This window comes from Lipophrys pholis, assembly GCF_963383615.2.
Source record: "Lipophrys pholis genome assembly, chromosome: 16".
Taxonomy (NCBI): domain Eukaryota; kingdom Metazoa; phylum Chordata; class Actinopteri; order Blenniiformes; family Blenniidae; genus Lipophrys; species Lipophrys pholis.
Window position 1 is genome coordinate 22901553 of NC_137634.1, and position 139187 is coordinate 23040739.

At 43.9% G+C, this 139187-nt stretch overlaps 14 protein-coding genes across 20 annotated transcripts in view; 7 read left to right on the top strand and 7 right to left on the bottom strand.

Moving 5' to 3' along the window:
* The window catches only part of serpinf1 (serpin peptidase inhibitor, clade F (alpha-2 antiplasmin, pigment epithelium derived factor), member 1), a 9714-nt gene extending 644 nt beyond the window's left edge, over window positions 1-9070 (bottom strand). The window contains exons 1-7 of the mRNA XM_080483669.1: window positions 8774-9070; window positions 5810-5870; window positions 5437-5629; window positions 4120-4275; window positions 3005-3208; window positions 1172-1311; window positions 881-1091 (exon numbers count right to left, since the gene is read on the bottom strand). Of these exons, the coding sequence (XP_080339795.1) occupies window positions 881-1091; window positions 1172-1311; window positions 3005-3208; window positions 4120-4275; window positions 5437-5629; window positions 5810-5869 (964 nt within the window). The 5' untranslated portion in view covers window position 5870; window positions 8774-9070. The remainder of the gene's footprint in view (window positions 1-880; window positions 1092-1171; window positions 1312-3004; window positions 3209-4119; window positions 4276-5436; window positions 5630-5809; window positions 5871-8773) is intronic.
* Window positions 9071-9966: 896 nt separating this feature from the next.
* serpinf2a (serpin peptidase inhibitor, clade F (alpha-2 antiplasmin, pigment epithelium derived factor), member 2a) lies at window positions 9967-17473 on the bottom strand. Its single transcript, XM_080482644.1, has 9 exons — window positions 17448-17473; window positions 16341-16409; window positions 16046-16262; window positions 15276-15419; window positions 15155-15197; window positions 14671-14816; window positions 14328-14470; window positions 13988-14183; window positions 9967-11506 (listed from the first exon to the last, which is right to left on the bottom strand). Exons 2-9 carry the CDS (start codon window positions 16392-16394, stop codon window positions 11049-11051), a joined length of 1401 nt encoding a protein of 466 aa, XP_080338770.1. The 5' UTR covers window positions 16395-16409; window positions 17448-17473; the 3' UTR covers window positions 9967-11048.
* Window positions 17474-21518: 4045 nt separating this feature from the next.
* On the top strand, window positions 21519-33943 carry LOC308121906 (Na(+)/citrate cotransporter-like; the record flags this gene model as incomplete). Its single annotated transcript, XM_080483432.1, has 13 exons — window positions 21519-21632; window positions 26273-26401; window positions 28154-28290; window positions 29036-29253; window positions 30056-30196; window positions 30303-30480; window positions 31347-31469; window positions 31631-31843; window positions 32612-32715; window positions 32813-32934; window positions 33115-33276; window positions 33392-33529; window positions 33815-33943. The coding sequence occupies 13 exons, from the start codon at window positions 21519-21521 to the stop codon at window positions 33941-33943; spliced, it is 1908 nt and encodes a 635-aa protein (XP_080339558.1).
* Window positions 33944-36427: 2484 nt separating this feature from the next.
* On the top strand, window positions 36428-38395 carry med31 (mediator complex subunit 31). Its single transcript, XM_080483525.1, has 4 exons — window positions 36428-36592; window positions 37145-37219; window positions 37455-37551; window positions 37890-38395. Exons 1-4 carry the CDS (start codon window positions 36583-36585, stop codon window positions 38101-38103), a joined length of 396 nt encoding a protein of 131 aa, XP_080339651.1. The 5' UTR covers window positions 36428-36582; the 3' UTR covers window positions 38104-38395.
* A 397-nt stretch (window positions 38396-38792) lies between these two features.
* LOC308121490 (uncharacterized protein) lies at window positions 38793-44446 on the top strand. Of its 2 annotated transcripts, XM_080482745.1 has the most exons (10): window positions 38793-38933; window positions 40068-40279; window positions 40478-40616; window positions 40725-40867; window positions 41045-41097; window positions 41231-41355; window positions 41653-41760; window positions 42447-42656; window positions 42796-43074; window positions 43414-44446. In XM_080482745.1, exons 2-10 carry the CDS (start codon window positions 40077-40079, stop codon window positions 43513-43515), a joined length of 1362 nt encoding a protein of 453 aa, XP_080338871.1. In that variant the 5' UTR covers window positions 38793-38933; window positions 40068-40076; the 3' UTR covers window positions 43516-44446. The 2 variants fall into 2 exon arrangements, with proteins under 2 accessions (XP_080338871.1, XP_080338872.1); XM_080482746.1 differs by lacking the exon at window positions 43414-44446 and having other exon boundaries at window positions 38799-38933; window positions 42796-43214.
* Window positions 44447-44770: 324 nt separating this feature from the next.
* Window positions 44771-51590, bottom strand: LOC308122275 (P2Y purinoceptor 3). Its single transcript, XM_080484015.1, has 4 exons — window positions 51533-51590; window positions 50421-50588; window positions 47629-48563; window positions 44771-46483 (listed from the first exon to the last, which is right to left on the bottom strand). The coding sequence occupies exons 3-4, from the start codon at window positions 48084-48086 to the stop codon at window positions 45604-45606; spliced, it is 1338 nt and encodes a 445-aa protein (XP_080340141.1). The 5' UTR covers window positions 48087-48563; window positions 50421-50588; window positions 51533-51590; the 3' UTR covers window positions 44771-45603.
* Window positions 51591-54279: 2689 nt separating this feature from the next.
* On the bottom strand, window positions 54280-60663 carry LOC308122199 (schwannomin-interacting protein 1-like). The gene is made up of 7 exons (XM_080483892.1): window positions 60324-60663; window positions 57961-58140; window positions 56900-57006; window positions 56455-56530; window positions 56274-56369; window positions 55955-56072; window positions 54280-55798 (listed from the first exon to the last, which is right to left on the bottom strand). Exons 2-7 carry the CDS (start codon window positions 58132-58134, stop codon window positions 55704-55706), a joined length of 666 nt encoding a protein of 221 aa, XP_080340018.1. The 5' UTR covers window positions 58135-58140; window positions 60324-60663; the 3' UTR covers window positions 54280-55703.
* Window positions 60664-62146: 1483 nt separating this feature from the next.
* Window positions 62147-69617, top strand: LOC308121780 (P2R1A-PPP2R2A-interacting phosphatase regulator 1). 3 transcript variants are annotated; one of them, XR_013936115.1, is made up of 10 exons: window positions 62496-62940; window positions 63826-63910; window positions 64559-64615; window positions 65039-65085; window positions 65170-65227; window positions 65973-66037; window positions 66124-66179; window positions 66283-66367; window positions 66458-66702; window positions 68565-69617. XR_013936115.1 is itself a non-coding variant. In XM_080483249.1 (9 exons), the coding sequence occupies exons 1-9, from the start codon at window positions 62852-62854 to the stop codon at window positions 66579-66581; spliced, it is 666 nt and encodes a 221-aa protein (XP_080339375.1). In that variant the 5' UTR covers window positions 62147-62851; the 3' UTR covers window positions 66582-69617. The 3 variants fall into 3 exon arrangements, 2 of the variants coding, with proteins under 2 accessions (XP_080339375.1, XP_080339376.1); XM_080483249.1 differs by having other exon boundaries at window positions 62147-62940; window positions 66458-69617; XM_080483250.1 differs by lacking the exons at window positions 65039-65085; window positions 65170-65227; window positions 68565-69617 and having other exon boundaries at window positions 62173-62940; window positions 66458-67348.
* Window positions 69618-73725: 4108 nt separating this feature from the next.
* On the bottom strand, window positions 73726-78657 carry bacc1 (BPTF associated chromatin complex component 1). 2 transcript variants are annotated; one of them, XM_080482515.1, is made up of 6 exons: window positions 78296-78657; window positions 77230-77324; window positions 76698-76799; window positions 74841-75064; window positions 74652-74756; window positions 73726-74560 (listed from the first exon to the last, which is right to left on the bottom strand). In XM_080482515.1, the coding sequence occupies exons 1-6, from the start codon at window positions 78314-78316 to the stop codon at window positions 74496-74498; spliced, it is 612 nt and encodes a 203-aa protein (XP_080338641.1). In that variant the 5' UTR covers window positions 78317-78657; the 3' UTR covers window positions 73726-74495. The 2 variants fall into 2 exon arrangements, with proteins under 2 accessions (XP_080338641.1, XP_080338642.1); XM_080482516.1 differs by lacking the exon at window positions 76698-76799 and having other exon boundaries at window positions 78296-78632.
* Window positions 78658-78945: 288 nt separating this feature from the next.
* On the top strand, window positions 78946-81383 carry rnasekb (ribonuclease, RNase K b). Its single transcript, XM_080483072.1, has 3 exons — window positions 78946-79373; window positions 80319-80401; window positions 80858-81383. Exons 1-3 carry the CDS (start codon window positions 79296-79298, stop codon window positions 81000-81002), a joined length of 306 nt encoding a protein of 101 aa, XP_080339198.1. The 5' UTR covers window positions 78946-79295; the 3' UTR covers window positions 81003-81383.
* Window positions 81384-83603: 2220 nt separating this feature from the next.
* On the bottom strand, window positions 83604-89650 carry LOC308121788 (trafficking protein particle complex subunit 14-like). Its single transcript, XM_080483266.1, has 13 exons — window positions 89409-89650; window positions 88518-88837; window positions 88343-88438; window positions 88134-88263; window positions 87923-88009; window positions 87206-87326; window positions 86978-87125; window positions 86753-86835; window positions 86441-86592; window positions 85750-85886; window positions 85342-85420; window positions 84290-84404; window positions 83604-84209 (listed from the first exon to the last, which is right to left on the bottom strand). Exons 1-13 carry the CDS (start codon window positions 89599-89601, stop codon window positions 84044-84046), a joined length of 1827 nt encoding a protein of 608 aa, XP_080339392.1. The 5' UTR covers window positions 89602-89650; the 3' UTR covers window positions 83604-84043.
* Window positions 89651-90638: 988 nt separating this feature from the next.
* Window positions 90639-91580, bottom strand: LOC308121907 (odorant receptor 131-2-like; the record flags this gene model as incomplete). Its single annotated transcript, XM_080483433.1, has 1 exon — window positions 90639-91580. The coding sequence occupies one exon, from the start codon at window positions 91578-91580 to the stop codon at window positions 90639-90641; it is 942 nt and encodes a 313-aa protein (XP_080339559.1).
* A 6941-nt stretch (window positions 91581-98521) lies between these two features.
* Window positions 98522-119085, top strand: nup98 (nucleoporin 98 and 96 precursor). 3 transcript variants are annotated; one of them, XM_080482592.1, is made up of 35 exons: window positions 98522-98654; window positions 100241-100350; window positions 100571-100666; window positions 102020-102205; window positions 102329-102468; window positions 102966-103073; window positions 103162-103336; window positions 104249-104415; window positions 104929-105066; window positions 105653-105788; window positions 106423-106515; window positions 106991-107131; window positions 107213-107346; window positions 107426-107613; window positions 107701-107817; window positions 107931-108120; window positions 108456-108567; window positions 109439-109552; window positions 109667-109805; window positions 109893-110070; window positions 110214-110354; window positions 112002-112223; window positions 112649-112766; window positions 112865-113118; window positions 114371-114549; window positions 114693-114970; window positions 115137-115418; window positions 115503-115660; window positions 115771-115911; window positions 116001-116140; window positions 116221-116442; window positions 116529-116770; window positions 116864-117018; window positions 117112-117223; window positions 117370-119085. In XM_080482592.1, the coding sequence occupies exons 2-35, from the start codon at window positions 100272-100274 to the stop codon at window positions 117567-117569; spliced, it is 5475 nt and encodes a 1824-aa protein (XP_080338718.1). In that variant the 5' UTR covers window positions 98522-98654; window positions 100241-100271; the 3' UTR covers window positions 117570-119085. The 3 variants fall into 3 exon arrangements, with proteins under 3 accessions (XP_080338718.1, XP_080338719.1, XP_080338720.1); XM_080482593.1 differs by having other exon boundaries at window positions 106423-106509; XM_080482594.1 differs by having other exon boundaries at window positions 103162-103267.
* A 3713-nt stretch (window positions 119086-122798) lies between these two features.
* LOC308121428 (uncharacterized protein) lies at window positions 122799-134143 on the top strand. Its single transcript, XM_080482658.1, has 5 exons — window positions 122799-123323; window positions 124594-124826; window positions 132674-132779; window positions 133214-133397; window positions 133566-134143. The coding sequence occupies exons 1-3, from the start codon at window positions 122874-122876 to the stop codon at window positions 132678-132680; spliced, it is 690 nt and encodes a 229-aa protein (XP_080338784.1). The 5' UTR covers window positions 122799-122873; the 3' UTR covers window positions 132681-132779; window positions 133214-133397; window positions 133566-134143.
* Window positions 134144-139187: the final 5044 nt, after the last annotated feature.

The following is a 139187-nucleotide window of genomic DNA, read 5'->3' on the forward strand; positions in this document are numbered from 1 at the left end:
AACTTTGCCAGGTTTCCCTTTTAGAGATTTACCAGGATCCCTGGAGATTTCTATAGCTTATTGTCTGATACAAACTGTAAAATCAAACAGGACTCACTGGGATATAAAACATATCCTCACACAGCTGGAAAAAAAAGAGTTTAAAGTTATTCGACCAGAATCCAAACGGGAAAAATGAAAACATTTACAACCAAGTTTTAGTCGTTGATGTACATCTTTAATATGTCAGTACCATTCTGAAGGAATTCCCTCATTTCACTCAAACAAACACGTATTTCGAGCATTTAAATTTCACAGAACATACCGAGTTTGTTGACATCTTAGTGGCCATTATTATCATGGCTTCAAAACTCTTTCTTTGAGAAATGCCTTTTTCAGGCTGAATCGGTCAAATGTTGATATTTTCACTTGAGCTGCTACAACGTCATCTTTGGTATCCCAGGAACCCATGTGTGCAGATTTTGGAAGATGACGTCATCTTCAGAAATCTTCACAAAATGTAAAGAAGCTCTGATGTCTACAAATTCCAGTTTGTTTGTAAACATATATACATTGATATTATCGATTTGGGCAACTGTGGGTTAGAAATTCAAGGAAATGAGTGGCAATTGTTTTGTTTTCGTGTATCGGTTCATTCTCTGTGCAGAAGTGATACCTTTAATGGGAAGCATAGTTTAAAGATTTTTGTTTCGGGGTAGAATAACTTTAACGGGTATTGGTTTTGAATATTTACTGTAGAGCTTATATTGGTCATCTCTTTGGGAACAAATGGTTAAATGATTTCATTGTTGAATTTCTTGTAAAAACATGTAAAAACCAGTCATGGTGATGCTGAGGTGAATGCGTCGTGAATGTGTGATGAACGTGCGGTGGGACTGACCGAGCTCTCCAAGCAGTGGCATTACGTCTGTGGAGTAGCTGAAGCTGAGGGCGGGCAGCGTGAGGGACACCTGAGCCGGAAGCAGTGTCATGGAGAGGTCCTGCACGAACTCTGCAGTCAGACTCTCCTCCAGCAGGGTGGTGTTGGCGCTCACGTCATCGGGCAGAAATACGAACATGCTGACGTCGTCCTGCATCTGGATCTGAGCGATCTGACGGGGAGGAATAGGAGCAGCTCATCGTCAGGCCGGAGACACGCTGCAGGCCATCAGAGTTGAGAGAGAACGCTCACCATGCAGCTCAGGTCTGAGTCTGCGCCCATCTTCACTGGATAGTTGTCCTGCTGCATCATGGAAACTCGGACCGGCGCTCCTCCGTCCACCTGGAAATTGTCAAGCGCACCGCTCTGACCGAAGCGAGTCGCCCACTTCCCTGATTACACACAGAAAGTTAGAATTCACTCTCATTAAACAGCCCTCCTAGCCAAGCTCTGTTTTCAAGACTGTCAACAGATTTGACCGTTTTACAACTGACCAACATGGAGAAGCTTCAAATCTCATATAGACAATGTCAGTGATCCCACAAACCAGCATGCTCAGTTTGAGGCAGATAACTTCTTTACTTTGGGGATTACGAGGCTTTCAACCAAGAGAGCACTTCAATGTAAAACATGATGTCATCTGCAAAGAAAAACCTGCAAGTTTCTAGAGGCGCTTCCCTGTTGCCCTTTTAATGAAAGCATAAATGTTCTCGGATTATTCTGCATTTCCTTGTATATATAGAGGGTTCAAGGTTGTACAATTCCAGTAACAGTTGGGAAAAATGTTTACTATTATGAGGTTAAAGAAACACTTGTATGCAGATGACATACACCTGTTTGTCCTTGACTTGAACGTTTTCAACTGAACAGCTTGCATTGGTTTCATATAGGAACGTCCCAATTAAACATTTTCGTATCAGATTTTACAGAATCCTGATATGATACCGACATTTTCTTGACCCAGAAGTTGGTTTTATAGTATAAAATGACATGAAGTTGTATAAAGTTATGAAGCACCAAACACACAAAATGTTTGGTCTCCACCTCCACCGCACCACCTGTTTACATCTTTACTCTTTAATTTTAAGATAAAAAAAAGCACTTCAGTGGATAATGTTGATGTCTGTGGTGCTTTAGGATTTCAACTCTTAAGTAACAGTGCTCTTTCTTGTATTACACCACCAGACTTCTATATTTTGTTTCATTCTTTGTTTTGATCATGTTGCTACCGGCGTTTCAGAAGACGAGCAGTTTAGTAACTACTCGGATCTTTGTGCATCTGACTTCATGATTCATAACAATTTAGTGGTTTTTCAGAAGTACACGTTTATTTGCGGATGACACAAGTGTTTTTCTGAACACCACACCACCTTTTTCAAAGCCTTCATATCTCAGAAACTAAAGATGCAAATTTGAAGTGTTGTACACTTGTGGGTGGATAGGTTCATTCTACTTGAAGATGTTTGGTTGAAATCTTTCAAGCCAAACAGCAAAATACCACTTCATGTCATCTGCATAGAGGTGAATCTGTAACTTCACAGGAGAGAACATTTCACTCAGCAATAACCTCCGACAGTATAAAACTGTGGAGCGTCTATTTTAAAGGGTCAAGAGAGTGGGACAATTCCCTAAAATCCAGTTCAGCTAACAGGAATGGTTCACCAGGAAAGGCTTGAAACTATTTGTAAAGTTAAGATAAGTTTTTCAGAAGCAATTTTTTTCTTTGCAGTTGACCCCAGTTTTTAAAGCCTCCAAATCTCAGAAGCCAGTGATGATACAAGCTTGATACTTGAGACACTGCTTGTTGGAGACATCAAGATCATTAGCTTATAAATAAATAAATAAATAAATAAATAAATAAATAAATAAATAAATAAATAAATAAATAAATAAATAAATAAATAAATAAATAAATAAATAAATAAATAGATAAATAATGTGTCCAATTTGGGATTTGTAAAAGGTTTGTGTCCTCGCAACAGAAGGTCTGCCATCAATGCTATCGTGATTCTGTGTCAAACCGGGCGTATCCACCAGCTAACGAAGCCTTCAGATCTTCAGGGGTGTTTCTGCGATGAGACGTACCTTTAAAGTAGGCAGCGCTCACAGTGTTCACGCCTGAGTTTCGGGGGAGGGGCTTGGCCAGTAAGCGTTGTACCTTCCCGCCGGTCTGCTGGGAAACCCAGTCATTGATGTCTTTCATATCTCTGGCTCCGCCCATCAGCTGCTTGGGACGAACGCCGTACTGCTGCTCAACCAGTGAGAAGAAGTCCTGCTTCAGACGGAGTCCTGACAACAGACCGAACCGACCGTCAACTCAAATCACAAGAAGCAGCAGGAAACGTTTTACAAGAGGCCCCATTCACACAATGATGTTTTCAAGTAACAACGGAAACCTTTCGTTGTATTTTGGGGTTCACTTCTGAAAACTGAACTTTTTGACATCAGCTCCCAAGGTGAACCTTTTGAAAATGCTCCAACTCTGTCTGTGGAAAAAAACGCATCTTTGCTGAAACGCTGCTACTTGTCATGCACACCACGGCCATAATAAACAGGTCTTCTGCACATGCTCAGTAGATAGACAATAAGAACAATGGTTCCTCCGTCATGTCATGACTCCCAGTCCATATTCTCTTGGGACTTGGTAGTTTTACAGTTGACAGTCATGTAATAACAGTCCAACTTGTTCGTCTGTCCACACGAATGTCCATGTTCTCCCATAGTTAATGTTTATAGCATGTTGTTCTTGATGACAATGTGTGTGTGGTTTCATTACAAAAGCAACCAACAGCGCCATCTCATGGTCAGGCAGTCAAACATGATCAACTTCAGCATTTCCTCTGTTTCCATGGTAAATGTGCAGAAGAAGTACTTAGTATGCCACATGCGCAGTAGCAGCATATCAGAAAAGTTGCATTTTCAAAAAGTTCCACCTTGGGAGCCATTTTAAAAGAGATGTGTTTTCAGTGGCTCTAAGAAAAGTTGTAGATGTTTTTCATTGTCATTTAGAAAGCGTTGTGTAAACAGGGCCTAAATTAGGACGTTTTTGTCTTCAAAAATGTCGAGGACATTATCAAAGATTTTGTCTTGTTCCTGTTTATTTCTACAGTGCTGCTGTTATAACCACCACCACCACCAGAGGTCACTAATGGGCTCAGTGGGGGTTCACGTTGACAGGGCCCTTCCAGAGCGGGGCTCACGTTTGGCGAGGTAAAGGCGAGCGGCGGCACTCAGGCCCTTCCCAGTCGTGCGGACCGAGGCCAGCAGGTCTTTGAGGGTGTTGTGCATCTGCGGATCCTGCAGTGTGTGGTAGCGTAGGGTCCGGTGCAGCTGCCGCTCAGCATTCTCCGACACTCCTGCAGGAGAGCGAGGGGGCGGAGTCAGAGACAGAGGGTCGGCAAGAGGAGCAGCATCAATGAAGATTTAGACAGAAACGCCTTGGAATAAAAAAAAACATGTCATACAAACAATAAACCCTTCGTAAAGTCTCTATCATCAATTTGACATATTTTTACCTTTTTTCAGTGTAGATTTACTCCAACAAATTTTATTTTGTAGTTTTCACTTCAAAAAAGTATTTATTTTGGTCTTTGTTCATTTATAGGGTTTGTTTCATGTTAATTCACAACTTCAAAGATTCAAAATTAGTCTTTTACACAAGTTTTTTCTTTGAATTTTATCTAAGGAATCAATTATTTATTTTTTGTATGTGTGAATCTATTTTTAACAAAAATTATATTTTTCCCATTTTACCCAAGTTTATTTTTTTCAGTTAAATTTATGTTGTATTAGTCTTGTAGTTGTGTTTGTTGCTGTGGCCGTTGTTGACCATGTTTCTGAACCTCGAGTAGATTACTGTAGTGAGTTTTTGCTGGATGAGCTCATACACAGGGCAGCAAAAAAGCTTATTGTTGTTGTTATTATTGTCATTATAGTAATTGTTGTTGTTATTTGAGTTGTGGTTGTTATATTTGTGATTTTAGCAGCTGTTGCTCTCATTCTTTTGTCTGTTGTTATTGTTCCCTTTGCCCATGAAAGTTAGGCGACCAACAAAGTTGGCTGAGGTTGTTTTCATCTGCGTGTATGTATGTATGTATGTATGTATGTATGTATGTATGTATGTATGTATGTATTTGACCAACTTTTCGCAAACACTACTCACCAAAATTGCATGGAATTTCAGCGTCTGTTGCCATGGAGATGTTCCCTGCTCAGTGTTTCACAAAATGATGTAGCTACCTGACCGAGCTAGTTAGCATCGATATGAGCCAACAGCTATCATGCTCGTGATGCTAATTCAGTTCCGCAAACAATCGTACCTTTGGCGAAGGTCTGCGCTCTACCGAGTGCCGGTTATAGTTTCTTATGTTTTGGTGGTTATTATTGTTGTGGCTGTTGTGGCTGTTGGTCACCGTGTTCCGGAGTCCCAAGCAGGTTATTTTCAGTTGGTTTTTACATGAGTTCATTCACAGTGGCTGAAACATTCATTTGGTCTAAGGTGCGCTTGTTTTTGTCACCCATGGAAAGCTGCGTGAGAGCCGCGGACACGCTGAGCGGGGCCAGGAAGACGTTGGTGGAGCCATCGCGGCTCGCCAGCGCACGGAAAAGGTTGTAGCCAAAGTCGGAGGTGGCAGCGCCCATCTTTGTGGTGGGCGTGGTGAAGAGCTCGACATGTTCCTCTTCGGCCGCCTCCTCGCCGCCCGTCTCCGACTGCAAGCAGATCAGGTGAACCGGAGCTGAAACCTTTCTGTAACTTTTCCCTGTAAGGCATGAAAACGTGTGTGTGTGTGTGTGTGTGTGTGTGTGTGTGTGTGTGTGTGTGTGTGTGTGTGTGTGTGTGTGTGTGTGTGTGTGTGTGTGTGTGTGTGTGTGTGTGTGTGTGTGTGATACCTGAGCCTGACAGCAGCTCAGCAGGAGTCCAACCTGCAGCAACAAAGTGATTCGCATCATCCTGAAAGACACACACACACACCAGTGTTGGCAGAGTTACCTTGAAAAAGTAATCTGATTACTGGTTATTAGTTACTCCTTTAAAAGGTAACTTAGTTACTTTACTGATTACTTGTTTTTAAAAGTAACTAAGTTAGATTCCAAGTAATTTTTTTGGTTACTTTCAGCAGCTGCCGACAACACTGCCCACAGTCTCAACATGAAAATGAAAAAATTCTGATCACTGCCTCCTGCACCATGTTTATATTTTAACGTTTGACCTTCATTCTTTGTTGTATTTATATCTGACTCACGGTTTTATTATCTGATTTTCACTATTACTGGGTTTTTTTTACCCCGTGATGTAGTTGTAGTCTGTTGTTGCACTATTTATCTACCGTATTTTCCTGACTATAGAGCGCACCTCAATAAAAGCCGCACCAACAAAGTTTTTAAAAAAAATTGGAAATGTACTTATATATGCCGCACCGGCCTAAAAGCCGCGGTGAACTACTGAACTGAATATTTAGTTTAACTGAACATAACTGAACTGATCAGTTTCCGAACGGTGCCCAAAGCATAAAAGTGCTTATCAAACAAAACAGAAAAGTTATTGATTGCTTTATTCGTCGTCCTCCTGCGCACTGAAACCATCGAAGTCCTCTTCTTCAGCGTCGGAGTTGAACAGCCTCAGAAGAGCTTCGTCACACACCTTTTCTGTGGCGATGTCAGTGTTTCTCTCCATGTCGCTCTCCCTGTCGCTGTCATCATCCCGGGGTGAAGCTGACTCTGAAGCTGAAGTGCCCTCTTCACGCAACAGTCCAGCCTTCGTGTGGTTTCCATGATGAAGGGGTATGGGTTTGAAAATAAATCTCTGTCGTGCCTGCTGCTTGCATGTGCTAAATGAAAATTAGCACTTTCTTCTCTTATGTTAAAATTTGACTTTCACCGGTCTCGTTTTTTTCACTTTATACTACAGCGCCCCCTGGCGGGTGAAGAAAAATCCTCAGAAAAGCCGCACCGCATTGTAAGCCGCATAGTTCAAAGCGTGGGAAAAAAGTAGCGGCTTATAGTCAGGAAAATACGGTATTCATTTATTTGCACTGGCTGGTCTAAGCTACCATTTAATTGACCCCCGGGGATAATTAAGTCTTGCATTGATTGATTGATTGATTGATTGATTGATTGATTGAAAAAAAGGGGGGGGACTTCCAGACAATATATCTTTTTACTGCGGACAATTACAAAAATAGTGTAACATCTCTGCAGTTGTGCTCTTGTTGCAATGATAAGATTTACTAATTACATTTGTGAGTGCCTCGTAAGAGCGAGTTGGCCTGTGATTGGCTGAGAGTGGAGAAGGGGGCGGGTCAAGTGAGCGTGTGGAGCACGGTGCGGAAACTGCCTCTGTGTGTGTGTGTGTGTGTGTGTGTGTGTGTGTGTGTGTGTGTGTGTCACACACACACACACACACACACACACACACACACACACACACACACACACACACACACACACACACACACACACATAAACACACACACGTACACATACACATACACGTTTTCATACCTGACAGGGACTCATTATAACGACTGATTACCTGTTACTACCTGCACATTTTAGCATTTAAGGATTTGAAGGAGACATCCATGTTTGCTCCAGAACACACACACACACACACACACACGCACGCACGCACGCACGCGCGCACGCACGCACAATGAACCTTTTGTTCTTTACACATCTGGACCTGCTTATGGTAGTTTCAGAATCACAAAAGTCTGTCATCCAAAGCTCAGAACACACACACACACACACACACACACACACACACACACACACACACACACACACACACACACACACACACACACACACACACACACACACACACACACACCCACACACACACACGTGATGGGAAAAACAGACGCCATTCAGCCGCAGCAGGTTTTTTTCCTAAACGTCCATATCCACAAATTCCACAAACCAGAGACACAAACTTAAAATAAAGACGTGGACCTTTAAACCAGACCTTGACCGTTAAACCAGATCTAAACCAATAAACTAGACCTTGACCTTCAAAACTGACCTACAACATACAACTAGACCTGGACCTTTAAACCAGACCCGATCTCATCAGAGTTTAAAAGAACTGAAATTTAAGCCTCTTCGGAGCCTGATCCCTGGACCCTGATCGGTGCTGGATCCAGCTTCTCTGAGGGTTTGTCGGGTGTGGCGGGGGACCTGCAGAGTCCTGCAGGACCCGGAGCTGACTCAGCAGACGCTGGTTCCTGCACAGACCTGTCAGAAGGACGACTCCTGATTGGCTCCTGATGAACTCTGTGATGAAGAACCTGCCAAACCACAACCCCTGAAACCCTGAATGACCTCGAAATTATCTACATCACCTCCACGCACACACACACGCACACCTGCACTCACGCACACACACATACACGCACACACACACACACACTGCAGCATGTTTGAATCAGGTCAGAGGAGATGATCGAATCCAGATTGTGAACTTTGGAAAGATGAACAAATCCTCAAATCACAGTTACATAAACTCTGCAGCAAAAAAAAAAAAAAAAAACTCGGAGAGAAATGGAATGAGAGTGACTCTTTAGAGGCAAACAAACAGAAAATTATGATTTGATTGAGTGAATGTGGAAGGATTTTTTTTTTTTCAGAAACTTTAAATTTGCAGCTCGATCACCAAAATCTCCTCTGACACGCCTCACACTTCAAATCCAAGTTGAAGCTTCACTCTATAATCCTAAACTCGAAAAAAGTTTTTTTTTATTGGTTCGGGTTGGCTTATGGGTTGCTTTCTTTCTCCAATAAAACTGTTTGTAGAGTGCAAAATGCACAATATCATGCGCAAAGGGAAAAGAAAGGCGCAGTCTGCAGACTCACCTCTGAGCTGAGACGGTCCACGTCGCTCCCCGAGTGTCTGCCTGCTGATGAAGATGAAGAGGATGAAGTTGAGGAGAGCCTTCGGCCCCTTCACGCCTCCCGCATCCGCGCACACGCGCTCTCAGCAGCGCGCCGGGGGCGCGCAGCCGTGTAGGGCAGCGTCACGTTGCAACGTGGACAGCGCGCACCTCTGTGTGACGTCATGGGGCTTCGGGTCTCTAAAAGTTTGTGTGAAAAAGCTTCAGGCTGAGAAACGAGAACACAATGTTTCACAGGCATGTTCTCTGCTTCACTGTCAGCAGGGAGCCTGATGCTTTCACCAAACTACGTTTTTAATCTGTTCAAACCAGTTTAAACCAGTCTGAACCACTTCCATAATCTCTTTGAACCAGATTAAACAGCCTAACCAGTTTGACACAGTCACTAAGCCTGCAGTTTAGACCACTTTAAACTGCTCATGAAACCAGTCTTAAACCGTCAGAAAGTCATTTCAAACCAGTTTGAACCGGTTTAAGCCACTTTCCTAACAACTTTGTACCAGATTAAATAACCTAACCAGTTTGACAGTCTCTAAACCAGTTTAAACTTTAAAACTGTTTAGGCCAGCCCCCAACTGGTTTCAAGTAGTTAAAAGCAGTTATAACCTGCTTAAAGAAACCAATCACTAAAGCAACCAGTTCTAAACCACGAGAAACCAGTTTTAAGTTGTCATTAAACCACTTTGAGCCAGTCACCAACTTGTGGAAACCACTTACCAAACCGATTTAAATCATTTTAAACCACTTGTAACCAATTCAGTGGTGTCTTTATATCAGTTTAGACTGCTCGTCAAACCAGACAGAAAGCCAGTTCAAACTAGTTTAATTCAGTCTAAACCACACCCCTCACCACTTTACACCAGATTGAACAATCAGTTTGTCAAAGTCACTAAACCAGTTTAAACATCTTTAAACCCAATTCAAGTTGGTTCAAATCACATTTAACCAGTTCAATGGTTTCACTGAACCAGTTTAAACCACTTTAAATCACTCATCAGTCCAGTCTAAACCAGTCACCAAGCCAGTTCAAAGCCGTTTAAACTATTCTAAGTCAAAACTAAGTCAAAACTTAAGTAAACTAAAGTTCATTCAGGCAGCTTAGTTTGTTGGTGTCTCTTCACTTCTCACTCATCCTGTCAATCACAAACACTCACTAACACTGTGTGAGCACTTTATTTTCACTCATAAATTCATAAACAAATCACCAATATTAAAAAAAAAAAAAAAAAAACAACATTCACATCTTATTTATTAAAAAAACAAAAAACTTTGGGTGTGAATTTGATCATGATCACAGCTGAAAACATGAAATCAGCCCTATTTGGAACGGATTCATTTAAACTCTTAACATCAGCTGAGTGTGAATCTGCTTCACAGGAATTGTTGCAGGATCTTCAGATACATTTAATATCATTTTAATAGATATTAAAATCCATCAACAACAGACAGGACTTTATCTAAAGATCATTTCAACAGACCACTGTCATAATTCCACATTCCACCACAGGGTGGTGTTATGAGTCTCTCAGGCATTGGGACTGACGACAAACTCTACTAGCAAAGGGAGCATTAATTAACCTAGACACACTTATACCAAAATGTTAATCAAGAGGGAACTAAATAAACTTAATAAGTCAAATTGTAGCGCAACATGTGAGTATGTGAGTGAGTTCATCGACCTGACTCACATCTGCAAACTCTTTCTGCCCTAGTTTGTCTTTTCGTGGTTTCTTTCTAAATATTTGTGAATATTTTGCATCTGACTCAATGTCTAGTTTGTACTTTGTGCACCCAAATAGTGAGCCAGTTGGTAAGTTAACTCACCGCGAACCACTAAGACTGAGAATACGGTAGGTCTGAGGACAGGCTAGACGATTCAACCCACTTGAACCTCGCATGTTGAGCATTTACTTTGAAATAATTATTGTACTGGGAAGATGCTGACTCACCAACCTCGCTTCATTTTTATATGAGATTTGTTTTAAGGCTGCCTAACATGATTTGTCAGCTCATGAAAATATTTCCTATTCATCTTATTTGGGTTCAACTTCAGCTCATTTTATTGTTTTTGTTTGATATACTTTCATTTATGTGATGAGTTTTGAAAGAGGCGCTTCTGGTAATTGTGCACCTGGATCTTTTCCACTTGGCCCAGGCTTTGTTAAACTTTTCCTGAAATGAATCTCAGCAGGTAAAATATGGTTGCAGATCTCCTTCAGTTGACAACACCTGAAGCTTCATGCAGGTACGCAGGGATTGTCCTGTTCATGCTGCAACTGCTCCTTCTCACCAGCGGGGGCGCTGCAGGACTGTGTTCCACCTCCCACTGACCCTGTCTCACTGCACGACTCATTGAGTGCGTCTCTTTTCCCAACCGTATCCGTCGCAGGTTGGTCGCTCATGGTGGCGTTGCCACGCAGGTCATCGTTGAGCGTGGGGTCGTGGTCGGGGGCAGGGTTTGTAACAACGCCCATGAAAAGAGGCATCAGGGAGGCATCGTCCACCAGCGCGAAAACAAATGGAGAGTTGACGGCGAAGAGAGAGACTGAGCGCATCGAGGTCACTGCAGTGGAGGCCGACGCCTCCACCCCTTCCTCGCTGAGCTCCACCGTGCTGGCATGATGGACCCCCGTCACCCGGAGCGGCTGGTCGGAAACACCGGAGAGGTCAGGGCTGGAAAAAAGGGAGCCGAGGCCTGTGGTGGGGGAGCAACAGAGGGAGGGAGGGTAAACAACATCAGGGGTCAGTTAACTAGTTAGTTACATTCTATAATATTGAACATGAAAAGAGCTTAATGATACATAAAAAAAAAAATCCATAAAACGCAGAAGTGCTATAATACACTACTCACTAACAGGTTCTGATATTTGGTTTTTGGGTGAAAACATAAGATGTGCATTCTGCAGTGATATTATATCATGAAAGTAGAACATATGAATGATGAATTCCTCATCTTTAACAATTTATTGAAACAAAAATCAACAACAGTGGAGGGGAGACCAGAACAAAACATGTCAATGTCTCAATAACTTTTCATCAGTGATGCCAGTAAGGCGTTACTCTCATATGACCACTTTTTTACAGTAACGAGTAATCTAACGCGTTTTTATTTCTAAACCAGTAATCGGATTAAAGTTACTTCTCCAAGTCACTGTGCGTCACTATTGTAGCGTCCAGCAGGACGAGTTACTTGTCTGTAAAGCCGCTTTATTATCAAACAGAACCGGCCGCTCCTGCATTCTCCTCCAAACGGACACACTCAAACGCAGTGCATGCAGTCTGCACGCTCACCTGACCCGCCCACTTCTCCACACGCAGCCAATCACAGGCCAACTCGCTCTAACGGTGCGTCCAGGTGACACACAAGAGAATCGGAACCAACACTATCACCACTTAACATTAACATTGCATCAATAACTCAACTGCAGAGATGTTTAGCAATTTCTTGTAATTTTCCTGAGTGAAAATATGTATTGACAGGAAGCCCCGCCCCTTTTTTTTCAATTAATCAATCAATCAGTGAAAGAGGATATTTATCGGGGGGGGGGGGGCAATTAAAAGGCCACATAGAGCAGGTGGTGCAAATAATTAAATAGATAAATAATGTAACAACAGACTACAACTACATCACAGGGTAAATAAATACCAGTAATAGTAATCTGACAATAAAACTGTGAATCAGATATAAATACAACAAAGACTGAAGGTCAAAGATTAAAATATGTATAAACATGGTGCAGGAGGCAGTATCAGCAATGTTTTGGCAAAACCGGTTGTCCTTTTTATGTTGAGACGGTGGGGGTGTTGTGTTGTGGCAGCTGCTGAAAGTAACTAAAAAAGTGTCTTGTAATCTAACTTAGTCACTTTTAAAAACAAGTAATCAGTAAAGTAACTAAGTTACTTTTAAAGGAGTAATTAGTCATAAGTAATTGATTACTTTTTCAAGGTAACTGTGGCAAGACTGCTTGTCATTATCCCTTGAGCATCAATTACAGCTGGACAACGACGTCTCCTGCTCTTCACAAGTGGACTTCAGGTCTGCCGAGGCTCTTCTTCAAGGCTCAGCTCATTGAGGTTCTGGGTACAGAGTTACAAGCCTCGACTCAGCGACTCAGCTCATCCCAGAGGTTTTCTATGTATTCAGGTCTGGAGAAAGTGCAGGTCACTCAATTTGAGGTCCCCCAGTCTCCAGCAGCTGTTTCCTAATGATGCCACCACCATGAGCTGGAGCATTGTCGTCACTGAAGATGGCGATGAAGATGACTGGATTAATGATTCTGCAGGTAGTATTGGCTTGTCACAGTACCAGTTTTCTTACTAGACACTCCTGCCCACACTGTAACACCACAACCACCAAAGGCTCATCCGGTGAGAACAGTGGCTGATGCAGAGCATTTCCTTGACATATCCAACATCATTGGCAGCCATTGTTTCTGCTCAGCGTGAATGGACTTTCATCAGAGAACAGCACCGAGGCCCACTTGTCCCTCGTCAAGTGTAAATGCTCTCTGGTGTAAGACGATGAGGCCAGAGCCTGGTGGTGTGGTCAGGAACCATTGCAGGTGGTCTAACAGGCAGACCTTGCTGATGTAAATGGTTTCAAATGGTCTAATGTGACACTTGGTTGCTTTAACTTCCCTTAAATGTGCCTGGAGTTGAGTGGAATTCATCATCTGCAGGCCACTGTTCATAATGAAGTGGCCATCAGTGTGGGATGTGGCCATCTACTCTCTGTCTCTCTGTGACTCTTCCACTTTCTCTGTATCTCTGTTCAACCTGCTGTGACAGTGTGAGCTCAGTGGACCCTTCCGTCTGAGGACACCCTGAATCTTCAATGCTGAGGTACTGTTGATTAAGTGTTAGGCGTCAACTGTTTAAATACCAATTCTATTTGAACTAGAACATTTATTGGTCCACCAACGGATCAAACAACTGTTTGGAATTTTACCATTCATTGGTTTCTTCTTGTTGGAAAACAGCAGAAAATACTGAGACAGTGAACGGTTGGACATTGAAAGGTTGAGAGAAGGTCACATTAAGTTCACCAGTAAAGGTTATAAAGCATTTAGGTTCATCCTGAAATTTCACCTGAATACCCCAAACGTTTTGTGAGTTGTGTAAGAAGTTAGCTTGAACTGCAATAAGTGCAGTAAGTGAAGTAAATCCTTTTGGTTACCCATGCTGCTCAGCGCCTCCTGCAGCTCCTGGCGGTACTGCAGCTTGACCTTGGGTAAGTTGACCTGCATGTTTTTCTCTGGAGGCAGACGTTGAAAGATGTCGGATATATTGAGTTTGGGCAAAACAGACGAAATATTTCCTCGAGGCAGAACCACCAAGAAACTGGTGTTTCCTTTGAAGGGGAAGCTGGCGACCTGGAGGAAAGACACAGAATTTCTTCTCTGATTGTTTGATCTGTTAGTCAGTTAAAAGCATGCTCCCAGACTGTGGGTCATATAGGTGTGGTGGTCTTCACTGGCACTGTGGAGGTCTAGACCATCTGAAGGTCTTTGTCTTACCTGTGCTTGAAGCTCAGGGTGGTCCAGCAGGCGCAGAGGGTACTGAGCAGATTTCATCATGTCCACAGACACAGAGTTCTGGTTGTCCAGGTAGAACGCAGCTTTAGAGGTTCCCTGAGGGTCGAATTGCGTCTGCCACTCACCTGACGAACACAAGAAGAGGAAGTCAGCCTACGTGTATGTGAAAGCCTTACGGTATTCACTCCAAGGCAAAGTTTGGAGCAAGCATCACTTTTCTAACTTTGAGGAGCCAAGTTCCTGTAGCTCCCCCGAATGTTGTGCTCTTCATATCTTGCTCTGTTCTGACAGACAGTCCCAGCTGTGGGAGTGTTGATGAGTTCACCTTTGAAATACACGGCGTTGATGAGCATGAGCACCACATCATGGCGAGCACTTTCCAGAAAGTTAGAGATGTGGCCACTGGTGGTGTTCTCTACCCACTGGTTTACCTCCTCCACTGAGAGCAGAGGAACAGGTCTGGACTGGTACCTGAAACAGAATCACAGCCTCATAGATGATCCACCCGGAGAAAATGTTGACACTTCTGACTTCTAGTGAAGCTGTAAACTGTGGAATGAGTCTTCTCATGTGACCAAACAAGTGACCAGCACAGAGGGATGGAGTGACAGACGGAGTGACGGATGGAGTGACGGATGGAGTGACGGACGGAGTGACGGACGGAGTGACGGACGGAGTGACGGACCAATGGAGTCCTGATTTTGTGTAGTAACTGCTTCAGATTGCCTGTTATTTGAGCTGCACGTCCTCAGGTCTCCACAGGCTTGATATATTCCTGTGGTTTAATGATTTGTACATGCACCAGTTACCTGGCCAGAGACTCCTCAACGAAGGACAGCTTAAGCTCGAACCCTGGGGGGTTGAGAGACAAATGTCCATATTAATGTGCAGTGAGACTGCAGCAGGCTGAGAACATGGAGGTCATCCCACCTGGTCTCAGGTACATGCGCGTCGCCACCTGCAGAGACGATTGGCTGAACTGGGGGAGGAGACTGCCCAGGACGTGATGGTAACATGGCAGGTCCTGAGCGTGGAGGCTCTGCAGCAGCTGTTGCTCCGTCTCATTACGAGCACCTGAAACAGTCCTTGTTATTGCGCCATGTCAGTTCGTAACAAGCAACATCGTACACAAAGGTTCCTCTCAGTGAGAAATACTGTGACGCTTCTCTCACCGACTGTGTTTTACTTCATAAACTTAAGAACCCTGAAAAGGTAAATGATCGGTCATGTTTATAGTTCTGTAGCTGCTTCCTGTATTGTAATGCTTCCATGGTTCACTGTGTGAACAGGTACTGAGCCTTCAGACTTTAATGGACTAAATCAGTGTTGTTAAAAGAGTCCCAGATAACTAGCAGCTAGCACTTAACTCACACATTAGTTGGTCAATTAAAATGAGGTGTGACATAAGATCTAACACTAGTTTGCAAAGCAATTAAAAATCAGGTTTAAAGTACATTTGAGACCTCATTTAAAATCAAATGTTAAACCAAGTTCCAAACCAGGTTTTAAATCGATTTTCCAAAACCATATCAGGTGAACTGTTCAAAACCACTTTGCAGTCTGGTCCTGAAGCACTTCCATCTTCATCCAAGTTAGTTGCAGTGTAGTAACCAGCTGTGTCCTGCTCTTCAAATCTGCAGAACATCTGTGAACGTTGTCAGCTGCATCATGTGGCTACTGGATGAACCTGAGCGACTGACCTAATGTGAGCTGAGCCAGGGCTACAGCCACGCTGAGCGGGGACACAATGACGTTGGGCTGCTGGGGGCTAACAGCAAGCTTCTCTAGGAGACGTAAACCCAGTTGCTCCACGGCGCCCCCTATTGCCCGCTGATCCTCATGAGCGGACGCTCCTCTGCAGCTGTGAATCATCCCCTCTGCTGGAGTAGAAGCAAGAAGAGGCATCTGGGTGGGCTCCTGAGGAGTATTACAGACGGGGTAAGTCTTGTGTCAGAGCGAACAGGAAGTAAAGATGGCAGAGGGTTCACCACTCACTGTCACACCGCCGCAGCACAGACAGCATCCCATAAGAAGGAGACACAGCTTCATTTCCAGATCAGCAACCTAAAGAACAAAGAGGAACACGTGACCATCAAACACCCTGCTCACCGACACAGAGGAAAAAGGTTTGCTTGAAACGGCATGGCCCATCGCCGCGCTGTCTCCATTAGTACGGGGCATGCAAAGTAACACAAGAGTCACGTTTCCAAAGAGATACTGTGTAAGGAGTAACTACACTACTTTAGAATGAAATGTAATCAAATACAAATTTTCATAATCTTAGATCAGAAAAGGTCACTGTAAACCTGATTGTTACAAACAGTGAAACATTGAAATGTAAGGAATTGATTTACTCATAGATATTTATCTACTACTGACCGACCGACCGACCGACCGACCGACCAACCAATCAACCAACCCTCCACCTGTACAACTGACCAGCCAACTAACCTCACTATCCACAATGGAATTACCAACGGCCCAACAAACCACTTTAACAATGAACCAGTTGGATCAACAAATGAACAGAAGAATCAGAAAAGAAATGAAGCAACAAACAAACAAAGAGAACTGATTGACCAATGGGCCCGAACCATTCCACCAGGAAACCAACTTCTCTATGTGGTAACATTAATGCATATGTTGGCTTCAAATCACAGATGAGACAAACCAACGTCGATTCTAATTTTTTCTATTAAGAAAGACACAGATAAAAAATGAATAAAAAAAGTGGAACTACAGACTTAACGTTCTAAAAAATTCCATTATGGATTAAAATATTTCCTCCACATTGCTGCTACTACTGTTAGCATGTGAGATCTTTTTCAGAGGAGAAGAGTCTGTCAGCAGTTCAGAGTCTGCACTGTTTGCCGTCAGACTAAAGGTTACCGTGTCCGAACCTTTCGTGGCCATGCTGCTGAATACACACAACTGTGAAGACCCCGAGCTCCATCTCAACTTCAGACTCCTGCACCAGTGTATCAGTGGACCTGACCTGCCTGAGACCCGTTCAAACCCGCCCTCACCTCTGAAGACGCTGATGAGTTTGAGCACTGTTAGAAAGCAGAAAGATCTGGAGGAGCAGAGGATGTGTGAACTTACCTGAGCAAAGCAGAAATGAAATGAGCAAAGACGTGATCCACCTTCTCCAGACTGGAGCGCCTGAATCCAACAACGCCCCCACCGGTGGGTTAATCATCTACACAGTGTCTTTGAACACAACACGATGTAAAAAACAAAGTGACATGAGTATTTGGAAGGGCTCTGTCTCGTCAACAAACACAAATGACTGCAAAATCTGACAATTCATCTGTGAGAGCCCAGGAAACATCGAATTAATCCCTTCTGGCCATGACCCAGCTCATTTAGCCCATATAGCTTAATGCTAACGCTGAAACTAAGAAAAGCAAACAACACTGTTCGAATAAACCAGACAGTGCCAAAGTGAAACAAGCAATAAAACTAAGCTAATTGAATAACGCGACTGAAACAAAAGCTAAGCTAAAGTCAACAATACTGACAAAATCAAAAATGTTAACAATGACGCTCAGCTAAAGCTGAAAAACAAAGGGTCTTGGTTGTTTGGGGTGGTTTGGTGTGTGCAGTGTACAAATCGGGCCTGTGGCGTTGGCGGTCTCATGGACCCTCCGACACACAGCGTGGGCGAGTGTTTGTTTTTGTCCAACGCTCACTGAGCCACAGTGGGACAAACCGTGTGCTTCCACTGCAGATGATGGACCCACAATCAGGACGGTCCATCCATCCTGCTACCTCTCTCTCTCACACACACACACACACACACACACACACACACACACACACACACACACACACACACACACACACACACACACACACACACACACACACACACACACACCACACACACACACACACACACACACACACACACACACACGCACACACACACACACAAAATGATCTCATCCTGTCATCCTGGCATGACAAAGTGTCCTCAGATGACTCTTTTGTGTGTGTGTGTGTGTGTGTGTGTGTGTGTGTGTGTGTGTGTGTGTGTGTGTGTGTGTGTGTGTGTGTGTGTGTGTGTGTGTGTGTGTGTGTGTGTGTGCTCATTTCAAGCCAGTACTTTGATTTACGTTCACTAAATATGTTAAATTACGACTTTTGTTTTGGCCAACTATTTCTTACGCAATTGTCTGAATTTGTTCTGTGGAAACTTTTCGCTCTCAAAAAAACATAAAAAAAAAACCAAGTAGTATTTCGAAGAGCTCTCGCTGTGTCGCACAGGTTGACTTTCTGCTTTTCTTCTTATCCCTTATTATTCTACTTCCCAGGTGTTCACCTTAAAGTAACGTCTTTAGGAATAACAATAAAAGCGGAGAGACTTACCAGCTTCTATTTTGATGTGGGGCAGGTTAGTTTGTGTCCAGTAGGAGGCAGCAGAGGACAAAGTGAGATAAAAGCACATATTCTAGTGTTCAGTACTTGATGGAATAAAAACATGTTTTCATTTAAGATTAATCTACCTCCCCTAAACACCATCAATGTACACACAGAAAGAAAATGAATGAAAAGGAAATCAATGGAAATCAATAGAAATAGAAGTCACAAAGATATTAATTCTGTGAAGGTTGCTGATTTCTGAAATGAGCTCATTAGATTATTAACATTTGATAAAAGTAAAATGGTGAGTCATGAAAACACACAATAATGCTGCATTCAAATCGGGTGCAGGTTCTCATTATCTGGGTCATTCTATCAATTCCACAAGGGAACACTTGCTGTAAGGATCAACTTTCATTCTCTCTAAAACAAAACCCAACATGTAGACATGTCTGACCTCCAGGTGGCGCCATCGCAGCACACAGAGAGCGGCTGAACTCACAGTGGACTTGTTACTGGTTGCTGTCTTTACTTCCTGGTTTCTTGAATGATGGTCGCTGACTCCTCTCTTTGGCCTGTTCGAGCTCAGTGAGTCGTCAGATCTCGTTCAGGAACATGAAAATTCCTGACAGCACCTGATCTCGAACCTGACCTTCTTCATCAGTCAGTGTTCCTCTGGACCTCCACTACCCCCTCATGACCCAATCATTCTAAAAGCACCAGAACAGACCTCACCATGCAATAAACACCCCAGCCCACCACAGTGCTGCGGGAACGACCCCTCAAAGAGCTCCTCCAAACAGTTCAACAGAACTCACCTCCACACACCCTGATTCAACAGAACATCAATATCTCCCTGCAAGAGGTTCTGGACATCGTCAGAAAGATGAAGCCCACCACGACAACCCTCAAACACGGAAGACAAACATCTCTGCTGGTATTCCTCTGACCTCCACCAGGACCATCAAGTCTCTCCAGTCCGGTTCTGATCCATCTCCCCTGATCAAGTCTCCATAGAGCATGAAATCCTCACAACTTACACTCATTTCATCTGCGTCTCAAAGCTTCTGGAGAACGTTGTTGCTGCATAACTTGAGGACCACCTCAGACTGAAGTAGGGCTGATACTGCACACATGGCAGCTGAAGATGAAGGATCCCCTATATCTTCATCCTCCTCCATGTGTCTGCAGCTTTCCGCACAATTGATGGAACATGTTTCCATCAGTGAAGACAAATCAGAGACAACATACTGCATTCTGGGGTTCCTCAAGGATCAGTCCTCGAACATGAATACTGACTGACCTTGGTCAGGTCATAAGCCACGACACTCGACTTCACATAAAAACAAACCTTAACCCATCTTCTACTTCACCATCCATCCCATCCTCCGTCCGCAGGAGGATCCTGGACTTTTCGCAAACAAACAGTTACAGAATGAAGGTCACATCAGTTGTTACCGGACATCTGTAACCGTCTCTGGTCTGGACACACCACTGCCTGCTGTCACCAGGCTGGGGGTGCAGTTCAAGCATGAAAACCTGAACAAAACTTCAGTTTTACATCTGAAAATCAAGTGCAGGCCACCGTCCACCACTCACCAGACGTTGGGAAGCTTGTCCTTGAGTTCATCCGCTCTAAGTTCTACCACTGAGTTTCATCCCTGTTCTACGGTAACAGAAACCTCCGGAAGCTTCAGTTCATTCAGAAGAGTGTCAGCAGATTACCAAATACAAACAACACAACATCACAGCGTAATGCAGGAGTTTCCTGACCCATCAGGGCTTCCACCGTAACCAGTGGACTGCGGAAGTGACTCCTCACATGATAATTAGAGACGTCACTATAAAGCCATTCAAAAAACATTGAGATTATATGCAGATGAGTTGAAGTCCTGAGATACGACAAGGCACAAGGATTGGCCTCAGACAGCATTCTGCCAGTATGTCAGTGAGGGAAACCTGTAGCATTAGCATATTTCACCACATAAGTCATGCTGACAGTCATGGACTGGCGACCAGGTCGCTTTGGTCTCATTCCCGAAGATACAACATCGTCTCAGTAGTTAATTTGGGTGGCTGCGTGTAAACGTCCCATTTTGAAGTGTTTTGAGCAAAAACACTGACGTTGACACGGTTTAATGTTAGTCGTGAATGAGATGGGTGAATGTTTGCAGTGGGTGTTTGTTTTTGGTTGTGTGTGAGGACAACCTGCAGATAAGAAGAAGTGAATGAGGTGATGTTCTGAATGGGAGCAGGACGATAGAAAGACGAGTCCGTCCTGACGCAAACGGAGCTGATCTCCACCTCTGTGTTTGTTCTGCTCAGAGTTCACACAAAGTCTGCGGGGACACAGAGTGTGTGTGTGTGTGTGTGTGTGTGTGTGTGTGTGTGTGTGTGTGTGTGTGTGTGTGTGTGTGTGTGTGTGTGTGTGTGTGTGTGTGTGTGTGTGTGTGTGTGTGTGTGTGTGTGTGTTTGTGTGTGTGTGTGTGTGTGTGTGTGTGTGTATGTGTGTGTGTGTGTGTGTGTGTGTGTGTGTGTGTGTGTGTGTGTGTGTGTGTGTGTGTGTGTGTGTGTGTGTGTGTGTGTGTGTGTGTGTGTGTGAGCTCAAACACATAGAGTTAATATTTAGTGTGGGCCGTGAGCTGCATCTCAATGGTGTTGGACACGGACAGAAATCAGAGTGAGCGGAGAGCTGAGAGACTTCAAGGCTGACTGAGAAAGCGTGATTCTTCATCCTGACGTCTTTACTTTCGTCCCGACATCGTCACCTTCATCCCGACACCTTCCTCGTCCTCGCCGCCCTCGGCCATGTCGGTTCTTCCTCTGCGGGTGAAAATGCTGCGACAGGTTTGGAGGTTGAAGGGCGTCGTGGTGCTCGTGTGCAGTCCGTTTATCCTGCTGCCGCTCGCCATCAGCACCAAGGTGAGCCAGCTACCAACCAGCTCAATTAACCAGCATGATCAACCAGCTCAACCAACCAGCTCAGTTGACAAGCTCAACCAAACCAGCTCACCTACCCAGTTAGTTTGCTAACAGTTCCCGACCCTGTTAATGAACCACTTCACTGTGAAATGAGCAGCCTCTTCAACTAGGTTATTTATAATTACTTCACGGAATGATCGGTTGAAATTCTTACTACAAAGTTTGAATTAAGTTCAAAATAAGTTAAAAGAGTTTAACCTGTTTAAATTAGCTCCTTGTGAAAGGACCTTCTCAAAATCCCTGTTTAAGCTTCCATTAACTGAACCGTGGCTATGAGGTAGCATGAACAACAACTTACTGTTTACTGACACATAACCAGTTAAAAAGAAGATTATGATGTTTGAATTACCAGTTTACTCTAAATTACAAGTGTAAATTAACAAGTTTGAAGTAATAGGTATAGTTTCAATTGCCTGTTTACTGTGAATTACCCATTTATAAAACCAGTTCACTGTGAAATCACTAGTTTGTGTGACATGATTTACCAGTTTAATGTGAATTACCACTTTGAATTACCAGTTTACTGCTTAAATTACTGGTTTGAACGATGATTTGACTGTTAAATTACTAGCTTATTGTGAAAGTAGGAGTTTAAATGATCAGTTTACTGTTTTTTTACCATTCGAAATCACCAGTTTTAATTTACCAGTTTAAATGAATAATTTAACAATTTAAATTCACAAATTTACTGTAACAATACCAGTTTGAATTACCAGTTTACTGTTAAATTACTAATTTGAATGACCAGTTCACTATGACTTTACCTGTTTAGATTAAGAATTTATTTCTTTAAATTAACACATTTTCTGTTAAACTACAAATTTAAATTGCCTGTTCACTGTTAAATTACTCCTTGACCATTTCACTATGAATTTACCCGTTTAAATTAAAAAAAAAAGATTTCCTGATTTAAAAAAAACAATTTACTCTTAAACTGCTAGTTTGAATTTACAATTTACTGTTCAATAACTCATTAAATTACCCGTTTGATTTGTATTTACCTGTTTGAATGAAGAATTGACCCATTTAAAGGGAAATTACTAGTTTAAATCAGTAGTTTAAAGTGAATTACCAGTTGAAATGTCCAGTTTACTGTTAATTTTCTCATTCAAATGGCCAGTGTACGATGAATTTACCTATTTAAAATTAACAAACTTGAATTTAAACTAGTTCAAATTATTAGTTTACGGTGAAGCTATTATCGTGTCATGAAGGAAATGTTTCTTTTGCTGACAGTAATGTGAGTACTGGTACTTCCTGCTGGTCGGGAGCATTGTGGTTGATGAATAACCTGCAGCAGGTTTCAGTCATTCATTGAGATTCCTTAAGATTGTCACACACAAACAAACCCTGACAGCAGGAATCTTCGTTCCACCGTCTCTTCTTCAAAAGCTCTTGGAGTTTTCTCATGATCTGTGGGTGTGTGAAGCAGCCGCTCAGCAGGTGTCTCACCTTTTCTTCATTTTCACATGAACCAGGTTGAACATAAACTGAGGCGCCTCTGTCTGCTTGGAGTTCTCCCTGCAGCGTCTGAGGCTCCACAGAGGCCCCCCGCTGGCCTTCCCACAATCACATGTTTCAGTCTGCTGCATGGCATGTTTCCACATGGAGGGTCACGTTTCTACCTGCACCATCACATGTTCCCACCGTCACGTGTTCCCACCATCATATGTTCCCACTATGCCTGGGCGATAAACCGAAAATGTACCGATACCGAAAATGTATGAAAATGACCAACGTCATTTTGTCCATTATATTATTATTATTATTATATTATTATTAATATATTATTATATTTGGTGTTTGAAAACCCTTGTAGCACCACATACGCTGTGCAGCATACGTTTCACGTGACACGTTTACGATGACATAGCGAGACGGTGCTAGTGCGCTGAGACTCAATTTACCAGATCTGGTCAGAGTTCATTCTAAGCTTCATACCAGTCTTTAAATCCTGTTGATAGACCAACTCAAACCAGATTTATGATGAAAACTAAACGTGATGCTGTCGGCCGTGCTCGGTGAGCGGTTGGAGCCGTTAAAAACTTTCGTTTTTTTTTATTAATTTGTGCACGATGTATGATCAAACACAGTTTCTATGCATAAATACGTAGATCTATATCTTCAATGTAGCTCTATGCTCCCCCCACCCTCGCTGAATCACATGGCGCCCACAACCGGTGTAGGTACCAGATCTGTCCGGGCTACCAGAGCTCTCCGGGGCAGGGCTTGCGCATGCGCTTGAGCTACCAGATCTATGATGGCGTTTCACATTTTTACTGGCTGCAAGTTTCACCCGTCACAGTATGAAGCTAACATTAGCTTTCACAGTTAGCTTCGTAGCTCCGTGAAAAGCTAACATGGCTGTGTGAGGTGAACAGGACGCTACGACTGGTTTTATGTCTCTGAATGAAAACAGTCATGTATCTCTACATTATAACTGAACATTCCTTCTCATTCATGTGGCCACAATATTTATCTTCAGTCTTGGAAAACACTCAGTTTATTGTTTCACCTGCTTGAGACATGAGAAACAGACTAAATGTCTCTGTCACCCATCACAGGTCTTTACAGCATTAAGTGGGTGAAAAAAAGGACATTTCATAAAATCAGACGAAGCACCACCAGACACGTTCAGCCTCTAAACTCTCCTGAAGTTATACCAGACAGATCACTGCTGCTTCGGGACATTCAGAGACATAAAACCAGTCGTAGCGTCCTGTTCACCTCACACAGCCTTGTTAGCTTTTCACAGAGCTACGAAGCTAACTGTGAAAGCTAATGTTAGCTTCATACTGTGACGGGAGAAACTTGCAGCCAGTTAAAATGCGTAACGCCATCACAGCCAATCATAATGTGAAACGTCATCGTCGTGGGCGGGTTTAAGCCCCGCCCCGGACCGATCTGGTACCTACAGCGGCAGAGCGACGCATAGCGACCCGCTGTCCGACGTGAAAACTCACTTTTTTCACAAGAATTTGGTTAGATAGGCCATTTTTCATATAACTGTGGAGAAATCCCGTGTTTTCAGGTGCAGTACATACCTGTGCCCCCGCTGCTCATTAGTTCATGTTGTCTCTTCACAACTTGAATGGGGCCATTTTCCAGTAAGCTCTTTGTAATATCCATATTTAGGATTTGTTCAGAAGAGATTGTATTTTTAATACTTTGTGTTTGTAGGAAATTTAAGTTCTTTTAAATACTTTGAAATGTATTCAGTCGTTCTCATTTCAAGTATTCTGTGCTTATCAGCGCTTCAATAAATCTTAACAACTAAAAGTACTTAATTTGTATTTTCTTCATTTATTTTCAGACAGTGCAGTTTTTAAGGAAGAGTTTTAGGGCCACTGAAGAAAAAAAAAATTTGGAGGCTATAAAAAAAAAAAAAAACAACCTCCATACACTTCAGAAAAAGTCAAAAATCAAAGTCGAGATTTCTTTTTCACGGTGGAAAAAAAAAGTCCGTCCATCCACATGCCAGCGCTGTGACTGCTTCCTCAAAATACATAACAGGCGGTTTAATGAAGTGATGAAAAGATGCTTCAGGACAGAATGTAGCTCATAAACACGGTGCAGTTATCATCAGTATCAGGACCAGAAGAGACAGAGCAGCCTGCTGCCTGGTTCTGTAGAGGAGCACAGTTATCATCAGTATCAGGACTAGAAGAGACAGAGCAGCCTGCTGCCTGGTTCTGTAGAGGAACACAGTTATCATCAGTATCAGGACCAGAAGAGACAGAGCAGCCTGCTGCCTGGTTCTGTAGAGGAACAGTTATCATCAGTATCAGGACTAGAAGAGACAGAGCAGCCTGCTGCCTGGTTCTGTAGAGGAACACAGTTATCATCAGTATCAGGACTAGAAGAGACAGAGCAGCCTGCTGCCTGGTTCTGTAGAGGAACACAGTTATCATCAGTATCAGGACTAGAAGAGACGGAGCAGCCTGCTGCCTGGTTCCGTCATGGAAGTTCGTCGAGTACGAAGGACAAAGACACGGATCCTCGGCTGCTTATTTAAATGTTCTTATTAATCAAGGAAATCCTGTGTAAAATCACTTGTCAATAAGCAGTAAGCAACACTATATAGTCACAATTAAGTGATTTAATGTGATTTCACATCGACGGGCAGATGATGGGGGATGGATAGACGTCTCTCTGTGAAAAAAAAAAAATCTCGACTTTGATTTTCGACTTTTTCTGAAGTGCATGAAGGTTTGGTTTTTTTTCAGCCTCCGAATTTTTGTTTTTCTTCAATGGCCCTAAAACTCTTCCGTAAGTTTTACATTCCTTTAAAGTGGCAATAAATAGGTCCAGGAGAGTCATACTATCAATATAACTGCTACATCTAGAGGCCAAACATTGTTTTGCGCAGTGGAGAAGTTATCGTCTGTTTATCGTTATCGAGGTGAACTGCTCAATATATGGTGATCTTGATTTGAGGCCATATCGCTCAGCCCACCATCACATGTTCCTACCTGTACATCAAGTTTCCACCTATATACGTCATCATGCTCTCAGAGAAGAAACAGCTTAACGTTTACTAATGTGTGTGTGTGTGTGTGTGTGTGTGTGTGTGTGTGTAGGAAGCAGCGTGTGCGTACGTCATCGCCCTCATGGCGCTGTACTGGTGTACGGAGGTGCTTCCGCTGGCCGTGACGGCGCTGCTGCCGACCATCCTGTTTCCTGTCCTCGGCATCATGGAATCTAAGGACGTAAGCACACACACACACACACACACACACACACACACACACACACACACACACACACACACACACACACACACACACACACACACACACACACGCAAGGAAGAAAAAATTACTTCTATATAAAATGTAATCATCAACTGCTTTGTACCACTGCATGCTGTGTAAAGATTTGTTTTTATTATTATTTTAATTATTATTATTACCGTAAAGTGTTTTTATGCATATTTTAATGTTTGGTGAAATGTAATTTTTATTTTTATCATTCGACCCCAGGAAGACTAGGAACCACTTTGTGGGATCTAGTGGGGATCAAAGACAAATTAACTACTCTGTGACAACAAATACTATTCATAAACAACCATAATATAGCAGTCTATGATACGTGTAATATAAGTCTACGGTAAAATACGATTATAATCAGTTCAAAAATATTTTCTCCAAGAATCAAAAACTCGTCTGAAACATGTCAAAAACTAGTCAATAACTTGGGTTAAATACACATAAATCTGGTCGATAACATGTCCACCGTTCATCAAAGACTAGTATAAAATATGTACAAACTCCTCTTTGACACATGCAAAACTAATAAATCATTAGTCTGAATTATGTCTAAAAATTGTCAATAACTAGTTCAGAAAGATGTTCAAAACTTGTCTAAAATATGTTCAAAACTAGTCTTCAACATGATCAAAACTAGTCAATAGCTAGTCTAAAACATGTCCAAAATTAATCAATATCTAGTTCACAAACCTGTTCAGAACTAGACTGAAATATGAAAAACTTGTCTTAAAACATAAAAAGGTCAGTTACTAGAGTTCAGTAACCAGTTCTAAAAGTGTCTAAAACTAGTCTAGACTACATTCAAAACTCGTCAATAACTAGTTCTAATATGGTATGTCCAAAACTAGTCTTCAACATAACTAAAGTGTGACACGTACTTGCTGAAGAAACCTTTCCAGAGTACTTCCAACAACCATCTGTTTGTCCTGTATTAGACCAGACTGAGAATAGTCTGGAACCTGTCTGAAAGTAGTCTGAAACTGGCCAGAAACTAGTCTGAAACTAGTCTGAAACTAGTCAGAAACTGGTCTGAAACTAATCTGAAACCAGTCTGAAACTGGCCAGAAACTAGTCTGAAACTAGTCTGAAACTAGTCAGAAACTGGTCTGAAACTAATCTGAAACCAGTCTGAAACTAGTCTGAAACTAGTCACAAACTGGTCTGAAACCAGTCTGAAACTGGTCTGAAACTAATCTGAAACCAGTCTGAAACTAGTCTGAAGCTAGTTACAAACTGGTCTGAAAGCAATCTGAAACTAGTCTGAAACTAGTCTGAAACCAGTCTAAAACTAGTGTGAAACTAGTGTGAAACTAGTGTGAAACCAGTCTGAAAGTAGTCTGAAACTTATCTGAAATCAGCCTGAAACTGTTCTGAAACTAGTCTGAAATTATTCTGAAGCTGGTCTGAAACCACTCTGAAACCAGTCTGAAATTGGTCAGAAACTATATGAGTGTGAAACCAGTCTGGAACTAGTCTGAAACCAGTTTGAAACTGGTCTGAAACTGGTCTGAAACTGGTCTGAAACCAGTGTGAAACTAGTCTAAAACCAGTCTAAAACCAGTGTGAAACTTGTGTGAAACCGGTCTGAAATCAGTCTGAAACTGTTCTGAAACTGGTCTGAAATGTGTCTTCGATGTGTATAGTCAATGGGATTTCATTTCAGCTTTCATCCGCGTGTGTCCTTTTGCTCAGGTGTGCATGCAGTACCTGAGGGACACCAACATGCTGTTTGTGGGGGGGTTGATGGTGGCCGTGGCCGTGGAACACTGGAACCTCCACAAGCGCATCGCCCTGCGAGTGCTGCTGCTGGTGGGAGTCCGACCCGCCCTGTGAGTCTCACTGCGATGCTTCACACCGTTCTCCGTAACCAGTCGCCGTTTGAGTCTGACGGGCTTCAACGGGCTCGTGAGACGATTGCGTATAGAAAGAGGTGAAGGAGTTCATCACTCACTGAACGACTGAAGCAACTCAACAAGAATGTTTCTCAGATTACAAACAACTGAGATGATCTCAAACGTTCCATGGAAAACAGGCTGAAACCATTGCATGGACTCGGGGACATTTCTGAAGACCATCATCTGTGAAAACGTCCCAAAACCATTGTCTGTGAATGTTTTTCAAAACTGTCGTCTGCAAACATTTCTTAAATCCATCGTCCCTGAACGATATTGAAGACCGTCTGCTGCGAACACTTCTGAAACATTTAGAACTATTGTTTGCAAATTAAATTTAAAAACCATTGTCTGCGAACACTTCTGTGAAAACTGTGAAAACTGCTTTAAGCATTTGTGAAACATTTTAAAACCATTGTCGATAAACATTTTTGAACACCATCGTCTGCAAACACTTTTGAAGAACATTGTCTGAGGACACTTCTGAAAACCATCGTCCATGAACACTGAAACGCCATCATCTGCAAACAACTCTGAAGGCTTTTTAAAGCATTTCGAAACCATTGTCAGTAGACAGTATTCAAACCACTGCTTATGGACGGTGAGCAGCAGTGGAGGTTGTGTGTGTGCTCTCACCCACTCCCTCTCTCTCTCCCTCTCTCTCTCTCTCTCTCTCTCTCAGGCTGATGCTGGGCTTCATGGGCGTCACGGCCTTCCTCTCCATGTGGATCAGTAACACGGCCACCACCGCCATGATGGTGCCCATCGTCCAGGCCGTGCTGGACCAGCTGCACAGCGAGCCGTCCTCAATGGTCCGCAGCGCGAGCAGCGCCGAGCGGCGGGAGCATCAGGAGAAAACCATCAGAATCCTCCAGACTGCAGCTCCCACACCAGAGAAAGGTAGAGAGACATTCGGCGTGAATGGAGTGAAGCAGCGACGCTTCATTCACTGTGTGCAGGTCGTCTGGGTTCACGCCTGATCCACGTCTTCACGCCAGAAAAGTTTCGCGTTTCGATGGCAACATTTTAAAAACGATCACCACACACACCAAAACTGCAGAAACGTGTAGTTCTCCTGTACGGCCACTAGTGGGTGTTGTGTTTAAGACAACCACTCACAAATGTACGCAGAGAACAGTACGCCGTAAACATTAAATCTTCTTTAAACTGTTTTTCTGCTCTGTTTTGCTCCTCTGGTGTAGTCATTGTACACATTGTCGACTGCTTGATTCTAAGAAGTGAGCAGAATTAACAGCACCAAGATTTATTCACTGATATTCTCGAATTTCTTGCACATGTGTAGAACTAGCCTTTAAAAAGTTCCGTTTTCAGCGTTTACACGAAGGCGAGTCAGAGTCATAGCCTTTTCACAAAGCTGCTCTGGAAGCTGGTTGCATTGAGTTTTGTTTCCAGTGACACTTCCTGTTTGATTCACAGCAGAAACATAAAAACCGCATGAGAGTCTTCAGTAGAAGATTGTGTGTGAACACTGTAGTACACAGATTGTTTCAAAGCCACTCTCCTCCTCCTCCTCCACCACCTCCTCCTCCTCTTCCTCTTCCTCCTCTCTGGAATCCCCAAAGAAAACTGTGTCGGGAGCTGATTGGCTGTCTCCGGATTGGCTGTGATTGGCCAATCAGATGTGCTGTACTGTTCAAATCTCAGGTGTTCATCGTGTTCTTCTTCTGCGTTTGTTTTTCAGGTCTGAACGGATCACATCAGGACCTCCTGCCAGACGCCACGTCACCAGAGCAGGAAGTGATGTCAGAGGGTGGGACGCACCCAGAGGTAATCATCAAACCAACGCCACAAGACAAACCTCCATCCAGCAGCAGCGGCCCTGGTGAGTCCACGGGGCAGGTTCATGGAGGAACCTTCCGGAAACTCCTTCTTCCTTGTTCCTGGGCGAGCAGCTACTGAGGTGAACCATCTCTCTGATCTGTGTCTAGCGGTGGTGGAGAGCGTCAGCTTCGAGATGGAGGTGGAGGAGCTGGGCGACGAGGATGAGCAGAGGAGGAAATTGAGCAAAGGCCTCCTGCTGAGCATTTGCTACGCCGCCAGCATTGGCGGCACAGCCACACTAACGGGAACTGGACCCAACCTGGTCCTCGTGGGACAGATGAGCCAGTAAGATCCTCCAGAGTCCTGCCAGAGGACCCCCAAGTACAACATAACTAAAGTGCGACACGTACTCGCTGAAGAAACCTTTCCAGAGCACTTCCAACAACCGTCTGTTTGTCCTGTATTAGACCAGACTGAGAATAGCCTGAATAGACTGTTCTGAAACTAGTCTGAAACCTGTCTGAAGCTAGTCAGAAACTGGTCTGAAACCAGTCTGAAACCAGTCTGAAACTAGTCCGAAACTAGTCTGAAACCAGTCGGAAACTAGTCTGAAACTAGTCAGAAACTAGTCTGAAACTAGTCTGAAACTAGTCTGAAACCAGTCTGGAACTAGTCTGAAACCAGTCTGGAACCAATCTGAAATCAGCCTGAAACTGTTCTGAAACCAGTCTGAAACTAGTGAGAAACTGGTCAGAAACTATATGAGTGTGAATCAAGTGTGAAATCAGTATGAAACTAGTCTGAAACAGTTCTGAAACTGGTCTGAAATTTGTCTGAAACTAGTCTGAAACAGTTCTGAAACAGGTCTGAAATTTGTCTGAAACTAGCCTGAAGCTGGTCTGAAACTAGTGTGAAACTAGTGTGAAGCCGGTCTGAAATCAGCCCGAAACTGGTCTGAAACCAGTCTGAAACTAGTCTGAAACAAGTCTGAAACTAGTTTCAAACTGGTCCAAAACTGGTCTGAAAGAATTCTGAAATCAGTCTGCAACTAGTCTGAAACCGGTCTGAAACCAGTCTAACATACTTAGTGACTGAGAGTCTTCTTGGTTAGCCATCACAAGAGGAGGAGCTGAGTTTGGAGATCTTCACTCTGCGTCTCCTCCACCTCACTCCGCCTCCGCCTCCTCCTCCTCCTCCTCCTCCTCTCACAGACTCTTCCCTCACAATGGTGATGTCATCAACTTTGCCTCCTGGTTTGCGTTCTCCTTCCCCACCATGCTGCTGACGCTGACGCTGGCCTGGTTCTGGCTGCAGTTCCTCTACATCGGCTGCAAGTCAGTGCTGCACCTCCTCCTACACCTCCTACTACACCTCATACACCTCCTCCTACACCTCCTACTACACCTCATACACCTTCTCCTACACCTCCTACTACACCTCATACACCTTCTCCTGCACCTCACACACCTCCTTCTGTCCTGGTGTCGTCCCGCAGCCTGAGGAGAACGTGGGGTTGCGGGTCAGTGCAGTCCCAGAAGGAGCGTGCGGTGTACGATCTGATCCGGGGGGAGCACGAGCGCCTGGGAGCAATGAGCTATGGAGAGTCCAGCGTGCTCGCCCTCTTCATCCTCATGGTGGCGCTGTGGTTCACACGAGACCCGCGCTTCATGGACGGTTGGGCGACGCACATCTTCAACTCCAACGCAGAGTGAGTCCACTGACTTGTGTGCTGTGGTGGCGCCACCTGCAGGTCTCGGCTCTCGGCTCTGCGGCCGCGTTCATGAAATGTGGGAAAGACAAAGTTGTGAGGAACAAATAAACTCAAACGGCCTTGGGGCAAAAACCTCAAACACAAACAGGAAGCTGAGGGGCAAACAAGCGAGCGGTGTCCCGGGTCCAGGGTCGCAGCTCCAATCCGATCAACTCGCAAAACTGGCTCCGCCCCCTCACCTCTCACCTGCTTCTCTTTCATTCATAAAGTCAATCTGTGTATCCCGTCCAATCAGAAGCCTGGAGACGGACCTTTAATCACTCCACAATGTTTAGATCGAGGTTTAACCATTACGTAAAGAGACATGAAATGTCAACACGTGTTTAGTTTAAGATACAGCCTGTGACATTTTAAAGGTTCAAGTCATACAGGCAACAGAAGCACAGCTGGCCTCAGCAGGTCAAACTCCCCCTGTGGAGGAAATGATGATGAAGTGAACTGAGAGAAACGGAGGTCAAAGAGACCGTCGCCATCTCCTGGCCTGGATTCAGAAGGACGAGGGGGGAGAGGTCACTGTGGTCCCTCGGTTTGTGTAAACGGACAATTTCGACACGTTTCCTGATTGCAGGGCTTGATAATGTGACGTCCTCTGACCCGTCAGCGGTCACAAAGACCCCCCTCAGCTTTTCACTCGCGTTCCACCGTCTGCTTATTGAATCTGTGAGGTCGTTTCGTTTTGATTGGTAAAGTTTATTCCGTCCGCAGGTTCGTCACGGACGCCACTGTCGCGCTCTTTGTGGCCGTTTTGTTGTTTGTTCTTCCCTCTGAACCGCCGCGATACCTCTGCTTCTGGAGGAGCTACGACGCAGGTAACGTACTGCTGATGCTAAACCACGCGGCTAATGTAAGTGCTAACAGCTAGCTCTCATGCTTTCGCTGCTGTTTTATTTTTTTGTATCCAATCAGAGTCACAGGTGTCTCGAGGCCCCGCCCCTCCTCTGCTCACCTGGCAGGTGACCCAGAAGAAGATGCCATGGAACATCATGCTTCTGCTGGGAGGAGGCTTCGCTCTGGCTAAAGGCAGCGAGGTGCCCGCATACGCCCCCACCCCGCCAACGCCCCCCCATGTCCACACGTTGCCTTCATATCACAAATCGTTTTGTTTTTTTTTAAAAGTACTTTTGTACTGAGACCGTACCATACCGTTATCATGTAACTGTACTCTTCAAGAATAAAAGTACTTGAGTAAAACGGCTGTACTCTCTCAGGAGTCGGGCCTGTCGCGCTGGCTGGGCGCCCACATGACGCCGCTGCACTCCATCCCTCCGTGGGCCATCGCTGTCATCCTCTGCCTCCTCATCGCCACCTTCACCGAGTGCGCCAGCAACGTTGCCACGGCAACTCTCTTCCTGCCCATCCTCGCCTCCATGGTAACCACACAAACAAACGAGCAAAGCAAGCAGACTTAAAACACAGTCACTCGTCGTCATGTTGTTATTTTCAAATTTTTTATTTATTTATATTGTTGTGATGTTCCCGGGTCAGTGTCAGTCCATAAAGCTCAACCCGCTCTACGTGATGATCCCCTGCACGCTCAGCGCCTCCTTCGCCTTCATGCTGCCAGTGGCCACGCCCCCAAACGCCATCGTCTTCTCCTCCGGGTTCCTCAAGGTCTCTGACATGGTGAGTCCTGAAGAGGCGGGTACTGGGGGGGGGGGGGGAGAGGGCGCTTGAAGGGGGGCTGAAGGCAGCTGTACCCTCGCGCCAAATCTTTATATGATGTTTATATAAATAACAATGAAAACGGGATCTTTTGTCGCATGTATGAAGATTCTTTTCTTGTTGTTGTTTTCAGTTTTTGATTTCTGGTTCCCTCAGCAGTCTGACCCTAACCCTGTTTACTTCTTTTCAACTTTTTTTTAACCTTTACTTTGCCTGGTAACATGTGCCTGCTTGCGCCCCCTGCAGGCCCGGACGGGCGTGGTGATGAACATTTTGGGGATCGGCTGCATCACGCTGGCCATCAACTGCTGGGGCCGTTTGGTCTTCGCTCTGGACTCGTTTCCCTCGTGGGCCAACGTCACCATGCCTGCGTGAGGAATTGTGGGGCAGCATGAGCTGGTCTCCTTTAGTAAAGGAAGCATCAGTGTTTCCTCGGCTAAAGGAGGTTCTAAAGGAAGCATTGAGCCTCCTTTCCTTAGCTTAGTGAGAATTCAAACGTTCCTTATCATGGCCGCCACTGAAACACGTCCGGGGGTTAAGGAGAAGTGGATAGGAAAGGAGATAGGAGGGACTACTAGGATGTGTGAGCAAAACATGATGATGTCAAAACAGGAACAGGTCAGAAGCAATTCTCGTTTCAAAATAAAAGCCTTTTTAATCACATTTGGTTCAACGGAATGTCCTCAGAAAAATGAATACTCGGGTACAGTGTCATGGATTGCTTGATATAAATGCTGAAGATGACTTCCTACAAGCGTGTTCATTTGAGAAAAAAAAACACTTTTTTATGGTTGTTCTTTTGTATTCTCAAGTTAAAAGCTTTCTTGGAATTAGAGCACTGAAAGACATTTCACTCTTCTAGTTAACTTCTAGTTAAACAAGTCGATCAGTATCTTCTGGCTTCATCAATAAATTGATTTGTGTATCTAATCTGTATGGGGACGTTATTGTGTATGTATGGAGAGTTGTCTGTCTGTATTCCAATCCGTCTGTCCAAAGTCAGAGTGTGTAAAAGAATTTGTCAATGTGAACCTGAATCTGCAAAAGTCGTCCTGTCATTTCTCTGTCTGTAATTAGATATTTAAATGTGTAAACAAAATCTGCTTGTCTGTACTTTCAGCACGTGAAGCTGAAAACAGACTTTTCAACTACAAATATCTTTATATGTATTGACAAATCTTATCACATGTACTAATTCTAATACAGACAAGCAGATTTTTTTTACACTTTTAAATACCTAATTACAGACGGAGAAATTTTGAGACGACTTTTGCTGATTCAGGTTCACATTAGCAAATTCTTTTACACATTGACAACTCTGACTTTTGACAGACAGATTGAAATACACACAGACAACTCTCTATACGCACTGAGAAATAGTTTTGCTTCAATAATACCCCCAGATATCTGCATAACAAAGACTGTTAATGAAGTGTTTCTTAATAATATGTATAAAGTTTGGGTCCTAACACAGACTGCAGAGGATACTATTTTAAACATTGCTCTCGAGGGTTGTTTTTTTTTTTATTGGTCACTCAGAACATTTTTTATTGTTTGTATTTAAAGACACAAGCTGTTTGTTTGTTTGTTTGTTTGTTTGTTATTGTTGTTTTTGTGTACAGACGTAGCTGCCAAAGTTTTGTACTGTTTTAATGCTAACAGTTTATTATTAACAAACTTTGATCTAAGCATGAAAAGTGACGTGAAAAAATAACTTTGCTTATTAATAAAAGGATAAAACCTTGTTTTTGTCTTCTTTTATAAAATTCTTAGGTATTATGTTGAAGTATTTTCAATATGAGACACTTTGGGGGTCCGCCCACTTTCCCCACCAACTAATCACTGCAAAGCTATCAACATTTTAACATTGAATGACAGGTTGCTCTGGCATTACCATACTGATAATCCGGTTACTATTTCCAAACCAGTAATCAGATTAATGTAATTTATCACAGTCAATGTGCGTTACTATTGTAGCGTCCAGCAGGACGAGGTTCTTGTCTGTAAAGCCGCTTTATTAATAAACAGAAGCAGGCCGCTCCTCCATTCTCCTCCAAACAGAGAAGGACACAAGCAGTACATGCGTGTATAGCTGCACGATCACCAGACCCGCCCATACCGCCACTCTCAGCCAATCACAGGCCAAGTTGCTTTAACGGCGCATTAAAGCAGGTAACACAAGAAAATAGGAACAAATTAACGTCAACAATAAACGTTAACATTGCAATCAACTCCCCCTTTTTTCAATCAATCAATCAATGAAAGACTTGATTTGTCCCCGGCGGGCAATTAAAAGGTCGCATAGAGCAGCTAGTGCAAATAAATAAATAGATAAATAGTGCCACAACAGAAAACAACTACATCTCCAAGCAAATAAATACCAGTAATAGTCAAAATCTGATAATAGAACTGTGAATCAGATAGAGATTCAAGAAAGAATGTAGGTCAAAGGTATAAACATAAGGCCAGGCAGTGATCAGAACTGAGTTTTTGGTAAAAACCGGTTCTATTTTTAACTAGAATGTTACTTACATAATCTACGTAATCTAACTGAGTTACTTTTAAAAATAAGTAATCAGTAAATTAATTAATTTACTTTTTAAAGGAGTAACTAGTAATGACTAATGGGATTACTTTTTCAAGGTAACTGTAGCAACACTGCTTATTGGTGACATAATTGTGAAATCATCACTTGATTAGGTTTTTCTACGGCTTTATTCCGCAGCATTCGACTTTATTCGGCCTTATTCGTCTTTTGTCGGCTTCATTCGGCTCATTCAGTGGCAGCCACATGTCGCCCTCTGGCGGTCACAGTGTGAAACAGCAGGTGTCGTAAACCTGACAGAGCAGAAGTGTCGCTTTACGTCTGATGGTGAGACTGCGTAAACAATCACCTCCGAGACCGTTTTCGTTAATTTTCCGTAATTTTCCAAATTCTGACCTAAAATTCACCAGTTTTCGAACACAGAAGCGATCTGTCTTATTCAGCACCGCGTCTGGGCGCAGCTGTTGCCATGGAAACAGGTTTGTTGCCGAATTTGTGGCTAATTGTTGAGCTAAGTGTGCTTGCTCGCGCGTTCTGCTCACAGCGAAGTCCGTCAGTAAATCAGTCAGTTTTACTATTATTTGACTAAACTAACATTGTATGAGTCTTTTAAGCTCACTGCTTTCTTGTTGGTGTTGATGAGACCGTGTCATTAATCCGGTGACTGTTTCAGTTTGGAATACGTTAGTTCGGTGAAACTAGAAGCTCCTCCATCCTCATTAGTGTGATGGTTTTAAATTAAATTAAGCTCTATTGGGTAGGTTTAATTGAAATGAGTTTATCATGTTTTTATGTTTGAGGGAAAATGAAAAGCTGTTAAGATTGTTGCTGTGAGTCGATTATGTTATATTATTAATCAGTTTCGTTAAATTCCCAGATATTTGAATAAAGTCTGGTGTGTTGATTCATGTTTGACTTCCTGAAATAACATGAATAGTTTCTCTTGTTTTGAGGTAAAAATGTTCAGAAGTGTAGACAAAAATGTTAGTTGTAAATGTTATTGAACAACGAAAGATATGCGTGTGTCGCAGAGGAGCAGTCCAGGAATCGTTTCCAGTCAGAGTTGGAGTTTGTTCAGTGTTTGGCCAACCCGAACTATCTCAACTGTGAGTGTACACACACACACACACACACACACACACACACACACACACACACACACACACACACACACACACACACACACACACACACACACACACACACACACACACACACACACAGTCTTATCGTTTATGTCTTCATAGAATTTTTGCATTCTTGATCTTTGCTTGAATGACTTCTGTAATTGCATTTAATGATTTAAAAAATATGTATTTAAAGTGTGTGTGTGTGTTTCAGTTTTAGCTCAGAGAGGCTTCCTGAGGGAGAGACCCTTCATCAACTACCTCAAGTACCTTCTGTATTGGAAGGAGCCTGAATACGCCAAGTTCCTCAAGTAAGTTAGTGGGACCTCTGTTTAGGATTGAGCGCCAGGTCATGATCCATGTCCCAATAAGTTTTGATAAGTTTCAAACAGTTTTAAATGGTTTGAACCAGTTTTGTCTGATTTTGAGCAGATTTGACTGATTTCAAACAGTTTGAACCAGTTTCAAAACAGTGGTTTGAACCACATTTGTCCGACTTGAACCAGTTTCAACCAGTTTGTTTCTGCAGGTTTCAGCCTGATCCAGGTTAGATGTTCGGAGACCACAATCATGAACGTTTCCAATCATCATTAACTCGAGAAAGAATAGTTCGGGCTGTGTTTGAAGTGTGATGCTCCGCCCCCTGCAGGTACCCTCACTGCCTGCACATGCTGGAGCTGCTGCAGTACGAACACTTCAGGAAAGAGCTGGTCAACGCTCAGTGTGCCAAGTTCATTGACGAGCAGCAGCTGCTGCACTGGCAGCATTATTCCAGGAAGCGCACGCGGCTGCAGCAGGCGTTGGCCGAGCAGCAGCCGCTTCAACAGCAACCGCCGCCACACGGGAACGCCGCCGCCAAGTGAAGCGGCTCAGCCATAGACTCTCTAGGCTGAGACGGACATGTTGGACAGTCTCACTGCAGAATGCCAGCCAGGACGCAGCATCACAAACTGTCTCTGTGAGCGTCTCTGACTCAGATATTTTACATAACGACGTCACATCCTGTCTGTCACATCTTGTTCTGACCATAAGAAACAAAAACCTTTTTATAGGTTTTGAAAGCTCCACAAACACTTAACTCACACACAACCTTTCTTGTATTTTCACATTCTTTTTCTCGAATAAAATATTTAAATAAAAATTGATAGAGATTTGAAGTTTTTTGTGTCTCGTTCACTGCTCCAGTCCAAAATTCAGCTTCAGGTATTTATCACATGCTCACTAATTTGATGAAACTTCACACAGCGCCTTCTGATTGTTGTTTTTCAAACTTATAGCACTGCACAAATTTGATAAAATGCTTCTAAAAACTTTTTTTAATCAATGTGCTAAATAGACAAGAGAAAAACATTTTGACTGCTTTTGATTTTCATACTTACACTAAGTTATATTTAAGTTCGGGAAAGTAAACAAGCACTAAAGTTTATTTCATTTTAGTTCCAGCTCATTTTTCCTGAATTGTTAGTTGTTTTGTCTTTCCGGTTACAGCTTTATCTTGCGTGGCTGTAACCGGAAGCTGCTTTGTGTGCGGACGCCGCTATGCTCGTTACACTTCTTCGTGCGCTGTGACTTAAGCGGTGTAGTGAAGTCCCTAGTCTCCCAGCAGGACGCTGCTCTCGCTCTGAGCGGTATTCTTCCGTTTTCCTCGTCCTAACAGCGGGCGCTCACACGTTCAGCGACCGGATCGAAAGCGGTAAGTGTCTGTTATCCCTAATAAAAGCCAGTTTTTGGCGTTAAATCGTTTGTTTTGTTGGAAACTACTGAACAGACTTGTGGAGGTAGTGCGCACGCGCATCTTGGAAGACTGTTTTCTCAATCTTACCCGGGTTAAAGTTCACACCGATGCTTCACCAGGTGTTTACAGAGTTTAAATTGTCCGCTGTTCATAAAAGTGACCTTTACTTCCTTAGGAGTATCTTTTTAACCAGAATTTTCCACGCGCTGAAACATGAAAACAGTTGTTGAGCCTGTTTTTCTCATTCAAGACTCAAATGACTGCAAAAGCACTTGCAATGTCCTCTTTTTACGATTTTAAAAAGTGTGTAGAGACCTCAGACGTCCCGTGTCTTCCTCAATTAATCAAAAGTGATGTGATTACAACAGTTCAAAATCTAAATGAAATTGATCTGAATCCCAGATTTAGTCATAAGGCTTACAACTTCCTTACAACTTAAATCATCTTGTTCAACCCAAAACCAACATTCAACAGATCTTATCTTCAAGTCTTACCGGTGTCTCCAAAATACAAAGTGGTATCACAATCTGACAAACCTTCTATCTGTCCCACCGATCTCCAGATCCCAGTTCCTGGACTCAGTTCTGTAAAACATTTATTCTTTCACCACCAATGTAACAACCCGTACGTTATAAAATAACCCACACATTTCATCACATTGGGCAAAGAATGTTTGGTTGTGACGTCTGGACACAAACCGTCCCGACCGCCAGGATCTGGTCACCCATCAAACAGATTCCTGCACAACTCTCGGTCTCTCCCTCAGTTTGTCTTTACGGGGATTTTTCAACACTGAATTTAGACAACATGAAGGGTTTAACGGTCACCAAAAAGACGATCTTGACAAACTAGAAAACCCAAGAACGTCAAATCCCTGAGAAATGGAAAGTTTCCATGTGAACGGAAAGTTTCCTGAAACAAAAACAACAAAAGCGGTTTGTTTTCACTTGAAACGTTGTCACCTAAATCTAGTCTTTGGCCCCTGGAAGATTTGGTTGGATTGTGATGTCACAGGAACTGACCTCCCATGTCAGCCAATCAAGAGTCCCATCAATTACTTTTCTTGGCCCCGCCCCCTCTCTCTCCCCTCAGCTGCAGGCGATGCTGCAGAGGGTGGCGGTGGTTGGTGCCGGGGCGGCCGGACTCTGCGCGGCCCGACACGTCCTGTCCCGCCCGGGCCGCTTCGCTCCACCGGTGCTGTTCGAGCTCAGCAGCCACGTCGGCGGCACCTGGTGCTACGAGGAGCGAGCCGGGACGGAGGAGCGGGGGCAGCCGCTGCTCAGCAGCATGTACAGAGACCTCAGGTAGGGTCACCTGTCTGAAGCTCCGCCCACTCAGGGAGAGTGTGACGCACCCACACCCAGAAAGAACCTCTCTGTGTGTGTGTGTGTGTGTGTGTGTGTGTGTGTGTGTGTGTGTGTGTGTGTGTGTGTGTGTGTGTGTGTGTGTGTGTGTGTGTGTGTGTGTGTGTGTGTGTGTGTGTGTGTGTGTGTGTGTCACAGGACTAACCTTCCCAAAGAGGTGATGAAGTTCCCAGACTTCCCGTTCGAGGAGGATCTGAGCAGCTTCCTGCCACATCAAGAAGTTCGGCGGTACCTGCAGAGTTACTGTGAGCGACATCAGGTCCACACACACATCCGGGTCTGTGCGCACACACACACACTCACACACACACACACACACACACACACACACACACTGCAGTTGTTTTCCGTTCACCCGTTGTTGACCTTGTTTGTATGTTTGTAGTTTAACACAGTGGTTGAGAAGGTGAAGCCTGTCGTCATGACGACAGAGGATGGACTGGAGAAGACCGTCTGGGAAGTGACATCATCCGACGCGTCAGGTCATCGCATGGCCGAGACGTTCGATTCTGTGTTCGTCTGCTCAGGGTGTGTGTGTGTCAGAGAGAGCATAGTATATTAAACTTCTCAGAACGTTACTTTCCCTCTGCTGTCAGTAGAGGTCGACACAGTTTCCTCCTGTTTTGTGTGTGTGTGTGTGTGTGTGTGTGTGTGTGTGTGTGTGTGTGTGTGTGTGTGTGTGTGTGTGTGTGTGTGTGTTTTCAGACACTACTCAGACCCTCACATCCCAGTCATCCCGGGAATCGAACACTTTAAAGGTACAGTCCCTCTGAAACCTTCCAAACTCAGCAGGATCACAAGATTGGAAACCGTTTTGAAAACCTGCTTTCGAACTGTTTTTAGAGACGCGTTTCAAACCAGTTCTCTAACCGGCTCCCCGTCACTCTGCAGGACAGGTCCTCCACAGTCATTCTTACAGGTTCGCAGAACCGTTCTCCGGTCGCTCGGTGGTGGTTCTTGGAGCCAGAGCCTCAGGTGTGGACATCTCCATGGAACTGGCTAAAGCTGGAGCTCAGGTAACACACACACACACACACACACACACACACACACGCACGCGCACACGCACACGCACACGCACACGCACACACACAAATAACAAGAACATGGAGAAAAACAATGACTCACTGCTGCCCCTAGTGTACAGCGAGATGCCACACAAAAATCACATCCCTTAAATCCGGGGTCTCAATCTCAGTTTACCAGGGGAATTCCACCAGAAACCTTTACAGCTCTTCAACAGGAATATTTCTTCTGAATATGAATGGTTCTTCTGAACATGTCCTCATCGTCGTCTTCTTCTTCTTCTTCAGGTGATTCTCAGTCACGCTCGTCCTCGTCTCACCTTCCCACTGCCCCCAGGGGTGCGGCAGTGCAGCGCAGTGGAGGCGGTGCAGGAGGACGGCAGTGTTCGATTCCAGGTGAAGATCTCTGTAGTTACCCCTGACGAGGGTAAATAATCTCACTAGTCACCTGTGAGGAGGGTGAATAATGTCTTTAATTTCCTCTGAGGCAGTGGCTGCTGGTGGAGTTTTCTCCAGGGGGGGCGCTATAACTTCAAAATGGACATTTCTATTCTATTTTTGGTACATACATTTTGTATAATAATAATAATAATAATATATTAATAATACCTGTATTAATCCATGCTGTGTCAGATTATGTCATGTACCGTTCTGTTTTTTGTACATAAATTTTGTCCTTTCTTTGAAAGAAGAACATTTTTCAATAACTCTGGTTAAAGTCAGGGATCCGATCTGATCTCTTGCATTGTCGACATGTACAACTTTCAACGAGGGTCTACGGCCATGATTTCTGCTCCCCTGGTGGAAACACGTCACCAGTCAGACAACACAGATGAACCAAACAACTTTACTCAGCATTACCTATAGAATTATTATCTTGCTCACCTAAATATATACATACATACGGCTCAAAATATTATTTTATTGTTTATCTATTTATCTATTTTAAAAGTCTTATTGGCGGTAATGTGGTGGGGCGGCGCCCTAGCGCCCTCTATTGGCCAGCCGCCACTGCTCTGAGGAGGTTTTAAAATCTATACATCTCCCTCGTTGTTGAGTTGGGGCTCTGTGATTGGCTGCAGGATGGCGAAGTGGGCGTGGCTGACGTGCTGATGTTCTGCACCGGTTACAACTTCGCCTTCCCGTTCCTGGACAGCGGCCAGCTGGGGCTGCAGGTGGACGACCACGTGGTGGCGCCGCTGCACCGCTTCCTGCTGCCGCCGGCCTTCCCCTCGCTCTTCTTCATCGGCCTCTGTAAGATCATCTGCCCCTTCCCCCACTTCGACTGCCAGGTAACCGACAGCAACCACGCCAACCACACTTTAATCTATACCTTTTTGTAAATTCTTTGATTTGCGCTTCTTGCTGATATTCTTCGGTAAACGTCGGCCAGCTTGCTTCCTGTTCAACCCCGATCTGTTGGCGCCTCAGGTGCGTTTCGCCCTGGCCGTGCTGGACGGCTCGGTGACGCTGCCGTCCCGGGCTCAGATGGAGGACGAGGTGCGGCGGCAGCAGCAGGAGAAGGCGGATCGCGGCGTGGAGCGGCGCCACCTGCTGGTGTTGGACCAGGACCAGTGGGAGTACCACGAGTCGCTGGCTCGCTTGGCCGGCTTCCCCCCGCTGGACCCGGTGGTCCGCGACCTTTACCAGGAAGTGTGGCGACAGAGGAAGGTCCACCCGGAAAATTACCGCCGGATCAACTACCGGCTGGTGAGCGACACGCGGTGGGAGCTGAAGGAGTGAGAAGGCCAGAGTCCGACTCCAAATGTGCAGACTTCTTAAAGACCGGAAGATTTCTACTCAGATCTGTGAAATCAAGAAATTATCAACTCACTTTGATCTGCTTTATATTTCCGATCAATAATGTCACAGTCAAACACATCCAGCTTCATCCGTCCCGAGTGGGGCAGCACTTTGAGTCCTTCGAGGGGGCGTGGTTTAAATCGCTTTATGACACGACTGCTTTTAAAAAAATGGCAAAGTTAAAACCACAATCATGTAAACACAGAAACATTTCACTGCTGTTGTCCGACGTCTTTCTCCTGGCAGGACTCGGTACCTCCATCAGGAAGGTGGTTCCACGGGGCTCCGTCCTCGGTGCACTTCTTTTTATTTCAACGACGGGCAGTTTCAAGAAAATGTATGAAATAATTCAGAGTGATCATCTATATTTCGTTTCTCTTTATTAAGAGAAAATAAAAACAGTCTGTGAGTTCTCATTCTCGACGAGCCTGTATTTCTCTCAAACAAACGCACACGGAGTGAGTCCCTCTGGAGAGCAGGGGCGGAGCCATGCGGTGGCCACGGCAATTTTTTTCAGAAGCTTTTCCAAAACGCAGATGTTTTCCCACACGGATGCATTTCAAGAGCGCAGCTCAAACAATGGTTCTCCACCGAAACAGACGATGGTGCTATTACACTCCCATGGTGAATGTCAACCACCAACACAACTACAGAAGGAGGAGAGTGAGTAATGCCAGTGTCGCAGTACGAGGACTGGAGGCCTTGTTCCCGCTACCAGAAACCAGCGCAGAGGTACGATACATGAGTCGATGGGCTCACTTGTTGAGAGCTCATGTGCATTAGCTGGCTCAAATTAAACAAACGTGTTTCGCTGGAGTTGAAGCAGATATGGGAAAGTTGGAGCTTCGCGATCACCTGAATGAAACCACATGGAAACGGCCCTGATCGTCCTCCTGGTTGAATGTGTGTAATACCAGTTATCTCCACTAGAGGGCAATAACTTGAAACGTTTTGATTTAGTCACAGTGAATACTGAAGAAAGAATGTTAGTATCTTACGTTCTTGACACCATAACGATGAAAGTTAAGTTGAATGGCAGAAATAAATCTGTGGCAATATTGACGGATGCCAATTATGATCAACTGGATATAAACGGCAGATATAAATTACTTACACTGCTTTGTTTTGATTTGTCAGCACATCGACAAATTTTATATTTGAAAAGTTGCTAACTGTAGAATCAAGGACATCATTTTAGCAATGACTATTTTTTGAAAAAAGGTTTTTCTTAGTGTGGCGGGTAGTTGTATATATGTGAGTGACCATTAAACGCTGTTAAATCCCCAGTGACTTGAAAAAAAAATGTCAATTGGTTTCGATGCCGCCTCTTGATGAGCAATGAAAAGTGTCCTGCACTGCCGGAGAGTCGTAACCTCACACCATCCACTCACTGTGTGCTGTGATGGCGCCACCTGCAGGTGTTATTTATCAGACAGTGTTAAAGGACGGTTCTAACAAAGTAAAACAGGTTTGTTTGATGCTCTGACAGTGAAATGCAATGAATCTACAGCCGCAAACTGCGTGATTTTGTTCCTCTCTGGCGAGCGAGAGTCCAACTCAACAGTTTGATCAGAAGAAGGTTATTCAAAGACAAACTCAAGTTCCAGTTACGTTTCACTTTATTCAATAAATATGTGGAAATTTGCTCAGACCGCAGCAGAACGAGGACTTTTAATGAAATGAGACGGGTGCTCTTCAGGATCCATGTTGGCGACCTGCGTCACATCACATTACCAGTGTGAGTCCAGGAGCGGCATTGGCTCCTCTGGTAAAGTTGTTGCTGTTCTAACTGTCTTGGTGTTTGAAGAGAACCGCTTCACATGCTCCCGTACACAGCCCTGAATCAGTGAAATGGACAAAAAAAACCTTTCTAATTGCTGTAAAATTAACATTACAAACTATACGTTAAATCCTCTACGTTATTTTTAATTTAAATTTGGATTTTCGGGCAGCTGGGAGCGGCTTTTCTAACTTCACCTGGGAAAAACTGAGACACACCATATTGTCGTGTTCTCATTGTGTCTGAACTGGGAATTTCAGGCTTGAAATGGATCACCTTCAGAGACTAAACACCCTGTCGCGTTCCACTTAATGACAATGTTACATATTAGAAAAAATATGGCTTCATCCGGGACGGCTATTAGCCTCGCTTAACCCTCGACATGCGATAATGTAGAAACATTATAATGCTGATATGCCGACGTGTCACTCGACAGCCGTGTTCAAAAGTCTGAAGTTGAGATCTTGGAAGTTTTACGAGTTCAAACTGGGAATTTCAACCTAAAGCCGGCGGACACAGAAAAAAGTACAGAATCCCGAGGTCCCTGAACACACCGTCACATCTGGATGTAGACTGGAGGTGAAGCTAATATGAAGCCACTTCCTGTTTCCTGTTTCGTTGCTTACAGTTCTATATCTGTTTTGAAGATTGAGTTTTTAAAAGATGACTCTGGAAGATTTGGACTCGTTCTCCATGTGCACCTCCCTCTCCACCTTCTCTCCCGCCTCCTGCTCGTCCTCTGCCACGCCCTCTTTTTTCAAGATTTTAAGCGGCCACCAGAGGGAGCCGCTGCGGCGGTCCCGGCGGACGCCGCGCCGCCGTGGCCAGCAGCAGGGGGCGCCCTTATCGCCCGTGAGGAAGTAGAGGAGGGCGTTGAGCCAGGCGTTGCAGGACGCCAGCGGGCGGGTGACCTTGTAGCAGATGGAGACGGCTTTCATGGCGTTGCAGCCGCCGAGCTGCCCGCGCCGCAGCAGCAGGAAGAGGGTGCGCGTCACGTGGAAGGGCAGGAAGCAGAGCGCGAACAGCAGCGTGATGGTCATGATGGTTTTGATGGATTTCCGCCGCCGCCGAATGTAGTGTGAATACTGCGAGCCCGAGATGGACACCGAGGTCCTCTCCCGCTCTCCCTCCGACGCCCCGTCCCCAGCCGGGCCGTCCTCGCCGCCCTCCACGGAGCTGGGAGGGGAGCGCAGCGTCTGAAATATGGTGCGGACCACCTGAGAGTAGCACCAGGCGATGATGACGAAGGGCACGAAGAAGCCCAGCAGGTGGAGGACGATGCCGTACGGCACGTAGTCGGCAAACTCCTTATCGATGGCGTCGTCCCAGCAGTTCATGTAGCCCTCCCCTTCTTGCTCCACCGTCCCGTTCCCGCCCTCACTCGCCCCTCCTCGCCGGACCAGCCCCGTCTGGGCGAACCGGAAGATGGGGCAGGTGAGGACGAAGACCACCACCCAAACCAAGGCGCAGGTTCCCTTCACCAGCCGCCTGCTCTCCAGAGTGATGGTCCTCATGGGGTGGCAGATCCCCAGGTACCTTCAACACACCACCAAGACACTGTTACACACTGGAAACAGGAATCTACAATCTACAGCTTTAATTCCACTCGACATGTTAAAATCCAACATTTAAACGAACAACAAACTACTGTGATACCAAAAAAGTACTGAATATTCCAAGTAGTTTCGCTGTTACATTAACTGAGATTGGGATTATCTGAAAAAGTATAGTTTTGAGAATCCCTTAATTTGGTTTATTGGTATTATTCTGTGGTTTAACACTAAAGGGTGATGGGAAACTTGTTCATTCTTTAGTTTTACTAGTCAAAGATCAAGTCCAGTTGACGTGATTCATTTGTTTTGAGTAAAAAGATTTAAGAAAGAAAACGGTTATCCTCTTTTTTTATCCTTTTTTTCTATCATTTTAAAAATCCTTTTAAAACAAATTAGACCTGTGGTACAAAACAGACTTAAAACAATTGTTAAAATTAAAGCAACACAAAAATACACAAACTAACTGATATACCAATCACACAAAACTGAATTATATATATATATATATATATATATATATATATATATATATAAGCCCTTCTCAGAATCAAAACACCAAAAACAACACAGACAGACACAAAACAAGCACATAAGGACACAAAAATACTAAATGACACAAAACAATCGGTAAAAAAAAAAACAAACACAACCAGAAAAACTGCTTAAAGATACAAAAACAACACAAAATGACACAAAATGAACTCCTAAAAACCACACAACTGCTAAAACAGCACAGAACGACACAAATTCAACTGAAAACAGCACAAGTCAAACCGAAACAATGGCTAAAAGACACCAAAACAACAGAAAACGACACAATAACAACACAAGACAGCAAAACAATACAAAACAACTGCTGCAAACTCAAAAGAATTGCTAATGTACTCAAAAATAACAACTCCTAAAATTCCCCAAACGGCCAAGTGATACAAAACTAACCTCGCGGCTTCTTAACTAAACTGAGTTTGACCTCGATGGTTTTCATCGTGTTTCTCTTGGCGATTTATTCTCAGTTGTGTCGATGGAAACCAAACTAGGAATGTTTGGATCAGAACTAGAACACAAATTGAGTTAAATATCATCATGCTGCGAGTGTGAACCGCCAGTCGCCTGCAGGGGGCGTCTCACCTGTGCACGGAGATGCAGGTGAGGAAGAAGATGGAGCAGTAGAGGTTGAAGTAGAAGAGGAATCGAACCAGGCGACACATGAAGTCTCCGAACACCCAGCGGTCCCTCAGCACGTAGCTGGCCACCAGGAAGGGCAGCGACAGGCCGTACATCAGGTCGGTGGTGGCCAGGTTCACCATGTAGATCAGCGAGGTGTTCCACCGCCGCGTTCCGCCACCGCCACCGCCGTGATGGCAGCAGGAGCGCAGCAGCACCACGGAGTTCAGCGTGAGGCTGAAGACGAAGGTCAGCGAGTAGCAGACGGGCAGGAAGACATATTTGTAAGACTCGTCGATGCTGCAGGACGACGGAGGGACGGACGAGGCCGGAGCGGAGCCCGAGGCGTTGGGGCGGTCGGCGGACACCAAACCGAAGAGCGGGGAGACGCTGGAGGCCGCGTGCAATCCCATCATGCACATGTGGAGGCTATCCGTGGCAGACGGGGGACACTTCCTGTTCCTGTGACACCATTCCTGCTTTGCTGTTTCACTGAGGCGCCTTCATGAATCCTTCATCGGTCTCCCTACATCCGTCCGTCTCTCTATCCGTCCGTCTCTCAATCTGTCCGTCTCTCTATCCGTCCGTCTCTCAATCCGTCCGTCTCTCTATCAGTCTGTCTCTCTATCAGTCTGTCTCTCAATCCGTCCGTCTCTCAATCTGTCCGTCTCTCAATCCGTCCGTCTCTCTATCCGTCCGTCTCTCTATCAGTCTGTCTCTCTATCAGTCTGTCTCTCAATCCGTCCGTCTCTCTATCTGTCCGTCTCTCTATCTGTCCGTCTCTCTATCCGTCCGTCTCTCTATCAGTCTGTCTCTCTATCAGTCTGTCTCTCAATCCGTCCGTCTCTCTATCTGTCCGTCTCTCTATCCGTCCGTCTCTTGTCGGCCGATCCGTCTCTCTGCGGGGGAAAGAAAACATGTCATCAGGACTTTGGCGACGCTCTGATTGTAGCGGCTCCGTTCTGCTGATGAAGACGTCGTCTCGCTTCATTAGAGCTTCAATCATTAACGAATGTTTCCGGAAACCTTGGCGCGGGGGTGGACTCTCTGTTCCAACTGTGGAGGGGTCAGAGTTCAGAAGTGAGCAGTGACTTATCGGGGGGCTCGCCGGCTGTACGGGACCCTCCACTGGACTTTGTTCCAGTGTTCTGGTTGTGTTGGTGTGAGTGTCGGCTCTGAAGAAGGATATCTGTTTGGACCTCTGGTGATAAAGCTCTGGCAGAGTTACACACAAGGATTGAACCAAATCATGAGTTGTTGTTGTTTTATTCGATGCGTTTAAAGTTTTTATTAGATTAATGACCACATCTGTCTCTTCTGAGCTCATTGTAATCCCATAAAGGCAGTGACAGGTCATCTGGGTTGAGGGGGAAACACATCAGTGCTCCGAATTCCTGCTTTCAGCCCGAAAATCTTCTTTAAGCTTTAAGTTTCTTTGATTTGCAGATGAAACATTGCATCATCACAAACATTAATGACCTTCAAAATAGGAAAGAAACACAATTTCAGCAGTTTTTATGGGTTTTTGGTAAGAAATTTCACCCATTTAGGGAAAAATCCCTACTTACAAAATAATTTTTAGTCAGTTGGATATTTTTGCTTATATTGTCTATAAATGGTATTTAATACTGTTTACAAACAGTAAAAAAAAATCCTGACTCAGCTTTCGAAGGTTATCATTAGCATCGCTGGAGATGTTGTAGTTACCATTTGATGAACTCCAGTTCAATGGAAGAGAAGCTTCCAGAAAATGTCAGTAATTTCAAAATAATCACTTGCTGCTGTGGGATTGAAAGATATTGTCTTGTTACACCCACACTTGTTTTGTTTGTTTTTTACTGGTCACCATGTCACTAACCTGCTCTTTACTGGGGGTGGAGCCTCATTAATCCTGAACTGACTCAGTCCTTCTGACATGAGTAGCATTATAGCTGTGATTAGCTTTTGCATGTGTAAATAGTGGTTCGCCACCCTTTTAATCCAGATTATAAAGCATCTTCCTCCACTAACATCCAGATTATAGAGCATCGTCCTCCTATTAACATTCCGATTATAAAGCATCTTCCTCCACTAACTTCCAGATTATAGAGCATCTTCCTCCTACTAACATCCAGGTTATAGAGCATCTTCCTCCTACTAACATCCAGGTTATAGAGCAACTTCCTCCTACTAACATCCAAGTTATAGAGCATCTTCCTCCTACTAACATCCAGATTATAGACGATCTTCCTCCTACTAACATCCAGGTTATAGAGCATCTTCCTCCTACTAACATCCAGGTTATAGAGCATCTTCCTCCTACTAACATCCAGGTTATAGAGCATCTTCCTCCTACTAACATCCAGGTTATAGAGCATCTTCCTCCCACTAACATCCAGATGATGGCATGTTCTTCCTCTAACGTCCAGATTAGAGCATCTTCCTCCCACTAACCTCCAGATTAGAGCATCTTCCTCCTCTAACATCCAGATTATAGAGCATCTTCCTCCTCTAACTTTCTACAGTGGCAATAACTTAGATGTCATTAAACCTTCCACATTAAACTACTTTCGGATAACAAATCTAAACGTCAAACTTTTACAGGATCAGTAAACTGGAGGTCGGCGGTTGTGTTACTATTTTTATTGATCGATTCCTTTTCATCCTGCAATGATCTGATGGAGGAAAAACAGAATTTGAGCCACTGTGACGTCTTTCTGATCTGCTGGCTTCAACTTACAGGAACAAAAGATTCAGAGGATCCACACAAGTTTTACCTGCAGTTTGCCCAGTTTCACCTTCAGGACTGGTGTAGTTCTCCTCCTCCTCCTCCTGCTGCTCCTCCTCCTCCTCTTCGTCCTCCTGGGCTCGTCGGGTTTCCTCGGCGGAGAGGAGAAGCGTCTGCTGGAGGGTCTCTGGAGGCTTCAGCCCGACCTTCAGCTCCTCTGTAAATAATTCATCAGTGTTCATTCAGTCGGAACTGAAACCCAATACAAGGACTGCAGAGGAGGAGGAGGAGGAGGAGGAGGAGGAGGAGGAGGAAGAGCATTTAGAGGAGGAGGAGGTGGAAGAGGAAGAGCATTTAGAGAAGGAGGAGGTGGAAGAGCATTTCGAGGAGGTGGTGCAGGAGAAGCGTGTGGAGGAGGAGAAAATGAAAGAGCGGTGAGCGTCACAGATGAATAATCAGCCCATGACACTAACGTGTTTATGAACCGTAACATTCAAACTTTTAACACATTTTTCTTCATAATGTTTAAATGTTAACGTAACGTCTTCTTGATCCTGATTCGCTGTAATCAAACTAGAATTTCTCACCTGTGGATAAACAAAGTTTGTCGCAGTAGAGTTATGAAACTTAAACCAAAGTACAAGTTATATTTGAAATGAAGAATTTAGGAATTTTCCCAAACTGGTAAAAAGTCGGCCATGTTAGTATTTCTGTACCTTTGTCCTACCTACTACAACTACTACTGCTATTCTAGTAATACTACAACTACCACCACTACTATTTTACCAATACTACTATTCTACTAATTCTACTCCAATACTAAAGAAAATACTACTACTACTATTACTACCAATACTACTACCAAAACGATCTACCTGTGTTTTTGTCTTTTAATCCATCTTTTTGTTAGTTTACTCTTCATTTGACTGATTTCTCATCATGTGTTGATACAAATATTGATCATATTTAATGCTTATGTGTGAAGTGAATGTGGGTTTGTTTCTTCGGTTGCAGTGAAGCAGCTCAGTTTGAATCAAACAGACAAACTGAAACAGCTGAAAACAGATTTCAAGCTTTAAAAGACCAAACGAGCAAAATCTTATTTTCATCGTTAGCTGGTGAAGGTGATGTGAGTCGTAGAATCGGGAGAGAATCACTCACCGTGTGCTCCTGCTGAGAGTCGCTCCTCTTCTCTTCCATCTGAGGCTGCCAGCTCCTCCTCCTCCTCCTCCTCCTCCTCCTCCTCCTCCTCCTCCATCATCACCCTCATCAACTCTGATTCATTCTGGCATCATTCCCCCTGCTGCACTGTTTGAACACGCTGGAGTGTTGACAGGAATCAAACACACACACACACTCCGGGACAGTCCGCCCGTCTGTCCACTGCACGTCTCATTTCAAGCCAAACGCCGAGTTGTGACCGACCGAACAAAAACTGGACGTTTTGCAGTGATGAGACATTCAAGAACAGGAAGTGACATCACAGGCTTCACTAAATATTATTTGTGAGCAACAAAAAAAGCTCAAAATACAACTTCCATCCACTTTCTCCTTTATCGGGTTCAGGGTTCGTGAGGCGCTGGCGCTGAATCCAGCGCACCACAGCGAGAGCAGAGTTCACCTGGACGGTCGCCAGCCCGTCAGAAACGTCAAAGGTTTGATCTCGTAAATTATGTCGAAGGAAAACTTGTCAAAGTTTTACTACAAATGTGAAATTTGTCACTTGAGCTGGTTTCCCTTGGAGTTCAGCGTAAACACAGCGACCGTATGTAAAATCCAAACATGACGCAAAACTCCATGTAAACTACACAAAAACTGGATAAAACTACACTATCCTACACGAGTGCATCTAAAATACACAAACCTACACAAAAACTAGATAAAACATAAAAGTACACAAATCTAAATAAACAACATAAGATGACACACAAATGAGACAAAACTACATGAATAACACCAAACTACAGCAAAAACACAAACCTGCACAAACAACACAAAACTCTATAAACACTACACTTAAAATATAGAAAACCCACACAAACCAACACAAAAACTAGACGAAATAAACAACACAAAAGTATGTATATAAACACTACACATACAATGTACAAAACTACAAAAACCTACATAACGCAAAACTATACAAAAAAACTACACAAACTTGCACAAAAACTAGATGAAACAATACACAAGAACACAGATCTAAATAAACAACACAAGATGACGCTCAAACTAGGCAAACCTACATAAATAACACCAAACTACACAAAAAAACTCTATAAACACTATGCATAAAATATAAAAAATCTACTCAAATCTACACAAAAACTAGACGAAACCACACAAAAGTACACAAAACTATATAAACGCTTCATATAAAATATACAAAACTACACAAAAACTAGACAAAACTACACTAACATATATAAACAACACAAACCTACATAAACAACACAAAATATATATTTATATAAACACTGCACATAAACTAGACGAAACTACACTAATCTACGTAACAAAAACTATACAAACAACACCAACCTACATAAACAACACAAAAGTACACAAGCATACATTAACCACTCAAATGACACGCAAACAAAGCAAAACTAAATAACAGAAAAATACACAAACAAACACACAAAACATGACAGAACAACACTGAACTACATAAAAACAACATAAAATAACACAAAACTAAAGAACTCTACACCAAATGAACAAAGAACTACAAACTACCAAAAAACACCAAATGAACACAAAAAGAAGAGAAAACATTGCACAACAAAACAAGACAACACAAAACTATAAAACAAAATAACAACCCGCGAACTTTGCAAAGATCCCCAATACAAATCAGTATAAACTTCACAAACAGAAAAATTACAAAGCATGACAAACTCTACATGAAACAACACAACAGTACACAACTCAACACTTTCGACATTAAAAATAATCAATATGAAGGAAAAGTTCTTTTTTTGTGATCTTTAATTGAAAGTGTTAAACTCTACATGCATTATTCATACATAAACTGACTTTACTTTGTTCTTTATAATTGTAGATTACAATTCATAAAAATAAATAACAAAATGTTTTATTGTGAGAATATTTCATTTTATAGCTTTCTTAAAATTGAAGGTCAAAATGATCAGTCAAAATAAAAAACAGATAAAGACTTGCAGATTCTCCTCACAAGATAAATATTTTATTACAAATAGTTTAAAAGATGAAACTTTAAAAAAAACAATCTGTATAAATATACACATTCAATGAAGACAAATATCTTTAGATATAATTAAATTAATATGGTAATATAGCGAGATTAATGTTCTGAAAGTGTGGCTGCAGTTCCATCTCTGTCCTGTGGTGGCAGCATTGATTCCAAACAGCTTGTCAAGCTGCTTTTCGATCTATCGACCTGCTACTTCTCTCATCACTTTTGAACATTCAAATAGTAATTTATTTTATGGAAAACGTAGTTCTTGTGTTTTTTATTTGTAAATACCACAAAATTCAAGAAACTCTCCAAACAATATTTCTCCCATCCTTTGAGTAAAACTGAAATGTCCATAAATTTGACATTTATTACACGAAAACTGAACCATTTCAGAGTTTTTTCTTCATAATTTTAACAAATAAATCACTACGATCCTGCCAGTGCAGAATTACACAATGGAAATGTCAAAAACTTGAGATTAAAAAATATTATACTGCTGCTGTCTGTAGAACGACTGTGGATTTCCTGACTGCATCCAGACTGTCTGGATTATTTACATCTAAAAACAGAACATATTGTACCTTTAAACATTTAAAATCTATTTAATGAAAAAATTGCTTGGATGAAATGTGTAGTTTTCCATAGTTCTGTGTTCTTTTGTGTTTTTTGTAGTTTTTATATTTTTGTTATGTGGGTTTGTGTTGTCTTTGTCTTTCTGGGTTGTTTTGTGTAGCTTGTTTTATTTTGTTGTTTATTTTATGTAGTTTTCTGTTGTTTTTCTGGGGTTATATGTAGGTTTGTGTTGTTTTTGTGTAATTCTGTGCATTGTTGTGTAGTTTCTCATAGTTCTGTGTTCTTTGCGCAGTTGTCTATTGTTTTGTGTAGTTTTTATGTAGGTTTGTGTAGTTTTTGTGTAATTCTGTGTGGTTTCCTTGTTAGTAATTATCTGTAGTTGTGTTATTTTGTGTAGTTTTCTACAGAGATTGTGCGTTTTGAGTTATATTCTAAAATTAATAAATCTAAGACAAAACAATCACTTGATGTGTAATAAATATGAAATCAGTTTTTGAAGTTAGTGTTTCTGATTGAAGAACCAAACAGGAAGTTATGACAGCTTAACAGAAGTTCAATAAGATAAGCCTGATCCGAACCTCCTCCGAACAATGAACGGCTTCAAACAGGAACACGTGCTCTTCCTGTGTGTGGTCACCAAAACAAAAGCATTTCTGTATCTGATTTCAGACTGAAGCGCAAAATGCGTTTAAATGCCTAAAACCGAACAAACTGAGTTTTAAACTCTGACCACTTCCTAACAACTCATATCCTCAAATGTCCGAACACCCGAATACAGCTTTTAACTCTCAGGCCCCGTTTGCCCGGCAAGATTTCAAGTGAAAAACGCAGTTTTTGCATTTTCATTTCAGAAAGGTTTCGCCTTTACATGGCAATGTTTTGAAAATGATGTCGTTGGCATGCCAGACCACAAAATGGCGCTGTTGGTTGTTTTTGTAATGAAACCAAACACACGTCTGCAGAGAACAACACGCGATCAAGTTGGCGTGTTATTACAGTGACTGTCACAATAAAACTACCAAGTCCCAAGAGAATATGGACTGAGCGTCATGACACTCTGGAGGAAACGTCCATTTACTGAGCATGTGTAGAATTACTACTTACTACGGTTCGTGGGGCGCATGACCAGTAGCAGCATTTTAGATAAGTTGTGTTTTCCCCGTTCACGTTTTCAAAAAAATTCCACCTTGGGTGCCGTTTTCAAAAAGTTATATTTTCAGTTGCTCTGAACACCGTTGTCGTGTAAACGGACCCCAAAACGCAACAAGTTTCTCGTTTTCACTTGAAAACATTGCCGTGCATACGTAACCTCAATGTTTCTTACGCCCTCTGTGAGTCTGTGCCTCTTTCCTCCATTTGTATTCGTCACTTTTGCGCTGTTAGCGGTGTAGCTAACGTTAGCATGCCCTGAGCAGAAGTTGAATTATCCCTGCTAACGTGAAGGAAACCTGAAGTCTTGGCTCAGTTCCTTCAAAGCGTCCCGGTCTGCATGGTTCCGGGCAGTCCCTCCCAGCGTCCCCCCCCCCCTCCGCCTAGGGGTTAGGTCAGGTCCTGGACGTCCAGCAGCATGGCGTCCTGCGTCGTCCTCAGCTGGTCCCGGAGCAGCAGGTGTGTCACCAACTCAGAGCTCAGAGCTGGAAGACAACAGCAAGGGACGATTAAGAAGCTGCAGTATCGGCGAAAGAAGTACTGTGACGCTAAACTTGTTAATGTGGTAAACTCAGTGCTAGGCTAAGCTTGCCGCTACGCTAACCCTGCTCACACACTGATGCAAGAGACACTTTGTTCACCGTGAACGTCGTGTTGGAGCTTCGCTCTCAAACTGCTGAGCTGAAGGACCGAACGCTGCTGCAGATCCCACATGTCCACATGTTTCCACCCAGAAGCACAGCTGCTGCAGGGGCCTCGCTGAAACACACACCACACACACATACACACACACACACACACACACACACACACACACACACACACTTAGACACACACTTAGACACAGACCTCACACCACCCGCAATTTTATATACACTTTAGTCTCACACACACACACACACACACACACACACACACACACACACACACACACACACACACACACACACACACACACACCTCGTCCCTCTGTTCAGACAGCAGCTGGTCCCGGAGAGCTCGCAGCGTTGAAACTACTTCCTGTTTCAGGCCGCTGTGTCCCGTTGCCACGGCAATCTGCAGGAAGTGACATAATGCAGGGGGGCTTAATGACCTTGGTCACCTGCAGGAAAAGAAGCTTCCGGAAAGATGAAGGGCCAACCTTCTGATCTGCTTCCTGCTCCTCTTCGTCACTCTCACTGTTGTTAATGAAGCAGAGCTGCAGGTTCCTCTGGAGCCTGCACACACACACACACACACACACACACACACACACACACACACACACACACACACACACACACACACACACACACACACATACACACCCACACTAAATATAGGTTTAACATTCTGTTAATTTATTTCATAAAATATTTATCAAAACCAAGACCAAATTGTTATTCTGCAATTAATACAGTAAAATTCTGATGTGGTGTTTCACAGGGATCTATACTTGGGCCTCTATAGTTCTAAGGCTCAGTTGGTATGTATGTGCGGTGAGTGTAGATGTTATATTTTGTGTTTCTGGATCCATTCACACACTCATCGAGGATAGTAAACAACAAAAACAAGCAGGAGTTTCACAAGGTGTCATTTTGTGTTACCGTGACGTGACGACAGAAACTCGACACCTCCTGAAGTTTTCCTCCTCCTCTTCCTCCTGGTCCCAGACGTCGCTCCACACTCCCCCCCGACTCAGCCCCGGTTCCCGCTGCAGGAACAGACACTCCTTCAAACACAGATCATCATATGCGAGGACAAAAGCATCCTCACCTTCTCTTGGAATGTCTTTCACCTTCAACCTGCTGCGGACGTTTAACTTTGAAGAAAAACTGTCTCAACCAAATGAACAAGGTTTGACCTCTTCCTCTCAGCTGGTGCAAATGTTCTGGATTCTTCCACAACCACCACAATTTAAATTTTTCACTCTTCCAAGGAGCTAAATCTGCTGCTGCTCTGCTAAACAATCTTCTGCTGCTCTGCTAAGGCTCTGTCCACACGAGACAAAACCATCTTTTTTCTCCCCGTCGTTCTTAAAAGGTGTCCTGTCCACATGGGAATCAGCTGCATCATCATGAAAACAACTCAAAACGATATGCCCGGCCTGTAGGTGGTGCTGTAACCCTGCCACAGAAATACACCACAAGTGTAGAAGAAGACACGGAGCATGCAAAAACTGAGAAATCCACATATCGTCTTATCAAAGCCACGAGCATCAATAGCTTCTGCAGCTCCGTCTGGAGCAGGCAATCCGCCACTGTTGTTAAGTGACGTCGCGGGGCTATAGGGTCACGGGGCTATAGGGTCACGGGGCTATAGGGTCGCGGGGCTATAGGGTCGCGGGTCAAGAGGCGGGGCGATGACATCAGCGAACGTGCGTCTTGTCCATCCATTCGTCAAAGCCGAAGAGGCGTTTTAAAATTTCTCCACTCTGGAACAACAAACTATGTTATGTTACATGAAACTGCGCTAAATCTGCTGCTGCTCTGCTAAACCGCTTGGCCTGCTAATCCTGTTGCGACTCTTCTAGAATTCCGGGTTTCATTCACGGCTCTCTGATAGTAAAAAGCTCAGAAACCAAAGAGACTTCATTCACCCTCCTGAGAAGGAGACGGACCAAAAGCATGATGGGAAATGTAGTTTTAAAAAAAGATTTGTGAGTAACCTTGTCCCGCTCTTTCCTTTCCTGCTCCTGTTTCTCCAGCTGAACTATGCGCTCACTCAGCTCCTCCCAGTGCATGATGGGAAGGTCCTGGAAGTCCACAGAGGACGCAGCTGCATCGTGATGTTCATGAAGCTCCTCCTCCTCTTCCTCCGCCGTCTCTTTCTCTCCCTCCATCCTCGTCTGTATCAACAGGCAGGTCACAGAAAGTAAACTACAAGCGAAACAAGGGCTGAAAAGATTTGAAATGTTGGAACTAAAACCTCTTCGTGAGAAGTGTCGTGACTCGTGATGGACTGGTATGCCACCACCTTTCTTTTCGCTGACGCTGAATACATCAGATCGCAAAAACTGGGGTTTAAACCAGCTCCTTTTTTTTTGTTGTTGAACAAAATACTAATGTTACAGGCTGATCGCAAACCCGCATTAAAACTTGTTGGTAGTGTTGATTTTCTGGTCAAAATGAGCAATTTGGCACATCTGCAAGTTTTAGCTTCGGGTGCCAACCCGAGACACTTCAGCAAACATCCACGTTATAGAGCATCTTCCTCCCTGGAACTGATGTAACTTCAGCTGAAGTTATTGAGGGAATCAGTTATTAAACTGACCCAGAAAGTGCTGAGAGCCCAGCTAATGCTCAAATACCTTACTAATATTACCACAACAACTTTACCAATTAACTGGTTACTTTTTATTTAGTTACTAGAAGAGTAACAACAACTTTTGCAAAGGAACTGGCAGACCTACGGTGGCCCAGAAGGGCCAACGCCACAGCAAAAGTCACAATGCAAAGGCCACAACGGAAGTTAAGCCACTAATAAAGTGCGCAGCGGTCAGAACAACCGGCTTTGTTCACGGGGGACGATATACTCTGACAGACTATTTTCATTAGGGACGTCCCGATCACACTTTTTTGCCCCCGATACCGATCCGATTTTTCAGAATTGAGTATCGGCCGATACCGATACTTTCCTGATCCGATACTCACATTGCTATTGCAAATATACTCAATAGTCTATTTTTGGAGCAACTAAGATGTCTGAAGCTAAAAGCACTATTGGCAGAAGCTTTGTTTAGCAAGAAACTATTGTAAAACTCACTTATTGAATCAGAATTCTTCTCTTTCTCTTTAGTTGTTTTTGTAAACTGAGGGTACATCCACACGACGAAAAAACAATCTTTGTCCTCCCTGGCCTTCTCCCAACAAAGCGTCCACGCGTCACTATGAACACGGCTCAACACGAGGCTTCAGTGCATGTAGTACACATGCCAGGCCTTTAGGGGCGCTGTGACTCACCAAACACAATAAAAAAGCAGAAGAAGACAGACCACATAGAAATTTAGAAGTAGAATTCTGCACATAAACACATAAACCACTATGTATAACTCTTGTAGTCCATGACTGTTGTGGTTATTAGGTGACGTGGCGGACCGTGTTTTTTTTTTTTTTTCTTTAGATCGGCGGGGTGATCGGCTGGATTTGCCGATCCCCGATCACTCACAAATCACTAATATCGGCCCCGATATGATAACTACCGATCGGATCGGGACATCCCTAATTTTCATTATAGGGAAGATTAATGAAACATAACAGTTACCAACATAACTGATTTGTGAAAACACATAAGGACATTATTCACAATCATCAGGCAGTAGCGTTTTACTTACGTTTCAATATATTGCCCTGTGATTAAAATAGTCCATCAGAAAATATTCTCCCCTGGAAACAAAGCCTGTTCTTCTGACGGCTGCGAACTTCCATTGTGGCTTTTGCAGTTGCATGTGCCTTCTGGGCCACCGTACAGACCAGAATCGATATACAATATATTAATACTTTTAGTGTTAAAGCTGCATGACTCACTAGTGCCACCCACAGCACAAAGGTGGGACGGCAGAAATCCCACATGTGCCTTCAAGATATTCAACATATGGCCCCTAAGCAGCCTGTTGGATGACATTACAAAGTGTACAAATAAAACAGTAACTTTAATATTTCTGTAAAAGCAGCAGAACTTTGTTTCTTACTCTGCAGCACCAATGATGATTATTAACTTGTTCAGGTTGTTTTAAAAAGATATTTCTTTAGATTTGAACTTTTTCATGATGTATTTGCAGCTTCTTGCATTAAAAGAAAATGAAACTTGTCTGAAATGGGAAGTTTCTGTTGTTTCTCCACTATCAGATTGAGCTGTGAGATGTACAGTTTCCTGTTGTTCCATAAATATGAACATCCTCTTGTAATCTGCTGTTAAAGTGTTTTATTTTCTCCACAAACTCTTTAAAACGGCGCAAAAAGCGGGTGAAACTCTTAATGCGGGTTAAAATGCGTCCTCTCCCGGGCCGAGGAGCGGCTCTCTGCCACCCACCTTCCCGTCACATCCAGGCGGCTCCGGACCTCCGCGACATGCCGCCGACCCGCTGCCCGCCGCTCGGTGCGTCTCTGCCGGCCTGCGAGAGACGGAAGAGCCGCTGGGCGGAGCGCGGAGCTCCGAGCGAAGCGGGGCGGTGTGAAGGCACGGAGAGGGTTCACAACATGGAGAGGGTTAGTTTAAAACATGGAGGCCGAGAGTTTAACACATGGAGACACTGTGTTTAGTCATAAACATGGAGAAAGTGAGTTCAACACACGGAGACAGATTAAAAGTAGATAAAAAGCAGGGGAAGGGAGTGAAGGAGGCCGGACTGTCCCTCCTCCTCCTCCTCTTCTCCCTTTCTCCTCCTCTTTAGCTTCTTTTAACTTCAACAGCTTGAAATCTGAAAAGTTTATTGTTGTTGTTGACAGTTTTCTGTTTTGGAGATTTCAAAAAGAATTTGATATAATTTAGCCTGTTTTTCTTTTTTTGTTTAGATTTTTTATTTTTTTTTAACTGATTGTTTTTATAAATTCACTTTATTTTAAGGTCTTTTATCTTCCAATGAGCCAATTTCTTATTCTTCTTTTATGGTTGGCATTTTTAGACCCACAATGTTTCAAGTGAAAACACATAGTTAAAAAAAATAAAAACAATAAAAGCCCATTAACACAGAAACTGCAGAAAAGCTGAAAACAATGTAGTTTCATGTTGGGCCACTAGTGGGTGCTGGGGTATTTTTTTGTAATGAAACCATACACGCGCAGAGACCAATATGCTATAAACATTAATAATAGAATTACAGGGACTTTCGTATGAACATTAGACCAAGTTGCATTGTTATTACAGTGACTGTCAAAATAAAACTACCAAGTCACGGGAGAATATGGACAGGGAGTCCATGACACTCTGGAGGAAAACACTGTTATTGTCCATCGTTTCGCGCATGTGTAGAATAATAATTTTTCTATAGCCTTGGTGCACATGCACAGTATCAGCATTATTAAAAAGTTGCATTTTCCCCCATTACCACGGAGTCGGACTGTTTTCAAAAAGTTTCACCTTGGGAGCCATTTACAGAAAGCTGTGTTTTCAGTTACTCCGAACCAAAAGGCAACTAAATTTCACATTTTTACTTGAAAATGTTGTGTAAATATGGCCAAAGTTGTTTTAGCCTGTTTTCTTTTCCCCCATGCCTTTAGCTGTTTTTCTTCTTACTATCTAAAAAATGTATTATTGGTTTTCATGGGTAATTGATGCACATTTACTGCAAGTATCAAATGAAATAACTCAAAATTACTGAGTTTATAAGGTAACAATATCACATACACACCTTGATAGAAATTAGAGATCAAACTATCACTCTGCAGTTAGCTGGCCACTCTCAAGTTCCTGTTTCCCTGTTTTTAATTAACTCAAACAGGGGGAAAAAATGTCTTTAAACCTTTTTACTGCCCTTTAAGGACACTCAAAAATGTAAATCACATTCTCAGGTGTTATTGAATATTAACAAGAAAGTAAGGTGACATGAAGGAATCTACATAATGATCGTTGGAAATGGAGGAAAACTGTAGAAGGAAATTGGAGAGACACACTGAATATTGGCACCACACTTTTCTGAAGGGACTGAAAAGTCGCCTGAAAATACGTAGAAAGCTGCTGAATGTGATTCCAAAATCTTCACATTGTAACTTTTTCACAAATAATTTTGATCATTACAGTTTTGACTTATATTTTGAGTTGTACCCAGCTGCAGTTTTCCCTCGCGGCCAGACGGGGGCGGTGTGTACCCCCCCCCCCCTCCGGCAGTACCAAGCTGCAGTTCCCCGAGCGGCCACACCGCATCGCTGTTTCCACGCCTGGCGCGCTGAGTCTTTATTTGTTGAAGGACTATGTTGTAAAAATCTTTCAAACTGTTAATTTTTGCGGACTCGTCGGCTCCCCGGAGCTCCACTCGCTGGTACCGGGGCCTGAGTGACGGCGTCTCGCCGTGGACCGGCCGCCCGGCCCGGCTCGCTCCGCCTCGGGCTGCTGCTTAGCGGTTTTCTGACTCTTGACTGGAGCTTTTTTTTTTTTTTTTTTTTTTATAACTGAAGTTAGCTCAACAGCTAACCCCAAAAGTCACGTCAGTTGTGCGGGGAAGAATTTAAAGTTTCCCTGAGCGGAGGAACGGCCGGCCCGGCGGCGAAGCGACGGACTTATTTAACTTTGTCCCGGGTGTTTTTGCGCTCGGTTCGTGTTTTGAGCCGCTTTTACGCAGTCATAAAATTGTGGCGAGAGACGGCGGCGAGTGACGCGCAGCTGCGGGTAATAAATGACGCTCCGGCCGGCAGTCACGCACGGATAAGCTGGTTTTATCAGAGGGAGATGTGGTAAAGGGTGGCGGCGGTGTTCAGCCCGTGGACTCGGGGGCGCTCCGGGTTTGCTGCTAGCGAGGCCTGCGGGTCGGGCTTCTACCGGGCTCGAGTAGAACCCCGACGCCGCCGTCGAGAGGCCGAAGGCCGGCAGCTGGCGCCGCCGCAGCCGGGCCTGCGTGCAGCGGTATGGAGCGGATGGAGGTGGACCAGTGCGCAGGCGCAGGAGGCGGGGCGCTCCGGAGGTCCAACAGCGCCCCCATGATCACGAGTGTCAGGTCAGTGGTACTACACCCAAAGTTGCCACGCCGATTCCCGTTCAGGAAACATAAGCTTTAAAAAAAACGTGTCAACAGAATACTGGAAGTCACAAAGAGCACAAAAAAGTGTTTTTCTTTAATATTAACAGACACTCTTCAATTCGGCTGAACTATGAATAATACCGGGTAAAAATAAATGTTTCAACATAAACTCAGTTATTAAGGATAATAAAAGATGTAGGCCAGTAGCCGTATTTCAGTTATCACAGCAGCTAATCAGAAAGTACAAAATATGTTTGATATGCATTTACACAGGCTTTTCTCGCAAAAAACAAATATGTACATGACTGATGTATCACCATTCACAGAGTCTTTGGAGCATGAAAAGAGAACAGTAAATATACATTAATGATAATTCTTCATCTTTAATTACAGAGATACCACATATTATAGTTGATCACTATTTACTTTTAATTGAACAGTTTGGGTCTCAAAACTGAAAACTTGGTGAATGTGAAGCTCGATCTATCAGCGGACTGCGTTATTATTCATAGTTATGAATTGTGCTGTAGAAAAAGTTGTCAAACGTTTAGTCTTACATGACCAGTTTTTACCACAAGGTGGCACACGGGGACAGACGAGAAGCTACAGTGAGGCACCACAGTGGGACGCATTGGCTGTGTTACCGTGAACACTGCTTGAACATTGTGTGTTAACCTTGGGTGTCAACATTGCTTGAAAGTTACTTGAACACTGTGTGAATGTTGCAGTAAACGTGCGGACGTTGTGTGAGAAAGTCACGTGAGAACGTTGCGTGGACGATGCATGTGGACATCGTGTATGAACTTTGCATTAACATTGTGTGAAAAACTTTCTGAGCGTGTCCTTTGTCCTATCTGGCAGTGACGGGACGGCGGTCTTCACTTCCGTGTCGTCGGCTCGATATCGACGCAGCAGCGTGTCCATCAACCCCAGCGTCCCCTCACAGGTGTGTATCTGTGTTTCAGCTTCTTCGAACAGTATGACCACAGTGCAAAGTCCAACACAAACGTGATTTGTTTTTACGATGACTTTCATTTAAGTTATGTAGTTCTTGTAAGTGTGATGGATTAATGTAACAATACTACAGCACTTTACTTCTTCCACATTTTGTTATGTTACAGCTCGGGGTGGGCGAAATGGCAAAAATATATCATGCTTTTTCTTTTTTAAATAATAAAATCAAGATCACAAACTGATGTAAAACCTTTTTTTCTGGTGGCCGACCATAGCATTCAGCACGAGGTCGGCGGAGTGACCCGCTACAAGTATCAGGAAGTCTCTGAGCCACAGGTGCCACCAGTGCTTCGGATTACCTGGTTTCCCTGTTAACTGGTGACCGGCTTCCTTGAGCGTTCCCTTTAGAAAGCAGATGTTAAAACCCCGACCAAAAGCCGTAGCTGTCCCGGCGAACGCCATTTAACGCGTTACCATTAAAGTTTAAAGTGGAATGTGACAACGTGGGAAAAAAATTTGGGGGAATTGTTTGTACATTCAATGAAAACAAAATTAATTAAGTCACAGGTACACAAATATTCACAGCCTAAGAAACTTTTCTCACACATCACTCCTCATCTCTCTGTTCCTCGTCTTGCAGCTCGTCTCTCTCTCTCCGTTCTCTCTGACTGCAGACAGACTGGAACAGAAGAAGCAGGTGAGGACACACACACACACACACACACACAGGCTTGATTTTTGTTTTCTGCCTCTGAGCTGCTGTTATATGCCTCCTGATGATAGAATAACCCCCCCCCCCCCCCCCCCCCCACACACACACACACACACACAAATTTGGTGTTTTATCAACACTTTTCCTGCTTTTCTCTTCCCATAAAACATGTCTGATGGCATCATGTTGACAATATATAAGCCCCGCCCCCTCAGACACTGATTAGCTGCTGAACCTGTCAGTCAAATCTACACGCCCCCTCATCTCTGAGGTGTCGATCAACAGACTGGAACATGGTCCGACGTGTTACTATGATGAACACATAAACTCGGGCAAATTTAAAGTCTGTTGGCGAGATGGCGTGAGGGATGAAGGACGGCTGACCGAGTGTGTTTATGTTGGCTGCAGGAGGAGAACATGGAGATGGCGCTCAGAGGGAGTCTTCAGAGACTCAGGTGAAGAGCCGACACAGAACCCCTCCTCTGCCCGTCGCTCTGGGTTACAGGTGTGATTAATGGCTCCTCTCTGTCTCCTCCCAGCCCGTCCAGTCTGATCCCGCTGCCTCCTGTCAGTCAGTGGCACGACCACACATCAGTGGTGAGCATCTCCACGCCTTCGGCGGGGTCCACAGATGTTCCTCCGATAGCAGGAACTGAGCAACCAGGGATGATTGGGAGCTAAAACTCTTTCTACTCCTCGTGCATTCAGAATAACTGTTAAAAGGCTCCACTCAGAACAGCGTCACCATGTAAAACATCTCTAATGCACAGAATTTAGCCTAATTTAGATTCCATAAGCAAAAGCTGTGTGTCGCCCCTAACCACTTCCAACATTTTCTAAATACACGTCAAAGCGGCACAGAACACAGGAGAAGAAGGCAGACCACCGGGCCTGTGATTGGTCCGCAGTACTACATCACAGCGCATGTTGAGAAACGCGACATCCAGTCGATGGTGTAGTAAATGTGCACTTCATTTGAGAAGCTGCTAAATTCAAGAGTGAGCAGCTCACATGTCCAGGGGCGGGGCAAAGAGTTCTGGTTTTGGTGCCGTCCACAACGCTTTGCACAATATGGACGACACCATGCAGGAAGCTAGCTTTTAGCCCGCCACTACGTTTACGTCACTATTGGATTTTAGTGTTGCTGCTACCTGCTGGTCAGTTTTGCTCTCGGTGTTGTGTTCTGGCTTTCACACGTCCTGAACCGGTGTGAATCAGCAACAGAAGTCAATACCAGGCCGTGTGTTTCTTTTTTGCTCCTTTTTGCAAGCTCATGGCACAACCAGGTTGTGGTTCTGCTTAAGGCTGAAACTGTTTTCTTCTTCTTCTCCTTCTTCTCCAGTGGTTTCCGTCACAGGACAGCGGCGTCACACCAAACTCGTCCCCGAGTCCCACAAGGAGGTTCAGGTTGGTCCGAGCTCAAACTCGCTGCTCTGGGAATGTGAGGACTGTGTTTGGTTACTGTCACTGACGAGGTGTCGTTCATCCCACAGACCTGCGGTCAGCGCCACCGTCAGGTGGCCTGCGTTAACGCCGCTCAAGAGGAAAGGTAACTCACTCGCGTGTGTGTCCACTCGGGGCAGTGTGAACGACTTGGAAGGCGCCGAGTTAAAAGTTGTGTTTTCTCATGTTGGTGAACCTTCTTCCCTCAGGAGGGGCGGAGTCAGACGGACCGCCAAAGAAGCTGTTTGTTGCCGGAGTAACAGACCCCACCCACCGCAGCAGCTACACCGTCAGGTGAGGCTCACCTCAAACACTCGATCACGTTCACGTCAGCTTGTCTTCTCTTCTGCTGCCTCACCCTCTCCCCCCTCCTCCCCCCTCCAGTGTCTCCCAGTCAGTGTCCAACTCTCCGCCTGCAGGAGGCGCCAGTCCTCAGTCCAGCCCGTTGTCACTCTCTCCTCCACCAGCCTTCACCCCCTTCACCTCCCACCAGAACCCCGGACACTAACTTCCTCCTCACCCGGGTGGGTGGAGGTGGGGACTTCGACCACCAGCAGCTCCTGAAGCCCTGCAGGGACGTAATCCTCCATCACACCTTCTGTCTGCTCCATTCATCTGCCAGCATCCGTGTAAGTCCCGCCCCCTGCCGTGAGCACATTTGATGGGCACGTGACGTTTCTTCAACTTCAGCATGGAGGTTTGTTTCCTGCCTGAAGATCCACACAGGTCCTACCGAGTCGGTTGGTTGGATTATTCGCCACCTGGATCTCTCACCTCATTGGATACCAGTTCTGTCGCTCTCACTCCCTCTCAGAACTTGGACAGAAAATTTCCCTGAACCCCTTGACCAGATCAAAGATCCACGGAGGATCCGTCATCAGTATTATCGCAAGGTCAAAAGAAACTGTCGGACAGCTTTGGGGACATGCCGGTTGTGTCATCAAGCAAACAGACAAAACTACAAACAAAAACACAAAATAACTATGGGGGTGTTGAGAGGAGAGGATTGTGGGTAACTTTAATCAGTGACAAGCTTCAGAGAGCAGTGAGGATGACGGAAGCCAGCACAAAAAGGTTGTTTACGTCAATTTCAGAGAAACTAAGAAGAAATTCTTGGGGAAAAAAGGACAAACAAGCCTGTTGGAAGTGGTTTTACTTCTCAGTAAAATCTCGAGACTCCAAGTCGATCCAACCAATCAGGAGCGAGCGACCGAAGGAGAACTGAAAGCTTCAAGTGAAGTCTTGAGTTGTAATCAAGACGTAAAAGCAAATGGGAAAATTAAATGGTTTCATGTGGTTTTTCTGAACGGAGGGTCGAGGTTGTTTTCAGGAAGAAAACCAGAGAAACCTCGGCGCTACATTCACGTACTTGTTAGAAATCGAGATCTTTCTCTGAAGAAGACATGGAAATCTTCATATGACTGAACGATCTGGTTGTCTTAACCATCAACCAGCGAGGTTAGCATTCCCGTAAACCAACGAGTGAATATTCAGGAGGAACGTTTATCCAGATGAAGCAGGGCAGTTCTCTGGGGTTTGGTGGGTGTTTAGCTGGACGAGAACTCCTAATGAGCAGATCTGGACCGGACCGGACCCCTCAGGGGGTTTTCAGAAGGATCTCGATAGTTCAGATACGTTTTGACACCGTGTGAAGAAGTGCTCTGTTTGTTCATAGTGTATCTATATGTGAATACTGACGTCTGAGCAGCCTGCATGGTTTCATTGTACATATTCAACCTGCGGCCAGTCGTACTGCTCTTCCTCCTCTTGACGTGTGGTCAAATTCTTCCTCGCTGGCCTTGATCCACATTCACACTCTTGGTGTGAAGAAGATCTGGTGCTTATCCAATTTAAATCAGTGTTACAGACTCTACCCACAAATTGATCACCGTACAACTTTTGTCAACAAACCGTCAACTGTTCAAACTGACTCGGCTCTCCTGACTCTTCAGGTCAGATTTCAGCTGGACACGCCCATTAATCAGAAACAGTTTGATTATGGCACAAATTAGCAATCCAAGGTTCCTCTTGACATTAGCCGACTTGTTAAACCTGTTTTGAGTTTATTCGTACCAGAATCAGTCGGCTGCACAACAGTGAATCAAAGGTATCAGTCTGCTTGGTGTCATTTTGCACATATCCTCCACATCAAGTTACAAACTGTGACAAAATGTTGGTGTAACTCTTGTAACGTGTCGCCCCGGCCCAAATGTTTTTAATGATTGATTATAAAAACCTGTGGAGCCTTCGAGGGAGCGTGGCTGGACAGTATTTGGTGCTACAAGCGTCAAGTGACGATCTAACGCTTACTAAAAGATACGTCATGTTCCACACAAGAAGGTATCTGACGTATGTTCAGTGACACGCTCTATTCTGAACGATATAATGAACGTCTTACGTCAATAACTGTCCCAACACAAAGTATTGATTATTGACCAGAAACTTTCCAGTTTCACCGGTAATCCATTCAGTGTTTTTGTTTTTTTTTCAGAAACTGTCCCACTCCCGCTGAAACACTGATACTCGACACTATGCAACACAAAGCCATCCCGTGGGAACCAGAACACACTCAATAGTCAAAGAAACCTTCTTAGTTTTAATGGAAACTTTGAGATTATCACCAAAACCGCCGATCTTCATCTTAGACCATTTGGCCCTCGTTAGAACATATTGTTTTTAAAGGATGTGGTACAATGTTTTGTACCGTGCTTCATTTTGGAAAACATTCAGCCCGTTGGTACTGGAAAAAAACCAGCTCATGCTCCCACGAGGCTCCAAAGGAGGGTCATTCCAGGTCAAATCAGCAGATTTCTAGTCTCAGGACTAAACTCTTGAGGTGACTTCAGTTGTCCGAACCACAAGCGTGTAATTTTCATCTTTTCATTTTTCCCATTAGTTTCATTTCAGGAGTTTTCCTGCTAAACATCATAGCACAGTTGTGGATCAGCTGTGTAAGAGTGAACATTTCTGCGACTTTACCAGTTTTACAATCGGTGGACGTCTAATAATGTGAAACGATCCCTGAGAGTGAAAAACGATACGAGATGGACGTTTTGCATGCTTGTTGTTCGGTCGGTTGATGGTCGCAAAAAAGATGGAGCAGATTCTGAGTGACGCTGCTGATTTCACACGATGACCCGTCGATCAGTCGTGCTCCCTTTCATTTGTTAGAGACGGAGCACAAAGACGACCTGGAGTCCGCTCTGCTCACCGGTTTGCACAGTTTTCTACTTCCTCTCATCGTTGTGCCTGAACGTATCGGAGGAGCGGCGGGCGGAGCTCAGCGACCCGCCGCTCATCTTCCTCCGTCACCACTTTGCACACTTTGTTCCATTCTTTGGCTCTCGTGTAAGAAATGCTGTAAAGTTTTGCTGCTTTTCATCTTTAATTTGAAAGTCGTTGCTTTATTTCTCAACTCGTTGCGTTTCAGAGAGTCCGTCCTGTTTCAAAATTATGAGCTTAAAGTCCAAGTTGGATCAAATCGAGACATTGAAAAAAACATTTTTTGGGGGGGGGACAACATACCGGTTGAGAAGAGATTATGAAAAAAAAAAATTAATAGGTTATTTATGTTCTGTTTGCAAACTCAATGCAGAAAGAAATGGTTTCAAAATGATGAATAAAACACAAGTTTTTATTTATAATAGCGCCCACGTAGATTTTAGTTATTTGTTGATACCAACCACATCAATACCAAACTCAATTGAAGCCAAAGGCACAAAAAAAACTAGATTTACAATAATTCAGACATTTAATCAAGAAAAACAATTGTCTTTTTTTTTTTTTTTCACTATTACAATATTAAATTCAATTCAGCTTTAACTGAAATCCCCATATTATGTGCAATAATTGAATATTTCTCAGTTTTAAGAATTCCAATGGGACAAAATGATTTGAAACCAAATTTAACATTTTTATTTATTATCAGTGAATCTGTTCAGTAATTTTAACGGTGGATAAGTTCAGTTCTAATCTACAGAGGCAGACATTCATCGTGTTTTACAATTGTAGTGAAAACATTTTAACTTGTCCTTTCACATTTCTGCCAAACTTTCTTTCATTCATTGTAACTGGTGTTCCACAGGGTTCGATTGTGGGACCACTGTGTTTCTAAGTGACACCAGTGAATCACTCAACAACCCAACAACTAATTTCATTGGTTATCTGTGGATTATATCCTGAATGAGGAAAATGAGTCAGATTTATGAATTCAATATTGTTGATTGTTGCTTGTTTTTAAAATGCCACAACATTTTTAGAAACTTTCCTAAATTCTGAAATGATCCCAAAATGTAGTCTTTCTCTTGTTTTGACAGTGCACACACCAAAAAGGATTTTTTTCTTTTATTAATAGAAATTCAGCTTCATCCAGAAACGGCTAGCCCTCCATATGCTTAAAGGTACACGATGCTTTGGGTTTATTTTAAAAGAAAAAAGCCAAAAAGGAAATAATAAGTTGACATGCTCACCAGTTAGCTGTAGTAGCATGAGTAAATGAGTAACACGACTCTAGAAAACAAACCAAAGTCTCCTGTGACATGTTCTGGTTAAATATGTTTGGAAATGAAAAACTTTGCACACTTTAAGTTTACCAAACAAATCACCTTCACGAAGAAACTGGACGAACTTTGGACAGACGCAACGACTCTCCGCCATCGCTGTACAGACACCCACTGTAGCTTTAAGACCATTTTCTGTGTATCGTCTCAAGTTTGCACTGTGTTGTTGTCGCCATGTCGCGTCGACCCCCTAGCTCCTCGTACGAACTTAAAGGTTTTCGTTTTAAGCCAAAAATTCTTCAGCTGAAGTTTTTCCGTCTGTTTTTTTTTTTTTGTTTGTTTGTTTGTTTTTCGACTTGGTAATTACCAAAACATCTCTGTTTATTCCCACACAAAATATTGTCTTCGCTAACACTTTTTTTTCCAAGTAACCCCACGAACATGTCATGAAACAACAACCAAAAAAGTCTCGTTGAACCTGCTGGAACCTCGCCGAGTTCCACGTTAACCCAGAGGCGTTTTGCTCAAAACAAGACAAACTCCCCTCAGGACTCAAACCTGCGACCTCGTCACTCTGAATTCAGTTCAGGGGGATTTAAACCGTTTTAACTCTTTTAATGTTTAAGTTGCGTACACAAAGGATATCGCTACGTGTCCGTGCCCTTTACATGCTGTACGATGAAAACAGTTTTGTTTTGTTTTGTTTGTAGCTCTTAGCTGCCGATCGCCCAGCACGTTTCAGTATTATCCAACTACTTCCCCCGGGGAGTAATAAAGTATTTCTACGGAGCCGGGGCTCCACGCCGACAGAAATGTAAGTCAAACTTTCGCAGGTGGCAGCACTCGATCGTTCTTTTTTCGTTTTTTTTTAAATTAGCCTTTATTTGCGAAATATGCTGTTTGTTTTTATATTTTCAAGCCTCTGATGCCAAAAACATTTTTTTCCTACAATGACGAAGCATAGGTTTATTTCATCCTCGGGGGAGGAATCACATTCCTTACACGTTTTGGTTTGTTTTTAAATTTGAGCACTTTAATTTTTTTCCTCCTGGAAACAAAAATTTAGTTTACAGGTCGAATGTATTCGGATTTTATTTTATTTTCATTTTTTTTAAGGGCTGTGGGAGTTTTTGAGGAGGAGCTCAAAGGGAAAATGACGCACACGAATGGAAACTGTCACACAGAAAGATTTCACACTGTAAATATTCTTTATTTTTTTCTTTTGTTCTTCAGAAAACTTTCAACAAACGAGACGATTTATTTTTCTGCTGGTGTGAAAAAAACTGTTCTTGTTCCCTGATGTCTGTTAAAACGACGCAGAATGACTTTTGAATGGAAACAATTCATGTACACATTATAAATACACACATTATATTATATTGTATACAAAATGATCAATAAAAACATCTGTACCTTCTTATGTGGAAGAGGTTGTTTTTTTGTCAGTCTTTACTTTTGATTTAGCTCAAGTACTTGAGACACTTAAAGTACTGTAGTTACTTCAGGCACAGTTGAAACATGTCAGGTATAAACCGTCTTGAGCTACTAATTTGTTGCTTAAAAAATAGAAAAAGTTAGAAATTACCAAATGAACATAATGCTGCTGGAACTTATTGGAGTTACTTAAGAACAGGAACATAAAGTAACTTGATTTAGTTGGTGATTGATTACTTTTTACCAAAGTTACTTCGATAGTTTCCTCCCTCAGCGTGTTTTAATTCTGTACATGTTGTTACTAGTTACTGCAGATAAAAAGTCATTAGTTGGTGAAGTTCATTTGTTAAAGAGTCACGTGGCTGTAATATTGTAGTGCCGGATGAAGTTACGTCAGTTAGTAGAGGAAGATGCTCTAATCTGGATGTGAGTGGGAGGATATTGTTGTCACGATACCAACATTTTGGTATCGATACCGATACCACCATGTAGTTCGATACTTTCGATAATTTTCCAAATAAAAACAGAACACAAAAGAATGTCATTAGATAAAGCCTGTCATAAGTACGACCAATGTCTTTAAATGGTATGTTACTATGCAGTAACCTTTATAACATTAAATGGCTAAAATAAAATATTTTCATATTATATTATTTTATATTAATTATATTTATAATACTAATATTTATAATAGCTTACATTTTTTTCAGAGCTATTTATTCATGGGTATGTAAGTTATTCCCTGTCGTTCTTTGAACTCCTTATGCAGGTCTGGGTGTTTGTCCTTCAGGTGTTTAGCAGGTTAGTAGTGTTTCTGGCCAGACATGTTCTCAAACACCGTTTGCACAGTGGTGCTTTGGTGTTGATGGAGACACCGTGCGCATTTGTGTTGAAGCCAAAGTACTTCCATACAGCACTTCTCACACCTGTTTTTTCTACAAGTTCCGGCCTTGTGAGAAAGTGCAAAAATAAAAGAAACCGGAGCGCTGTTTTCCGCACTCTCGATTGTTCAAAACATCCAAAACAAGTAAGAAAGCGGAGCAGCCTGCCGACGCCCCCCCCCCCGCAGAGAGACTGACTGCTCTCCTCCAAATTACAACACAGTGACGCTCCGCGGCGACGGAAAAATAAATAAATAAAAGATACCGGTATCAGCCGGGCCCAGTATAGTATCGTTTTAAAGGCGTCAGTACCGCGATACCAATACAGTACCGGTATACCGAACAACCCTATGGGAGGAAGATGCTCTATAATCTGGATGTTAGAGGAACAAGATGCTCTATAATCTGCATGTTTGAGGAGGACGATGCTTAATCATCGAGATGTTAGTGGGAGGAAGATGCTCTATAATCTGCATGTTACTAGGAGGAAGATGCTCTATAATCTGGATGTTAGTAAGAGGAAGTCGTTCTATAATCTGGATGTTAGTGGAGGAAGTTGCTCTATAATCTGGATGTTGGTGGAGGAAGATGCTCTATAATCAGGGTGTTGGTGGGAGGAAGATGCTCTATAGTCTGGATGTTGGTGGAGGAAGATGCCCTATAATCTGGATGTTAGTGGGGTGACAATGCTCTATAATCTGGATGTGTTGCGTGTAGCTACTCTACAGGCGTTCATTGTGTTCTGTAATCGATGACAAAGACATGAAATATTTTTTGTTTAAAAACTTGTGATCAATAAAGTTTAAAAACGGATTTGGAGACGGAGCGAATCATCAAACAAGAGAAATTCTGTTTATTTCACATCGTTAAAAAGTTGTTGTTGTTTTTTAAACACCAGTCACAAACAAACATCATGACCATAAACTAAACTCAAACTCAAGAAGAAAAGCACAATTTATGGGCTTCAGGCTACAAGACGACGGACTCCATCAGATCGAAGTAACGTGACGTAAAAAGCAGAAATTTTAAAAAATACCTCGGCTCACCGATTCCCACAGGCTTCCTCTAAAAAAACTCTCATCTCTGCGGACACGCCCACTGTCACCAACATAGAGAATATTATTCTGGTGAGAACATAATCTAGATTATACGTACGTTTCAACCAGACATTTGGTTTGTTTCGGACATTCATGATTTCCCCAGTGTTTCCTATAGTTAGACCGAGACCACACTTGTTGGCGCATGTAAACGCCAGTCAGGATTCAGAAAACGAAAGATTTCGATATTTAAAAGTGGACATAGGAAGCTTTTGTCTGAGGATCACAAAGTCTCTCGTTAGTAGCAAGAATACATCTTTAAATGAAGGAAATGTACAATTGATCGACTTCAGGCAAAGTTTTAACGATCGCGACGTTAACGAGAGCTCAAAATGTATGAAAACAAAATAAAAGCTGAAAAGTGAGTGAATGACTCGTAGTACGATTCCTCCGACATCGTCTTGTCTTGGTAACGAGTTCCAGTCAACTGAGTGTGTGTGTGTGTGTGTGTGTGTGTGTGTGTGTGTGTGTGTGTGTGTGTGTGTGTGTGTGTGTGTGTGGAGGTCGGAGGTCAGCGGGAGAGCAGCGGGAGGTCACTGGAGTTCATGATGAGGCTGGAGTCCAGGTTCAGACTGTCTGCAGGCGACACATCGCAGGAGGAGAGCGTCACACTCCACGTCAAATAAACATCAAGATACAAAGAAGGCGGAACTTTCTCCTCGCTCACCTTGGTCGAAGTTCAGCTTCTTATTGGACGAAGCGTCTCCGAGTCCCTCGATGTCCACCAGGTCGCTGTTCACGTCAGAGTCGTTGAGCGCGCTCAGTGTGACGTCTACACACACACACACACACACAGGAGTGATGTCACAGGGTGATCAAACAGGAAGTACACTGTTTGTTTTGTTTTTTCTCTAACCTGCCGCCTTCTGTTTCTTGATGGGCGGGGCCATGGAGGGGCTGTTCTGCATCCCCGTCGCCACGACGACCTGCGAGGTCGGCACGGTGATCATGGCGGGAGTGGCGGGGGCTGGCGTCATGGCGGCGGCGGCTTTCTTCACCGTCTTCTTGGGCGACTCGGAGGAGATGGGCACCCGGCTGTCTTCGTACAACTTCCTCTTCACCGTGCTCTTAATCTGAGCCCTGCACACACGACAACAGGCAGCAGGTCAACAACAACAACAAGCAGCAGGTCAAAAACAACAACAGGCAGCAGGTCAAAAACAACAGGCAGCAAGTAAACAAGAGGCTAAAGGTAAACACACAACAGGCAGCAAGTAAACAAGAGGCAGCAGGTCAACAACAACAACAGGCAGCAGGTCAAAAACAACAGGCAGCAAGTAAACAAGAGGCAGCAGGTAAACACACAACAGGCAGCAAGTAAACAAGAGGCAGCAGGTAAACAACAACAGGCAGCAAGCAAACAAGAGGAAGACGGTAAACACACAACAGGCAGCAAGTAAACGAGGCAGCAGGTAAACAACACACAACAGGCAGCAGGTAAACACAGGAGACAGCTTGTGGGGATTCCAGAAAGGAGGTTGAACAAACTCTGAGTCGACTGACTGAGTTTCCGGTCCCAGAACAGCCGATCTGAATCAACTCTGAGTATGTGAACCTTGAACAACCACAATAAAAAGCCTTCATCATTGGAGTCCCGAGACCACCAGTCACTATGGCAACAGACCGAACACCCAGTTATTTTGCCGTGAAAGGAGAGACGACTGGGAGAAAACGGCTGCCTGAGTGAACATAAGTTTGAATGATCTTACCACTGACTTAACATTTAACTTAAGATGGCAGCAAACAGGCAGAAACAATAAATAGGTGGAAAATCTGAATTTCATTTAGGTGCAATCCAACAGGCGACTGGGAAGCAGCTAGAAATGAAATATAAAAACATCTTTTAGAATGAAAAGGTATAAATGCATATATGCTATGATTGCACCTCATTTTGATTTTAATTTTAGCATTTAAATTTAAATAGGCTATTTTTTATTTTTTTTATGCATTCAGTAGCTACTTTAAGTGGTAATTTAAGCCCAAAACACGTAAAAAAACAAACACGTAATGCTCTGCATATAACGTGCTCTGATGTGAGGCACGTCTGCGGTGTGTGAGGTTTTGACGTGTGGACGGAGAGTGTTATTGAGATAACTGATGCTGTTTGCTTAAAAGCGGTTAATGTTCCAAATAGGATTCCTCTGGGAATAACAGGACACCCCAGAAACCAGCACCGGGGGTCCCTGAGCAAGACCCTCGGCTGCTACCGATGGGTCAATTTGGAAAGGAATTTCCCCCACAGGGGATTAATACAACGCAAAAAAATGCAAAAAAAAATCTAATCTGGGCCGGAAGACGAAAATCATCTCAAACTATTTCTGCCTCGATGTCGATCGGGTTTGGAAATAATGGAGTATTAATTTCTGGTCGCTGCTTCAGGTGGGAGGAGTCAGGTAGAAACTCTGGGTTCCTCCTGCAAAACATGCCAGCGAGCAGGTTCTGTTCAGAGTCTGTTACCATGGTGACGGACTCAGTTTAATGTCGCTCTCTTTTTGGAACAGATAACTCAAGAGTTTCCATCATTTCAGGGTTAACATACTCTGAGTTTTCACATAACCTGCTTCCTGGAACCCCCCCGCACAAGGCAGCAGGTACAAAACAACAAGTAGTAGGTAAACAACAGCTCGGAACAAACTTGGAAACAGCGGACACTTCTTCTAAACCACATGTGTAAACAAACACTTCTGAGCTGCAGTTGGCTGTGATGTCTCACACTGTGCGTTCTTTGATCACCGTGCTGATGTTGTTGAGGTCGTCTCCAAAACGACGCACAGCGAGACGCAACATCTCGATCTCCGTCTCTGTCCACTTCGCCCTGAGAGACACTCAGACGTCAGAGAGAAGCAAAGACCAAAGACCTCACACTCGTGTTCCATGGCTACGTCACAGTGACGGCAGAGGCCTATACTGCGAAACCGGGATTAACACACGGGGGGTATCTCTGTTAGCTGGGTTAACTTACCCAGACAATTGCGATCGCGATAAGCGTTAACACGAAGCAGATTAGCAACTAGGTGATTCAACCCAGCGTGTTCCAGTCTTGATCAGTGCGCGATCACATAAAAGGGGCGGAGTTTGTAGCTTCTTACCAATTGCAAACCCGTGGTGATTTACCCGGTAAGAAGTGAACCAGCGACCGAGCACGGAAAGACCTGGGTTAACCCTGAAGTTACCTCGATAAGAGAGACTCTAGTTTCGTAGTATAGGCCTCAGGTGTGTGAGCATGGGGTCAGTATCAGTCTCACCCTGCAGGGCTGGAGTCCGACACCGGGTGGAGCTGCATCGTCAGCTCGCCCAGTTTGCTGAAAGCAGTTCCGGCCGCAGAGAAGATCTCCCCCACCTGCAGGGGGCAGCACAGACCTGTGGTTAAATTGGTTATATTGGTTATGTACTTGGTCACGGTTGTTATGTTGGACACACAGGTTGAATTAGCCATGCTCGTTTTACTCTTGTCTAAACTGGTAACAATAGTCAAACTGGTCACAGTGATTAAACCGATTATAGCTCTGAACGTGGTTATTATAGTCAAAACTGTTAATACCGGTTAAATTAGTTACTGGGAAAGTGGTTAAACTTTTTCAAATGAAAGGAACTCAGTCACCAAACCTGGTAAAGTGACAGCAGTTAAACTGATTACAGTGGTGAAATTTTAAACTTATCTGGTTAACATGGAGGAGACGGTTCTGATACTTTTAAAAATTAAACTTCTTATATTCAATCTGCTAGGCATTCATCTAAAAATCCTTTTTAAAATCTGGATTTCAAAATTTTTAGAAAGTGTTATAATCCATAACAAATAAAGGATTTCCTTCTGTTCTTCGACCTATGTCCTTGCTTACATTATACAGTGCTTTACCTCCACCACATCTGTCAGATTATATTTGCGCACAACAGCAAACAACAATCGCCTTTCATAATCAATCTCTGGATTTAAATCAAAACAATCAAAACATTAATCAAGTGTCAAACTTGTAAAATAAGGCGAAAAAAGCAATACTGTTGGCCATGGTCTGGTTGCTTAGATTGAAATACTCTACTGTGTTTCACACGGATCTAATCTGGGATTACAAAAAAATATTTCCGTCCTGACCTGCTATTATTTTCAACCCAACGCCGCATCTAACCTCAAAGTAAAGTGTTTAATGAGACATAACACTAAAGCACATTTACTGACTTTAGAATAGTATTTTAATGGGATATTAAACGTGCAGATTTCTGAATGGAGTTCTGCACACTGCCTGGGACCTGCCCTCCAAAAGTTGAGTTTAAGGCTCCGACGTGGGTTCAAAGCGCCACCAGATGAGCTCTTACCTTCGCGGAAGCTGACGTCATGTCGGAAAAACGACGCGAGTTTGTTTTTCTTTTACGTTATTGATTTCCTCAAACGCAAAAAATAAACAAACGCGCAGCTAGCAGCTAGCTGAGGTTTAGCTGCCGTGACGTTGGCGCGCCGGTTGATTTCAGCGGGATTTTGTTTCCACAGGAAAAGGATGTAAAAAAAAAACCGAAGAGCCCGTAGGATAAACGCGTCAACTCCACTTCGCTTATCGTTTGATTTACATATTTAGAGGAAAGAAATATACAAACGCTTCACAACAAAGGTTGATGGAATAAAGAGAAAGCTCCGCGACTTTAAAAGTTAAACCCTATTGGTCATTTCAGAGGAAAAAGGCGGGGCTTATCTGTAGGACACATTTGATTTGTCGCTGCCGCGTACGAAGCTTTCCGAGCGCCTACGACGTTAAACCGTGAACGCTCATTGGTCATTTTAGGGAGTAGAAGGCGGGACATGACGGATGGAAGTTTGAGTTGGTGACTGAAATGGACCGAATGAAGCCGAAGTGACAACCTAAGAAATCGCACGCTATTGGTCAGTTTCAGAGGGAAAAGGCGGGTCTTGTTGGTGTGATGTGATTGGGCGCTGCTATGTACTTGAAGCGTTCACAGGTGAACGCTTATTTGTCAATTTAGGGGGTTGAAGGCGGGACATGTTGGATCGAAGTTTTGATTGGTGACCACGTGGTCACTTGCCGAAGTGGACCGGATGAAGTCGAAAGGCTCTGACGTAGGAACCCGCACTCTATTGGTCATTTTCTGATATAGTGGGCGGGTTCTATAAATTGGAAGAATTTGATTGGTGGCTCCACTGCAGATGACGATAGTTACCGAACTTTGCCGACTGAATCCGAGTTTGGGGGATCAGCTGACCACGGAGCCGCGTCCTTCGATGGGACTGTTTGTGGATCAGATTTAAATTAAAAATCATCCGCGGACCTTCCAGACCGAGCCGTCGGACCTCCCGGACACCGATATGCCGTCGCTTCTGTTCTGTGGGCCGAAGATGGCCGCGTGCGGGATCGTGATCAGTATCTGGGGCGTCATTATGCTGGTATGATCGGCTATGCGGGGACCGACTAACTCCTGGACGGTCTCACTCGCTGACGTATAAACAGTCGTCATTATTATCATGTTTTCAATAATAATACATCTCAGAGGCGTTGTAAACTCATTTATATTAGAGTTCGTGTAAATTTGTTAATATTGACGCGTAATTTATCCAATTTAACGCCAATTCCTGTACAGTAAATAGACGGAGCCCGTTTAGGCCTGCGTGTATTTACTATGGTGATGCAGTAATAGACTCTACAGGCGTCTCATTGATGCTCTTTAGATCTCTTTTTCGAGCTTCTGTCGGGTGTTTTTGTAAAAAAAGAGAATTTGTTCATTATTTTATGGCAGTTTGTTTGTCAGGTCCATTCAATACGGACATGATCGAAAGGTTTCTGTAATGTCGAGCCCTGTGATAGTGTAATAGCTCCCAATCTGTCATTAATAATGTTTTAATAAATAGCCATGATGTGTTTTATCTTCTGAACTAGCACTGTGCTCTGCTCAAACGTGCTTTTTCATGTTTTGTCACATCTTCGAGTTGAAGACATTAATGAGGTTATTATTCACACTATAGTTTTAATCCATTTCATCCAATCAGTCAAAAGAAATAACAAGTCTGACATGAATATATCAAAATAAAAAATTGCACGAATACATAATGTGCTGGAAGAAATGCAGAAGTTACCAGATGTGGTCAGCTATCTGATGAAGGGTTAAATCCGTCTTCAGGCAGTCATGTGACTTTTTTTTTTTTTTTTGGTTCTCATGTGATGTTTCAGAAAAGGAAGTCGGTTTTTCCATCTGAAACGAGATTATCATTAGAATTAGTAACAGTTCATTTAAACCACGAGCACTGCAATAACACTCAATATTCAATTTTAACAAAAAAAAAAAAGTTTTGTAAACCTCCAGCAAGCATTTATTTTTGTCTGTTTTGTTTTAGGCCATGTTGGGGATTTTCTTTAGTGCCAAGTCGGCTGTGCTGATCGAGGACGTGCCGTTCACTGAGGAGGACATCCGAGAGGAGTGAGTGTCGGCCACCGCTCACTTCCCGTCACTTCTTGTCCGTTCTTCTTCTTCTTCTTCCTGTCTGTCTCTGAGGCCTTTCACATTGGGATAATCCGGGACTCAGTTCACTTGCGGGGGGGGGGGATTTTTAACTTTCATTTGGTTTGTGTTCACGTCGCCCAAACAAAACAGTTTTTCCCTGAAGAGAACTTTGGTCCGGATTAAATGGTGAACACGCCCTCTGGCTCTCGTCCATTTCCTATTGGCCGCTTATTCTCTGCCTTTTTCTTGCTATGGTTCACTTCCTGTCTGCCTCTTTCTCTCCCAGTCTGTCCTCTCTTCTCCCTGTCTTTATCTTCTTGTGTTACTTCCGCTTCCTGTCTTCTTCTTTCTTTTCCTGCTGGTCATTTCATGTCTCTCACTTCCGCTTCTTGTCTATTCCTTGCTGACGGTCTCCCTCTTCCTGCCCCACAGTAAAAACCCTCCCCAGAACATCTACAGTCTCTACAACCAGGTCGGCATCAACTGCTTCATCGCCGCCGGCGTGTATGTGGCGGTCGGCGCCGTCTCGCTCTGTCAGGTGCGACTCAACAAGCGGCAGGAGTACATGGTGACATAAGAGCTGACCTCTGACCTCTGACTGCCCGCTGCGTCTCCATGAAGCCCGAGTTCAGCTTTGAGGAGATGAAGGAAAAAGGGTGCAGGGGCAAGTGTCTCCTGGATTATTTATTTTGAATTTTAAATGTTTGTTGTTGTTTATTGTTTTCAGATGAAATGTGACTTAATTTCTCTGAGTGGGTGTTTTTTTTGTGAACGTGACCAAACACATACACACACATTCATGTTATGTAACAATGAAACGTCTGGATGACGTTACGAACTAAATTGTTGCTTGAGAATAAAATTCTGAACGTTTGTTTGTTTGAGTGAAATCTAAAGTGTTAATGTGGTAAATTGTTCTTCTGGAGGATCGCTGCAATAAAACATCTGAAAATAAACCAAGCCGCAGTCTTTTATTTTTCTTCAAAAATATTGTGACACAATTCTTACATTTTTCTGTTTTGAATTCCTCTCATCGTTCACCAGTTTGCTTTTTATTAAGTAAAGTAACTTATCAAGATTTAAGGTAGAAATGAAGAAAGCAAGTGAAGCTGAAAACTAACTAAATGAATCATTGTTTTTATTTTGCTTCCACTTAGATGATATTTCTGGTGTTACAGGGATGATTAGTTAGGTCATTAGTTACATTAAACTCTTACAAAAACTCCTCACTTCCACTTGGTGCTTTCTCTTCTTGTTCAGATACATGGTTGTTTTACAGGATTGTCAACCCTTTTGTTTGTTGTAAGGGAGTAACAGGGTAAAAATTGAATTTGAGAATGTTCATGTTGAAAACAAAATCGCGAGTAAGAAAAAATACAAAACAAGTGGTTCCACTGGGGCTCGAACCCAGGACCTTCTGCGTGTAAAGCAGACGTGATAACCGCTACACTATGGAACCAGTTTGCGTCCAGCGTGACAAATGTTAAAACCATAAAGACACACAAAAAGCCCTGGTTTAAGACAACAGGTTTATTTAAGTAGTGATTACTGACCTGACGTCATCACCCCTCCGGAAAAAAATCAATCGCCGCCATTCTTTGGATCAAACAAATTGCGGTCGGCAGCTTGTTCTGGGTCAAGGATTTTGAAAAGTTTAAGTATAGTTACTTCAATGATAAAGTAAAGTTACTACAATGATGCACACCTGTGTCGTTCACGGCTGACACCACAGGAGGCAGCAGGCCACAATGAAAAACCTTTGGAATTGAAAACGTTTGACAACAGTTGCCTGGATTTCACTTTATTACAGGTCGAGTACATCTATTGTTAAAATCGTTGGGAATTCACTCAGTTTGATTATAACCAATTAGAGTTTGTAAAGTTGGAGAGATTCACAGATTGGGACTTCCGGCATGAATGAGTCTTTAAGGAAACGTCACCAACACACAATTGATACCTCTTTCCCATCGGTGTGAGGTTGACATCAATCTTTCAAGCAGCGGAAATAACATTGTAGAGATGTGACGTTCGCAAACGAGACAGTCTTTTGAATGCCTCCTTTGGAAGGAACCATTCCTCAATATCACATCTCTATAACGCTGGTCTATATGTGCAGCTGGAGGTGGGAGAATCTGTCTTTCAGTTACTGGTTTGATACTTCCCACCTATGGACTTTTGTCATTCAAGGATTGTCACAGTTTTTTAGTGCTCATGGCAAAAAATAGATCTTAACCTGAAGGAAAGCAGCAACCCTCTCATGTAAAACAGATGGTACTAAGATTTGAGACAGTTTACTACTTCTGGTTTGAAGGGGAGGAACTTCAGCACACATGACCGCCATCAAATTCATCATCTTTCTCCGCAGATCATCTGAATAAATAAGGGCATCCTCTTCCTTATATTTAAAAATCTGATCAAGAGCTTCATGTTTTCTAAATCTTTTAATGTTTTGCATACTGCAGACAGGAGATGTTTACTCTGAAGGTCACCAAACCAAAACTGAACTGGTCTAACTTTTAATTTTGGACATGTCATTCTTATTGTGTCCGTTTAGATGTAGACTAAGACAGGCCAATAGCTCAATTGGACGAAGACAAACAGTGTTAGTGAGCTGGAAATATGTCTATGGTTTTAGTTTTATCACTAAATATTGATTTATTTTCTGGTATTATGACTGGGTCGAAACTGACCGAGTCAACACAAAGGCCATTTAGCTTAATGTTTTTTAATCTATGTTATCATATAGCCAAATAACCTGGCATGTTTCAAGTCAACATTTTCAAGCATGATAGTGTGACTCTTGATTTTTATTGTGATTTTCAACTCTGCTATGACCCTAGAATGACCATGTAGAAGTGTGGTTTTGTTTCCTTTATACACAGAGGTAAGTATTTTATGTGAAGATCTTTATGAAAACTCAGAAATTTGTCGTTTTTACCCAAACATCAAGTTCTAAGTTGAATCAATGCCGTTATGCAGACAAAACTGTGACATTTACATAAATCCAACCAATCAGAGACCATCTTTATAACTGTAACCACAGTAACCATGGTAACCAGGGAGAGAGCGCGAGAGTGTGTGTGTGTGTGTGTGTGTGTGTGTGTGTGTGTGTGTGTGTGTGTGTGTGTGTGTGTGTGTGTGTGTGTGTGTGTGTGTGTGATGGACATTGCTCGAAGATACTGGGTTGTATTCTTTATTTTACAATATTTTACACTGTAATACTGAGCATATACTCTCCCCGAAAAAGTTGTGAATACCTGCAGTAAATGATGATGACATCGTCCCGTGGTAACCTAATAACCATAACAATGGCTTTAGCTCGTGTGGACAGGGCCTGAGAAGAGGTGGAGGTGAACGTAACACTGAAATTGGGACTGTCTTTTGTAACTCCTCCCACCTTTATAACACAGTTACCATGGTAACGTCATTGTGAATATCCTGTGATCTGCAGCTGATCTTTGCTGTTGTGGGACGAACATTTCCAGTGAATTGACTTTAAGTTACACAATAAATATATTTGCAGTTTCTCTCCAGCTGACGGTCAGAGTTCATGCTTTGAAGCTTTTCATCTGCACTTCCTTGGCTGTGAGCCTTCTCTCCCCTCTCATTCCTGCGTCCTCATGTCTCCGAGCTGACGGGATCCACCACCAGGACTTTACACTCCCTCTTGGCAATCTTGTCGAGTGACAGCAGAGATTTGTCCTGCGGCGGGAGGTAAAGCGGGCGTCCGACCGGTGACCCGACGGGAGGGGTGATGGCGCGGCGCTCCATGGCGCTGCCCGTCCTGACAGACGGACGCAGACGTGGGGTTAGAGGCTGTGGTTAATGGGACATCATCCGCGGCTCCTAATGTGCGGGGGTTACCTCATGATGTGCGAGCGAGACGGCTGCTGGTGGGAGAAGGACTGAGAGCGCCCCAGACTGGCCTGGTGTCGGTCCAGCAAGTCTCGAACCGCCGGGCTGGACGGGCTGTTTTTCCCTGTGAGGCGACGACAAGTTCAGACTGATGAAGTCAGTTTTTACACTGCTAACAGATCTACTACAAACTACACAACTCCAAACCTACCAACAAAAGTACTAACTAATGTGAGTGATGACCAAAGCCCTAACCAACCACATTACTTATCTATTCAACAAACTACAAAGATACAACCAAACGTAATAACCAACTACTGTAAGTAATGACTCAAGTCCTAACCAACCAAACTACTTTACTCTTAATCAAACTACCAACCAAACTACTTGTCCTTCAACCAAACTACAAAACTACCAACCAACGAAACTAAGTATTAATTATGAGTTGAAATTACAACCAAACTACTTTCCCCAAATCAAACTACCAACCAAACTACTTGTCCTTCAGCCAAACAACAAAACTACCAACCAATGTAAAAACCAACCAGTGCAAGTAATAACTCCAGAGTCCTTCAAACCAACCAAACTACAGCACTTTCCCTGAATCAAACTACCAACCAAACTACTTATACATCAACTAAACCATACCATACTCCCAACCAGTTTAGGTAATGAAGTTGAAACTTCAATCAAACTACTTTCCCTTCAAAAGAACTGCCAACTGAACAACTTATCTATTAACCAAACGACAAAACAGAAAACCACACAAAAAAAAAAAACTACCAGACAATTGATTGCCAACTAAAAAATAGAAAATAGATTAAATAAATACAAACTAAAATACCAACCATACTACCTATCAACTAAACTACAAACCAAATCAATCAAACTACAAACCAAGAGTTGAATAAATGTTTCAGTTTGATGTTTTAAACAACGTCACAACTTTTCTGTAGTTAGGGATTCTTTGAGGATTGTGTCTTCTATGGTTGATACAGTCTTGTGTTTGATTAGTATTTGTTGTTTTAAAAAAAATAAAAAATAAAAAATTGCATTCTTACGCGAGAGAGGCCGAGCGTCCGGCGGCGGGTTGGAAACAGATGCCGTGAACTGGAGCTTCAGCTTCATGTGTTGACTCAGCTGAAAACAGGAGGAAAAGAGGAGGAAGTGAGGAGGGGAAATGTAGAGGAAAAGATGGATGAAAGGCAGAAAGCAGGAGAAAGGAGGAAGAAAAATGAAGATGAGAGAACAGACAAAATGGCGGAGAATGTGAGGAGGAAACGATGAGGTAACAGTAAAGAAAGGGTGAGGGAATGAGGAGGAAACTGTGAGAAAGAAATAAGGAAGTGGGAAAGAAGTATGAAGTAAATGAGGATGACAGAAGGAAGAAACAGCACTGAGATGAAATGATAAGGAATCAAAGAAATGACGACGAGACTGGTGAGGAATCAAGAAAAGACGGAACGCACCTCGTACAGTCCTGGCTTGAGGATCTGGAACGCCACGCTGAAAGACAAGGTGCTGCCTTTGCGACAGTGGCCGAGGTTACTGAGAGGAGTGTGACAGACCACAGCGGCCAGCGCTGCATCCTCACCCTGACCGCGGCCTGAAAACAGGCCGAACAGCCAAGAAAACACAACGTTTCAGAGTTTAGTTCTTGGGTTTTTCTGCTCAGCCCTCACTCATCCTGAACACACACAGGAACAAAGATCTAAAACCAGTTCCCAACCAGTCTGAACCCCAACAATGGCCTCGGTAGTCGAAATTCATAAAATCTTAGCAACATCCTCTAAAATCAGTCTAAAACGGGTCTAAAAATATCTGGAACTGGTCCAACACCAAACTAAAAGCTATTCAACACGAGTCCTGATGTCCAAACCCGACTGAAACAAAGTCTGAAAACCAAGTAGCTCACAAACTGGCCACAAACCAAGTTTAAACCAGAACTTGTACTTTCCAGTCAGAGTGTAGAAGAGATCCAAATAAACACCAACCCACATCTCATACAAAAGTCCAAAACCACTTTGGACTGGACGAAGGCCAACCTGCTCCGTGAGCCGAGTTGAGAAGGTGCGTCCGAATCCAGCGGGCCTTCTCTTGGTCTTCAGTCTGGACCTTCCCGTCTCTGTGAAGAAACCTTAAGAAATCAGCCACACTGACCCTCGGGAGTCCAGACGAGTCGAACAGCCAGGAAGTCCTGCAGGTTGTTGAGGAGAACGTATTTGACCTTGAAGTTCTCCTTCACTCTGACCGTGCTCGGACAGCTGGCCGTCATGACGAACCGCGGCCGGTCCAGACGGATGCTGGGCAGCCTGGGGGAGGAGGAGGAGGAGGAGGAGGAGGAGGAGGAGGAGGAGGAGGAGGATCATTGACTCCTTCACTGAGAGGTGAACTCCTGCCGTATTTCAGGAACCATCAAACTGGATATTTGGATCTGTAGTTTGTTGTTGACCAATGCTAATGAGTCAATACCTGTAGTGTGTGTAGATACAGTTGGTGAACGGCATCTTGGGAGTTGACCACTGCAGCACAGCGACCAGGGGAACCTCCAGCCCCTGGAAAGACACACACACACACACACACACACACACACACACACACACACACACACACACACACACACACACACACACACACACACAATGAGACGCAAGCAAACTACAACACACTCTACCCAATCCCAACCACCACACACACCTCGGTGGAGTCGTCCTGCGGGATGTCGTTCAGGTGCAGCTGGAATAGGAAGTCGTGTTCCTCCAGAGCGCTGAGCATGCTGGGAAGGCGCCCGGCCACACTGTCCACCCTGCAGAAGGACGCCATGCCGACCTCGCCGGACTGGTGGCTGTGGAGCAGGAGAACGAGGATGGTGAGCGCCGCCGGGTCAAACCGTGAGAGTCACAGAGACGCGCGTTCAGTTCGTACCACACGTTGTCCACCAGCAGCACCGAGCCGTCCGGCATCATGGGAAGGTACGAGGCGTTCAGGTTGGGTAGGATCCGAACATCTCGAACACTCAGCTCCTCCTGGGACGACTCGTTCAGCACTGAGAGGGGACGCAAGGATCCTCACCAAGCTACTCAAACTTTCTCATCTCTCTCTGTTTCAATTATTCCGTCCACATATTTACATCATGAAGTTAAAGTACAGAGGCTACCACCAGCTCACCACAACTCAATCAGTCCTGTAATACCACCTGGTACCAGCAGGTGGTGCAGTGAGTCACATTGAATGTCTGCCTTCATTCAGACCAACAAGATTTCTGAATCCAGGAAGAAGCAGGGAATCACTTGGACTCACTGCTGCCATCTCCTACACAAGTGTCCTATTACTCAGATATACAGATAAGAAAAACTTTGACAAGCGTGATGGTTCTTTGTTCAAAGTCACTTCCTGTAGAAAATTCCTCAGCTTTTGGAGGGATTTGTCTCTTCTATGTGATTAACTGCTGAGAAAAACCTGTGAGTCCAATAACGTTTACACCTTGAGTCATGGGAATACTGAGAGGGAGGATGGTGGAGTTTCCGACCGTGTGGACAGACACACAGAAACACTACTTCATAACATCACTTTTATCACTGGTGTGAGAGAGAAGGGAACTCTGGACTTCCTTTCGTTGGAGGATGAGGAGCCGTGCCGTACCTTTGAGGACGGCCAGGTGCCTGCCAGACACCGTCATCAGCTTACAGCGGAGCGTTGGCGGCGGCAGGACGGTCAGCGTGGTGCTGACTGTGGAAGAGAAGCTTCATTACGACGATTTTAACCACAACGACTCCCCGTTTATTAACAATAGAGGTTGTGTGTTGTGTAGTGTGTGGCACGGTGTGCGTGTGTGTGTGTGTTGCGTGTTCACCCTGAGCCTTGAAGGTGTTCAGGTCGTGTCTGAAGGTGTGTGTGGGCTCTCTCTGCTGCAGGACGCTCAGGTAGCCCAGCTCCTGGACCTCCGCCTTCTCCGCCTCCTTCTTCCACACGGTGACCATCACCTGAGTGCGCACGGGGACACACGGCTGACACACTTCGCACACACTCCAGAGACACTCCAGAGACATGCGGAGGTCTCACCTTCACTTTGAGGGTGCTGACGGGCAGCTTGTCCAGGGACACCGTCAGAGGGAAGATCACCTCGTCCGTCAGAACCACCGGCTCGTCCAGAGGAGACTGATGGACCACAGACAGACCACATCAGTGGAATACCTGTCTCCTGTCACACATCAGACTGATTCAAACGTCTGTGTACCTGAACAGGAGCCCTGCGGAACTCCCTGGAAGCCGTTCCTGAGGAGTTGTGTATGAGCAGCGGCTTGCAGTCCCTGAAGCTGCGGCAGCGAGAGTCCATCCTACTGCCCAGCGCGGCGATAGCCGCCTCGGCCGCGGCGATGTAGTCGTCCTCGCCGTCCTCATTGGCCTCATCCCCGCTGCTCTGGTAGTCGTGGTGCTGGTGGTGGCCGCCGCGGTGCCGGCTGCTCTCGCCAGGACTCACGCTGGCCACGGCACACAGCGAGCCGGCCAGCTCCCTCCAGGCCCGACTGCTGGCCGACTCTGTCCCAAAACCGTCAGCTGGAGGAGACACCAATTCAGAGCATTTCATAGAGGGCAACACGTAAACACATATATTTGGAGATTTATTATAATATAAGTATAACAATAAGTATTTGTGTACATCAGAAGGGTTTGGATAATCATTTGCATTTGATTGCCTCTTCTTTGTATATTAGATTTATAATGATATACATGATGATAGATAGATCGATCGATAGAATCTCTATATCTATAGATATGGCTTTAGGTGGATAGAAAAAAATGTTTGTATACACACATATCTACGTTTCTCTATTTTTCCATATATTCACATATTTATCTGAGTATTTGTATTTCGTTACTTTCACTTGATCCCCTCTCAGTGTGTGTGTGTGTGTGTGTGTGTGTGTGTGTGTGTGTGTGTGTGTGTGTGTGTGTGTGTGTGTGTGTGTGTGTGTGTGTGTGTCTTAAAAGATGGAGAAAGTGTCTGGCAGTCCTCGACGGTCCTCCCTGCCCCTCTTCCCCGCTTCTCCTCCCCGGTCCTCCCTGCTCCTCCTCCCCGCTTCTCCTCCCCGGTCCTCCCGGCTCCTCTCCCCGCGAGCATCCTTACCGGGCCCGGCCTCGGTCGGCGTCGCTCCGGCGTCCCTGCATCGCAGCACCAGGAGGAAGCGGACCGTCTCCCCGAGGTAGAGGTGACTCCTGCGGGGCAGCGTGCGGTACCGAGCTGGGTCCGACAGGTCGGTGATGGGCACCGCCGGGAAATACATGAAATACTCGCATTGAGACTCCATCATCTGCACCATGGCGACGGAGGAGAGAGTGTGTGTGTGTGTGTGTGTGTGTGTGTGTGTGTGTGTGCGTGTGTGTGACAATGAAACAGCCGCTTCCTCCTCCCGTCGTCACAATAACAGCACAGTCCGGGCACTGCGCCCCCTGCCGGCTTTCTCCTGTCACTGCGACTACCAATTCTTAGAGATACTTTATTACTCTTTAACCATTACTGGTACTCTATTGATACATTTTGACCACTACTGGTTCTTTAATAATGCCTTTAAACCATTACTGATACTTTATTCAAGCGTTTTGACCATAATTGGTACTTCATTCACATTTTTCAACATTACTGGTACTTTATGCAATCAATCAAACTTTATTTATATAGCACTTTTAGTACAAACATTTCAAAAATGAATAACAGAATGAACTAGACGGTTTACATTTCCAGAAGAAAATACAAGTGTGAATTTAGAAACTGAATGAAGCGGAAATGTATTGCTGCCAAAGCTGAAGGGAGTGATAAGGGATCTACTTTGTATGGAACATTTTCATGCAGTTTTTGGGGGATTTTTCGGAAATGGTTTGCCGAATCATTAAGAAAGGTTCTAGCAACCTATTCCCAAATGTTCTGCATAAATAAATGGGAGAAAAATAATAATAATAATAAAATTAAGCGGGTGCCTAGGATAGCCATCTTTGCACTTTGCCACTAAGGCAGGCACAAGAATAAATATTCTAAAATCCTTTAGCAGGGGAAAACGCTAGTTAAAAGCCTTATTAAAAAGGAAGGTCTTCAGCCTGCTATTTGAAACATGAACATTCTCTGCAGCCCTCAGGTTCTCGGCAAGCTGTTCATAAACGTAATGCATTTACCAACAAGTATCTGCATGTACATGCAGTCACATGTATCTTCACAGAGCTGCATAGCTTTATTTATATATGCAGCTGTATGTATCTGCATTTATCTTCATGTATCTGCATGGAGTGACATGCAGTCACGTGTATAGTATCTGTACAGAGCTGCAGAGAGCTGCATGTATCTTCATGTAGCTGGACATCTGCTCTATGGTGCTCCCCGGCTGGACACATAGGTGGTGAGATGACAGAGGAGGTGGTGGAGGAGGACGGGTCTGATGGTCTGATCTCTGATACCGTAAATGAGAGAACTCAGACACCTGGGGAAGATGACCACACACACATAGAAGACGATGTTAATGCGCACCAGTGTGATGCGGTCGGTGACCTCTGAGAGGACACCGATCACGGGCTTGAACATGGTGGAGGACAGGCTGAGGCCCAGCTGAACCAGGTGCAGCAGCAGAGTTTTATGAGCTTTACGTGCCGACACTTTGTCTGTGGAGGCTGACCTGGCTGCAACCAAAACACTGATGTAGGAGAAGGAGATGGAGACTCCGGCAGAAGCAAAGACAGTGAATCTTTGAACGTTATCGAACATAAGAGCGATTGGGCCCAGCAGCATGTGCTCTGAGGAACAAAACCTCTCCATCTGCAGAGAGTCCAGGCCATCGTAAGGATTGTCCCACAGAAGACTGATGCGAGAGAACAGGTTCAGAGAGCTGATGGCCCAGATCATGCAGATGGCTCCTCTGGTTTTGCCCATGGTCATGATGGTTGCATGCCGCAGAGGGTAGCACACTGCCACGTACCTGTCAAAAGACATGACCACCAGCGTGACAGGGGAGATCATCAGGACAATGTCACTGACCGTGGTGAGAAACCCGCACACGGGATACGTGATCCTGAGCCTCAAGGCAGCCAGGATGTAGAGTAGCTGACTGACAGCCAGCTGCACCGTGTCGGCAAACAGCAGGTTATAGAGGAGCACATAACGACACGTGTTCCGAAACACACCTTTACTCGTCAGAGTGAACAACATGGTGCAGTTCACAAAGAGGAAGACACAGCAGGGCACTGTGGTGATGGAGCAGAACATCACCCTCTCAAACAAGCCCCGGTCTGCAGTGGGCACCGACAGGTTCGTCATCTCTCAGCAGCTCTGAGTCCACGAAGACAGAAACCAAGGGGAGCGGGGACCGTCCTCATCCTGTAAAAACAAGAAACACAGACAGAGGTCAAGTGCAACACGTGGAAAAACATCAAAAACATCAAAAACATCAAAAATTTAGAAAATGTGAAAACTTCAGAAACGTGAAAACATCAAAAACTGCAAAAAAATGTGATGAACAACAGAAACAAAAAAACACGTGAAAACATCAAAAATATGTTAAAACATGTAAAAACATCAGCAAAAACACGAGCAAACATCAGAAACTTGTGAAAACAAAAACATCAGAAACATGAGAAAATGTCAGAAACGTCAACAAAAAAAATTAAAACATCCGAAACTGCGAAAGCATTTTTAAAAACAGTGAAAACAAAATAAAACTGTGTAAACATCAGAAATATAAACATGAAAATTCATGCAGAATGAAATTTGCCGTCCCCATCCTGTAAAAGTAAGAAAAACAGACAGGTGCAGGAGAAGTGCAACACGTGGGGAAAAAAAAGTGAAAACATCAAAAACACGTGACAACATAAAAGATATGTTAAAACATGTAAAAGCATGTGAAAATGTCAGAAACATCAACAACAACAAAATCAAAACATCAGAAACTGCGAAAGCGCTTTTAAAAAACACTGTAAACATCATAAATATAAACATGAGAATTCATGCAGAATGAAATTTGTTGAAGACTGAGACAACCTGTTAAGCTTGTGGTAACGTGCCGACTCACAGTGTTTCTCCTCTGCAGACTTCAGCCACTTCACTTCGGAATTTGAACCTTCTTCTTCCGTCCCATGTCAACACAGGAAGTAATGTGATTACTCAATGATGTCATCTCAGAAAGCCTCATCCATTCATCACGTTAACCCTTTGACGGACAAACTTTCCTATCCTGCATCTTCCTGCTGCATTCAGCCCACAGAGCTGCTGTGTCGGCAGACTCTCACCAACACTTTTTTTACACTTTACACCGAGATGATTTATGTTGTGATTGTGCAGTTTAACAGCCACAGACTTTGCTTTACTGTTTTAGCCATTTCAACTTTTTAAACTATACTTATGTACAAAATTTCCATCCATCTTTATTCCTTCTTGTACACATGAGGTGGCAGTGGCAGCATAGCGAGCCAAGAGGCCCAAACATCCCCTCAAATTCCTCCAGCTCTTCTGGAGGGACCCCAGGCCACGTCCAGACCAAGCCAGAGATATAGTCTCTGCAGAGTCATTGCTGATCTCTGGGTCTTCTCCTCGTCAGACGTGCCTGTTAAACCTAAAGCAAGGCGACTGGGGGGCCATCCAAGTCAGATGAACCACCTCAACTGGCTCCTGTCAATACGGAGGAGTAGCAGCCCCATTTTGAGTCTCTCCCGAATGGCTGAGCTCCTCGCTCTCTCACCAAGACCCACCCTCTCCACCACCTTGCGGAGAAAACTCATTTCAGCATTTGTATCCGCAATTTCATTGTTTTGGTCATGACCCAGAGTTCATGACCACAGGTGAGGGTGGGGATGTAGGCCGACCGGTAAACAGAGAGCTTTGCATTACAGCTCAGCTCCTCTTAACCACAACGGTGCGGTAATGTGACTGTTACTGCAGCCGCCTGTCCAAAACCTGCGGCCGATCTCATGATCCCTCCTCCCATCACTCATGAATAAGACCCTGAGATACTTGAACTCCTCCACTTGGGGACGGTGACCCCACCGCACCTGAAGAGGGCATACCATCCTTCTCCTTGAGAGAACCATGGACTCAGACTTGCAGGTGCTGGTCCGACTCGGGGGGAATTGTTCAATTGAACGCTGGAGCCCTCTTATGTGACGCCCCCAGGACCACAACATCTGGCGCTTTTACACTAATTACTATTCAGCCCTACTCAACATGACTCTACTCACTATTGACGGTTTTCCACTGCGTGTTAGAACCTGGTACCATGTATTTTCATTGTACCTGCTCGGCCGATGTTCCAAGCGAGCCGAGAAGAAAATGTGACGCTGGAAGATGGCAGGCTGCTGATTGGACAGCGCGTCACGACACAGATCAGTCAGGAGGGCGACTCATTCGCCCCGCCATTTTTTAAACCCGATCACAACAAGAACGCTCACAAACAGATAGACAAACAGAAAGAAATCCTGTGGAGCAACAACATGGCAGGTCATCAGTTATCAGGGGCACAAGTTAAACCAAAACACTGGTCTGTGAAGCATGATCTTAACAATCCACATTTTGTAATATTATTAATAAATATATGAATATATATACTATTTAATTTATTATTTGAGCTGATATCCATGTTCACTCCGCATCAGCAGATACAGATGCTATCAGGGGGGACTTCTTGTGCGACAGGGAAAAGATTGAATGACTCTGCCCATGCCGCGGTGGTATATTGCAATGGAAAAAGAATAAAACTGAGTCGAGAGGCAAGGCAAGGAGAGCTGAGTCATGTAAGGCTGAGTAGGTACTAGTGGAAAAGTGCCAATTATCTGTAAAGAACATAGTTACCCTCTGCCCCCCCCCCCCCCCCGACATGATGCCCTCCTGGCCTTGGCTGTGCCTCGACGCCCTTTCCGTGAAAATCACAAACAGAAGAAGCGACGAAGTACAACCTTGATGGAGTCCAGAGCCCACCTTGAACAACACCTGATAGCCAGTGCCCCCATATTCTCCACCGCACAGTACGTGCCGAGGCGGGGCGGGGTGGGAGGGTACGGTACAGCAAAGCGCATCCAGACCCAACTCTGTCACGCGGTCCCATCGCAGATGTAGGTGGGGTGGTGAACGATGCGGGGACATGTCGGGCTAAGAATGCGGAAGCGGCTGGCAGCGGCCGGCTCCAGCCGGAGCTCCGCGGCCGTCCAAGGAAAGCCTTAAGCCTCGTTCTCTGTGACACAGCATAAACTTTCTCATTGTGAACAGCAGCGTCCAGCTCCTGCTGAAGCTCCTCTTCTCCTGTTACTGAGAGGAGCGCCTGCACCTCCTTGAAAGACCGTGATGTTGTGTCGTATGCCAACGTTTCAATAAATCCAGTTAACAAAACAACCCGTGAGCTCAAAGCAGCGTATGTAAACAACAACGGGAGAGTTTATGGCCAATGAAATAGTGTATATAAATACAGCGGGAGTGGTGATCGTTACGACCAATCAGCGTTGTGCCTCCTCCTCACAGATCCGTTCCTCGGTGCTCGGTACCTCATCGGAGGCGTGACAGAAAATCGTCGCTGGTGGTTTGCGGGTTTTTTTTGTACAATCTACATTTTCAGTGGGACCAGGTGGAAACCTGTCCCGCCCCACCCCCTCTCGTCCCGGCACAGAAAGTGTGGTGGGATCGCGGCTTGAGCACCTACCACCGGACCTCTCGGGGGACGCAGTCAAAAGTCTTCTCCAAGTCCAGGAAACGCATGTAGACAGTATTTTCTAACCCCCAAACTTCTGTTCTTAGAGACACACACTACAGCCCTCTAAAGACTTCCCTTACCATAGGCAGACTTCTGGCCTAAACTACCCCCCAAACTGCCCCACCCTCATGACAGTGCGGTAGGAAGTCTGCTCGGCCTATTAATCACTTTGACTTTAGCTGCAAATCCACATACCAAGGGGGTGGTCTCAGTATTGGCAACTCTATTGCAGTGGATTCCTAAGAGCAGAGAATGAATGAGGGTCTCTGGAATTTTGGACTTATACGTTTGCACACGATTTCCTTTACAAGCCGCTATAAATTCTCACCTGAACAGAAAATAGTTATCTGCTTATATGTGTCTACATTTATAATCTGTGTTTCTGTGTGAATGTGTCTACTTATATGGACCTGTAAGTCTTTGTGAGTACAGGAGCATCTGAGGGACAAAAATTTCAATCTTTTTCTATAGACAAGTCAAAATCAACCCGGGCAAATTCCCAACGTACAAATTCTGAATGAAAATGTACATTTTCTGCAAAGTGTCTTCATTAGATAAACTAGAAAAATGAAACTTAGAAATAATGTGATATTCTGACTCTCAGCAACATAAAGTTAGTTTTGCTCCGTGATCTCTGGGGGGGAGGTTGTTGTTGCTGATGAGATCCTGTGAGAGGGATCAACACTGTCCCGCGATGACTCATTTAACTTCATGAAATATTCACAGCTTCAGTAAACATCCTGATGTGGGGCCCCTGAGGGCCACACTGCTGCTCAGAACCGTGAATCCCCGAGATGAAGCAGAACAACCAACTTCTTGCTGTTGTTTTGAGTTCCTTCTGTGCTCGCTGAAGGCTGTTAATGCCGTGTCATGTTTGTGTGATTGTTCCTGTGGTGTGTTGTCATTTCACTCGGACATCTAATTTAGTCTCATTAATTATTCACAGCCTCATTAATGAGCACACTCGGTAAACAGACGCATTAATGAGTCCTGTGGGTGTTTTCTTGTGCAAACCGGAACCAACAAGTGAAAGTTTAGAACATATTCAGTAGGTTTGACTCCAGGTTCACTTATCAGTTCTCACATTTCATCATTATTCTTTCACTTTTGAAGATTTACAGCAAGGGGGTCCAAAACGTTCAACATGCAGGCTGCTGTCGTAAATGATGGATCTCCCAACATGAAAACTAAAATATTGTGATGGATACAAAAACCTAAAATATGATGGGCATAAATCAGTCTGGTTTATCAGCCTGACAAAAGAAAAGGAATAATAAAAGTACAATTGTTGAGTGAGGGAGTTTACAGAGAATGAACTGTGAGTTTAGAATGAATGTGAGTGACTTCAGAGTGAATGTGTGAGATTGAGGCCTAGTAAAACACAACTTTTTGAAAACGGCTCCTAAGGTGGAAGTTTTTGAAAATGCTCCTACTCCTGAAGAAGCTTGGGCCCCATCTCCATGTAGATGACATGCTCATAATGTTCATCACTGTTGTAATAAATAGTTCTTCTGCACATGCTCAGTAGATGGACATGGACAATCACAACAATGTTTCTTCCAGAGTGTCCTGAGTCCCAGTCCATATTCTTTTGGGACTTGGAAGTTTTATAGTTGAGAGTCGCCATTATAACAATCCAACTTGGTCCAAACGAATGTCCGTGTCCTCCCATTGTTAATGTTTCTAGCGTATTATTCTCTAGGCGCATGTGCATGAGGTTTCATTACAAAACCTAGAATGGGCACTCAGTAGAGTGCAGACCTTCGACAACACCACATTTGTTTACGGAACCGAGTTAGCATCGCTAGCCTTCAGAAACCGATTTAAACATCTTCTGTCACTTCATCTTCTTTGCCACCCCAGTATCTCCTTCACTCGTCCTCCTCCTTCAATTCCTTCTCTCCTCAATCCCTCCATCATATTCCTTATTTTACTCCCATACTTACTGCAGGTCACCAGCACATGCTCGACCTTTTCTGATTCTTGACATAGTTTCATTCAACGTTTCATGTGACAACACCAAATCCGTTTAAAAAAAAAAAAAGGAGTGCGTTTACGCTGCAGAAGCGGACACACTGACGACGCTGTAGTTAGTCTACCAGGCCACGGGAGGGCGCTGTGGCTTGATTTTGTAATGAAACCACACAGACATGTGTGCACAGAACAATACGCTACAAACATGAACAAAATGGAGAGAATCCAACATTCATACGTACGGATGACGAATCGGATGCTATCAGGGGAGAGTCTCAGCTATTAAACTAACGATATGGACAATAAAACTATATAATACGGACCGTGAGGTATACCTCTACGGGTCTGCTATGTTTATTTACAGACGCATGTGCAGAAACTAATATTTACAGCAGCAACAGCACTCCGTTGCCACAGGCACTCTCAGCAGCGGGGAATCTCGACCATGAAATAATTTTTTTCACCTTGGGAGCCGGTATATAAACTTTCCAGATACAGTGGATCCGCACACTGGTGTCGTGTAAATGAACCTCCAAAAGTGAAGAAAGTTTGAGGATACTCTCGTATTCGTTGTCATGTAAATGGGGCCCAACGCCCCCAGATTGTACTGCAGAGCAACACAGGAGATCCTTCCTTCCTGTGGTACTCCATATCTCTTCTTTAGAAATAGCGGTTTCTTGTGTTCTTATGGCCAATCCATTATATCCATGCATATTCTGTCACTGTTAAGCCTGGTACATATTATTTATTTCTATTTGGACTTTTTTGATATTTTAACATATGATTCTGTTTTATTACGAGAATGTTCCTCCTGTTTGACAGTCGTTCACAGCAAAATAAATAAACATCAATAAATAAATAATCATTATTATTGGGAATTTTTAAACATATGGTTAATTATTGTTATTCATGCATTTTACTTGTACTTATAATTTAAAAAATTTAACTATATGTTCACTGTTCAATTTTAATCTGTGTTTATTTATCTATTTGTTATGTATTTTAAATTGTGTAAATAGATTTCATATTAAATGTTGGTTTATTCTTGCAGAAATCTACCTTTTCCATATTTTTTTCCTCCTTACAAAACACTGTCATACGGTAAACATGAGTGTACATATTTGAGTATGCGGTTCTTTTAGTGGTTACTTTTGTCTTTCTTCCCTTTTTGTTTAGTTTTTTTTCTGCACTCTGTTGATTGTTTTATGATCAAAGAGAACTGAGGTGGGTTTAGATGTAGTTGGTGGGAGAAAACGTTGCATTATTTGATTGTACTTTTGTATTGTACTATTCTTTTGCAACAATAAAAAAATTTAACCACAGAATGTTGGTTTATTTAGTTCATCGATTATTTTTATTTGATTTGTTTATTTCACTGTTTATTGTCTAATTCATTATAAAAACAGTCGTTTTTTAAAATAGAAATATATTACATTTGTTCTGTGTGTTTTAAATTGTAAAACTCAAAGCAAAACAAACAAACAAACAAAAAACCCTCGCGCTGTAGCGTCTTAATAACGTGCGTCATGACGTCGCTGCGTCACAGTTTTCCCTCCTCGTTGACGGAGCTAGCCGGCGGCGCCGATGTTTCTCTGAAAAGTCTTCCCACTGCGGACACTTTTGACTCGCAAGCTTCAGCAGCACGACACGGCGGCGGAACCGGGAACGGCACATCGCTGTTTCAGGTAAAAGCCCGTCGGAGGAGCCGCTTTTCTTCTGGAGGCTTTCTGTTGTTTTGCTAACGTTCGGGTAACGATAGCGGCTAGCTCGCCGGCTAACATTAGCACTACGCCTGGAACTCTTCCGCGCCTGTTTACGGCGGTAAGTCGGCTGCAGGCGAACATGAGCCCTGGCCGGGTACCGGTGTGTACCCGGAAAGAGGCCTCTCAGTCGGCTTTGCAGGTCTGTTTGCCTGGAGGCCGAGTGAACGTGTTGTTTGCCGCGGCAGGGGCGATGCTATCAGGGGTTAGCCGCAGGAGTTTCAAACTGGTCTCGGCTGGCTCGGACTCGCTGCGTCACAGGTCCGATCCCCGGAAAGTCTGGATTCAAAAACACGGGCAAGTCGGTCAAACCGGGACTGTGACTTAGTGTTGTGGACTCACGGCGAGCGGCAACGCCGCCGCCCGGTGGGCTGCACGTGGAGCATGGGGTCAGATGAGGCCCCGGTGAGGTGAAACGGAGAAAAGTGAATTCGCACCTGCGCCAAACTTCTTCTGTGAAGCACCTTTACACACTTCAAACACAAAGTGCTGCTGTCACGAGGGGGCTCTGGGAGCAGCATCACTATTCTATATGAAGTATCAAGATTTTTTAATCAGTTTTATTTTTCTCCCCATTTTTTTTCCTAATTTCAACAAAACTGTAAGCCTAAATAAGAAACCAATGACAATAACTACATTTTACACCTAAATGTGCCAAACTTTCTCAAGCAGGAGACACTGTCAGTCTCCACAATTCCCTAAGATAGACGAATACATGGCTAAATGGATGCGATATTAATCCCTTGGGAAATATAAGTTTTCGGCAGTCCACATACAACAGCACAAAAACCACACACACACTCAATCACACCTAGGGGCAATTTAGTGTCACTGATTGACCTCAAGTGCATGTTTTTGGACTGTGGAATGAAACCTGAGGAAACCCACTCATGGAGGAACATGCAAACTCCACACAGAAAGGCCCTGGGTGGTATTTGAACCCATGACTTCTTGCTTTGAGGCAAGCACACTAACCACTGTTGCACCATGCCGCCTTCTACACAAAACAATTCTTATTTTAAAATCTATAGAAATACTACATGTTTTAAAAAGATGCAGGACTGGTTGTGCCATGCTTTCATACCCAGCATGACGTTTTCGGTGACGAGAACTGACATTTTTGTCTCTGCACCTCCGAAAACCTCTATGTTCGTCACACTGAGGCTGTCATTTTCTTTTTTAAATTTTTCTTTTTTATGGTTGAAACTTCCCGTCTGTTTTGATCGTCTTTGGGTGAAAGACAGACATGTTGTGGGTGGCGCTGAGCCGCTTCACTTAAACACAAACCTTTTCTCCACCACTTCCTCTTAGTCCAGAATTTCCTGGTTTGTCTTTCTCCTTCATAACGCACATTGCTAGGAAGCAGAATTTGCTGACAGTCTTTTGCGATATGTATGTCCCACCTCTTACATCACGATAATGAATGTGAGATTATGCAGCCCTGCATGAGTTAACCTTTTCCTTTTTGAATAAAGCAAGTTTGATTTGTTTTCTCGTCTTTTTCTTTGCAGAAGACGCATGCAGTCCTGTTAGCAGGACAAGATGTTCAACAAGTCGTTTGGTACTCCCTTCGGTGGGGGGACGGGGGGCTTCGGCACCTCGTCCACCTTCGGACAACAAAGTAAGTAACTCTGCTCGGTGGGGCAGATCAAAAAAGCGGAATATTCTCAGGTTTATACTGATGATGATAAATCCGTGCGTTTGTGTCAAAACTTGTGAAAATGGTTTATCAACATGTGCTCGTGCCTGTATGGCGAATGTTAAGAATGAGTGAGTTAGTGTGAAGACCGTCGGACAGGTTTCAGAGGTCCCTGAACGCATTGTGTCCTCCCTTAATACAGACACTGGCTTTGGGACGACTGGCGGCTTTGGGACTTCAGCGTTTGGAACAACAACTAACACCGGAGGACTGTTTGGCACCACGCAGAACAAACCTGGTGCGTCAGAACCACACACACATTCTGGCTTCCTTACCGGCTGAGTTAAAACCAGAGCTGACATGATGACTAGTGCTGTGTAGGGATGCACCAGTCCACATTTTTTCACATTCGATCTCGATACCCGAATTTGGAATTATGTCTTTACTGATACTATTCCCATACCAGAACTGCTTGCTTTAATATTATCAGTATTGTTGATTTTATATGATGCTGTAACATACTCCTGTACAGGCAAGTATTCTCAAAAGGCAACTTGGGGTTAGTAAAAGGTTAGAAATGGAACCAGTACGAACTATTTTTGTTCAATTCGGACAATGTGGGAGTCTGCGTGACGTCATCATCTCATAATAAACTTGTTATATCTTTACAACCTCAGAATCACTTTATTAATCCCTGAGGAAATTATTGAGCAATGCAGCACATGTTTTGCAGCACTAATGCAGCACAAACAATTGGAACTATTTTCACCGAGTTTTACGTGGAGTAGGGGGCCGCTTCACGGAGGTCTGAGTCGCCTGCTACAGCGTGGAGGAGCGGCTTTTCATTGTTTTTATGACGTGGTCAGTGCCGTTCTCCACGGCGAGGTGGCAATTTTAAAATGGTGACGCCTGGCTGCAGAGGTGCCTCGCTGTACAACGGCGCAAACTTGCACGTTGCTGTTGCCTTGCAGTGTTTAGAGCATAAAATACATCCAAACAGCGACGTGTTGTCATGAAAACTTGGATAGCCACAGTGATGCTACACTCACTGGCTGCAAACTGTGGAATAGACTTCCGGACTCATTACCACGCGTTTCATTGAGACCCGCCTCCGTTCAGGAAATCTATTCCACATTGTGCAGCCAGCGAGCAGAGCAACGGCAGGGAAACACTTGTGGAGTCATTTCAGCAGAGAGTAACGCACAGCCGCGGCTTCATGGATGAGAAATATTCGATCTGTGTATAACGTTGGTATCGGAATCTGATACTGGATCGGATCGGCCCCATCCCTAGTGCTCTGCATGTTACTAAACATTGGAGAGTGACCAAATGCAATTTTAAAAAGCAAGTCAAGGTTCTCCACAATTATCTGGATGTCAGCTGAAGTTACAGTAAGTGGGAGGAAGATGTTCTATAATCTGGATGTTGGCTCTTGAAAGAAACGGATTCACAAACTATTGGCAAGGCAAAGACGCAGAGATAAACTACCAGCTTGCGTACAGCTCTGTGAAAAATAGAAACTTTAAGGATTCTAATGCTAATGACAGCTACAGTGGATACAGGTTAATGCTAAAAGAAAAAAGAACTCGGCACGGTTTAGTTCTGCTCTGAGTCAACCGTGACGGTTAACATGGCGTCTCTCCTCCCGCAGGCGGTCTGTTTGGCTCCAGCACCTTCAGCCAGCCGGCCACATCATCCACCAGCACAGGTTTCGGTTTCGGCGCGGCCGGTGGCACGTCCACCAGCCTGTTCGGGAACACGGGGGCGGGCGCCACCGGTGGGCTCTTCTCCCAGCAGAACAATGCCTTCAGCGCCAACAAGCCCGCAGCGTTTGGAAGTGAGGACTCTCGGGCTCAATGGACTGACCCGCTTCACGTTGTGTCATGCAGACTGGTTTAAAGCTGGTGTTTGGACCGCTTCTGTTCCGTTTTCATTAAACTTCTCCCCCTCTGTCCTTCAGGCTTCGGGACCAGCACAAGCAGCGGTGGCCTGTTTGGATCCACCAACACCACGTCCAACCCCTTCGGCGGCTCCACCTCGCTGTTCGGAGGCTCTGGGTTCTCCGCCGCCCAGCAGCCGGGAACCACCGTGAAGTTCAATGTGAGTGTTTCGGCCTTGGTGGCCATCATGGTTCCTCGTTACGTGAAAAGCTCACCATATGGATCACAACATGATATTTGTACACATGATGGCCATTGTGATTTAAACATGGTTAAATTAATTCACTGAGAGCTTTTCCTTGTTACAAACATCTAGAATTGGCAGGGTTTCTTAAAGTCTGAGATAACTCAGTCTTCAGTTTCTCACCATGATGGAATAAAACAACCAGAACATAATTTGTCTGAAGAAAATCTAAGAGAATTATGAGATTTATATTATTATCGTAAATAATTAGTGTGATTCAAATACAGTTGGTAACATGTGGTGTTCCACAGGGAACTTATCTGGAACTGCTGAAGTACATTTTTACATAAATGACCTAGGTCTTCTATTTTCGTTTGTTTGTTTTACATTGATGAACTTGAGATTAATTGCTTAAATGTTTAAAATAACAGCAAGTTGTTTAAAATGTCAATTTCTTTACCCCCCCCCCCCAGCCTCCGACTGGCAGCGACACTATGGTGAAAGCAGGCGTGACCACAAGCATCAACACCAAGCACCAGTGCATCACGGCCATGAAGGAGTACGAGAACAAGTCCCTGGAGGTCGGTGTGGAGGCGAACGCTTGGGACCGTGCAAGTGGAGTCTCGCCTCGATCTGACCCACGTCATCTGTCTGTCTCTGTGGCTGCAGGAGCTGAGGCTGGAGGACTATCAGGCGGGCAGGAAGGGACCCACCAACCCGATGGCAGCGGGGACCGGCAGCCTATTCGGGACGGCCCCGTCCAGCACCACCACAGGTCTGTTCGGCTCCTCGGCCCCCAACACCAGCTTCTCCTTCGGCCAGAACAAGAGCACCTTCGGAGCCGGTGAGAAGCTGCTTTGATTGGAGCTACCTCAGTGAGGGAGAACATCTTAACCCGAGGTGTCAAGCATAAGGCCCGTGGGCCAAAACTGGGCCACAAGAGGCTCCAATCCGGCCAAATCAGCAAGAAAATAATGAAAAACAAAAAGAAGAATTTCTTAAAGTAACCAACAGAGACCATGTTTGGACAACAACCGTTTCAAGTGAAAACGAATAATTTGTTGTGTTTTGGGTGTCCATTTACACGACATCTGTGGTCAGAGCCACTGGAAACGCTCCAAATTTATCTCGGTGGAATTGAGGGAAAACAACTTCTGAAACGCTGCTACAGCGCATGCGCACCACGATCATAGTGAATATTCTGCACATGCGTAAGTAGATGTACAATAACAACAGTGTCGGCCTCACTTTCAGAACGTTGCAGTGTAAACATGAAAATTATTTGGAAGGAAAACACAAAACCGATGTGTTTTTACTTGAAATGTGTAAACAGGTTAGCTAAACTCAGCAGAATTTTCCAGGCTGCCTCCTCCACCAGGAGATTTTCTCTGGCTGTGAATTTCATCGGCCTTCATCGGCCAGAGATGTTTCCCTTGGAATTTGGTTTGATATTTAGCAGTTAAAGCAGGTTTCACTGGTTTCGTATCATTTCCTGTACACCACTTCGGTTAAGTTCATTATTCCTTTAGTTTGTTCATAAGTGTTTTTTAATTTCGTCTTTTCAGACAAGTAGGTTTCTTATAACATACCCTTGATATGTTTTGACAATTCACTTTCCTGTATACTGTTCAAACATCTGTAAATACTTTTGTTACCTGATCAAACTGTCTTTTTCTGTGTTTTTGCCATACAGACATTGTTTTATTTTCTTGAGCCAAACGTGTTTGATTTATTTTTTTCCCCTCTCCCTCTGCAGCGGCGGCTGGCGGTTTCGGTACGGCCACCGGCGGTCTCTTCGGCCAGCCGGCCCAACAACCAGCCGGCAGCCTGTTCAAGCCGTTCAGTCAAACCACCACCACGCAGACCACCGGCTTCTCCTTTGGGAACACCAACACCATGGGACAGACCAACACCAGCAGCATGGTGAGCGTCCAAGACGCCAGAATTCTGCAACCTTCATGCCCACAGAAATGTTTTCTTACTTTTTCTCTCAATATGATTCGTTTTTAAATGATTTTAAGACTTTAGCTTCTCTGCATATTTTTCCTCTTTTTCTTTATTTTGTGATTTAAGCTGTATTACAAACAATTGGTTTAACATATTGAAGCCATTTTACTATTTTTAACAAATCTACTCATTTTAATTCTTTTTTTACCAGCTATTTTTCCCTATATGTCATTTCTAGCAATTTTATCCATTTAAGATGTTTCTTTTCCACATTTTCTTGTGCGTTTTTGTTTTCATTGCTATTTTTTTAACCACTCGATTTTTGGGGGAGGGCTATGTTTAGTGTTTTTAGCCAATTTGAAAAATATCGCCAATGATACAATTGCTGAAATGCCACATGTGGTTCAAGAAATAAGCAAGTATCAAAATATATAAATAGAAATGATTAAATGGGGGTAAAAATATATGTTCACCTGTGTGTATCTGCAGGGTCTCTTTGGAAACACGGCGGCGTCTCAACCCAGCGGTCTCTTTGGCGCGGCTCAGACCAGCACGGCCTCAGGCTTCGGCGCGGCTTCTGGCCTTTTCGGACCGACCAACACGGGCTTCGGGACTGTGGGCACACAGGTAAATCACCTGAACAAATGGTCACATTGTGAGACCCCATTTACAAGATGATTTGAGAAACTGTCAATTGTTTTTGTATAAACTGTCATTAGGAGCCAGATTGAAGTTACATTTGTGTGGTTTATTTTCACTACCCTTCTAGTCCCCAAGAGGGGGCTGTGTCATTATTGGCTAAATGGGGAGTTTAAATACACCTTAAAGTTTTCTTTATGGTGACACTGCTGGAAGGAAGTCTCCCAGTAGCAAGTAGTGTCTGTATTCCAATCTGAGGACATGAAATTACAGCACCTATGAATTTATGCATGCAGAGAACAGTCCACTGTAAACGTTGAAGCTCCTTTGGTGGAATAAATGTACTTTTGGTTTGAGAAACGTTGCTAAATTCAAGTGAAGGGCACACACCCCATTCACTGTGATGAATGAAGCCTTCTTGTGCATGCGCAGAATGACTGTAGTTGCAAGCACAGTACCAGCATTTTCAAGAAGTTGCATTTTCAGAGCCTCTAAGCAATGTTGTCATGTAAACAGACCCCCAAAATGAAATGTAATAGTTTTTAACTCAATTTGCTCTGCTGCCCCCATGCAGCCGAGTCTGTTCGGAAACAAAACTGCCGGCTTCGGCACCACCACCACCAGCGCCCCGTCCTTCGGCACCGGCACCGGCCTCTTCGGGAACAAACCCGCCCTCACGCTGGGAACCGGAAACAACGCGTCCACCTTCGGTATGTCTTCAGCTGGGAAAGCATGCCGTGAATCACCGGGGACTTTATATATAGTCTGCAGGACGGACTAGTCTTAAACACTATATTACATTATTTGAATTATTTTAACAGTTCATTATATTTACTTTCTTTGATGTGTTTAGTAGAGTTTTGGCCATTTTTTGTATTTTTATTAATTCTAACTATTATAGCTGCTGAAGAATTTAGTTTTATACACTGTATTAATTTGGGCTGTTTTTACTTCTAAAGTTTTCTGTGTTTGACTTTTTTTTGTTGCCATTTTAGCAAAATTACCTATTTTATCGATTTACATTTTTCCAAACCATATTTGGCCATTTAGCAACTTTAGCTGCTTCAGAAGTCTGTCAACTTTAGTCATTTAGCGATTTTATCAGTTTCATACATTTGGCTCCATCAAGTATTCATTTTTATTTTATTTTGACGAAAGAACCACATGTGGACTCGATGCTTCAGAGTTAGCTGCTTAGCATGCTAACTGAGCATGCAGCCAAGAATAGAAGAAAATCATTGTTTCGGGTTTTTTTTTTTTCTTGGTGTTTGAAACTAAAGAAGTTTACACACTGGACATTTTTTAACGTGTTTTTTGGGGGGTTTTTTTCACTTGTGTTTGAAGGTTTTGGCGCAAATCCAGCTGCAGGAAACCTGTTTGGAAACAAGTCAACCACTGGAGGCCTGGGCACCGGACTGGGAACCAGCTTTGGTGCCGGTAACAGTTGGAAAAAATCTCACTGACTGACAGCGAAGGAGCACGGCAGCGCTCTCGAGAGCCGCGGCTCCGCGAATGCGGATTAAATAATCCCGTTCCCTTGTATTATTAACTTCAGGCAGTGACTTATTATATCGTTCCCACGCGTTTTTTAAAATTATTTCCTCTATAACCACTGTGGGGCTCTGTGTTCGCTGTAGTTTTCAGAAAGCCGGTTCAACCTCGCTTCTGCCTTTTAGGTAGCGATAACTCTGCCCCCAGCTGATGACGTGTCGGGCCCCAGTCTGGCTCCTCTTTGGCCCAGTAATGAAGTGGGGCCAGCGTAGCACCAGTTTGGCCGGAGCTTTGGCAGTGGAAAGACAAAGAACTGGTGCGAAGTCTGGCCCTGGACCAGAACTAGCACCTGGTTCTTTTCGGTGAAAAAACTTCCTGAGAGAGGCGTGTGTTCAATGTCTGTGTCTGTGCGCGTACACAGCAGTGGGACCCGGACAGACGTTGTTCGGGAATTCCCAGACCAAACTGGGCACCGCTCTGGGAACCATGGGAACATTCGGAGCCTCAGGATTCAGCGGCGGGACGAGCACTCTGGGCTTCGGTGCCCCACAGCAGCCCGTCGGTGAGCGGCCAAGCGTCTCCCAAGTTTTCATCCACTTATTGCAGCTTTCCCTGGGTTGCTTCACTGTTTCTGTCCCCACAGCCCTCGCCGATCCCAGTGCGGCGGCGGCCCAGCAGGCCGTACTGCAGCAGCAGCTCAGCGTCCTGGCATACTCCCCGTACGGAGACTCGCCGCTCTTCAGGAACCCGCTGTCGGACCCCAAGAAGAAGGAAGAGGTGAGTCAGCCATCAAGAAGCAGAACCTCTCAGGCCCAGAAATTACTCTCTGTTTCTCACGTACCCTCTGATCCGACAGCGTCTGAAGCCGACCAATCCCACGGCCCAGAAGGCTCTGACCACGCCCGCCCATTACAAGCTGACCCCACGGCCGGCCACCAGAGTGCGGCCGAAAGCGCTAACGTCCTCGGGGTCGTCCAAGTCGCAGCTCTTCGATGGCCTGGACGACGACGAGCCCTCGCTCACCAACGGCGCCTTCGTGCCCAGGTACCCTTCTCATTGCCATGGCAACAGTGTCCCAGAAATTCTGTGTGTACATGAAGTACTGATGTGTGTGTGTGTGTGTGTGTGTAGGAAAAGCATCAAGAAGCTGGTGTTGAAGAATCTGAACAGCAGTCAGTACAACAGCTCGCTGAACAAAGACGGAAACGAGCTGTCCTCACCTCCTGAGTACCCACACAACGGACACAGGTCAGCGGCCAACATGCTGCACATGCTGCGGAACCTTGGTTTGATGCTCTCACAATCTGAGCATGTCAACAAATGCATATAACCAACCGTCTACTCCTTCATCTCCCCTGCAGCCACATGGACGACGACGAGGACCAGAAGGAGGAGGCGCGATCCGGCAGCCGAGCAGACGATGACCCCGAGGTCACACACTTCTACGTCAACCCAATCGCCAAACCCATCCCTCAGGGCCGTGGCCACCCCAGTCTGCAGGACACAATCAGCGACCTCAACATGCACAAACCGTCCCGCATCGGCCTGGAGGTCAGCGAACGCACCATCAGACATTTATAGGATGTCAGAGTAAACAAGTTGCCTCAACAACAATCGGATATTCAGGTCCAGCCCTGCTTCTCAAAAAAAAAAAAAAAAAATCTTTTTATTTTTTTTATTTTGAAGAGTTTGAAATATCTCAATCTTTAGATTACTTTCCGAAAATAATCTTTTTTTAATTTGAACTGAAACACGGACTTTGAATAATTCCTTTTGTAAGTGAAATTAAAAATGAAAGGATTTTGAACGTGACATGGGAATGTGGGCGGAGTAAGAGTAACTGTTTCATTGTGGGGATCACTTCCGTTTCCTGTTTGTCTCCTCAGCTGAGCGGTGACGATGTGTCGGCATCTGTGGGCGAGGAGTCTCTGCTGGAGGAGCAGGAGGACGAGGACGAGGAGGAGCAGCAGGAGTCCCAGCATACTCCCCACCCTGCAGGTAAGACACACCTGTGACTTCTGACCCTTCAGCATAGGTCACAACCCAAATTCAGTTTCGCTCCTTTAGTCCTCCAGCAAAAATCCTCAGGCCTGCGATGACGTTTCAAGTGAAAACGCATAATTTTTATGTTTTCGCTTCAGAAAAGTTTTATATTTTCATGACTGCCTTCTAAAAACTACCAAATACCTGGAGAATATGGACTAGGAATCATGATGGTATGGAACCCGCCATAGTTGTTGGCGTCCATTTACTCCTACATGTACATAAGAACTTACTTTGGTCGTGGTGTGCATGCGCAATAATGGTATTTCAGAAAAATTGTGTTTTCCCCACGTTGACAAGATGACTAAGTCAGCGTTTTCGAAAGGTTTAGTTTTCAGTCGCTCTGAGCACCTTCATCATGTCAAAGGACACCCAAAATGCAACGATAGTTTTGCATTTTTACTTAAAATCTTTGGTTTGTGAACAAGCCCAGAAAACAATACTGTTCTCGATCTGATAAAGATTTCAGGTGACGAGAATATATTTGACTCTTCAAACATGACAATTCAAAGTGTTCTGATGAGAACTACAGTGGTCCCAGGTTTGCGCCCTGTGGAACTCCACATGGTATCAATGTATGTGACAGGAAATACCCTCAACTTCACATATATTTCGCTGAAATATCACAGTGATGTTTTTGTGCACACATTTTATGCGTGGATTACTCTTGGGAAGAGTAGAAGAGCGAGTAATTCATTCTTCCTTGGAATCTACAATGTATATCTGGAAGGATTGATGCAGCTTATTTGATTAACTGCTTTGAGTTCAATATCTTCAATTAAAGTTATTAAAATAAGTATCATGGCATGTGTTGTGTGTATTTCAGGCATCATTCTGAGCCGTCTGGGTTACTACACCATCCCATCTATGGAGGATCTGGCTGAGATGGTGGACGAGCAGGGCAACTGTGTAGTGGAAAACTTCTCTGTGGGAAGGAAAGGTAACTAATGTCCAACTAGAGGTCTGAAGAGTTTTTAATCTGCTGCTGTTTCTTTTTTTCCTTTTTCTTTTTTTTTTTTTTGTCTCAATGCTCCGCTCTGATTGGCCCTCGCAGGTTACGGCTCGGTCTTCTTCCCCGGTGAGGTGAACGTGACCGGACTGAACCTCGATGACATCGTCCACTTCAGACGCAAAGAGGTCATCGTCTACCCGGACGACAAGAACAAGCCGCCTGAGGGGGAGGGGCTTAACCGGTGAGAGCAACTGTCAACTCAAAACCTGCAAACCATCAATCTTTTTTTCTTCTCCTTTGTTTGATGGCTCCTTTTTTGTACCCTCAGGCGTGCGGAGGTGACTCTAGACGGCGTGTGGCCCAACGACAAGACGAGCTGCACGCAGATCCGGAGTCCGGAGCGCCTCATCGACATGAACTTTGAGGGACGGCTGGAGAGAGCGTCGTGGAAACAGGGCACCCGCTTCCTGGAGTACCGTCCTGAGACTGGCTCCTGGGTCTTCGAGGTCCGTTCAGGGCTCCCCTCCTTTTAATTAATTTTCAGTTTGAAGTTTGTGATTTTATTTAAAAGTCTAATGAAGTTGTTAGTAGTTGACATCATCGTGATGTCACTATCGGGTGTGACTGACGCTGCTCCCTCTCTCCCCAGGTGGCTCACTTCTCCAAGTACGGCCTCCAGGACTCGGACGAGGACGAGGATGTCCCTCTGAAGGTGGACGCCAAGAAGCTGAAGACTTCTGTGCCGGCATGCAGACCCCCTCAGCAGCAGCAGGTGGCGCCGCAGGCTCAGGTAGAGCAGCCTGCGCCCATCCATACCTTTCATCCTCATCCTCACTGACACGGCTGTGTGTGTGTGTTTGACAGAGCTGATGTAGTCTTTGTTTTAAGGAAATATAAATATATATATATATATATATATATAGAGAGAGAGAGGACAGGAGTTATTTGATATTCAGCTGCTCCTGCAGCGCTACAGGTGACCAGTAGGGGGCAGGATGCCAGAGTTTGTGATTTTGAAACTGGCTTTTCTTGCTGAAACTTTTTCTCCGCCTTCTTCTCAATGAATAAATGAAGAAGCTTGGTTCTGTGAACTGAACATTCAGTTTGATTTCCCTAAATTTAAAGGCTCATTTATAATGCCCCTGAGTAGCCTCGAAAAACCTTTGCAGAGCCTCTGCGTAGCCTGACACGCACATCCAATGATGTCAAACTGTTTAGTCTTTTTAAAATCTTATTTTTAGTTCATGTTCATACCAAAGTTAGTTTCAAAAACCCTTCACTCTTGGCAAAACCCACTACACACGTTGGCTGGCGGCCATTTGATATAATCAATGTTTTTATAATTGTTTATCATCACAAAGTTTTAATACAGTCACGCAATGGCTTTGTTTTTCGAAAATCACCAGTTTAGTTAAAATATTCTGTCAAATTACTTGCATCAGAGCAAATTTTGAGGATTTCAAACAATTTTCCAAAGATGGAACAAATTATAACATAATCTGCAAAAGTTGTAGACCCAGCACTGAACCCTGGGGTACTCCTCTGTATATCACAACTGTGAAAGGTTTCAGTAATAAGCATGCTCTATTTTTGTATATGTGCATATATTGTAAAATATCCCGAGACACATTGTAATCACATGATTTTTAACATTGAATTATCTCTATACTAATAAAACACTGAACTGTACGAGTGAAGTCTGGAGCGGTGCAAGTGAGTTATACTAGTCCTTTCTGCTAAGGAAACAAAGAATGAAATAACTGCCAACATTGTAATGACATTAAATGAAGTTACATTATTGAAGTAGAATTAAAGAGAAATATCTGAATTTTAAAATCTGAATAAAAATAATTTTATTTCCAACTTTTGTGCATTTATTGGTCTGATTTTGTTGTTTGGTTTTATAAATTCAGGTCAGATAAGTTCTTAACTTTAGAGCAACCACCTGGGTTGACAAAATCACAACTTTTCTGGCCCCAGCTAACGAACTGCTGGCTGTTCTTAAATGTTAGACTCCCTGACCTCATTGCGCAACAAAATTTACAAATTCCAGCTACTTTTAAAGAGAAACATGTGCCTCATATCATCGGCGCCGCGCTTTACGGCGACTCGGCTCAGTGAAACGTGACAGAACTCCAACTGGAGTCGATAGTGTCATGGAACAGTCCGGCAAAGCAAATGGGTCGGGAGCTTAAATTCTGACTGGGAGGTGTTCCCTACAATCTGGATAAACTTTAAAATAAGTATGGGGGGGGGGGCTAATTTTGGTATCACTCCATCGTTGTAAGTGAATGACTTGGGTTTGCATGTTCGTAAATTCGCCTCTGTTAACCAATCAGAGGAGAGCTCTAGGTAACCAGGAAGTGTGGCCGTAAACTCATTTTGAGTTTAAAAAAAAAAAAAAACACCTTTCTTTACCTTTTACGTTTGTCTCCAGTCAATCATCATCGACACGCCCAGCGGCGGCATGGCAGAGCTGGACAGCGACATGGCTGACATCACCCAGAGCTGCCTGACCGAGATCCTGCCGGCTGGCGAGGAGAACGGCAGCGAAGTGTTGGAAACGATGCCCGGCGGCTCGTTCCCCGCGGAGCACGACGGCATTTCCACGACCGGCCACATGGCGTCCTCACTGGGGATCAACCCGCACGCCCTGCAGGTGAGGCCCACATGACAGAGCTCAGAGGAAAAGAAAACCGAATTCAAACCGAAGATTTATCATCATAAGGTTTTAGTATTTTTACTGTTTTCATTTATTCTTGGTTAAATTCAGAATCACTGAATTCACCTCACTGTGAATTAACCCGAGAGCTTTGGACTGAAATCTTTAATGATGCGAAAAAACCCAGTATTAGGCTACCTTAAAATGATACAACTAGTAAAAGATTATATACAAGTGTATTTTATAGACGGTACTATCATAAAAAGTAATGCTAAATAATCAGTATTCCTGTTAATCGTTGCACACCTGCAGATACGTGGGACACATTTTGGTATTTCTTTAAAGAAAGCTGGAATGTGGTTGATAATAAAAATGTGATGTTTAGAGCAGAATGTGTTTTTAATAAAAGCTGTTGATTCCAGATCATGAAGGCATCTCTGTTTGCGGAGGAGGATGATGATAGCGACATGTTTGCGGATCAGATGAAGATGTCGGTGGACGTGTCGTCCCCCCGCCTCGTCCTGCCAGGCAGACCCTCTGGTACATGGCGCCCCGGTCTGTGTGTGGTCCGTCTTTGGAAACATGGAGGAGTGAATGAACGCATGTCTCTCTCTATGTCTCTGTCTCTGTCTCTCCAGTCGGTGGTCTCCTTCAGGCTCGGTTTACCTCCAGCCTCCTCCCTCATCTGTCAGACTCCCCTGCCGTGCCCCTCACCCCTTCTCGGGGGTCTCCTGCAGCGTTCGAGACCTCACGCCCCGCCCCACGGGCGAAGCCCAGCTCTGGCCCCTCCTTCCTGCTGCCACCGCGAGCTTCAGAGCCTCCCATCAGAACAGTGGGGGTCCGGCGACTGGGGGGGCCCGTGCCCCTCAAGGAATCCATCACGCAGGGGAAGGTGGGTACTGAGAGGGAGAGAGGAGCATGATGGGGAAAAATAAAGCATTTTAAGTTTATCTTTGAATGGCAGCTCGGGCCTTGACAGGTTCAGGTCCGATGCCGGTATCGGTTCCATACCAGGCATGAGTACCCGTACCCATAAAGCTGCCACTGACACCACCTTACAGCAGCCCGCGGTTTGCGGCACTTCTCTGCAAGGCGCAGTGAGGAGTGCACAGCTTAGTGCACAGCTTAGTGCACAGCTTGCTCAAAGCCGACCAAGCTGCGCACAATTTTTTTTCAACCATCTTTTTCGAAAAATCATCTTCCAAATGACGTGTAGAGGCTCGCTGCCTGAAACAGTGGACTGAACTGGAGCTCCCGCTACTTAAACTGGCTTTAGCAGCCAAAATAGTGCCTGTGCTCAGTCTGGTCCCCCGAGCCCAACCCCCGCCCCGGGAGGTCACTCCTAAATGAATGTAGAGGAAACCCTGCGGTTTCTGATAAAGTTTTATTGAAAGCACTTTTGTTAAATGTTAGTTCTCAGTTTACGACAAAGTGTTAACCCTTCCTGCTCTGGTCTCCAGACCGTGGTCCGAAGACGCAGGGGAGACACACTTCTACTACAGGGCCGAAGTTGTCCTCAGCTTCGGGGTTAACTCCCTCGCCTCACAGCCGGAGGAAAGCAGGACATGAAGCTCAGTTTCTGAGAGGAACACTTGTTGTATTTATTTGCCACGTTTATGCACAGCTTCTTGTTAGAGCGGCTCCGCATGCGCACACTTTCTCCCTCACGCACACTAGTGGTTGCTTGCTTGACCAAAGTGGCCACACACACTGTGATCACAAAAGTTTTATTGAAATGTTTTCTTCAATTTATGAGGCAGTGCCATAAAATAACTAAGTTTGAATGTTGGTACATCACAATGTAAGAACAAATAACATCTGTGGAAAAAAATAAAGGTGTTTATTGGCCTAAGTACTCGGTATTAGGGAGTACTTAAATACAAGTACTCATACACTACTCATTTGGAAATAAAAGTGGTATCGGCACATCCCTATTTTTGGGTTTTCATTTCAGAAAAGTTTTGCGTTTACACAGCAATGTTTTAAAAACTTTTACAAGGAAAACAGTCAAAACGCTGAAGTCGATATAGTTGGCATGCCAGGCCACGAATTATCTGTTCATCCTGGTTAGTCTGCTGTGACTCGACAGGTTTCGATTCGGCGAGGTAAACGTGTGCTGACTCAGCAGATGTTTCCTGTTGCAGGGCGGCCTGCTGATGGACACCGGCCTGTTTGCTGTGCGCTCCTTCAGGGTGGGCTGGGGTCCCGGCTGGACACTGGCGCACTGCGGCCGCCCTCTCAGCTCAGCCACGCCCACAAAACAACAGGTAGTCTGCGCCAAGGCCGACTTCAGCTTCCTGCCCAAGCCTACCAGAAACAAACCGTAAGTGTGTGTGTGTGTGTGTGGTTTTGTTGTTTTTTTGAACCATGATGAAGGTAAATGTGTGTAATCGGAGAACGTTTCCACATTAAAACTGAACTTTTCAAGAAGTCATTTGTTTGTTTTTTCCCTTCCTCTGCTGTCAGACTCGCCGAGAGCCCCTACAAGGTGGTGCTGGAGCAGCTGGAGGCTCTGGAGCCTCCACGAGCAAAGGCCAGCCTGGACGAGGAGGAAGAGGAGGAGGAGGAGGAAGAAGGACGGGCGGTGCTGCAGCGCCCCCTGGAGATCTGCCTGAAGCACAGCACGGTCAGCACACCAGACGGCTCCGCCTGCCCGCTCGTGCGGCCGCAGCCCGGCGTGGCCGCGCTGCAGGAGTACGCCGAGTGGATCTGCGAGCTGAAGGAGCAGCAGGGCGACTCCGACCGTGAGAAACCGACACTTTAAAACAGTTTTCCTTATTTCACCTAGGATGAAAAAGGTTTATGTACCCAGCACCAAGTCAGCAAATAGCTGAGCTAAGAACTCTTCGGACTGTTGCTGAGTGTTCGTTTCCGTGGAAACAGCTCTCCTCCCTCTTTTTGCCCCTGCAGCCATCCTGAGTCACTGGGCCGAGGTCTGGACGCTGTGTGAGGCCCTGTGGGGCCGGCTGGGTCCCTCGGACCACCCGGAGCTCGGCACCGAGGCCTCGACCGGCGACTACGAGCAGCAGCTGGAGAGGAGGCGGAGCTTCTCGGCGTGGCTGTCCCGTGGCGCCACCGACAGGGTGGAGGAGGAGGTGGCCTTAGCGGGGAAAGGCTGCCACACACAGGCCATCTTCAGCTACCTTACAGGGAACCGCATCAGCGAGGCGTGCCGCGTCGCACAGAAGGAGGGTGAGGTGGAGCTTAACCCGTTGACCTTCTACCCCTGTGCTTTTGGAGCCTCTGAGTTCACAAATTCCATTTGTTTGTGTTTAGGAGACCACCGGCTGTCCCTGCTGCTGTCTCAGGCCGCCGGCTCACAGTTCAGCCGGGACCTTCTCGCCCTGCAGCTCGCCGACTGGAACCGCATGCAGACCGACTGCTACCTGCCCGAGGAGCGGCTGCGCATCTTCACACTGCTCGCAGGAAAACCCGTAAGACACGTTTGTCGCCTCAGAAACATCCAGAATCTGCTCCAAAGACCAACTGAACATGCCATCGAGAGACGCCAAACATTGTGCTGACGGTATTTCCTGTCCCGCAGGTGTGGCAGTCTTCAGACTCGGTGGTGAACGTGTGCTCGGAGCTGGACTGGAAGCGCTGTGTGGCCGTCCACCTCTGGTTCATGCTGCCTCCCACGGCCTCGGTGGCCGACGCGCTGGCCAGATATGAAGCCGCCTTCCAGGTGAGCCACCGACGCCGCCTGCCACGTCATCAGTGGAGGATGTGGTGACTCTCTTGACAGTGTCTGACCGGGCTGTTTGTTTCCTGCAGGGCTCATGTGAGGGTGGGAAATACGCCTACCCCCCGCTGCCCCCCTACCTGGAGGAGAAGGAGGAGGAGGAGGAGGAGGAGGCGTGTAAGCGACCGCTGTACGACCTGTGCTTCCACCTGCTCAAACTCTACAGTGACAGGTGAGGCCCACGGCACCCCCGGTTTTCATGTATGTAACACAAGAGAGTGCAGCCCCCTAACCGTGCCCCTCCCTCCTCAGACACTACAGCCTGCAGCAGCTGCTAGACCCCCTGACCGTCACCTGGCGGCGGCTGGATTACCGCCTCAGCTGGCACCTGTGGGGCGTCCTGCAGGCGCTGCACTACCAGCACCTGAGCACCTCCAGACAGGGACTCCTCCACACCAGCTACGCCTCTCAGCTGGAGAGCGCTGGACTGTGGCACCTGGCGGTGCTCATCCTGCTGCACATCCCCGACAACAGGTACACACACACACAGAGACACACATTCACAGCTGCTTTGATCCCTTTGTCTGAGTTGTCATCCTACCGCCCACTGTGGTTTCCAGTCAGCGGGAGCGAGCCGTGCGGGAGGTGCTCACCCTCCATGTGTCGCTGTGCGAGTCAGAGGAGTCCCTGAGGAGGGAGCGCTTCCTGGTAGAGCGGCTGCTCATCCCGCAGCGCTGGATCCACGAGGCCAAAGCCACACGAGCCCGACGCGACGCAGACCGCCACCAGCAGGCGCTGCACCTGTACAAGGCCGGACACTGGAACCAGTGTCACCGTCTGATCATCCAGCACCTGGCCTCAGGTGACAACCCCCAGATCAGCCTGAGGAGTCGGAGGAGAGACGCTACTGTTCACACAACTGCAACTGACACTGTGTTTTTGTTTTCTCTTCCAGACTGCATCATCAACGACAACCACGACTACCTGCTGGAGTTCCTGCAGGGCCTGTCGGCCCCTGAACACAGCGCCACCATCCAGGACTGGGACACTGCCGGGAGGGTCTACCTGGACTACATCCGGGTCATCAAGACTCTGCAGGACATCCAGCAGGTACGCTGTGCGACAGCGTGCGGGTGTGTAACGGCCTCGGTGCTGTGAAACCTTTATCCGAGCGCCCTGCTGTGTTTTTGGTGTGTGCATCAGACGGAGAACGCCGGATACGAGCTGGAGCGTCTCCATGGCGACGTGACGTCTCTGTGCAGCCGGATCGAGTTGCTTCCCTGCAGCACGGCCAGAGACCGCCTTGCCCAATCAGGTGAGAGCACTGAGTGAAGACTAATTTAACGACTCTTGAGGTATAATGTGCAGCTCCATGCGTCCAGCTGTGCGTGTGCATGTCAGTATCCAATCACGCTGAGTGTGCGGTACTCTGATTCGATGTGCGCCTCCTTATTGTTGCAGAGATGGCGAAGCGGGTGGCCAACATCCTGCGTGCTGTGCTGAGCCTGCAGCACAGCGACGCGGCGTCAGACTCTCTCGGCGTCCCGCTCGCTCAGCTGGCGCCACACATCAGCCGCCTGCCGATGCCCGAGGACTACGCGCTGGAAGAGCTGCGCGGCCTCACGCAGGCGTACCTGCGGCAGCTTGTCGTCAGCCAATAAGAGCGCGCCAGCGTTGAACCGCCGACATGTGGTCAGACTCTTAGAGGAGAGCGGACTTTTTACAGCAACAGGAAACTCGGAACTTCCGGGCTTCAAACCTTTTTTTAAAACAAAAGTTCACACCATAAAACATGGCGTTTTTCTGAGCGATTATTAGCATTCAAAGCTAACGGCAGCCATTTTCAGTATCATTGACTTTGTAAACCTTCAGCTCGTCGAGAAATTTCCAGTTTTAGGAGAAACTTTATCACAATTTAAAGACCAGACAACCCGAGGGGGGAAGTAGGCATCAGTAGAAGCATCAATAATGAAAATTATTCTTAAATTCAACCCAATTTGTTGAGATAAAGAACAACAGTTATCTCGGAATTGCTCCCTGCGGAACTCCACAAGCTAAATTAAGTGGATTTGACGCAAAAGAAAAACAACTTATTTATAGTCATCTGTTTTTTTTCTTTATATTTATCTATAACATAAAGATGTAATGGTGAAGTTACCTAACAAGCCGACTGGCCAACACACTTCATAATCTGACTTTCTACCACACGAGGATGCAGTGGGTTACTGCGGATGAAGTTTGCTCTCAGTTTTAAAAGAAAAGAACTATTATTATTATTGGCACTTGTAAATATAACTTGATTCTGACAAATGCTGAGAAACAAACTTGGTGTCAAGGCTTCCTACTTGCCACCTAGTGAACTACAGTGGTATTATGTCAGCCTTTCATACTACAAATTTAAGGTAAAGTTCCCCAAGAACAGCTACCTGTGGAACGCTTCATTTGAAATTGATTCTTGATTAGAGATTTAAATCGTTCAGGTCTCACAGCTGACTCATCAATACTGAAAAGTTCTGCCAGCTGGTTTCAGGTTGGTCCCAGTGGTCCTGTGGGACGCCAACATTATCAAAATGTTTGTCGCATTCAGAAGAATGAGTTTTCTTGGGTGGAACGTATAATCAGTGGATGATGGTCAGACGTTGTGAACGGTCCTGAAGATGAGCTGTGAGTCACCGGTGAAGAAGCTGCTCTCCTCCTCATCTGCTCTCAAACATCGCGTGGTGACGGGCGATCAGCAGCTTCAGACTCCCCACAGGGTGGAAGAGTGTCTATTTTTGTAGATCTGATGTTTTTCTGTGAGTCAGAGGTGTGTCTGTAAACAATGTAAACGAAACCGTTCTTTTTTTTTTTTTTTTTTTTTTTTTTTTTTAATTTTCCTACATTTTGGTTATAAGATTAAAGTTTTAGTGAAGAGTTTCCTTCTGGATCGAGCTGCTAGCCTCACATTTCTCTGCACGGGAGGATATACATGTTTGTTTTCAGAGTCAAACAGGAACTTCTTAAAAAATCTCCCACTTTTAAGTCCTGACAAAAGCAACACAAAATGTTTGGAATGAAACTCTTCACTAACAGGTTGGAGTGTGTGTACAGCGATGTTTTGTGTATGCGTGTGTGTGTGGTTTTGTTGATATTTTGTAATAAAAACTGAGTCACAATAAACTTTAAAATTTCTTCCTGTTTCTGAGTCTGAAAGTTTAATGCTTTTCCTCTTTTCTTTATGCTGTAAGAATGGGATCATTCTTCAGTGTAATGCTCTGTTGGTCAATTAAATCCAAAACGATGGGAATAATACACTCCACTGAAATAGCACAAGAACAATTACACACAGTTTGAATTATGTGGTCATATCATTTGGAAACAAAATAAGTTAATGACTTTCATTTAAGGGAGTGTAAACTGAAAAATGCTAAGTGTCTAATGAAATATTCACGGAGGTCATGTTTGTTTTACTTAAGCGTTAAACAACGTTTAAAGAAAAGGTGGAGATGCCGGGGATTGAACCCGGGACCTCATACATGCGAAGCATGCGCTCTACCACTGAGCTACATCCCCACATAGTTCGAAATGCGGCAACATAACAATAGTTAACTGTGAGACTTAATAAATTACGATATGACGCTGTGGTTTAGATTAATAGTGCGTGAGGTAACACAAAGGTGATCACCCAAATGTACCGATCGATAAAAACATGTTCCCGAACCATGTTCTCATGATGTTCTATGATTTTGTGTGTATATTATGAGTTTTGAGCCAGTTTCTGATCAGTGAACCTTAAATCCGTAGAGTGGGGGACCTGCGTCATAATTCTTGGAATTATGAAAGACACTTTTTAGAGTTTTAAGACTTTAACTTTTGTACTTGGGTAGTCAGCATCGTAATGTTTGTGAGACTCATAGGTCAATAATAATACTTGTAATAAATAGGGATGCACGTGTGGTTTTGGAATCAGATTGGAGGTTCGCTGTCTTTTACATGTCAACAGGCTATTGTCTGAGTATCAGTGAAACCACATGGTCCAAATGGAGGGAAAAACATGGTTGACTGCAAAGCTTTTGTCCCTGTAATAGTGAACCCAAAATGGCAGACTGCATAGAAGAATTCGAGTTAAAATAATCCAACATTCTCCCTTTTGGCACATGCTATGTGCCAACACAAACAACTAAAAAATTAACACAGAAAGTAACAAGCAAACAGTACATCCCCTTAACATCCTCCTTTTGCATCATCATCATCACATTCGTTATAATCAAACATTTCTATTGAAGGATTAAATTAATAATCAGGTTTGTGTGAATTAGATTTTTCTTCTTTGTTATTGTCCTGAATGAGTGCAAAACCAATGTCTTTTCCATTTAGTTCGCAGTATCCCGTTGCAGACAGCAGGTGGCAGTACAATAACAAGATGTGGTTATAATAGTATTTCTGTCCCTCCGTTCTCCGTTGCTCCTCTGGTCTGTTTGGCTTCTAAATCTAATTAAACGGTTGCGTTCAGAGCTCATTGACAATTACAGTTACTCGGAAGGCCGACATGTGTAGATTAGAACAAAACTGACCTGTTCCTGTTTGTGTGACGTAGCTGCGATGGCCGAGTGGTTAAGGCGTTGGACTTGAAATCCAATGGGGTCTCCCCGCGCAGGTTCGAACCCTGCTCGCAGCGTTGTGACACGATTTTATTTTTTTCATGCGCTTTGTAAAATATTTTTTATTGTTGGTTTACAACCTTGACTGCTCAATTGTTCCCAACCAGGTCCTGAGAAAATCCTGATAGAAAAAAATCCTAAAAAAGAAATCTGCCAGTAAGTTATTTCCTGCTGCTGGAATTCACTGACAGACACGGATTCTACATCAGTGACATGGACAAACTCCCTTTATGTTCATTTGGTCAGAGAAAAGGCAAAGGGTTGGGCAAACTATCGGGCCACATCCGGGTCATTAGGCTTTTTAATCCGGCCCGCTGAAGATTGGTACAATCTAAATCAAATAAATCGAATCATCATAGTAATGACTGCCTTCATTTGACCTTGTCCTGAAATGCCTGGCACGCCACCAGGCAGCGCATGAGGCGCATGAGCCGACAACAGCTTCTGATTGGTAGACGGCGACTCCACATCAGTCACAAGATACCTTTGTCTCAGAAGCTGTTATTGGTCATATTTACAGAGAACTAGACATTTATACTGCACAATGAAAACCTTATTTGGCCTGTCCACAACCTATAATTAACTAAAGACAAAAAAAGACAGAAAAAAAGAAGGAACAGAAGATGTACAGATAAATAGCTTCTAAATAAAGTTTACAGAAATGAATAAAATATTATATACAGTCTTTAGCTAAAGTTGCTGTTTGTTATCATGAAGCCTATTGTGATAGAATAAATCTGTATTTGCCGTATTTTGAAAAAAATCCTTCCACAGTCATGATTATACTATATTATATTTATTATATAATAATTTTCCTTATCATTATAAGATAATATATAAGAAAATAGATCATTATTTTTTCCTTATCGGCTCGTCTGTCACATTTCAAACGTCAGTGTGGAACCTCAGCCAATTAGTTTGCCCACTCTTGACTCAAAGTTAGTTCTGGTTGGTTCTGGTATGTTTCTATGAGATGTCGCGATGGCCATAACAAGCAGCGATTACTAACTCGGTTACTCTTTTAATTTTCAAGAAAATTGTCTGAAAAGCTTCAGGTTGGATTCAATTTCTTCATTCTAGTTATAATTAAATGCACACAAGCAAACAGAATTGAATTGAAAATTTTGCAAATGTGTCCAGGTTTGTTAAAGTTCATAAATGTTTAGATATGCTCATATTTATTAATGACTCAAAATCTAAGACCTTAAAATAAGTACTGTTTTGGGTTTTTTTTTTCAAAGTCTTTTTTTAGGCAAAAGTCCTAAAATGCTTTCAAAGATGGATCGAAGTGTTCCTGAGGCTGGCTTTAGATTTTACGAAACTCAGAGTAACTGTCATTTCAAGTAAACCAGTCCCCCAAATCCTGGCATTTTATAAAAAGGACTATTCTAGTGCCTGCTTGTATTTGTTTACAACTGCATTCATAAAAGTGTCATCTTAATAAGTGCTCTCTATTCACTGAAAAGAGCTGATTCTAAGAAATCTCTGCGAGCCAGTGGATGTTACCAGGCGCTTGTTTTGTTCCAGACATGAACAAAATGAATGTCTTGTCTTAAAGTGTCTTTTTTTTTAGGTGGTATTTGCGTGTGTGAATCAGCGAGTCGTCTGTACATGTTCTGGTTCGTATATCAATGTAACATCGACTGGTTTACTTTCCCAGTTAACAAGAGTGAACATCACTTCTCTTTTTGAGATAGAGGACAATTCAAAAACAGTCCATCATCTGGAAAGATCATTGAAGAGTGGAAAAACACCCTGAAAAAATTTAATTAATGTGTAAAACTTCCAGTATTTTTTGTTAAGATATCCTTTTATTTGTTTTAAGTATTAAATTGTTTGTTTTCAGTTCCAGTAAATCATTTGCAAAACTTGCCTGTTTGCAGTTTAAAATAAAAGGTTCAAGCTGTTCACAACAAGGCGTTTTTACATATAATCTTCACTCGGGTTTAACACTAACTTGACACTTGTTTATAGGACAAAGGTTTTTTTCCTGCTTCTTTTTCTTCTTTTCTTTTCTTCTTCTCTCTGGCCACAGGGTTGACAGCTCTGACTCACTGTTTCCAGCCCAAACACAATGTCAATAAAGAAAAAGTGGCCATAAGAACACAACTTCACTGAACAAAGAAAGAAAAAAAGGGAACTGAAACAGGCTCAATCTGGCAGCACTGCTCAGAGGCTCCATAGTTGTGAGTCAGCGTCAGCGTATGAGTGGGTGTGGGCAAGAAAGAAGCCTGTTTTCTCTCTGAGGCAGCAGGCGGTGAACTCACTCCAAACAAGAAGCTCTTCTACTTCGTGTTTCTGATCTTCATCGCCTCCAATCTGACCATGGCAGAACGATACACCTCGAGGGGAAGTAGAAAACTTGACTTTGATGGAGAGCACTTGAACCTGAATGATTTGAGAGCAAAGGAAAAACAAAACCGTTATCTTTACAGCGATAATATCCCACGTTACCCCCAACCCGAGTTTCTTGTGTCTAATTTGAAGCATGACACTGGTCCAAGCGGTTTGAAAGGAATCTACAGTGACAGCGGCTTCATAGGTTCACAAGACGAGTGTCTGATGTGGTTCAATCTGGCTGTGGGTCCCGAGGAGATCAGATCTGCTGAGAAGAAGCTGCTGAAGGAAACTTTCCCAAAGGTGCTGCAGAAAGAAGCCACCAACAACTTCCTGAGGAAGTTTGCCACCTCGCCGGCCTTCTCCGAGAAGTCCACTTACGGCTCGTTCCGCTTCACTCTCTCCCTGCAGGAGGTCCTGAACGCCTACAGCCAGCAGGTACCAAGATCACACTCCTATCATTTCTTCTGTGTTTGATCGTTTCGTGTTTCTGCAGATTATGTGAGGATGAACTTTTTTTTCTAAATTGTCATCATTCTTAAATCAGACATGAATGAAACTATGATTCTAATGTCAGTAATATTTAAAGACTTTCTGAAACACAGATAGTTTATTACAACAGGCGTCATTAAAAAGTGTCGTTCTCCACAAACATGAAACTTGAGTTCTTAATCGTCCCACTTTGACAACATTCAGATGTATTTTTCCCCCTTTAGAATCAGAACTTTCCCACTTCCCGGTTACTGTGACTGTACCACATCGTGTGCTCTTTATGGCTTTAGGTGAGGAGATTTATTAAGATGAGGGTGTGTTTCAAATGGTAAATTGAGGTAACCGAGGCCCCGTTTACACAACGTTTCACGTGACAACACCAAATCCATAAAAAAAAAAGTGTGTTTACACTGCAGCAGCAGACACAGAGACAACGATGTAGTTAGTACGACAGGCCACAGGAGGGCGCTGTTGCTTGCCTGATTTTGTAATAACACTACACAGACGTGTGTGCGGAGACCAATAAACTATAAACGTGGAGAGCACCCGTCATCTGCATGGACTGATGACGCAGGGGTGAGTCTCAACTATAAAACTACTGATATGGACGATAAAACTAGACTATGGACCGCGAGTGTGCACTGTATCTGCAAAGTTTTTAATCCAGCTCCCAAGGAGGAAAGATTCTTTCAAGGCGCAAATCCCTCCTGCGGAGACTGATGGAGGCTACAGAGCCTGTTACTGCACATCTCTCCCTCCCCTCATCAAGTTGTAAACAAACATGGCGGCCGCGTAGTGATACGACTCGCGGTCTATATTCTAGTTTTATCGTCCAGATCAGTAGTTTAATAGTTGAGACTCACCCCTGATAGCATCCGATGTGTCATCAGTCCATGCGGCTGTCGGGTTCTCTTCATCTTCTTCACGTTTATAGTTTATTGTTCTCTGCACACGTCTGTGTAGTTTCATTACAAAATCAAGTAACAGCGCCCTCCAGTGGCCCGGCATACTAACTACATTGTTCTCTTTGTGTCCGCTGCTGCAGTGTGAACACACTCCTTTTTTTTTGCGGATTAGGTGTCACGTGAAACGTTGTCGTGTAAACAGGGCCTAACTCATGTTCCCATGTCGGAGCTTTACACACAACAAAACACTTGTGTCATGACAACAGTGAGTCTGAACTCAGTCTTCACTCAACTTCTTTTATTTTCTCTAGTTTTGCTCTGGAGAGCGACCTGTCATGAAGGTGTGCAGGACCTCTGTATTCCCCCAGGAAGTAGAATACACTGTGCTGGTCCACAGTCCAACGCATGAGAGGTTCTTCAAGTATCCTCAGAAGACTGACTACTCCAAATGTCCTCTCCTGGAAGACCAGCCGAAAGACGCCGTCTGTAAATACATCGATGGACACTTCCTCTGGAGGTCTCAGGCCATGTGTGGAACGCACAGGTAGGAAAACCAGATACCTCAGAAGCACCGACTGGTGAACCTCTGCAGAGCCCCAATACTCTCTGCAAGCTAGGGTTGCCAACCGTCCCTTGAAAAATAGAATCGTCCCGTATTTGCAAACAAAAGTACGTGTCCCGTATTGAGCTGAAAAGGGACCAGCTGACAAAGCAGCATGGTGTCAAATTTGGAAATTACACCTTTGACCAGCAATGCTCCTCCGGAAAAACATAAAAAAAAAAGGCCGCAGGAATACAGGGAGGAATGAGAAGAAGTCAACATCTCAGAGGAAAAAGTGCGTGAAAACAATTATAAAGCGCACTGCACTGTGCCGGCGCAGTGAGCCGCCCTGCTCTCTGCATGTGGGAAGATTTCCTTCAATGACATGGAGATGGTCATTGAGCAGCTTTGCCTGGTGGACAGGTAAGAATGAAACAACTGCCAGGGTAGTGATAAACTATGTTTAACATTAGTGATGGTTAGAAACAAAGAAATACAACTGATGGATAATATATATAAAAAATAAATACAATTGATAAATCATATAGAAACAAATACATCGGTGGAACAGACTGAACACAGGCAGTATTTTTGCTGCTAAAGCCAGTTTAAGTAGCAGCAGCTCCATTTCACCGAACAGTTTAATGCAGCGAGCCTCCAGACGTCATTTGGACGGTCAATCTTTGAAAACGACGAACGAAAAAACAGGCACAGCTTCTCAAAGTCGTCTAGCTTATGTGTCCAGTAGAACCTCAGACTAGGGACTCGGTAAGAGCGGTTAAATAGTTGCGCACAGAGATGTTTTAACTGTTAACACCTTAATGAGGGACAGCCTCCAGTAGGGGGCGCTGCTGTGAAGTTTACTTTTGTCAAACATAAGGCCCGTGGACCAAAACCGGCCGCAACACGCTCCAATGAGCCCCAGAAACCACCAAGCAAGGTGGTTATATAGGATTTAAAAAAAACAAAAACATTTCACTGTATTTTGCAGCAGAATGTTTCATTAAAATTGACTTTATGTTGAGGTTGGAGTAATTTCCTTTAGCAATTTTGTGATCTGGCAGAATTCATCCCGTATACTGTGGCCACAACAAAGAAACACTTTCAAGTGTGAATTCAAAGGTTATTATAGCATTATTCTACCAGTCCAGCAACTCAAGATGAAAGTGGACCGTATGTAGCTTCTGAAGTTACATTTTTTTTAGTATTGATTTTGTTTACCTCTTTGTATATATTATATTCATGTATATATCTTTATACTGGTTCAGTTATGTGCTTTTAAATAACTATGTTTCTTCAGTAACATATTATTTGGTGTTTGGTTCGTTCAATATCAACTAGTCCTACTAATTATCACGTCACAATGTAGTATCTCGTAGTACACAATGCATTAATGCATTAGAATGGACCATTTAACTGCTGAATCTCCTCCTCTCCTGTCAGGTCCAACCTCTTTACATTTATTAATTCTGCAAGACAGAATTAACACACAAGTTAAGATTGGTTTTACTCACGAGGAGAACGGAAGAGAGTGATTCAGTTACAGTCTCCAACCCGCTCTGAAAAACCTCTGCCGCCTCCTCTCTTTTTATTCGGGTTCCTCCTGTGTTTCTTTCAGGGCACTTCACCATCTGCAGACCACATTCCTCCTTACCATAAAAGATCACAGTAGAGAAATACAAGTCGTAGCAGATGAGAAAGAATGTTGGTACAATGAATGTGATAACCTTTCGTAAGATTATTCCAACATTTCCCTCCTGTTTATCACATGAACGAATACAGCGTTAATCAATTTTAGAAACAATGAATGAAAGTAGCACCGTCATAGCAGTTACATGGGAGACAACACCTATAGGATAAAACTCAAACAAACGCATCACTCTTTTCTTCAATGAAGCACCATAAGACACAATAAAAAAAAAATGAACAGGACATCCCTCCTGTTTATCATCTTATTTGCACAAATTCTCATATTCACTCAACAACTTCTTCAGTAAGATTTTCAGTTGTAAGGTCATGTTTATGAAAACAAACAGATTTACACTCAAAGAGGTGAATGTTTGAATGATTGTTCTTAGATATGCATCACGTCATAGTTATCAGAACATGAAAAAAGAAACCAGACACGGAGAGGAGAGCCTCCTCCTCATCTCTGTTGGGCCTGGACATCTCGGGTTGGTGTGTCAGCGTCAACATGGCAGTGGTGATGGAGCTGTGAATCATCCTCCTGTGACAGGCCTTCCAAGGCACTTGTGGTTGCATTTATGAACAGCGCCATTCGCCAGTTTTGTGTTTCAAAACGCAGCAGCAGTTTACCCAACTCTCACCCACGGGAACAATGACAAGGTGATCTTCTGGCCTGTACTCCAAACCTTAAACTCAGCAGGGACATCCAAGCCCCATACTGCGTCATGGTCGTGGAGTTCAAGGCTCCTCCTCCTCCGCTTAGGGGAGTGGGGCGGCGCTTTCTCTGCATACACCACAAAGGAGCTGTCAGTGACATTCACGGGCGTACAACTACGACCGTGGGGTTGGCTGTTGACACAGGTATTTTGGTACATACATAACAATCAGTCCGATTAGTCCCTCTCGCTGTGAATTCAGCGAAGCGGTACCATGCATTAGTTTGATACTTATTCTCGGGATCAGTACCTTGCCACCATTTGTTGCTAGATTTAGTTCTAACTACTTTGGTCTCTGGAATGTACATTATGAGAATCCAGGCTAGTGAGAGTAAATATCATTGCTGCCTGCATTGTCTAGTTTGGAGGAGTAGTAGGCTATGGGTTTTAGTTTTATTCCATGTTGTTGTAATAACACCGATGTCATAAATTTGCCTTTGCAATCAGACATTTGTACGAAGGGTTTGCTATAATCTGGTAATGCTAAAGCTACTGTGGAGATCAATAGCTGCTTTATTCTGCAGAATTCATCTTCTGCTGGTTTGTTCCATGTTAGTTTGTCAGACATTTTTAGCTCTGATTCGTACATCAATTTTGAAAGTTCAGCTGTTTCTTCAGCATAATTTGGTATCCATGCTCTACAGTAGTTGGTCATTCCTAAGAAAGACATCATCTGTTTCTTAGTAATTGGTTTTGGAGCCTATAATGCAGCCTGTTTTCTGCTTTCTAGGATAGTTCCTCCTCCTGCACTGAGACAGTGACTTAGATATTTGACCTCTGGGCGACACCCCTGCAGTTTACTTTTGCTGTTTTATGACCTTCTTCCTTTAAGTGTAATCAGTCCCAACTGAAGTTTAGACAAGAGGTCACGCCCCAGCAGATTCACAGGGCAATCTAGATAATACAGGACTGGTGCCTGGGCCCAAAGACCAGATGGATGGTCATCCACTATCTGTAGAGGCTTTGTAAGTCTTATCTTAGTTGTGGCTCCATTAGCTGTTCTTACATACACTGTTTCATTTGTTTGTACAAAGCCAGATACTGGCTCTTCTAATGTTGTGCGACACGCTCCCGTGTCACAGAGAAAGGTAATTTGTTTTCCATTACAAATTAACGTTCTCAGGTAATTGGTGGGCAGAATACATTATTTCTTCAAAATTTAATTGTACCTCTGTGTTTATGTTCTCTGCGCTCATGACATCATAGAAATCTCCTTCATATTCTGCTCCTGCATACAATGGAATAGGCTGATAACCATGTTGCTGTTGATATCTTATCAGTGCCTCATCAAATTCTTCTATCACTCTGTCACACTTCTCATTTACCCTGTCTAGTCATTCTTGCTGTCCCTTCATTCCACCTGGATTTGATCTCTTTGTGCAGTTTCTAGCTATGTGACCTAGCTTTCCACAAATCCAACATCCATCTTCTCTACTTCCTGGTCATCCTCTGCCTCTGCATCTGCCTCTTTGTCCTCTGAATGGCTTACACCCTTCCTCTGAACTTTCCCCTGGCCCTTCGTAAAACACTTCCTCTATCTCTCTGTCATCTTCCTGATAATATGTTCCTGCAGCTGTCTGTCTCTCTGTCACTTGAACCCTCTTCTTTTGTTTTGTGACTTTTTCTGCGTGTAGCGCAAGTGTTATATATTGCTCTAGAGTTGCATTCCCCATCTCTATATAGTGTTTATTCACCCAAAATCTAATTGAGTCTAGGGACCCTACATGTAGAGCATTTTTCAGCTGTTGTTGATGAGGTCCCTGCTGGTTATTGTCTGGTTGCAACCCACTGTGGATTCTAAAAATGTTGGTCATCCTGATCTGGTATTGTTCGAAAGTTTCATCCTCTCTCTGTTTAGTTCTCCCTATGACTGTATAATTTGTTCTTGGAGCAAACTGAGTTGTAGCTCTGTCTCGAAGATTGGTTACACGCTGTACTAAATCCTGTGCGTTGTGAGTCAGGGCGTTTTCATCGTCATCAAAAGGATTCCAATCTCCCACTATCTTATGCCAATCTATTCCTGTGACCGCCATCCACACCTGCTGAGTCTCAACATGTTTTCTACTCTGCAGAGGATCTGAAGGATTTTGGCTCTGACTCCAGTCACATTTGTTTTTGGTCTTGCTTCTGGTTGTAGGAGGTGAAAACCTTGTTGGGAGTGCCTTTAATTCTGGAGATATTGAGCGGACTGCACCCCCAGAGGGCGAGTCTGGATATGGTGGTGGAGCTGCTGGTGTTTCAGGGTTTTTAGGGCTTATTAATGAAGTTACCTCTGTGTCTTCACTGTCCTGCTCTTCCTCTCTCTGCTCCTGCCTTTGTCTCATTCTCTTCGCTCTGAGTATGTTAGACGGCACATATCCTATTTGATCATCTTCTCTTTTATTTAGCATTAAATCTTGTTTTGCTTGTTTCTCTCTCTCCTTCTCTTTTCCTCCCTTTTTTAAATTTTTTTTAATTTTTTTTTTATTTCCCTTGGTATCTTTTATTATCGAATCTCTCAGCCGGGTTAATTTTCTGTGTATTGAGGCTCCCGTTGAACCCGTGTTTAGTTATCCTTAATGTCTAAATGTTTTGTCAGATCCGCATCCTAATTTGAAACAAATTTCTAATCTTTACATGTTAATGTTTCACGTGGTTTTTGTCCCATTTTGAATTAAATTTGGACGGACCGTACTACATAGGGTAGTCTATGGTTCCGCTTTATTACTTCTTCAACAGGGTAGTGGTTAATTTGTAACTGAACGCGGTAATTCTCGCTTCAACCCTCTCAGGTGGAGAATTCTTGCCTGTGCACCCACGTCAGCCCACTACTTACTTTCCTGTTGCTTTAAATGATGCCCGAAACCTAGTGGTTCTCAGTACATCCACACGTTCATCATCATTCACACTTTTAGCGCAGGATTTTCGGAGACACAAGAACCGCGGACCCAGCCGTCCTATACAACGAGTATTTTCCAGGCCCCGTCAACCTCAGTGTCTTTTCTTAATTTTACCTATAAGTGCCCAGGATTATAGGGTTTTACTACTGCGCTGCAACCCTCTCAGGTCAGCCAGTCTTTTTTTTTTTTTTTTTTTTTTTTTTTAAAAAAAACAACCAACTTACCCTTGGTGCGGTTCTGTCTTGCTCCTGGATGCCGTCAGCCGTCGGACTCCGACAGTTGGGGAGACCACCAGTCCCGGAAAAGGAGCTTAGGTCTCACCTAGTGAGCCTGCCACGGCCGTGGTCTTTCTGCTGATCTCCGCGTCTGTCGGAATCCTCAGGCGTTGTTGGCATCCGGCTCGAAGGACCAATTTAAATGTCAGGTCCAACCTCTGAACATTTATTAATTCTGCAAGACAAAATTAACACACAAGTTAAGATTGGTTTTACTCATGAGGAGAACGGAAGAGAGTGATTCAGTTACAATCTCCAACCCGCTCTGAAAAACCTCTGCCGCCTCCTCTCCTTTTATTCGGGTTCCTCCTGTGTTTCTTTCAGGGCACTTCACCATTTGCTGACCACATTTCTCCTTATCATAATAGATCACAGGGGTCCTCTTATCTTATTACAGGGCACTTCACCATCTGCTGGCCACATTCCTCCTTACCATAATAGACCACAGTAGAGAAATACAAGTCGTAGCAGATGAGAAAGAATGTTGGTACAATGAATGTGATAACCTTTCGTAAGATTATTCCAACATCTCCAGTTACTGAGAGGAGCATCTGCACCTTGTTGAAAGACGGCGGTGTTGTGTGGCGCGCCGACGTTTCAATAAACCCAGTTAACAAAACAAACAGTATGTGCAAAGTGGCGTATGTAAACAACAACAGGAGGGTTTACGGTCGATGAAATGTTGAAATATTATGGGCAAGTCAAGAGTGGCGATCCTCACTACCAATCAGCAGACGGCTGCGTCGTCGCTCCTCCTCACAGACGATTCCTCGGTGCTAGGTACCTCAACGGGGAGGTGGTGGAAAATTGTAGCCGGTGGTCACGGGTTCTTTCCGTACCATCCACAGCTTTTTCAGTCAGACCAAACAAAAACCTGTCCCGCCCCGTGACGTTCCGGCACAGAAAGTGCGGTGGAACCGCGGCTCAAGAGAACAGCAGAGAGGTTCCTGTTCCTCCCCAACATCCAGGGTGTTGTTCCTTTGTCCTCAGCGTCTAGCTCATACTGTGTTTGTGGAGAGGATTCCTTCTTACATGAAGAATAAGTGGACTGATGTGAGGAACAAATGTTCTGCTGAATATTTAGAAGTGAGCTCATTGTCAGCCTTAAATGATGAAATGTCTTGATCAGTTTTACTCTGTAACACTGAAAGACAAACAAGTCCTCACTGCAGTAAGAGCTCAACAGAAATACTAATGAAACAAATATTCTGTCTTTACGTGATGGAGCGTTGAGCTTTTGAGTTCATAAGTTCAATCTTTTTTTCTTTATTACTTCAGCCGTAGCCGACTGTCATTCACTATGAGGAACAAATATTCTACGTTTAGAACTTTTCCACAGACTTTCTGTTTGCACTTTACTTTTTGTACTAAATGTGCATTATTACAGGAATGTTCTGCTTTCTATTGTTTTCTATCAATTTATACAATTTTAAGTTCATTTGTATTTATTCTGCTGTCATTTAAGCCAGATGAAGTTCTGTTAAAGAAACATGTATTTTTATTCTATGAAGGTTTCTATTTAAGAAAAATACAGATTTTATTCTGTTAATGTTGGTATTTTGCAGAAAAAAAGACATTTCTAAATAATTTGCTTTCATTGTGTTCATATCATAAATAATATGCATCTACTAAAATTCAGGTTCAAGTCAAACAGTAAAAAAAAATGTTTCATACACACAAACATAAAGAGTTAAAACAATGTCACCACGCCAGGCCGGCCGGCTTGCCAGTGAGGTGTCCCATAATTATTTTTTCAGGGAGTTGGCAACCCTACTGTTAGCACTTTTTACCAGATCAAACTAGACGCTGCCTCTGAGCTGGTTCTTAGTTCTACCAGAGAACCAGCTGAACAAGCTGTTTACTTTTTCACAAGCTTGAGATCCACAATATTGATTCACTTTACGCCTCACACCGTCCTGAAACTCTAGCACTGACCTCTTTTCACCAGAGGTGGCAGCAGTGATGAAGAAGAGGAAGACAAATAAACTCCACAAAGGCAGATTACATCACATGTTGAACTGTGAAAAACTCAAGATGTGGTTCAATCATTGACTCTAGTCCAGAACCAGGAACTGCTTCTTTCCAGTTCATGTTGAGATGTCGACCAGATGAAAATGAAGGTTCTTCATCAATGTTCTTACTTGTGTGTCACAGGAACATTTTGACTTTAGAACCTGAAGCTCCGTTCTCATGACGAACTCTGACACTTTGAGCTGTGTGGCAGTGAGACGGTGGAAAGTCCTCATGGTTTGTCAACTGACTGATTGGTTGTGTTTGTTGCTTCTTGTTGTCAGGTATTAGATGGACGTCAGTGAGAACCAGATTAAAGCGGTCAACGGCTTTAAGGAGTTTTATGTCTGGGATCAAGTTTCCGTTGCCCTGTACTTGGAGCCAGAAGAGGTACCTTCATCTTCACCTTCATCACACTTTAATTTGCCTTTCAGACGATTGTGTTCTTGTCTTTCTTGGTCATTGCGTGTCTCTGCAGGCCTCTCAGTCCTGCTAAACTCAACACTGGTTAGCAACGGCTGCTAACAAGCTAACGCTACTTTATCACTCCTGTTTGAATGATTTTATCCATCGAATGTGAAACTGATCTGCTTGTCCAGCAGTGGAGGAAGTACTCTGACCTGTACTCGAGTAAAAGTACTCAAAACCTCACCCAACCCATGTTGAGAGTCACTCATTCATAATCTGCAATCTGGTTGGATTACAGATTATGACGTGTGGCGTATATTCTCTTTTTCTATATTCACTGTTATTGTGTTTTACTGTGACTGTAGGGAATATTGAAGTTTAACTTTGTGTTTATTAAAATTCACCTCATATGTCAGGTGCTGATACTCACTAAGGATCAGCTGGGAAACAGCCTCACCTACTGCGAGATGTTCGAAGCACCATACGTGAAAAAAAGGAAGCACGACTTCTTGGATTTTCAAAAGGCTGAAGATTTGGTTCAAAAGCTGTGGCCTTCTATCCAACTGAAGAAGGAAACGTCATTGCAGAAGCATTTTGAAGGTATTTACCTTCAGGTCCTTCACAACATTGTTGTTTTCACATTTACTACTGTTTTGTGATTTTGTTGAGAAAACAAAAAGTCCAACTCACTTTGTTGTTTCCTCTGAGAAAAAGATATTTTAACAAACTCTACATTCATGGACACATTTTCTTGTCTCATTGTTTCAGTGGCCGATGGCGAAGGAGTAGATCTTAAGTGACCTGAGAGACGATGATCGGCTCCAATCTGGGCTCTGCTCAACAGCCTGGACAGAGAGAAACACTCAATCATGAATCAGAATCAGAAAACCTTTTTAGTCACAGAGGAAATTCTTTTTTTAATCAATTCAATTCAGTCAATGAAAACAAATCTTATTGATGCTGTTTGATTTTTGACAAGTTTAATCAATGGGCGCTTATATCTGTTCTATCATTTCTTTTTAAGAATCTCAGAAATTGAACAGTAATTTTTTTTAAATTACTACATGAATTACTGATATTTACACATCCATTATTTTCTCTGTATCTTCTTTATCTGCCTGCACAGCTTCATTTTCATACTTTGTGTCAACAACTTTGAGGTTTTTAGTAAGAAATAGTGTGTCACACACAACTCCTCTGTTGTCCTATAAATCATGTGTGTTCTTTGTCTCCTGTGCGGCGTCCTCTTCCCTGCATAACCAATCAGATAATAATAAAAACCCTCAAAAGACAAACTGATTTTCTCTCCATCTTTATCAAAGAAAATAAATGTGAGTGTGGAGTGTTCACAGCAGAGTCAAGACATGTGAAGGGTCAGTAAATTGGACATAAATGCTGTGCAGCAGGTCAGAAGGGATTGATCAACACTCCTTGTTCAGCTGAGGTCTGCTGATGCCTCCTGGTGGACCATCGAGGAATTACTTCGTATTTCTGATAAATGATTTCAAACTCAGCTGCTTTGATTTTCAAGAGAAAAAGACACCTGGACACGGCCAAGTGGTACTTAAAGATCCAATTAAATATGTTTCATCATTTTAATTTATTCAATGTGTTCCTCCTCCTCTGTACAGGTGGAAAAATCAGCTATTAAACAAATGATCTCTCTATAGCCAAAGACACATGTTCTGGCCCGTGTACATGAAAACATAAAACTTTCATTTTGTTGTGTGTGGCTGTTTACACTCCATCTCCATGGAAACGGGGGAAAACACAACTTAGGGGGCTCGGAGCAGACATGACAACAGAACCATCATCAAATACTTAGATGACTCTGTTATTGTCAGCCTCCTCAAAGAGGATGAAACCAGTCGCGGCCAAGTTCTTAGTGAGTTTGTACAGTGGTGTGAAGAAACCCAATTAGCATTAATATCTTGTACTTGAATTGATCCATGTTGAGAGAGAAAGCAGTTTAACCCTGTGAGTACTAAGCCACGTGTAAACCACATGCATAACTCTCCAGTAGTTGATTCTTTAGTTTCCTTTTAAATATACATAGTGAGGCTGATTGTTTTAAGTTGCTTTCCAGCTCATCCCACAAGTTTGGACCTTCATGACATATACTAAAACTGGTACATTTTAGTTTTCTATATTTCCCTTTTAGAAGCAGCTTATTCCTCATGTTGGTGAGAAGGTGAGTATAATGGAATGGGTTTGCACAATCTAGTATTTGACCTGTTAACAACATTATACATAATACATGCATTGTGATAAAGATTCACTTCAGGAAGCTTTAGGAGACCATTTGAGAGCATTTGTTGGAGAGTTTGGCATCGACCATGAAATGATGCTTAAAGCTTTCTTTTGTCGTGTCAGAAGTTTTAGAGTGTAAGTAGAGTACGTATTAGTCCAGATACAGTTACAATAATTTAGGTGAGGCTCAAACAGAGATCTGGACAATGATAGTGTGTTTATTGGGACCAACTGTCTCATAATAGGCCTACAATTTTAGACAATTTTTAACTAGTTCTTTATATGCTTTTCAAAATGTATGAATTCATCTATATGGATTCCTAAAGATTTTATGGAATCAACTTTTTTAATATCTATACCATCTATTTTTATATTCATGACCTGATCACTGTACTTTTCACTGTTTGAGCGGAAAATAATATAGGAGGTCTTGCAAATATTTACTGATAATTTATTACATTTAAACCAAGTATTTACCTTATCAAGTTGCTCATTCAGAAGCTTTTCAAATTGCTCGTGTGACATAAACAAATTTGTGTCATCTGCAAAGAGTATTTTATGAATATCGCTAGAACAATGTACAAAGTCATAAACATAAACAAAAGAGGTCCCAGAATAGATCCCTGGGGAACACCAAATTCTAGGTTTTCCTTTTTGGAATTTACACCATTTATATTTACGTGTTGCTGTCTTCCATAAACGTCCTGGCTGAACCACTGTAGAGCCCCGCCCCTGACAACGTAGTGCGGCAGCTTTCCAAGTAAGATTTGGAAATCGATCGTATCAAATGCCTGGGAAAGGTTCAGAAAGACTCCAATTCCAATTTCTCATCTTTCAAATGCATCATCAAATTCCTTAACAAGATCTGAAATGGCCATACTTGTGCTACTATTTTTCTCAAGCCCTACTGTGAAGATACCAGTATGTTGTGTTCCTCTAAGTAATTCACTAGTCTTGTGTAAACTACTGTTTATAGTACTTTTGACATGGTTGGCAGAATTGATATAGGCCTGTAGTTTTGCATGTCATTCTTGTCTCCAAATTGATATACTGGGATTATTTTTGCCACCTTAGCCTGTAGTGGAACGATGCCAGATTGTAAGGACAGATTAATCATGAAGTCAAATGGCTCAGCGACTTCATTTACAAAGTCTTTAAGGATCTTACTACAAATACCATCAGCACCTCCGGTGTTTTGCTGCATGGAAGACCATATAGCAGCTACAGCAAACTCTTTCTCCAGTTTGCTTTCACTCAACTCCACACTCCCCAGCTGCCCTTTAATAGCCCAGTAAATATTGGCTCACCTGGTTGTCCAGCACTCAATAGGGGAGATGAGATATTAGTCATTCGTTGAAGTGTGGTAGTGTTGGGCCATTGATTATCTGATAGTAATTTCATTTGGAAATCTACTATTTTGTCACATTACAGTTTCACAGCCTGTTTAATTCAGAGCAACGTCAAAGTACAATAAAGTCTACATGTCAGTGTTTACTGATGTGCTGGTTCTGATGATATGCAAGCCTTATTCTAAGATTATAATTGATAAAGCAGAGCATTCTGTCGTTCAAGAAAAAGGGATCAGAGACATTTTTAGCCACATTGTTTTATTGAACATATTTCATTTACCTAGGATGCTTTAAGCTGTTGCACATTTGTATGCCTACAACATCATGTAATCTTGTATAAATGGAACATTTTCATAAAATCATATTTATTTTGAATTAATGTTGATTTCTGAGTGGAAGGTGATCGTGAGCAACCATTCTCAATGTGATGTTCTTTTAGTTTCACTTTAGTTCCTCGTGGCCTGGCAGCCTCTTTTCCTCTGATTTCAATTCAAATCTTGTGATAATTGAGATTATATCACCAGTTGGAGGCGCAGGGGAAAGAGACTTCACTAGCTCGCAAGCTAACTGCAGCTTTAGCGAGCCACCTTCTCCATCTTGGAGCCGCCTGGAAAACTTTTGGATCCATCTCAGTTAAGAACAGAAGTGTCATGTAAGCTATGAATGATTTTGCAGGAAAATGTCCCACTGATCTCCTTGATTTCTTTCAGCAGAAGATTCTGAGTGAGAACATGAGGCAGCTGTGAGAATCCCGTGTCCACTGCTTCTGTCCAGCGGACATTTTCAGCCCTAAAGTTAATTTAGACTTATGTGTGAATGTGAGAGGGCAGCTCCACTTTCAGCTTTAGCTTCACTGGTGATAAAAAAGGACTTCTTGTTGGAAATTAAACAGAGAAAACCTGTTCGACAGAGAAAGTGAACTCTGACTGAGGAAACAAAGGAGGATGGATTTTGTGTAGAAATAATCAGGATTTCTACTGAGTAAAATGTTGCTGTATTCCTCATCCATATTCACATTTAATGAGGTTGTTATTGATGCATTTCTATGCAGCTGAACTTCAGCAGGAGTGTTGTGCACTGTGTTTTTGTTTCGTCGGTAAATCCATTTATTGTGGCGACACGAATATCTATAAGCAATGCTACAGCTCTTTATGCTGCATTTCTACATAATGAAATGCTTTTTGATGTTGGGGGGTGGATTGATTAAACTGAAGGCCGAGGTCTGAAATGTACGACCGCCACTGCATTCAAGACGCACCATAAATGAACACACAGCTGAAAAAGTCCCTGCTTTATTTGGTCAACATGCTCTGTCAGACTGTGATGATGTCCAAACCCTGGTGAAGCTTTTTCACAGCAAATGTTCCTCTATAGTAGACATGGTTACTCCCCTCAGACCGAACTAACCTTATTGTGTGAAATCGCCTTTGATCAACGAGTCTATTCACTGTCTCAAATTAGAGAGAAGAAGACGACAAGGAAGTGTTGGTCTTGCTACGATGACACTTACTGAGTCGTGCTTAGTGTCATAGATCATCATTTATAGACACTTGTTGATTGAGAAGTTGTGCAAGTTGAACAATGGCAGATGACGCACATGACAGCGGAGATGAGGCACAGCGGCGGCAGCAGAGCTGACCACAAGAGGGCGACAAAGTACACAGAAAAGGGTTTGTAAGAGCGCCTCAACAGGCTTATTAATACAAAAAGATCCAAACTATCACAGTTAACAGTTAAAAAGAACAAAGTTAATGGACTTATAGCAGCTAATTAGAATCCAGACATTGTTGATGAACATTTAAATGAATGCCCAAGACTTCTAAAGGGCTTTATTCTCTCAAATGATTAAATATTGTTGTGTTGCCCTTAGGGCAGTTGTTTTCTGTAATAAATAAGTTAATATGTTAGAAATGTATAAGATATTCTTAAAATGGTTAATTAATACTTTAAAAGTGTTTTGCCTAAGTTTGCAACGATTATTTTTGATTTTGGTAAAAAGATATGAGAGGCTGCCAGTGGGGAATCCAAAATGGCCGACAATATGGCTGCTTTCTTTGTGATCGCCGCCACATTGTTCCGCCATTTTGTTTTGAATCACCACCACAGCGCCACTCTCGGTGGGAGGCGCTAGTACATGAAATATGGCCGCCTCCTGCAGGTCGCCACCATTTTGTTCCAAAGCACATTCACAGCGCCACTGTCGGTGGGAGGCAAGAGTACATGATCTGCAGTGCGACCTTGCTTCTCCAGAATTGAAACCCCGCCAGTGCGATATCAAGAATGTAGCTTACGGGCGCTGACATACTTGTTAGCGGTCGCCGCCATAATTGCTCACGGTCAGTGCCATGCTACTCTCAAAATTGAAACCCCGCCAGTGCGGTATCAAATAATGGCGGTGTATGGGCACCGTCGTACTTGTTTGTGGTTGCCGACATGCTTGTTTACGGTCACCGCCATATTTAAAAGGCAGAATGACGTCAGTGGCTAAAGTTACGTCATGGCTTCATGGGTCATGTTCAGTTCTAGGAAGCACAAGTACACTGGAAGGTACATCCAGGTAGATTTTATCTGAATAAAGCTCAGAGTGCATTTATAAGGTCCAGAGCCAAGTGGATTGAGGAAGGAGAAAATTGAAGTATCATCATAAAAACAGCCTGTGACTGATCTCCAGGCTCAGATGGAATCACTACAAACATTTCTGAAAAGAAATGAAAACATTGCTATTTGAGGAAATAATGTATGACTGGAAAGGAATTATTGACAAAGAAACAAGGTAGAATTATTTCAGGAT

Bases quoted from the DNA above. Each gene is read 5' to 3' on its own strand.
- serpinf2a (XM_080482644.1), bottom strand. From the start codon at position 16,394: ATGAAGCTGTGTCTCCTTCTTATGGGATGCTGTCTGTGCTGCGGCGGT. The intron at 15,420-16,045 runs GTCAGTCGCTCA...GGACTGTTTCAG, and splicing joins CCTGGCTCAGCTCACATTAG to GTGCTCGTAATGAGACGGAG. The intron at 15,198-15,275 runs GTGGGATGACCT...TCAACCCCCCAG, and splicing joins GCGCATGTACCTGAGACCAG to GGTTCGAGCTTAAGCTGTCC.
- LOC308122199 (XM_080483892.1), bottom strand. From the start codon at position 58,134: ATGGAGGGAGAGAAAGAGACGGCGGAGGAAGAGGAGGAGGAGCTTCAT. The intron at 56,531-56,899 runs GTAACACAAAAT...GTGTGTGTGCAG, and splicing joins GTTTCTGTCGTCACGTCACG to GCTCCAGAGGAACCTGCAGC. The intron at 55,799-55,954 runs GTGAACAAAGTG...GTTGTCTTCCAG, and splicing joins GCTCCAACACGACGTTCACG to CTCTGAGCTCTGAGTTGGTG.
- LOC308121780 (XM_080483249.1), top strand. From the start codon at position 62,852: ATGGAGCGGATGGAGGTGGACCAGTGCGCAGGCGCAGGAGGCGGGGCG. The intron at 64,616-65,038 runs GTGAGGACACAC...TGTTGGCTGCAG, and splicing joins GACTGGAACAGAAGAAGCAG to GAGGAGAACATGGAGATGGC. The intron at 65,228-65,972 runs GTGAGCATCTCC...CTTCTTCTCCAG, and splicing joins GGCACGACCACACATCAGTG to TGGTTTCCGTCACAGGACAG.
- LOC308121788 (XM_080483266.1), bottom strand. From the start codon at position 89,601: ATGGTGCAGATGATGGAGTCTCAATGCGAGTATTTCATGTATTTCCCG. The intron at 85,887-86,440 runs GTCAGTGTGGCT...GCCTGTTTTCAG, and splicing joins ACTCGTCTGGACTCCCGAGG to GCCGCGGTCAGGGTGAGGAT. The intron at 84,405-85,341 runs GTAAGAATGCAA...GTCGCCTCACAG, and splicing joins GGACGCTCGGCCTCTCTCGC to GGAAAAACAGCCCGTCCAGC.
- LOC308122275 (XM_080484015.1), bottom strand. From the start codon at position 48,086: ATGTGCATGATGGGATTGCACGCGGCCTCCAGCGTCTCCCCGCTCTTC. The intron at 46,484-47,628 runs GTGAGACGCCCC...GGTGTGTTGAAG, and splicing joins ACCTGCATCTCCGTGCACAG to GTACCTGGGGATCTGCCACC.
- rnasekb (XM_080483072.1), top strand. From the start codon at position 79,296: ATGCCGTCGCTTCTGTTCTGTGGGCCGAAGATGGCCGCGTGCGGGATC. The intron at 79,374-80,318 runs GTATGATCGGCT...GTTTTGTTTTAG, and splicing joins TCTGGGGCGTCATTATGCTG to GCCATGTTGGGGATTTTCTT. The intron at 80,402-80,857 runs GTGAGTGTCGGC...CCTGCCCCACAG, and splicing joins GAGGAGGACATCCGAGAGGA to TAAAAACCCTCCCCAGAACA.
- med31 (XM_080483525.1), top strand. The intron at 37,220-37,454 runs GTGAGTGTACAC...TGTGTGTTTCAG, and splicing joins CAACCCGAACTATCTCAACT to TTTTAGCTCAGAGAGGCTTC. The intron at 37,552-37,889 runs GTAAGTTAGTGG...CGCCCCCTGCAG, and splicing joins GAATACGCCAAGTTCCTCAA to GTACCCTCACTGCCTGCACA.
- bacc1 (XM_080482515.1), bottom strand. From the start codon at position 78,316: ATGACGTCAGCTTCCGCGAAG. The intron at 75,065-76,697 runs GTGAGACATCAC...TCGTGTGTGCAG, and splicing joins GTGATCAAAGAACGCACAGT to GGCTCAGATTAAGAGCACGG. The intron at 74,757-74,840 runs GTTAGAGAAAAA...GTGTGTGTGTAG, and splicing joins CAAGAAACAGAAGGCGGCAG to ACGTCACACTGAGCGCGCTC.
- LOC308121490 (XM_080482745.1), top strand. From the start codon at position 40,077: ATGCTGCAGAGGGTGGCGGTGGTTGGTGCCGGGGCGGCCGGACTCTGC. The intron at 41,356-41,652 runs GTAACACACACA...CTTCTTCTTCAG, and splicing joins TGGCTAAAGCTGGAGCTCAG to GTGATTCTCAGTCACGCTCG. The intron at 41,761-42,446 runs GTGAAGATCTCT...GATTGGCTGCAG, and splicing joins ACGGCAGTGTTCGATTCCAG to GATGGCGAAGTGGGCGTGGC.
- LOC308121428 (XM_080482658.1), top strand. From the start codon at position 122,874: ATGGCAGAACGATACACCTCGAGGGGAAGTAGAAAACTTGACTTTGAT. The intron at 123,324-124,593 runs GTACCAAGATCA...TATTTTCTCTAG, and splicing joins TGAACGCCTACAGCCAGCAG to TTTTGCTCTGGAGAGCGACC.
- nup98 (XM_080482592.1), top strand. From the start codon at position 100,272: ATGTTCAACAAGTCGTTTGGTACTCCCTTCGGTGGGGGGACGGGGGGC. The intron at 108,568-109,438 runs GTAAGACACACC...TGTGTATTTCAG, and splicing joins GCATACTCCCCACCCTGCAG to GCATCATTCTGAGCCGTCTG. The intron at 109,553-109,666 runs GTAACTAATGTC...TGGCCCTCGCAG, and splicing joins CTTCTCTGTGGGAAGGAAAG to GTTACGGCTCGGTCTTCTTC.